At 41.0% G+C, this 144,179-nt stretch overlaps 1 protein-coding gene across 8 annotated transcripts; it reads left to right on the top strand.

Moving 5' to 3' along the window:
• The first annotated feature begins 32,707 nt into the window (after window positions 1-32,707).
• KLF7 (Kruppel like factor 7) lies at window positions 32,708-126,459 on the top strand. 8 transcript variants are annotated; one of them, XM_030916250.1, is made up of 5 exons: window positions 32,708-32,817; window positions 34,236-34,475; window positions 76,186-76,819; window positions 111,884-112,007; window positions 119,266-126,459. In XM_030916250.1, the coding sequence occupies exons 2-5, from the start codon at window positions 34,374-34,376 to the stop codon at window positions 119,315-119,317; spliced, it is 912 nt and encodes a 303-aa protein (XP_030772110.1). In that variant the 5' UTR covers window positions 32,708-32,817; window positions 34,236-34,373; the 3' UTR covers window positions 119,318-126,459. The 8 variants fall into 8 exon arrangements, with proteins under 8 accessions (XP_030772110.1, XP_030772109.1, XP_030772111.1 ...); XM_030916249.1 differs by having other exon boundaries at window positions 32,729-32,971; XM_030916251.1 differs by lacking the exon at window positions 32,708-32,817 and adding an exon at window positions 33,055-33,175.
• Window positions 126,460-144,179: the final 17,720 nt, after the last annotated feature.

The following is a 144,179-nucleotide window of genomic DNA, read 5'->3' as shown; positions in this document are numbered from 1 at the left end:
CACTGTCTTCCACAATATTTGAACTAATTTATACTCCCACCGACAATGTATAAGCGTTCCTTTTTCTCTGCAACCTCACCAGCCTCTGTTATTTTTTAACTTTTTAGTAGTAGCCATTCTGTCTGGTGTGAGATGATATCTCATTGTGGTTTTGATTTTCATTTCTCTAATGATCAGTGATGAGCTTTTTTGCATATGCGTGTTGGCTGCATATATGTCTTATTTTGAGAAGTGTCTGTTCATGTCCTTTGCCACTTAGACACATGCATGCGTATGTTCACTGCATCACTATTTACAATAGCAAAGACATGGAATCAACCCAAATGCCCATCAGTGATAGACTGGATAAAGAAAATGTGAAATATATACACCATAGAATACTATGCAGCCATAAAAAAAAATGAGATCATGTCCTTTGCAGGAACATAAATGGAGCTGGAGCCCATTATCCTTAGAAACTAATTCAGGAACAGAAAACCAAATGCCACATGTTCTCACTTATAAGTGGGAGCTAAATGAAGAGAAGACATAGACACATAGAGGGGAACAACAAACACTGAGGTTTGTTGGAGGGTGGAAGGTGGGAGGAGGGAGACAATCAGGAAAAATAACTAATGAATACTAGGCTTAATACCTGGGTGATGAAATAATCTGTACAACAACCCCCACGACACACGTTTACCTATGTAACAAACCTGCACACCCTGCACATGCACCCCTGAACTTAAAATAAAAGTTAAAAAAAAAGAAGCACAACGTTAAGTCGAGTCTGTGTCCCTAACATGTTGGTGAATTTGAGTAAGACACTTCATTTCTCTGGGCTGTGATATCTTCAGCTGGAAAGTTCAGGGACTGAATCACTAGATGATTTCTGAAATATCATCCAGCTTTAAAATCTCAAGTTCCTGTGACTTTGGACTTTTATAATTTATTCAGCTAAATATAAACATTGGTTTTAGGGCTGAGGCAGTGTCTTGAAAGTCTAACCAGTTATCTTGCAGATGGAGGTACTGTTGATCATGAAAAGTGCAGGAGAGGTGGGGATGTGTAACCTGTCTCTACTTGGCAGGAGTGTGGGAAGGACATCAAAGCTGGCCACATTTTCATTCCATAGGGACAACATATGCAGTTAACTCCCAGAGAACTATATCTTCTGTTTTGCTCTGATCTAAAAAGTCTTTCAACATATGAGGCAACCAACTTTTCAGATTTATTTATTCATTCCCTTAGATGTAAATATCTGACTTTTTTGAAAGGAAAATTGTTTTATAGTTGTTGTACTCTCAACTCTCTCTCTCTTTCTCTCTCTCTCTATCTATATATGTGTGTGTGTGTGTGTATATATATATATATATATATTTTTTTTTTTACATGGCTAAGATACTTTGAATACAGAAGAGTAAAGCCAGGAAGTAAAAACAAAGCAAGCAAACAGAAACCACACTGTATCCAACGACCCAGATATCATAATCATTGACTACCTAGAAAAACCTGCTTTAAGAGAGATTAGATAACTAGAAATATTTTTATTATACTAGGTACTGTCACACTGCTTTTAACAATAAGAATTGATTTTAATTTAACTCAAACTTAATACAAAGAAAAATAAGTTGAAATAAAACAAAAGAAATTGCCTGGCTTAAAATAAGTACTTGCTTCCACGTATCTGTTGCCAGGAGAAGATGCTTGCCTTAATTTATCCTACATATTTGTCTTCACTTACAGTGAGAAAGAGACTAAAATCTTTAATGTGCTACTCGGGAGGCTGAGGCAGGAGAATGGCGTAAACCCAGGAGGCGGAGCTTGCAGTGAGCAGAGATCCGGCCACTGCACTCCAGCCTGGGCGAAAGAGCGAGACTCCGTCTCAAAAAAAAAGAAAAAGAAAAAAAAAAAATCTTTAATGTGCTCAACTAATTCTCATCAGTCTATTATTTTCTTCTATTGTGATGTTTAAGTGCAACATATAACCATACCTTAGAGTATACTTCCAGGTAAACTTGAGTATTTGGGCCAACGATACCATGGGCATAGGGACTGCCTAGTCAACAGAAAAGAAAAAAAGTCCATATGTTTCTGCTTCATGTGTGATCCACAGGGAGTTTCTTTTTCTTTTTTTTTTTTTTTTTTTGAGATGGAGTCTCGCTCTATCGCCCAGGCTGGAGTGCAGTGGCCGGATCTCAGCTCACTGCAAGCTCCGCCTCCCGGGTTTACGCCATTCTCCTGCCTCAGCCTCCGGGGTAGCTGGGACTACAGGCGCCCGCCACCTCGCCCGGCTAGTTTTTTGTATTTTTTAGTAGAGACGGGGTTTCACCGTGTTAGCCAGGATGGTCTCGATCTCCTGACCTCATGATCCGCCCGTCTCGGCCTCCCAAAGTGCTGGGATTACAGGCTTGAGCCACCGCGCCCGGCCGTAGGGAGTTTCTAAAGAGATGATATTGTGGCCCCGAGTATAAGCAGTGCATGGCACATGCTCCTTTGTACACACAAGATTACTTACTTTTTAAAACTGGAGAGGCAGGATGATCAAATAGGTGTGTTTGAGGAAGCCCAAGGATCTGCCTCCATTCCCACACCCTATTTAGTAATTCAGTGATTTCCAAAGCAGAATGATAACACAAGATATTCCACAAGAGGAAAATGAATTTTAAACTCATCCTTATAAAGTCACTATTTTTGGTGTATGCCTTATAATGTACATGCTATATTAGTACAGTAGTACAAGTATACCATTTACAAAGAAATGAGTAAAGATGTGTACTTTGAGGGTGCGTGCTTAAAATGTTCATAGAGGTAAGAGTGCCCAGGCAAGACGGAGAACCCCTGCATTCAATGGTGATGCAGAGCCTGACGGGATTTTTCTCTGTGCCTTTGCCTTTCCATTTGAAAACGGAAGTTCCTCTACCCTCTTTCTGTTGCCTCCTTTCCAGAGAAGTTAGGAGATCCAGAGAAAACAGCATGGCCCTAAAGAGCAAAAATTCCATAAACGTTATACATTAAGTAGGATAATGTAATTCATTCAGATTTTAAAAATGATTTTCTAGCACTTATTTTACTTCCTACGTTAATGGTCTCCATCTCATCTGTTTAATTCATGTTTGTGGGCATACTCCCAAATATATATTCTAAATTAAATTAAGAAGTCAAAAAAATGTCTAGGAGGGGGCATTTCACTACACACCTGACAGATTCATTTTAAATCCTCGTGTCTTAATATATGACTGAAGGGACATAACATAAATGGGCTCTGAATTTCTTCCATGTAGCTCATTTACAAGAGTACCTTGGTTTGCTAAGAATTTGCCTCTTGTGGCCATTAGAACACTTATTAGAATATTTATTAGTTATTAACACAGAAAGGGTGTTTCCGTGTGTGTGCATGCACTGAAAGGAATGAAGCTCTCTAGCTACTTATTGTTGGGGCTAATTTAGATCGCAACATGTTGCACCTGGATTAAAAAATAACTAAATCCAAGAACGGATTTAGATGAGACTCAGGGGTAGAGGGCTGATGGGCTGACAGGGGCAGAAGTGGAGGGAGTCACATTGCCCAATGTACCTTGGGTTCCTGAGATTTAGAGACCCAGTCATGTCATAAATCCAGGCAGCAGAGCTCTTTCTGCTTTACATTGCAGCTGCATTACTCTGCTTGGGCTGGCATAAGAAAGTACTACAGACTGGGTGGCTTAAACAACAGAAATGTGTTCGTCTGAGTTCCAGGTGTTGGTGGGGTTTGTTTTTTCTGAGCTTTCTTTCTTGTAGATGGTCACCTTCTCCCTGTTTCTTCACATGATCTTCCCTCTGAGTGTGTGTATCCTGATCTCTTATTAGGACACCAGTCACATTAAATTAGGGCCCACCCTAATAACCTCATTTTAACTTACTTACCTCTTTTAAAACTCTATCCCCAAATACAGTCACATCCTGAGGCATTGGGGGTTAGGATTTCGACATACAAATTTTGTTGTGGGGGGACATGAGTACAATTCAAGCCATAAATAGGGTGTTCTCCAAGGTGATGAATGCACAGTCATCCTAACAGCATTTCAGCTAAGCGTCAGATAAATTCACATTGGACAGTAGCTTCCTTTGGCCTGGACTGTCTTTGTACACTATTGTGAAATGCTTTATTGTGTAGCTGTTAAATAACATTTGTTGCTTTCCATGACAGCAGTGGCTATATTCCAGAAATGAATGAAGTGTTTTCAGTGCCTTTTCAGTAATGAGGGAAGGAGAGGGAAGAAAATTGGTGATACTAGTACTTTCAATTACCATTATAAGATATTCAGGTGTGCAAGTTTTAATCCCATTTGTAGGTCTCATTTACATGGAAAAATTTGATTTATATATTAACATAAATTTAGTTTATTTTCCTCCTGATTCAATCCCACCTGAAGGGACTTGAACTTGAACCCTTCCGCATATAGAGAAGAGGGTCAAAATACAGTTGGTTTGCTAAGCTGTCTCACAGATTCTCTTGCTAACATTTGCAGTATTTTTCTTGGCTGACCAGGCACTTTTCTTCCTGGAAAGTAAATAGAAAACAGCTGTCTATGAAATGGGTCAGAGCAAATTTATTTGGTCAGGTGCAGGATAAATAGCTCATAGACTGACTAAAATAGTCCTAAACAAAACAAAACAAATCTCTAAGCCACACAGACCCAACCTGAAGGCTTTCAAAGGCAAAAAACAAACAAAACAAAACATCTAATGTATTTGTGACTCATTCATATTTCTATTAAATGTGTGTTTCCTACAGCTTTATTTTCACAACTAGAGCTCACCAAAGCACCGATCAACCAACCCAAAACTCTAAGCCTGGCAGAATTCTTATAAACTATGCTATTCCCTGGTGCCCTAGACCCCATGGTGGTCTAGAGACTCTGGAACCCTCAAAATCTCAGAGGACATAATTGAATGATTACTGCCTCAACAGACAGGAGGAGAGTATGACAGGTTGATAACCAAGTCTGATATTTCAGATAATAATCAGTATTCTTTTAATTACCAGAAAAGATTTGGAGGAAATATATGGACAGAATGTATAGAGAAACAAAACATTCAACTTGCAAAAGAAAAAAAAAATCTATCACCTCCACCAAAAATGAAATAAAATAATCCTCCATTTGTGTTTCAAAGACAATGAGAAATTTAACTAATCCAGTAGATATCAACTTCTAAAGATCTTTGTTTTTTACCCCCATTTTATTTTAATTGTATCAGTCCCTTAGCAAAACCCACTATTATTATAGATGTCAAGTGGGATCATAGAATTCTAGATCTTCAGTGGGGACTTGGAGATTTTCCTTCCTTCCATGATATTGCTGTATATTGGCTTTCCCTCCAACCCTACACAGTTCGCAATCTTCTGTGCAGGCTCTTCTTTCCCTATCCATCCTTAGATGTTGATGATTCAGTCCTTCATGTTCTCACTCTTCCCAGGTGATCTTAGTCACTCCCATGACTTCAGCTGCTATCCTCGTGCTGATGAATCACCATGTTACCAAGCACAAGGGGCTCACTGCATGATACACTAGAAGCCAAAATTATGGTACCGGATTTGTGAGAAAATAAAAGTTTTTACTAAAGGTCAACCAATAAGGAGATAGGAGTCCAGCCTCAAATCTGTCTTCTTGTGCTGGTTTAAGGCAGTATGTTTGGTAGAAAAGATCTAGGGGGTAGATTCTAGGATTCATGAGTGATTGTTGGAAGGAAGGAGGAGGTTTGGAAAGTCCTGGGGCATGTGCAGTTATCTCTTTATGCTACCTCATGGGTTGCATGTGCAAATTTGGGGGGAGTTAGTATGAAACATGCAGTGGAAATTCGGACTGCAACATCAACAAGCTTGTTCTATGCAAGCTTGTTCTATGCAAGCTTGTTGGCCATATTGGTTTCAACCGAATTTCAGTCAGTTTTTAAAATTTCATAAGTGGAAGAAGTTTCAGCATTTCAATAAGTTGTTTCTTTTCTTATCTGCCATCCCTCAAACTCAAAGATTTCTGTTAGTTATTGGTTTCTTTAACTCTCTGGGGCATGGTTTCACCAATGCATATCTTTCTTCTGAACTACAGCCCATCAATCCAGCTCTTTACTGTCCATCTCTACCTTGACACTATTGAACTACTTTATATCCAGAACTGAACATCCCAAACTGACATTTTCATTCTTCCTCACTGTGGTAGCCAAGATAACACTTCACAATCCCTGTCTCTTGGTATTTATGCCCTTGTGTACCCCTTCCCATATTAGATGGGACTGATTAGTGTAACCAAAAGAACATTGTGGAAATGATGAAGCATGTCTTCTGAGGCTTGTTCATAAAGACATTGTGGCTTCTTTCTTACTTTTTCTTGCAGCATTTGCTCTAGGGGAAGCCTGCAGCTATGTCATGAGGACCCTCAACAGCCCTATGCAGAGGACTATGTGGCATGAAAGATGCTTTCTGCCAACCACCAGCCCCAATTTGCCAGGCACGTGAACAAACTAAACTGAAAGCAGATATCCAGCCCCAATCAAACCTTCAGATGTCAGCAACCTCAGCCAATATACTGACTATAACCTCATAAAAGACCCTGAACCAGAACCATCTATCTAAGCCACTCTCAAACTCTACCCCACATAAACTGTGAAATAATATCTGTTTATTGCTATTTGGGGCCACTAAGTTTGGAGGTAATTTGTTATGCAGCAATTATATAACCAATATTCCAACTAAAGCTGAAATGCCTCCTGCATTTCCTCCCTCAGTGGCCTACACTGCAATCCAAGTTCAGGAGAAAATAATGAGAACCGTATTTAAGGTAGTGGCAAGAAATAAATGGATTAACTAGACATTAAAAAAGCTGTGGCTCACGCCTGTAATCCCAGCACTTTGGGAGGTGGAGGCAGGTGGATCATGAGGTCAGGAGATTGAGACCATCCTGGCAAACACAGTGAAACCCCGTCTCTACTAAAAATACAAAAGATTAGCTGGGCATGGTGGCGGATGCCTGTAGTCCCAGCTATTTGGGAGGCTGAGGCAGGAGAATGGCTTGAACCCAGGAGGCAGAGCTTGCAGTGAGCCGAGGTCGTGCCACTGCACTCCAGCCTGGGCAACAGAGCAAGACTCCGTCTCAAAAAAAAAAAAAAAAAAAAAAAGGATTTGATAGAACTTGGTGATAGGGGGTGGGGCCGTTAAGGACCAGCAGGAATTTAGGATGAGAGGCTCATTCAGTTGGGCTTATATTTTACTGAGCTCAATTCCGAAAGGAAGGAAAGAAAAATCGATCCAAATAACATTTAATGGACTAAGTCTTCTTTCATAAGTTGGTTTGCACAACTTCTTCACAGGAATCAGATTTTAAATATCATGACTGAAGAGAAAAAAGTAGCAAGAGGAGGTTACCTTTATGGTGGAATAACACTAATCTTTCATGCTTTCAAATTTCTTGAAATTTCCTTCGTATGCATTATCTTAGTTGCTGTTCACAATAAAACTGTGTATTGGCTAAGCCAGTTTTTATGAAAATGTAAGCAGTGAGAAAAAGTAAGATAGCATATCAGTTAGATTTTTTTACGGACATCGTGATAGAGGACACAACTTAAAAAGGTTCTTTTTTTTTTTTTTTTTTTTTTTGAGACAGAGTTTTTTCTCTTGTTGCCCAGGCTGGAGTGCAATGGCACGATCTCGGCTCACTGCAACCTCCACCCCCTGGGTTCAACTGATTCTCCTGCCTCAGCCTCCCGAGTCTTTGAGATTACAGGCGCCTGAAACTGCGTCTGGCTAATTTTTTGTATTTTTAGTAGAGATGGAGTTTCACCATGTTGGCCAGGCTGGTCTCAAACTCCTGACCTCAGGTGATCCACCTCCCTAAGCCTCCCAAAGTGCTGGGATTGCAGGCGTGAGCCACCACACCTGGCAAAAGGGTTTTGTTTGTTGTTGTTGTTGTTGTTTTGAGACAGAGTCTCGCTCTGTCACCCAGGCTGGAGTGCAGTGGCCGGATCTCAGCTCACCGCAAGCTCTGCCTCCCGGGTTTACGCCATTCTCCTGCCTCAGCCTCCCGAGTAGCTGGGACTACAGGCGCCCGCCACCTCGCCCGGCTAGTTTTTTGTATTTTTTAGTAGAGACAGCATTTCACCGTGTTAGCCAGGATGGTCTCGATCTCCTGACCTGGTGATCCACCCGTCTCGGCCTCCCAGAGTGCTGGGATTAAAAGGGTTTTGTTTCTAAAGGTACAAGGACAGGTACAGCTTCAGGCCAGTGTGATTCAGCCCTCAACAAAGCCACCAGGATCTATTTATTGGCTCTGCCTCATTGCTTCTCATAGGCTGGCTCATTCTCAGGGTGTATTTGATATTGTTCAGTGGCTTCAGGCTCCAAGCATGACAACACTCAACACTCAGATTGATGGAGCTAGAGCAAGTCTCTTCAGGCAGCGTCTAGGAAAGTTCTGAAATTCCCTCTGATTGGCTGCCAATCTCTGAATCAACCGCATAACCCAGGGATATAGGAACTGCTGATGGGCCAGGGTCAGTTCACATGCTTCACACCTGGAGCTAAGAAGACATCAACTCCATCCTGAAGCTCATGGGCTGTGATTAGAGCAGACATAGTTCTCAGAGGAAAGTCAGAGTAGAGTTACCAAAGCAAGCAGTTACAGATGCTAGATGGCCAAAATCCAGTAACTGCCCAGTAAAAATATTATATTAAAATCTAGGAACATGTGACTGATGGAAAGTCATTACCAAGAAAAAAAAGTTGTTAGGTCTAAATGTAAAAATTGAGGCAAAGAAAGTGCCCGAGCTAGAATTAGAACCCTGACTACCTGAGTATTAGATCGGTCAGTGCTACTTCTACCCTGCCGCTGCTGAAGGGGGAAGTTAACAGTCTCTCAGGTTGCAGACAGTGGAGGGTTTCCCTCCCTCTCTTCCTTCTCATTTTATGGCGGAGCTGAACCATCCTGTGTTCCACATGCTGACAGTGGAAGGTTATGACCATACCCATACACTGTTGTCTCTGAGTCTCCTATGCCACAGAGCTCCCTGAGACTTGTAGAAAAGAACCTGAGTGGAAAGTGGGAGGGGCTTAGGGGTGGTTCCCACGAATCAAGCAGCAACTTGGAGACAAGGAACACCTCCAACCTCAGCAGTGGATCAGAACAGCTGACTGAGCAATGGACATACTGTGTATCTTTCATTAGTGCTAAGACCAACTTCTAGCTTGGAGTCCCATCAAAGGGAAACTTAGCCCTAACACCACAGTAAGGAGCACAGTGTCAAGTGGGGACACTGCAGCAGAGGTGCGGCAAAGACTCTGAAGTGTTATGGGAAGGGATATTTCCTAGGAGGGGTTAAAGGGATTCTCCTTAAGAAGAGGGCTGGGGGAATCTGAGTAAGAGGTGGGGGAAAGCAGCCAAAGCATGATACTTAGTCATAACATCATAAGAATTCGACTCAGAGTTCCTACCAGGTTGTCCTAAAATGCCCTGGCTCAGGTGGGTCAGCTTTGAAAGCACCCAGAATACCCCATTTTCTGTCATATGTTTAAGGGCAATTTGAAAGAAAGATCCCTAATTTGAAAATGTGTTCTAAGGCTAAATCACCTTTTCAACTGAAAATTCTTTTTTATGTATTGTTACACTCCATTTTCTGTCTTGGTTTTTTGTTGTTGTTGTTTGTTTCTTGGTTTTGTTTTGTTTGTCCCCAGGCTAGAGTGTAGTGGTGCGATCTGGGCTCACTGCAACCTCTGCCTCCCAGGTTCAAGCGATTCTCGTGCCTCAGCCTCCTGAGTAGCTGGGATTACAGGCGCCCACCACCGCGCCCAGCGAATTTTTGTGTTTTTAGTAGAGATGGGGTTTCACCAGGTTGGCCAGGCTGCTCTTGAACTCCTGAACTCAGGTGATCTGCCTCCCTTGGCCTCCCAAGTGCTGGGATTACAGGCATGAGCCACCACACTCCGGCCCATTTCCTGAATTTAAGGGGAGTGAATTAATTATATTATAGAGAGTGGGTAAAAGGACCAATTTTTTCATGACTATATGACCTCATATCATCTTGCTTTGCAATGCCCTGGTTTTTACATCTGTAAATCAGAAATGATAAGCAACCTGCTTTATAGGAATGCAGTGAAGATAAGGAGATACAATATAAAAATACATATTGAGTCAGAAAGACAGATAACACTATTTAAACCAGTGTATTCTTATAATCCTCATTATTACTAAGAATGATATTATAGTTATGATAAAAAGTCAATGTGCAGAAAGAAGAGAATAAAATAATTTCTAGTTTGGGCCAAGATGTACACTGTAGACATGAATTTTTAAAAGATGAGTGGTTAACACTTAGCATTTGATTCTGCACTTGTTATAAGTGAGCAACTGAGAATTTCTGTCTTTTGGAGTGTGTGTGTGTGTGTGTGTGTGTGTGTGTGTGTAGTATACAGGGAACAAGCATTATTTTGCATTTGAGGTCAAAACTGGAGAAATCAGGGAGACGTCAAGTTTTGTGCATTAATTTTCATACCTTTCTAACAATAGCCCCCAGATTAAACCAATCTTCTACTGCCAAATTTGGGGACATTTTCTTTAGTGGATGGTCATAAATCTTGAGAGGAATATTGCTCACTTCTTTTAAGAATTAATGGTGATTCCTAGGTGGGAGTATGGAGTCATGTGTCATACCCTGAAGCATTATGTTTTTCCCAGCAGAGATGCTCAATGGAAGTCTGGAAGCTTTTGTGGCTGCCAGCAATTTCATGGTTACTGTCCGAAGTAGAAAGGGCACATCATCAAATTCTTCCTTCTAATGCAATTTTGTCTTCCTGGAATTTGTAATATTTTTCTTATATGGATAGGGAATATTTTTTGAGAGTGCACAGTCATGTTAAAGTAAATACCCTGGAGAAATACTTTCAATTAAAATTCAGAAGGTTTAAAAATCCAGGCTAGAAAGGATTTCCCTGACCTACAAAACCTACTAAGATTTTTTTTCTTTCCGTTTTCTCCCTCCTCATTCCCCCTAAGTGTGTGGAGCCGTCCTGCTTTCTTACCTGGTGGCCCCATTTAGCTCTGCCCTCTAGACATTTAAGTCAGAAAATGGCTTTAAAGAATGTTTTGAGAAAACTTGACATACTGATCTACTCTCAACTGAATGATTTTTTTTTTTTTTTTGAGTGGAAAAGAGAAAGAAACCACAGAAGCAAAGCAATAATAACATCTTTTAGTCAAGTAAGAAAAATTTGATCAGGAGATATAGAGATAGTATTTGTGGTGATTGAGGGAGTTAATATCAGAAAAGTTTAGAAAGCAGAGATTCTGAGGCCTGAAGGGAGGGGAGTCAAACAGGCAGCAAGTCGACCTGGAGCAAGATAGTCTTACGTCAGAGGGTGGCCCTCTCCTCTGTGGGGCCTGGGCCTGGCATTTCCTCTCTCTTGGTTGGGTTATGCATGCCTAGGTTGCAGAATTTCTTAGTGAGTTTTGCACATTGTATATGCAACACACCTATGCAACATGAGTACAGTGCCTCAAACCTAGGTACTCAGTTATTTAGAGTTACCATAGTAAAATATTAAATGCCTGGGTATGACAGAATGAAAATCCTTTCCTCTGTCCATATGTTCTCAGGATTATGGCTTTAAAAAATAGCTGTTCAACTAAAACTAATAAAAACTTCCAGGTTAGAATCTAGAAGCAGACATATAACAACTAAAATGAGTGCAAGAGGATAATGGTGTCCATTAGAGATTATTCTTACTCAGAGGCAGGGCTAGGACCAGGGAGAGGCAAGAGAAGCATCCAGGGTGAACACTTAAGCGGCACCCAGCTTCAGGGCCTGCAGGCACTAAGCCTGTGCTTGCACAACACTGAGAGTGCAACTCCCTGCCCTACCCTAGGCCCCGTCCTGTTCAAAGGACATTCTGCCTGGCTCATTGGCAGGGTACCTTGCCCTGTCCCCAGTGGTTCCGTTCACACTCACAATATCTGGAGACAAAACAGCCACTGTTGTCAGACTTCTTTGACTTTCCAGACAAACTCCAGAAAGATCATTACAGGACCCAGCATGGGAAAGGAAACAGAGGTGCATTTAAGGCAATAAAATTTAACTGCAGAGATGATTTCATGTTCAATCATCAAAGCACACAGAGGGACTTGCTAAAATGTCCACGTTGAGGGTAACAAGTCATGACCTCATTCTCTCACACCAGCCTTAGTATATATAAATGCTAAGAATAGCAAACAGGATCTTTTTTATTGGCTTTTCAAGAACAACATTGGGGCCTGGAAGACACCAGTCACCTTCAAGAACAAGCAACAATAGGAAGTTTGAAGCTGTTGGTGCACAGCTTTCAAGATACGTATTTCTTAAAAAATAATTTCAACTTAAAAATTTTAGATTTAGGAGGTACATGTGCGGGTTTGTTACACGGGTATATTGCATGATGCTGAGGTTTGCGGTATGATTGATCCCATCACCCAGGTACTGAGCATAGTGGCCAATTGGTTGTTTTTGAACCCTTGTTCCGCTCCCTCCCTCTCCATTCTAGTAGTCCCCAGTGACTATTGTTGCCATCTTTAGTCTATGAGTAGCCAATGTTTAGCTCCCCCTTATAAGTGAGAACATGTGGTATTTGGTTTTCTGTTCCTGCATTAACTCCCTTAGGATAATGGCCTCCAGCTGCATTTATGCTGTTGCAAAAGACATGATTGCATTATTTTTATGGCTGTATAGTATTTCACAGTGAGCATATTTTTCTTAGACATTGTTTTCAAAACATCTGGAAAAATACAGTATTTTCATTACTTGATTCGCTCAACCCCATTCTCCATCGAAATCATTTGTAAACATAGCCTGATGATAACTAACACTTTTACTTTAGATTAATTGGTATTATTTGATAAAATCACACAAAGCCAGATTTTTGAGAATGGTAATATGTTAGGAATGTGTTTGACTATAAGTAACAGAAAACCCAACTACATGACTTGCAGCATAGGGGTTTATTTTCCTTATGTAACAAGATATCCAGACTTGGGCAATTCCTGGTATAGGTTCAGTTCCTTAGTTCTCTTGGTCATTCTCTCATAATCATGATATGGCTGAGTAGCTCCAATTACTGAGGCAGTATGTAAGGCAGAGAGAAGGAGGGGCAGTGGAAGGAAGGCACACCATGGTTGTCCCCCTTTACAAAGAAAGCAAAAGCTTCCCCAGCAACCTATACCAGCCCCCCTCATTATGGGTTGAATTTTGTCCTCTCCAAAAACAGATACGTTTTTCCCAACCTCCAGTACCTCTCAATCTGTGTAGTTTTTGTTCTTTGTGAATCTGAACTTATTTGGAGATAGGTCTTTACAGAGGTAATCAAATTAAAAGGGGGTCATTAGGGTGGACCCTAACCCAATATAAAAAAAGGGAAATGTGGACACGGAGACATGCATACTAGGAGAGAGCCATGTGAATAGGAAGCATGCATCTACAAGCCAGGGAGAGAGGCCTGGAATAGATCCTTCTCTCATACCCCTCAGAAAGCACCAATCTTACAGACATCTTGATTTCAGACTTCTAGCCTCCAGAACAATGGGATGATACATTACCTTTCCGGAAGCCACCCAGGTTGTGGTACTTTGCAATGGCAGCCCTAGAAAACTAATGCATACTAGAAGACTTGTTTTCATATGTTATTAGTCAGAACTGTGCCGCTGGCATCCCTAAATACAAGGGAGGCCAGGCAAGTATATATTTAACTGAACATATTTCAATCAGAGCATTAGGATACTGGTAGCAAAGAAAAAAAGGGGGAAAGGCATAAATAATCAAGAGCATTTTCCACCAGGGAGAAAATGCTTGCACATAATGAGTGGCCATAGGATGGGTAGCTCTCCATCCAACTAATCAGATTTGAAGTAACAGCACATTGGAGATAAAGTTAGGCAGTGGAAAGAGGGCAGGGGGTGTGGGGACTAGCACTCACTTTGCCACAACCTCCTATGTGGTTTCAACAAGTTGCTTTAACCTCCAAGCCTCAGCTTTTTTTATCTGATAAATGGGAATAATAATCTATGCTCTTAGCATTTTAATGCTAGCAACATTGTAGAGCTGCTTTTTTTTTTTTTTTTTTTTTTTTTTTTTTTTTTTTTTTTTTTTTTTGAGATGGAGTCTCACTCTGTCAACAGGCTGGAGTGCAGTGGCACAATCTCAGCTCACTGCAACCTCCACCTCCGAGGTTCAAGCGATTCTCCTGCCTCAAGCCTCCTGAGTAGCTGGGACTATGGGCACACACCACCATGCCCAGCTAATTTTTGTATATTTAGTTTCACCATGTTGGCCACAATGGTCTCGATCTCTTGACCTCGTGATCCACCCGCCTTGGCCTCTCAAAGTGCTGGGATTACAGGTGTAAGCCACCGCACCCGGCCAATTTTTATTATTTATGTTTTTTCTTTTCTTTTCTTTTTTTTTGAGATGGAGTCTCGCTCTGTCACCCAGGCTGGAGTGCAGTGGCATAATCTCGGCTCAATGCAACCTCCGCCTCCCAGGTTCAAGCGACTCTCCTGCCTCAGCCTCACGAGTAGCTGGGACTATAGGTGCCTGCCACCACACCCAGCTAATTTTTGTACTTTTAGTAGTGGCGGGGTTTCACCATATTGGCCAGGCTGGTCTTGAACTCCTGACCTTGTGATCCACCCACCTTGGCCTCCCAAAGTGCTGGGATTACAGGAGGACAGTTTTTAAAAGGGCTTATCATTCTAGTGTTGTCTGTCTGCATTGCTCTCTGAGATCTGATGGGGTAAAGCAAAGGATATCAACTAAGCTTGCAGACTTTGGAGTCACTTCACCTGTTCCTATCACTTAGATGTTGTGTGGTCCAGGACCAGTTACTTAACGTGCCACAGTTTTCTTATATTTGTATAATAGGTATATGATTAGTAGCTAATTGAGAATTCAGTTGTGAGCATGAAATAATATATGTAAAGCATTCAGAACAGTGTCTGGAACATAGCAAACTTTATATATGTTAGCTGTTATTATCAGGCCTATCCAATTTATAGGTAATATGGAATCGATAAAGATAGCAAATGTTTTAGACCATAAAATCGAGAATCTAAAAAAGATTTCGAAAGAAAGGAAATGAGCCAAATATAAAATGATGAACTTTAATAAGTACACATAAAGGTCCTGTCTTGGGGTAAAATAACAAGAATGAGGGACGCCTGTTTTTATAGTAGTTCATGTTAAAAAATGACCAATAGGTTTTTAGTTTATTATAAATTTAATATAAGGAAACCATGAAATGCACTTACAAAATTAGATTTAGGTTGCCTTGATAGAAATATAGTTTTGGAAACAAAGGAAAATATAACCCAACTCTGCCTCTGCACTGGTTGGACCACACTTGAAATAATAGATGCCCTTCTAGTATTCCTCACAACAGCCACTGCAAATTGATAATTGCCTTCATGTTCTTTAAGGGCTGGTATATGAAAAAGGAAAGAGATGTATTTTGGGGATGCTACAGAAGACAGAACATCCCCAATATGAAGAAATTAGAGGTCTGCTGGACTACAGCTCAGTCTTAGAAAAAGATGACTATGAGCCGCCTGGAAATGGAATGGCCTCCTTCAGGTGGGGTGCATGGGGGCCCCTGCTCACCTGAATGCTTAAGCCATAGCTGGCGGGATAATTCCTGGTGAAGGATGTTGCCAAGCAGAACAACAAGTAGTCACCCCTACTGCTTTGAGGAAGGGGTAGGTACTCACACAGAAGTCACATGCTAGTGGCCCATTGGCCAAATTTGGTCTGCTATTGTGTAGTTTTTTGTTCTTTGTGAAAAATTTTTTTTTCTCGTATATGTGGATTCCTTGTCAAAATTAAAAATCAGTAGATTTCACAATTTTTTTTTTCTTTGCTTTTTTTGAAAGATAGAATGATCTAGCGGCACATAGTGGATCTGTATTGTCACAGATGGCTGGAGTTGAGCAGTAGCCATCTCCTTTAAATGCAATGTGCCTTCTCCAATTATCCAACATCCTCACCTGGCCCACCTTACTCATTGAGGATACCTGTCTGGTCTATAAGCATTTGAGTTTCTGATTCACATGCCAGTCTCTCGGGGCTTCCCTTACCCTGAGGGTCTAGACATTTCCTTAGTTTTGTCCTGCAAACATCGGGAGAAATTAGTTAAATCTGTGGAAGGGTGGGTAAAATTCAGATACATGTAGAGACTGGGGATGTGTTACAGAATAACTGCATAACTGACATCGCAAATGTTTAAAGCTAGGTCTACATTAAGAAGCAAAAAAAATTTAAAAATTTCATTTGAATTTTGGTCGCAATCTACATGTTCTAAATATATATGGTTCTTGCTGATATCTCCCTAATCTTTGAACCCGTTCCAGTCTTCATAAGTCATCATGGATCCTTGCATTGTATTTATTGATGGATGGATGGACAAATGGATAGAAATCATGCAGGAAGAATGGAGAACATAGAGGAAAATGTAACCAAATGAGTACTATTGTTTCTTTCTATGACATATAATCATATAATAAGTGTGTATTAAGTATTCTATGTCAAGCATGGTGCCAGGTTTTAGGGGATGCAAAAAAACAGTAAAAAACACAGACATGTTCTGAGAACCTTGTTACTTTTGCCCTTATTGTTAGTTTCAGCTTAATAGTTAGGACTCTAAAATTTGAAATACAGGCTCACTGGGTTCAAATTCAGGCTGTACTCCTTCTGTGCTCTGTAATTTTGAGCAATTTACTTAACCACTTAATAAAATAAGGATGATGCCAATAATATCTATTTCTTGATGTTGTTTGGAGGATTAAATGAGAGAATCGTGTAAGAGCGTTTAGTACAGCACTCAGCGCTTAGTGAGCATTCAGTAAATTATTCTAAATTAGCTTCATTCAAATACCTGCAGTAGGAACACCAAAATGAGAAAAGAAGGTTCATTTGTGTGGATACACACACACACACACACACACACACACACACACACCCTCACTCAAAACTGGTCTTACATTCACACTTCTCTTCCCTTTCCTCCTTCTCCCCTTTATCTGCTGCCTCCTCCTTCTCTCTATGACTTCAAAGTTAATTTTTTAAACAATTTATCATAAACTTTTTAAACATATAGCAATGTTGAAAATTTTTTTCCAGTAAATAACCATAAATAGGTGAGATTCTGTGCTCTAGGGGCACTGAGTCACACTAAGCAAAGTTACAAGGATCTAATGGATAAATAACAACATTGCTTGATCAGTGTTTAATGGGAGATGCAGCTAGAATAACAATGGATACCTATTATATTTCTTTCTCCCTTATCCTCTGGTACTTGACTTCTGTCTTTTATTTAGTGCTATTTTTTGGTATTGTAGTTCCTGTATTTTATTGTATTTGTTCATACTTCCTCTCTAGAATAGAAGAATTAAGAAACAAGTATGTAAATAAATAAAAATAGATACTATGTGTTTACAAAGTGAAATCTCATGTAAGTCAGTTCTTTCAAAAGAGGAAATCACAGATCAGAAGGTTGCTATGGTAAAGACAAATCAAAAAGGGGAAATTCATTGTTGTCAAATACTTAGTAAAGCTACTAAAGTAGATCCGTTTCCATTCCAAATTATCTTTAAAGGTCACTTAGGACAACAGTTACCCCAGGGCAGTGTGGAAGAAAGTTATATTTAACCAGTCCTTACTCTCCAGCTTTCCTTTGGCTAATGCTGTCACTAGTTCACAAAAAGGCCATTATTGTATCACCTTTTGAAATGTTACAATATTCAAGATTATAGTTTCTCTTAAAATGTGATAAATGTAACCGTAACTGTCTTAATAGATTGAGAAGTGACTTAAATTCTGAAAAATATATGACTCTAAATCCCTCTGTAAAGTGGGTTCTTTGAGAACATCTCATGTACTTTGGGTAGATTTTGGTAACTTTAATTATGAAAATTTTTCTAGGTGCCTTAGAACTTCTATATTCTTTCAAGCACATTTGATATCATTTGAGCTAATACCATCTCCTCCTGTTTAGGCCAAGCTGATAGAATCCAGCACAAGCAATATGGTGTCCAAACAATACTAGAGAAAGCAATATTATTTTTAAATTTTATTAAAGATATTTTGTATGTTCTTTAATAAATTGTTTTTTAAAATAATAGTTTTGAACATGTAGAAAGCACAAAACAAAAAGGATTGATTTAACATAAATAGTCATCAAAGATTGAAAATTGATATCACAGGAAAGGAAAGGATTGGGGCTTACGTGTGGCACAAGGAGAGCTGGGTGGAATTTTACATTTGGACAAATTGGGTAAGAGGAGTAAGCCTCTCTCAGTTATACTACTTTTTGGTCTTCATCAAATGAGATTGCACTGGCTTCCCAAATAATGACCAAATGGAGGCAGAGCAGCTAAGGGCATGCCTTCCATGATGCCCAGTTTGGGAGAAGCCAAAATGAAATGACACAGTATAAAGCATGACCACATGGCTTCAAATAATCTTTGAGCATTGCAAAGCAGGAGGAGGAGATGAGAGTTAGGAGAGAATTGTGAAGCATTCTGAGGTGGGCATTGAAGCATTATTTCTCCCATTTAGATGGCACAAATGGAGGATTTTAAAGCATGTGATAGCTTACTCCAGAGAAGAGCAGGGACCAGTATTAAAAACTGTGACTCAGCTGACTTTTCAAAGCATTCAAATAAGCATCCTTCTGGTGAAGAAAATTTAGTCAGATTCAAATGAGAGACTAGTCAGAAAAAAAACAGAAACAAAAACAAAACAAAACAAAATCCTGCTTCTGACATTGTTAATTTTCCAAACTACCGAGATCTATCATATACATAAAAACTCATCATTGAGCACTTGTGGAATAGGTATCTTTCACTTAAAGGAATGGTCATTGTCAGCAAAGTTTGCAGTACAGAGACTTTCCATCAAATCCATCTTATTCTCCCATTGATTTCCATTACGAAATCCAAGATGCATTCTGCTGTTAAATCCCATTAACTGCATACCAAGCCCTTTGGAAATGGCACTTTTAAAAGAAAAATGATAATATTCTGATAAAACATTGACAGTGATATTTAACATATTAATAATTACACTGTGTTGTATTCAACATGTCACAACAAAAAATGCTCAGGATGAAACACAACACCATCTTACAAATTGTGCCTCACATGCCGCAAAAGCTAAGAATCCCTAAAATATTAGCAACTTGATTTCTCACTGGCTTCACAACTATCTGGGCATTTGTGTCATTGTACAGCAAAATTAATCCTTTTTACTGTTAAAAAATTTTTTTTTCTCATTTCCTACTGGCTTCACAACTATCTGGGCATTTGTGTCATTGTACAGCAAAATTAATCCTTTTTACTGTTAAAAATTTTTTTTTTCTCATTTCCTACTGGCTTCTTTTCCAAAATCTTTGTCCAGAGACCCCTGAAAGCTTGTGATGCTATTCTTAGATGGTGAAAATCATCCAATTAGGTTCAATCACAGCAGCTTATCCTAGTGCTTGCTGGGATCTCCTATCATTGGAGGAACTAGGCATCTCCTGAAAGCAATGTTGCAAAGGGAAGCAGTAGATCTGATGGAGGTTGGACTGGACACTTCAAATGTCTTTTCTGAGACACAGTACTACTCTCTCAGACATTGATATTGGTAATATGTCTGTGTTTACCATTTTATTTGCAACCTAAGTCCTTTGCATAATATATGTTAAATGACTGAATGGTTTACATAATATATGTTGAATGACTGATTGAATTCAAATGATGATTTTGTTCTTCATAGAGGATACTGACACTTTAGGAGCTGATAGCTCAAGCTAGAAAAGTGATAGCTCAAGCTAGAAAAGTGACTATCTCCACAGGAATCATGTAATACAGGTCATACTGACATTCAAAGTCCAACATTCTAAGGTTTGGACAGAGCATTCTTGACAGTGAACTTTTGCTGGACTCGTAAATTCCTTACCTTTATCATGAGGGTAGGTGAATTTTTGTTAAGCGGTAGATCACTTGAGTTAGAAGGAAGAAGCAAACTGTCTCCTGGGTCACATGCCCATAACTCACAATCTACCAGGCCCCTCTTTTACCCATTTTGTATGACCCACTGTAATGTAACATGTAACATTAGGGTTGGCTTTGGCATTTTATTTAAAAATAAATGTTTTGTTAAACTATAATATACCCACAGAATTCTAAAAGCTAGTGGCAAGATTGGGATGTCTTCTGAAGAAGATAGTAAGAGTTTTTGGTTAATTCACCGAGACCATTTTTTAAAGCCCATCATGTCTAGAACTCTTAGTATGTTAGTGTCTTAAAATTAAACAAACCTGAGGGGGGCGGAGCAAGATGGCCAAATAGGAACAGCTCCAGTCTCCAACTCCCAGCGCGAGCGACACAGAAGACCGGTGATTTCTGCATCTTCAACTGAGGTACTGGGGTCATCTCACTAGGGAGTGCCGGACAATTGGTGCTGGTCAGTTGCTGCAGCCTGACCAGCGAGAGCTGAAGCAGGGCAAGGCATCGCCTCACCTGGGAAGCGCAAGGGGGAAGGGTATCCCTTTTCCTAGCCAGGGGAACTGAGACACACAACACCTGGAAAATCGGGTAACTCCCACCCTAATACCGCGCTCTAAGCAAACGGGCACACCAGAAGAATATATCCCTCACCTGGCCGGGAGGGTCCCACGCCCACGGAGCCTCCCTCATTGTTAACACAGCAGTCTGCGGCACCTGCGAGGCAGCAGTGAGGCTGGGGGAGGGGCGCCCGCCATTGCTGAGGCTTAAGTAGGTAAACAAAGCAGCTGGGAAGCTTGAACTGGGTGGAGCTCAAAGCAGCTCAAGGAAACCTGCTTGTCTCTATAGACTCCACCTCTGGGGGCAGGGCTCAGCTAAAAAAACAACAGGGGAAGCAACAGAGGCCTGAGCAGACGCAAACGACTCTGATAGCTTTGAAGAGAGCAGTGGATCTCACAACACGGAGGTTGAGATCTGAGAACAGACAGACTGCCTGCTCAAGTGGGTCACTGACCCCTGAGTACCCTCACTGGGAGACATCCCCCACTAGGGGCAGTCTGACACCCCACACCTCACAGGGTGGAGTACACCCCTGAGAGGAAGCTTCCAAAGTAAGAATCAGACAGGTACACTCACTGTTCAGCAATATTCTATCTTCTGCAACCTCTGCTGCTGATACCCAGGCAAACAGGGTCTGGAGTGGACCTCAAGCAATCTCCAACAGACCTATAGCTGAGGGTCCTGACTGTCAGAAGGAAAACTATCAAACAGGAAGGACACCTATACCAAAACCCCATCAGTACGTCACCATCATCAAAGACCAGAGACAGATAAAACCACAAAGATGGGGAAAAAGCAGGGCAGAAAAGCTGGAAATTCAAAAAATAAGAGCGTACCTCCCCCTGCAAAGGAGCGCAGCCCGTCGCCAGCAATGGATCCAAGCTGGTCAGAGAATGACTTTGACAAGATGAGAGAAGAAGGCTTCAGTCCATCAAACTTCTCAGAGCTAAAGGAGGAATTACGTACCCAGCGCAAAGAAACTAAAAATCTTGAAAAAAGAGTGGAAGAATTGACAGCTAGACTAATTAATGCAGAGAAGGTCATAAACGAAATGACAGAGATGAAAACCATGACACGAGAAATACGTGACAAATGCACAAGCTTCAGTAACCGACTCGATCAACTGGAAGAAAGAGTATCAGCGATTGAGGATCAAATGAATGAAATGAAGCGAGAAGAGAAACCAAAAGAAAAAAGAAGAAAAAGAAATGAACAAAGCCTACAAGAAGTATGGGATTATGTAAAAAGACCAAATCTACGTCTGATTGGGGTGCCTGAAAGTGAGGGGGAAAATGGAACCAAGTTGGAAAACACTCTTCAGGATATCATCCAGGAGAACTTCCCCAACCTAGTAGGGCAGGCCAACATTCAAATTCAGGAAATACAGAGAACGCCACAAAGATACTCCTCCAGAAGAGCAACTCCAAGACACATAATTGCCAGATTCACCAAAGTTGAAATGAAGGAAAAACTCTTAAGGGCAGCCAGAGAGAAAGGTCGGGTTACCCACAAAGGGAAGCCCATCAGACTAACAGCAGATCTCTCGGCAGAAACTCTACAAGCCAGAAGAGAGTGGGGGCCAATATTCAACATTCTTAAAGAAAAGAATTTTAAACCCAGAATTTCATATCCAGCCAAACTAAGTTTCATAAGTGAAGGAGAAATAAAATCCTTTACAGATAAGCAAATGCTTAGAGATTTTGTCACCACCAGGCCTGCCTTACAAGAGACCCTGAAGGAAGCCCTAAACATGGAAAGGAACAACTGGTACCAGCCATTGCAAAAACATGCCAAAATGTAAAGACCATCGAGGCTAGGAAGAAACTGCATCAACTAATGAGCAAAATAACCAGTTAATATCATAATGGCAGGATCAAGTTCACACATAATAATATTAACCTTAAATGTAAATGGACTAAATGCTCCAATTAAAAGACACAGACTGGCAAACTGGATAAAGAGTCAAGACCCATCAGTCTGCTGTATTCAGGAGACCCATCTCACATGCAGAGACATACATAGGCTCAAAATAAAGGGATGGAGGAAGATCTACCAAGCAAATGGAGAACAAAAGAAATCAGGGGTTGCAATCCTAGTCTCTGATAAAACAGACTTTAAACCATCAAAGATCAAAAGAGACAAAGAAGGCCATTACATAATGGTAAAGGGATCAATTCAACAGGAAGAGCTAACTCTCCTAAATATATATGCACCCAATACAGGAGCACCCAGATTCATAAAGCAAGTCCTTAGAGACTTACAAAGAGACTTACACTCCCATACAATAATAATGGGAGACTTCAAAACTCCACTGTCAACATTAGACAGATCAACGAGACAGAAAGTTAACAAGGATATCCAGGAATTGAACTCATCTCTGCACCAAGCGGACCTAATAGACATCTATAGAACTCTCCACCCCAAATCAACAGAATATACATTCTTCTCAGCACCACATCGCACTTATTCCAAAATTGACCACATAATTGGAAGTAAAGCACTCCTCAGCAAATGTAAAAGAACAGAAATTATAACAAACTGTCTCTCAGACCACAGTGCAATCAAACTAGAACTCAGGACTAAGAAACACAATCAAAACCGCTCAACTACATGGAAACTGAACAACCTGCTCCTGAATGACTACTGGGTACATAACGAAATGAAGGCAGAAATAAAGATGTTCTTTGAAACCAATGAGAACAAAGATACAACGTACCAGAACCTCTGGGACACATTTAAAGCAGTGTGTAGAGGGAAATTTATAGCACTAAATGCCCACAAGAGAAAGCAGGAAAGATCTAAAATTGACACTCTAACATCACAATTAAAAGAACTAGAGAGGCAAGAGCAAACACATTCAAAAGCTAGCAGAAGGCAAGAAATAACTAAGATCAGAGCAGAACTGAAGGAGATAGAGACACAAAAAACCCTCCAAAAAATCAATGAATCCAGGAGTTGGTTTTTTGAAAAGATCAACAAAATTGACAGACCGCTAGCAAGACTAATAAAGAAGAAAAGAGAGAGGAATCAAATAGATGCAATAAAAAATGATAAAGGGGATATCACCACCGACCCCACAGAAATACAAACTACCATCAGAGAATACTATAAACACCTCTATGCAAATCAACTAGAAAATCTAGAAGAAATGGATAATTTCCTGGACACTTACACTCTCCCAAGACTAAACCAGGAAGAAGTTGAATCCCTGAATAGACCAATAGCAGGCTCTGAAATTGAGGCAATAATTAATAGCCTACCCACCAAAAAAAGTCCAGGACCGGATGGATTCACAGCTGAATTCTACCAGAGGTACAAGGAGGAGCTGGTACCATTCCTTCTGAAACTATTCCAATCAATAGAAAAAGAGGGAATCCTCCCTAACTCATTTTATGAGGCCAACATCATCCTGATACCAAAGCCCGGCAGAGACACAACAAAAAAAGAGAATTTTAGACCAATATCCCTGATGAACATCGATGCAAAAATCCTCAATAAAATACTGGCAAACCGGATTCAGCAGCACATCAAAAAGCTTATCCACCATGATCAAGTGGGCTTCATCCCTGGGATGCAAGGCTGGTTCAACATTCGCAAATCAATAAACATAATCCAGCATATAAACAGAACCGAAGTCAAGAACCACATGATTATCTCAATAGATGCAGAAAAGGCTTTTGACAAAATTCAACAGCCCTTCATGCTAAAAACGCTCAATATATTCAGTATTGATGGAACGTACCTCAAAATAATAAGAGCTATTTATGACAAACCCACAGCTAATATCATACTGAATGGGCAAAAACTGGAAAAATTCCCTTTGAAAACTGGTACAAGACAGGGATGCCCTCTCTCACCACTCCTGTTCAACATAGTGTTGGAAGTTCTGGCTAGGGCAATCAGGCAACAGAAAGAAATCAAAGGTATTCAGTTAGGAAAAGAAGAAGTCAAATTGTCCCTGTTTGCAGATGACATGATTGTATATTTAGAAAACCCCATCGTCTCAGCCCAAAATCTCCTTAAGCTGATAAGCAACTTCAGCAAAGTCTCAGGATACAAAATTAATGTGCAAAAATCACAAGCATTCTTATACACCAGTAACAGACAAACAGAGAGCCAAGTCAGGAATGAATTTCCATTCACAATTGCTTCAAAGAGAATAAAATACCTAGGAATCCAACTTACAAGGGATGTCAAGGACCTCTTCAAGGAGAACTACAAACCACTGCTCAGTGAAATCAAAGAGGACACAAACAAATGGAAGAACATACCATGCTCATGGATAGGAAGAATCAATATCGTGAAACTGGCCATACTGCCCAAGGTTATTTATAGATTCAATGCCATCCCCATCAAGCTACCAATGACTTTCTTCACAGAATTGGAAAAAACTGCTTTAAAGTTCATATGGAACCAAAAAAGAGCCCGCATTGCCAAGACAATCCTAAGTCAAAAGGACAAAGCTGGAGGCGTCACGCTACCTGACTTCAAACTATACTACAAGGCTACAGTAACCAAAACAGCATGGTACTGGTACCAAAACAGAGATATAGACCAATGGAACAGAACAGAGTCCTCAGAAATAATACCACACATCTACAGCCATCTGATCTTCGACAAACCTGAGAGAAACAAGAAATGGGAAAAGGATTCCCTATTTAATAAATGGTGCTGGGAAAATTGGCTAGCCATAAGTAGAAAGCTGAAACTGGATCCTTTCCTTACGCCTTATACAAAGATTAATTCAAGGTGGATTAGAGACTTAAATGTTAGACCTAATACCATAAAAACCCTAGAAGAAAATCTAGGTAGTACCATTTAGGACATAGGCATGGGCAAGGACTTCATGTCTAAAACACCAAAAGCAATGGCAGCAAAAGCCAAAATTGACAAATGGGATCTAATTAAACTAAAGAGCTTCTGCACAGCAAAAGAAACTACCATCAGAGTGAACAGGCAACCTACAGAATGGGAGAAAATTTTTGCAATCTACTCATCTGACAAAGGGCTAATATCCAGAATCTACAAAGAACTCAAACAAATATACAAGAAAAAAACAAACAACCCCATCAAAAAGTGGGCAAAGGATATGAACAGACATTTCTCAAAAGAAGACATTCATACAGCCAACAGACACATGAAAAAATGCTCATCATCACTGGCCATCAGAGAACTGCAAATCAAAACCACAATGAGATACCATCTCACACCAGCTAGAATGGCAATCATTAAAATATCAGGAAACAACAGTTGTTGGAGAGTATGTGGAGAAATAGAAACACTTTTACACTGTTGGTGGGATTGTAAACTAGTTCAACCATTATGGAAAACAGTATGGCAATTCCTCAAGGATCTAGAACTAGATGTACCATATGACCCAGCCATCCCACTACTGGGTATATACCCAAAGGATTATAAATTATTCTACTACAAAGACACATGCACACGTATGTTTATTGCGGCACTATTCACAATAGCAAAGACTTGGAATCAACCCAAATGTCCACCTGTGACAGACTGGATTAAGAAAATGTGGCACATATACACCATGGAATACTATGCAGTCATAAAAAAGGATGAGTTTGTGTCCTTTGTAGGGACATGGGTGCAGCTGGAAACCATCATTCTTAGCAAACTATCACAAGAAGAGAAAACCAAACACTGCATGTTCTCACTCATAGGTGGGAACTGAACAATGAGATCACTTGGACTCGGGAAGGGGAACATCACACACCGGGGCCTATCATGGGGAGGGGCCAGGGGGGAGGGATTGCATTGGGGAGTTATACATGATATAAATGATGAATTGATGGGTGCTGACGAGTTGATGTGTGCAGCACACCAACATGGCACAAATATACATATGTAACAAACCTGCACGTTATGCACATGTACCCTAGAACTTAAAGTATAATAAAAAATAAATAAAAAAATAAAAAAAAATAAAAAAAAATTAAACAAACCTAGGAAGTGAGACCCATGCTAACTAAACTCACAAAAAACACACATATTAACTAAAATGTCTTTGGACATTTGACATTGACAATAGCAATAGTACTGCCACAGTGACCAGGCTCCTGTGGTTGTAACCAGTACATTTTTTCCTGTAGGCAGAACAAGTGGGAAGTCAAATTATGAGCAGAAAGTGAGCACACAATGAAAACAGAGAGACATATTTTTAAGAAATATTTTTATCCAGGACACTAGAGGCCTGAGGAGACTACCATTTATTTTTTCTCAATCATGAAACAACTCTCACAAGTAGCCACATACATGTTCTCATGTTCTTCCAAATTCAAACCATGTTTCTCAGGCAGCCCTGTTTATCAACCTCCGCCTCTCTGACACTCACGTTTTCTATGACACAACCCAGTTCACACTTTCCTCCAGTGTAGTAAGATTGTGAAGGAAAGAAAAAGTCAGTACACGAAAATATTTATTAATGACAGGACCACTTATAAATTAGTCTCCCACTCAAACGTCCCTTCTTAACACCAATCTTCTCTCCTGCTCTCACAGTGGCAAACATTTACAATACAATGCAGTGTATTCAATTATACTGCAAAGTAAAACTGCAAATCGTGCCAAAAGTGTAAGATTTTATGATGTCTGTGAAAGTAAGGTTGATAAGGCCACTGCCAAATAGAGATTTGTAGAGTTAAACTAACAAGTGAAGGTAAAATCAACAGGGAGGGTGACTATATTGCTGCTTCAGAAGAGACTACTCTGAATACAAAAAACTAATTGAGACCCTTGGGGAAACTGATGAAGCCCTCTAACATTTTTACAAAATGACCCTCATTTTGATTATCCTGTAAAAGTCAAATATGAAATAAGGCATGTTGTAAGGTGTGTTGGAGAGAAAAACTAGTAACTTTTCCTCCCTTATCACAAGGTTTATGGCTGACACTCCGATAACAAAAGACAGTTTAACAAGAGAAAAGTATCACAAATTTATTTAATCGAAGTTTTACATGACAGGGGAGCCTTCAAAAATGAAGACAGAAAGACCCAGGGAAAACCGTATTTTAATGCTTAGGTGTGATGAAGGATGAACAGTCATGTTGAAGTAGGATTGGATACAAAGGAGATATGGCCTAATGGTAATAAACTGGAAACTTAGCAAGGCCTGTTTGTTCAGATTCTCTTTGGCCTCTAGGGAGGGGCAGAACACCTGTCACATGAAGGTCTTCAGGGCAAAAGGGAGGAGGTCAGAGAATGACCTTCTTAGGTTTTATGGCTTGCTTTGAGGGAAAGAAATTTCAGTTTCTATGATCTGTTTCAGGAGAGAAAATAGGAGTAGGGGAAGGTCAGAGAGAAATTCCTGCTTTCGTGGCTCTCCCAATCTCCTTTGGCTCAAAATACTCAGCATGTCAAAGTGCCATGCATATTGGAGTATTGTATTCTGGGCCCCAAAAAGTGCTTTACATTTTGTAGAAAAATTAAACCAACAATAACTTTCTTGATTTATTCATTTTACAATTAGCACATAGTTGTACTTGCAACATAAATATTATTAAATACAGGCATACTTTGAAAATACTGCTGAGTTTGATTCCAGCCCACTGCAATAAAGCAAATATCACAATAAAGTGGGTCATGCAAGTTTTTTGTTTCCCAGTGCATATGTTATATTTACCCTATACTCTAGTAAGTGTGCAATAGCATTGTGTCTAAGAAAAAAACAATATACATACCTTAATTTTAAAATATTTTGCTACTAAAAATTGGTAACTATCATCTGAACTTTCAGCAAGTCATAATCTTTTTCCTGGTAGAAGGTCTTTCCTCAGTGTCAATGGCTGCTGACTGATCAGAGTGGGTTGCTGAAGGCTGGAGTGGCTGTGGCAATTTCTTAGAAAAAGACAACAATAAATTTTGTCACACTGATGCTTCCTTTCATGAAGGGTTTCTCTGTAGCATGCAATGCTGTTTGATAGCATGTTACCAAAAGTACAGCTTCTTTCAAAATGAGAGTCAATCTCTCAAACCCTGTGATTACCTTATCAACTCATTTTATGTATAATATTCTAAATAGTTTGTCATCTCAACAATGTTCATAGCATCTTCACCATCTCAGAAAAGAACTGTCTTTGCTAATCCGTAAGAAGCAACTCCTCATTCATTTAAGTTTTATGATGAGATTGCAGCATTTTTGTCACCTTTTTGGGCTCTACTTCTAGTTCTTTTGCTATTCTCACCATATCTGCAGTTACTTTCTCCACTGAAGTCTTGAACCCCTCAAAGTCACCCAGAAGGGTTGGAATCAACAACTTCTAAACTCCTGTTAATGTTGATATTGTGACCTTTTCCACAAATGAATCACAAATGTTCTTCATAGCATCTAGTATGGTGAATTCTTTTCAGAAAGTTAATTTACTTTGCCCAGATCCATCAGAAAATCACTATCTATGGCAATTATAGTCTTATGAAATATAATTCTTTAATAATAAGATTTAAAAGCTGAAATTACTCCTTGATCCACAGGCTGCATAATGGATGTTGTGTTAGCAGGCATGACAACATGTACAACTCCTTATATATCTTTATTAGAGCTCTTAGATGACCAGGTGCATTGTCAATGAGTAGTAACATTTTGAAAGGAATCTTTTTTCCTGAACAGTAGGTCTCAAAAGTGAGCTTAAAATATTCAGTAAACCATCATATAAACAGATGTGCTGTCATCCAGTCTTTGTTGTTCTATTTATAGAACACAGGTAGAGTAGATTTAGTATAATTCTTAAGGGCCCTACAACTTTGAAAATGGTAAATAAGCATTGTCTTCAACTTAAAGGAACTAGGTGCATTAGATCCTAAAAAGAGAATCAACCTGTCCTTTGAGGTTTTGAAGCCAGGCATTGCTTTCTTCCTCTAGCTATGAAAGTCCTAGACAGCATCTTCTTTCAATAGAAGGCTGTATCATCTACCCTTATCAGTGATTTTAGCTCAGTCTTTTGGATAATTTGCTGCAGCTTCTACATTAGCACTTGCTCCTTCCCTTGTACTTCAATGTTATGGAGGTAACTTTTTCCCTTAAACCTCATAAATCGACCTCTGCTATCTTCCAACTTTTCTTCTGCAACTTCCTCACTTCTCTCATCCTTCAAAACATTGAAGAGAGTCAGGGTTTTGCCCTGGATTAGATTTTAGCTTAAAAGAATGTTGTTGCTGGTTTGATCTTCCATCCACACCACTAAAACCTTCTCTATATCAGCAATGAAGCTGTTTTGCTTTCTTATCATCTGTGTGTTTGTTGGAGTAGCATTTTAAATTTCCTCCAATAACTTTTTCTTTCCATTCACAGAGTGGCCAACTGTTTGGTGCAAAGGCCTAGCTTTTGGTCTATCTCAGTTTTTTATATACCTTCTTCGCTAAGCTTAATTATGTCTAGATTTTGATTTAAAGAGATACGTCACTCTTCCTTTCACTTGCACACTTAGAGGCAATAGTGGGGGTTATTAATTGGCCTAATCTCAATATTGTTGTGTCTTAAGGAATAGGGAAGCCTGAGGAGACGGAGGTGAAAAGCCAGTTGGTGGAGTAATCAGCACGTACACACACACTAGTTATTAAGTTCTATGTCTTATCTGGGCACAGTTCATGGTGCCTCAAAACAATTACAATAGTAAAACTGATAACTGATCACAGATCACCATTATCAGATATAATAACAAAAAAGTTTGAAATATTGTGAGGATTACCAAAATGTTACAGAGACACAAAGTGGGTACATGTTGTTGGGAAAATTGTGCTGATAAGACTTGTTCCAAGCAGAGTTGCCACAAACCTTCAATTTATATAAAAAAGCAGTATCTGCACGGCATACTAAAGCTATGTACAATAAAATGAGGTATGCCCATACAGGACAGAATAAATGCATTTTAGTAACATTGAGTTTTATTTTCAAACAAAGTCTCAAGCAAACCTTTCTTCACTGATTGGTCTGAAATTTGGTCCCTGTTTTAAGTGGATTTACTTTGAGGAGTACTAATCACACTGGGATAATAAAGACTTCCTATACTAATGAAGCAGAACTTTATTGGTGGAAACAGCCTGATGCCTTGAATGTGTCTATTTACATATTAAATTTTTACTATTTTATTCTTAAAATATCCTCATTTATTTCTAAGCTCTCCCGGGTGGGGGGATAATTTATTATTTACTGTAGGGTGTTTCCTATAGGATTACTTCCAAAGAGTGACATTATTAGAAGTAAAATGAGTACCTCCCAAGGTAATACTTGTGGAGAAGACAGATTTTGGACTCAATTTGGAGGCAGACCTGTATTCCAATCTATTTTTACCACTTACTAGACATGGCAATGAGCAAATTACATGCACTCTCTAAACTTCAGTATCTTCATCTAAAAAAATGGAGCACTAATAGCTCCCTCACAGGATTGTGGAGATCAGAGGTATGTGTAAAATGCCAGGTACAAAGAAGGTAATGAGTAAGTGGTAGTGACAACAGTGCAGTTTATTTTGGTTTGCTGAACTGCCAAAGTTCTCTTGTGATCCTAACTTGTTGATTACTTTGTACATTTGGATACCTTGCATGTGTTTTGCAATGTGAATCTTGGGTCTCTAGGCTATGAAAAGTAGCTAAAGATAACTAATATTGAAAATGTGCCTTTCAGAATGCCTTGCTGCATAAATCTCTTAAAATGAATCTAAAATATTCTACAAAGCTTGGAGCAAAGATCATAATGAGGTTTGCAGTATTTGCTTTGTAAAATTTTGGTTGAGTCCTTTTGCAAGTCAGATGGCTAATAGTTACATAGGAAAAGTCTCAATGGAAGCCTCCTCCTCCGGCCCCACCCAAGCAATTTTTGTAAACATATATTGACTTAAAGCTGAGGAACCCCATTTTTCACCATACAAAGCTCAGTGTAGAACAGTGTGGGGAGTCAGAGGCTCTTGGATTTGAATCCCTGCTTGACCACATCCAGGTTGTGAGACCTTGACCAACTTATTTAGTATTTCCAAGCCTGGGTATCTTCATCCATAAAGTTGGGGATTATAAAAGTGCAAACCTTGGGGCTGTCCTTAAGATTAAATGAGACATTGCATATAAAATGTTTATGTACATACGGCACATTCCAAGTGCTTAATAAATGGTAACTATTATTTATAAAATCTTGAAACTCACGTTAACCGATATGTCCTGTTTTATTCAAAAATGGTTATAATGTGACACACATAAGTTCACTTGAGTCTCAAGTACCAAATTACATGGTTGGTCTTGCCTCACCTTTTGCCTCTAGTTTTTCTATACCCAAGTTCCTTTCCTTTCCCTATTATTCGTGAACATGTTTTTTGCCCTAGTATTTCTCAATGGCTCCTGCCCATCCCCCGAGTTGAAATAGCATGGGGGTCAGAGGAGAGGAGACCTTGTAACAAACTAGCAAGGGGTTTCTACCTTTCCTCTATTTCCAAGATCCAATAGTATATTCTCCTAATGGTTCTATTAGTTTACGTAGCTCAAGTCGGGAGACGATGATAGCTAATATTTAGTATTCACCCAATAGTGTCAGATACTATGCTAGGTGAGTTACCAAAGATATTCTGACTCTTCATAACAATTAGACAACGTGGATGCCACTATTTCTGTTTCTGAGATGGGTAGGTAGAAGTTCTGACCCAGTAATTCGCTCCAAGTCATGCAGCTAGTTAGCTGGCAGCGTCCTTGCACATCTAATTGCAGATGCGTGTGCATCTACATTAGAGTAAATGTACCAATTATACTCATACAATGAATGTTATGAATCTGGCCAACAGAATTCCAGACACTAACAAGTAAATAAATCAGGCTTTCCTCAATCCCAGTAACTCCTGTTTAATATTCCTCGGCAAATACTGAATTTCAATCTGTGCTTGTTTCATAGAGTAGAATCTTTCAAATGTTGTGTTATTGAGTCCTACATAGTCAAAGGGAGGGAAAGAAAGGAGGGTGATTAAGGTGAAGTGTTTCTTCCATTACTGGTAGAACGGTTTCTCATCTCTTAAGCACCGAATTCTGCAATCATTCCAAAAGTGGAAGCTCAGCTCACAGTGCATTTTGGGGAAGCTTAAACCACACTAACCATTTAAGGTCAAGCAAACAATTGGCCAACCCTAACGTGTATTGTGCAGGGTTCTCATCTCAGATGTAACAGATCTCTGTATGTCTACATCCCAACTCCAGAAAACGAGAAATCGAGTTCCTCCTCTCACCATCGCAGCTCTGCAGACAACTCGCTGGAGACCCCATGGTGAGCCTCACGTAAAGGCCTCGCAAGCTGCCAGCTCCAGCCTGCCTCCCACATCTACCTAGGCTCCCTCTAGCCTCTTCAACGCACACTCGAGCAACAGGCCCCTCGCAACCAACTCTAGCCGCCGGACTCCAGACCGGGTCTCCAGCTCAGGGTCAGAAGGCGGCGCGGGAGGGCGGCGGCGGCGCGGGGCGGGGACTGTGCGCAAGCAGGGGGCGGGCGCAGGCCGCGGTCTCGTTCCGCTCCCCTTTGTTCTCGCCCATTGTGTGGCACTTCCTCCTCAGGCGCTTCTCTGCACCCTGCCAGTCTGTGGGGAGTTCGGGAACGGGCCCTGGATGCCTTTTCTGCTTGTTTTTGAGTACGTGAGGACCTCCCCGGCACCGCCACGCGTGGGTCCCCCCTGCCCCGTGCCCAGGCGGAAGCGAGGTGGCCAGTGTCCTTCTTTCCCGCTCCGCGCCCTCGGCGGCTTTCGCGCGGCCCCCTGCGCCGCGCCCCCTCCAGGAGGCGTCCTGACCCCGCAATCCGGACTTTCACCTCCCGACCGCCAGCCTCAGCGCAGCGGCGGCGACGCGCGACCCCTCTGAGGGGTGCGGGCTCCGGACGCACCGGGCTCCGCCAGGCACCTAGTCGAGGGTTGGAGGCCGGCGACCAGCCCGAGCCCATCCGCCCTGGCGTCCCGGGAGCTGGCGCGAGTGTCGCCGCGACCCTCCCCGTCCCTTACGCTCGCGCTGCCCGGCCGCCGGGCGGCCGCCTCAGCCCCCTTATATAGCCCTCTAAAAATAGCTCGCCTCGCACCGCCTTGTAAGGCAGCAGGGAGATCCGCAGCGCGCCAATCCGCGCCCGCCGCCAGGGCCAAGCCCCTCCCCAGGCTCAGCTCCGGGCTCCCCATTGGTCCTCAGTGACTTCATGAGCCCCCTGTTTACCTTACATGGTCACACGCGGCCTAATGGACGCCCTCCTCCGAGATCCCACGGCTGCGCGGAGAACCGGGCGGAGGGAGGGAGTTTGGGGAGGGGGAAGAGCAGGAGGAGGAGAAAAGGGAGGGGGAAGACTACAAACTAGCAAGGATGGAGTGGGGGGTGGGGAAGGAAGGGAAGGGGGGGAGAGAAGCGATCGCGAGAGAAAAAAATGCAGCCTCCCAAAATAAAGAGCAAAGATTGCATTAGGAGCGAACAGCGCTGCAGAAATAGATGGCAGCTTCGTGTCAGTGAGTTTGCATCCCCCTTCCTGATCCACGAGCTGGAGTGATTAGAACCCTGGAAGGGAATTGTTACTCCCGTGGAGAAGTCCCCTTTTCCTGGCAGTCGTCTGCACTGTACACGCTGGATGCCTCTCTCCATCCACCCCACTCACTCGCTCCTCTCTCACCTCCTTTCTCCCTCTCCTGCATTGATTTTTTTTTTTTTTTTCCTTTTTAGTTGACTGAAACAAAACAAAACAAAAGGGCCACTGGATGTCTGCCTTCTTGGGGGGTGAGCCAGACAGACTGACAAACAAACAGCCCCAACTGTGTTCGGGGGAGGGTTTTGCCTCCCGTTTTGCCCGGCAGCAGCAGCATGGACGTGTTGGCTAGTTATAGTATATTCCAGGAGCTACAACTTGTCCACGACACCGGCTACTTCTCAGCTTTGCCATCCCTGGAGGAGACCTGGCAGCAGGTGAATGATTTAAATTACTTGTGTAAATCGTGTGGTGGCGGCGGAGACGCAGGGGCTGCGTTGGTGTGGGCTCTGGGTCGAAATTTTTGTTTGTTTGTTTGATTTTTTTTTCCTTCCTTTTTGGCTGTCTGTTGTTGAAAATGTTTTCTGAAACAGTCATCTGCGCTTACCTCTCCACCCACCCCTAACCTCGTAGTGTGCCGAGCTGAGCAGCCGGTCCGAGCTGCCTGCGTTTCAGTCGCCCAACACACATCCCTGCGCACACGTTGTCGGGTTTGCTGTCCCCTATCAGAGACCTGCCGAACTTCTGGGGTTCGGAGGAGCCGGGTGGGAAGGTGGTTTGGGGTGTTAGCGATTGCTGACAGGGACCACGTTCTCGCATGCATGAGCTCTACCCACTTGGTACCTGAAATCAGGTTCATCTATTTCAACTGGTGCTTACGACCATCGGATGGGGGGCGGGGGGAGGGTGGGCAGGAGCAAAGCGGAGTGTTTTTCAGTAATTAGCGAGTGTCAATAAAGAATAGGAACTTGATTTTGAGATTAGAAGGTAGGCAAAAGAGAAAAGAGCCCAGTGACAAAAGATACTCAAGGAGGACGGGAAGATGTAGCTGAGGCTGACAATGCATTGTAGGTTTTCCCAGGGTGATGCCTCTATGCGTGTCCTTGTTTCTCTTTTTTGTTTAGGGTCCTTCTCTAGTTAGGCAGCACAACCTCAGACAAAGACTGATGTGTGCTTCCATGCCTCTGACTTTGTCTTAGAGGACTAGTTAAGAAACTCTTAGGATGCTGAAGGGCACCGATGCCAAGTTGGCTAGCCGTCCCAGGGAGGATGAAGCGGGGCTGGTGACAAGTTCACTGGGCTTTGTGAAGTGGAATAAAGAAAGTGCTGGTCAGTGGAAAGTGCTGGCTCTGCTGCGGAAACAGTGGTTTTTTTCAGCAGCGATTAGGAGCTGCTGAGGGGACATTCTGCAGGAAAGATGGTGGGTGGGGGCAGGGGGACACGGGTATTTAAAAATTCTACAGTGTGCACCATGGAAAGTCCAAGAAGACAGTCCGGATTTGCACATAGGAAGTGTGAACTTGTACAGTCCGTCCTGGAGAAACCCGCTTGCCCTTGAGGGGAGGGCTGTGAGAGGCTCGGTGTGTGGCTGCTCATGTAACTTCTCCGCTTAGTGACAGCAGCTTGTTAAGGCTAATGAACGGCTGAATTTCCTCTGCCGGGATCCAAAGCAGGATTTGCCAGCTTGAGGCTGAGATGTAACAGTCGCTGCTTTAGCAAAAGAGGCTTGGCTTTTGGTATAAGGAGCTGAGTGGCAAAGCGGATCCTCTAACTGTACCATTGTTACTAGTTTTCTTCTGGTCAGAGGCTGTGAGTTTTCCTCCAGGTATTGGCCTCTGGTGTCAGTGTGTCCACACATGCATTCCTGTCCAAGGACGCTGGCAGATGCTTGACTGTCTCTCTGTGAACACATACACAGTTCACATATTTTTAGCATAAAGTCTTTATTCGATGCATCCTTATCCTTAACGAGAGTGTATCTCATGAAGGGCCTCACTGGATCTTTTTCTTCCTTTTATTTCCAATGCTAATTAAACCAAAATGTTGCCTGAATTTCATTTTCTGAAATAGCCTTCATTTCACACTGTCAGCCCACTGGTGTGGAATCGGTTGCATATTAACAACTGTCTAGACAGGTTAGAGAAGGGAATCTGTTGATTTAGTCAGCCTGCCCAAGGCAGCCCTTGTTTGTGACTGTTAAGCAGTGTTAGAAGGAAGAAAGTTGGCTTTATTTGTTAGAACGTTCCCTACTGATGAATCATGCAACTTTGTTTTGGTTCAAGTTTTCAGAGTAGTAAAGCCAGATTTGGAGGAAGGTCTCTTCACAGGAAACCTGCTTTTCTAGATCTGGCTAGACCATCCAGGACAAACTCTAGATCTGCAAAGAAACATCACTGGTTTGACAATTAGAGGATGTATTAGATCTATTGTTTCCTAAGAAGCCATCTCTGCTCTTCCTTCTCCCCTCCTCCCCCTGCTCCTCTGCCTCCTCCCCCTTCAGGGAAGCTCTATTTCAGTTTCTACAGGCAAAGGATTTTTCACCCCTCGGAACCCCCTCACTTCTTGCCTTAACCCTCTCTAACTGCCAGCCACTCTCACCTTAAAACCGTTAGCCAACTTATTCAGCAGCATGCTTATAGCCAATGCTGATGCATAACTTGTGGGGAAGCACTAATAAACAATATATCACTCCAGTGAGCTTTATGCTCTGGACTCCATAGTCACAACTGCTCTATATAAAGGCGACTGGGACCATAGGTTTACACTGATGACAAAACCTTTAGCCTCTATCCCTTCCTTCTTCCCCCTCCCCAAACCGTCTTGCTGCTTCTGACTATAAGGGGTGGTGATGGTGATATGCAACTGTTAGTTCCAAATCAACTATCAGATGATGAAATTTTGAGACTCTTTTGCTCAAAACAGCTCAGCAAGATTTCTGCAAAGAACCCCAGACAGGAAGAAGTTTCCTTATGCTCTGGGGTAATCAGATTTTAGAGGTCAAATGAGGAGTAATTATTAGTTGTTCTTCTTAAAGTGAACAATGTACCTGGGCTCGTGGAGATGAGCGAAATGTGGAGATTCTGATAATCTGACTTGGTTTCTAGAGAAAGAGTGGCTTCGATGATAAACTCAAGAACACTTTTACATTTAAAAATTGAAGATAAATGATTTGGGGATTTTATTTTAAACTTAGGATATGGGATAATTGTCCTGCCTAATAGTCAGTGAACCTGTGACAAAGTCACTGACTGTGGCAGGGCCACCTCCTGTCAGGGAGATCCTCATTTTGACATTGGATTTTCTGGCAATGATGCCTTAGCCACATAGCTCCAAGTCTGAAAATAATTGTTGCTGGTATAATTCTGAAATCCAAATGGACGTCACACATTAACAGCTCTCCATTCCTGGGCTCTGACTGCATACTTAAGCACTTGGCCCAAGTAACATCATCTTTCTGCCTGTCATATAACTGTAAATTACACTGTGCTCGTGTGGTCTATTATTTTATAGAATTCAGCTGACGCACAATTCTTAAGACTACCAGCCTTAAGCGCTTTGAAAACTTGTAGGAAAATTTCCAAGAGCTGTCTGAGCAAAAGTAGGAAAAGGTCAAGGGTAGGACAGAAACCAGAATTTCTTATGGGGTACCACTTGATATGGGTAAAGGGAAACTCATTCATGACTGTTTTTGCCAATAGAAATCATGATTTTGTTTTTAGACACACTGCTGACTTAGAAAATAAAAAGAATATGATGCAATGCTTTTATTTTCTTCTAGAATATACAAAGACTTTTAGAACTTTTATATATTCTATCTCTAGTCTGCTATTTCATGAGTGCAGGTCAAGCAGTGATGATCTAAGTCTTATTTGGACTTAGCTTTGCATCGTGTCATTGAGGAGCATCTCATGTTTGCTTGAAAAGTCTTATGGAATTATGTTTATTGTTAATGCTGATTCATAATTGGCAGATGGGGTCAGTTTTAGGTCTCTCTTTGCTCGGAGAAAATTTTCCACTGCTACTGGAAACAAATAAATAAATCATAGAACATTCCTCTCTCCTCCCCCATTCCCCTATTGTTTTAAACTAATGGCATACTTGGCTACTGTAAGGACTAAAGTGTCCCCATAGCACTGCAATTTCATCTTGGTTTCAGGCACCCTGAAACAATTTTTATGAGGGCCTTTGGTATAAGGAATCTCTAGGGGAAAACCTACAGAAATGGTTGCATTCCAAGAACAGCCCCATGGTACCAGGGATGGGATTTGGTCTGTGAGCCACATTACTTCTCCTTTTATGTGAAGATCTTGCCTGTGCACTTCCTTCTGCAGGCCTGGGCCACCAGGTGCTGTATCAGCCAGAAGACAAAGCAAACTGTAGGGTCTGTCCGTCCGCAGGTTTGCCTCTGTCCCCAATTCGCAGAAAACCTTGTCATGAATTAGAATTTCTTGGCAACAGCACCACCCAGGGAAATTTGTAGACACAAAGGAGCCTTGCTAGCCACACTGAAAGGATAAAATAACTGGCTTTTTTTTTTTTTTGTATGTGATTTGTGTGTTCTACAGTTACTGTAAATCTGTTTCTTTATTTGAAACAGCAACTTGGTAGATGAAATAAAAATGTAACTGCCCCTGTTATCCAGAATGTATCTTATCTTTATAAAGATGCAATCACTAAATAGATGTAGCCCTACAAATGAAAGCACATGTGACTGCAATCAATCACACTTAGCCTTTCTTTAATAGATTCATTTCCATGTTCCTTTAATAGACACATCTTTGTGTAGATTTAGGGGCTCTCAAACATTATCATTCAGTCTACCTGTTTGCAGTTTGGTATTTTAAAGTGGGCAAACGTTGTAATGTAGTTATTTTTTTACTACATCTGTCCTTAGTAGGGGGAAAAGGAAGTCACTATTCTTTGTTCTCCATGAACTTCCCACCCCCACTCCTTACCCTGAGGAGAATGGGATGTTGGGGTCCCATCCATTTAAAAGGCAGAGCAGAAGATGCAGGATGACAGCCTTGCCCTGAAATGATTTATGTATGGGTATGTCAGAGACCTTAAGCGTCCAAATGTGGGCTGCTTCTTTCTGTCAGCCTCTTCTAAACATAAATGCCAGTGGGGGCTAATTTGCCTCTCCACTTAAGTGGAGATAGTTCAGAGAGGGTCTTAATGGGGACTTTAATAGCCACTCGCTTATGAATCTTCACATTCTACTCCCTTCAGAGAATTCTCGTGTTTTAACTTTTTGAGTACAAGAAGACATTACAGTCTTCTTTAATCGCTCTCTGTGCCTGTTGAGGAAAGAATACAGTTTCCTCTGGCCAGTCCCATCTGGCTGAAGTTGATAGGATAACTGGTCTGATTCCAGACGGGTCGGTGGATACCCCTTATCTTTTCATTTTATAGTATTGTACAATGGGCTTTTAATTATCTTTGCTGGACCCCACGACTGGCAAATGCAGAAAATGGCTCTGTGATTCCAGTTCACTCGATATATCAGTTAGCGTATGTGTTAGAATTGCGATTTGCTGAAAGTTTAGGACAGCTCCCCAACTTAACTTGAATGGTGCCAGAGGGTGAGGGGCAGAGATTTCCTCTCTCCAGAAGTCCCTTTGTTCTCCCAAATCAACTGACTGCTTGCTTAGCATAAACGGTGGGGGAAGGGGGAATGTTTTAACCCCAAAATGCCAAATTTTACCAAGTACAGTGATTAGAAAACTCGACTACTAATGGTGCTAAAGTTGGTGAAACAAATTAGTGTCTGATTATTCATGTTGCATGTAACATTGACAAGTTAAAAAACACTCCTCTCTGTTATATTGTATACTCGTTTTAGAATATACATATCCTTATTCTATCTAACATTCCCCAAATAAACAAAGTGTTGCCATTACTGAGACATGCTATTACCTAAGATTGTTCGTGATTTTGCTCTGCTCCCACCTTGCCCTGATTTGTTCCTGCTAATTGGCAGAATTATTTCTACCGCTCTATGTCCCTTTAGTATTCCTTCTCGGAGTATTTGGTGTGATCCTAAGAACTTGGTCCTGTTTAAACGTATCGTGTCCATCCCGACTCCATTGGAGCAGTACCACATGCTTGATATATAAATGTTATGGCTGAGCGTTTGCAGTAGCCTTGAGATCTGAGTCTAGTATCAGCCCAATTGAGGTGGGAGTGACTTCTGATTTCAGGGGGATACCATTCCTCATTGAGCTGGTAGATGGACCTATTGTACCTTGTGGGATTTTTGTTGTTTATATTCAAGTATAGAAAATATTCCATAGTAAATACTTCATTCCTTAAGCCCTTGTTATGTGCATAATACTGTATTTGGGCAATGCAAAATTGAATTGGATATACATTCTACCCTCTAGGAGCTTGACTCTAGTAGGACAGAGAATGCATGTTCACAATTAAGTTAAACAGAATAGAGCGTGAGTGCCAGAAAGAAGGAAAGAAAGAAAGAAACATTCAGTTCTGTGTTGTAACACTGACCTGTGCCTGTCTGTGTTACCCACATTGTTCCAACCTTGTTTATAAAACATGCTTGAGATTTACTAAGTTCTGTTGTGAAAAAGCTTTCAGCTAATGGCATGTTGTGGGCTGGATACTTTTAGGGCAGATGAGTATACCGTGTGAATACACATGTCCATAATGGCCAGGAAACAGTGCCCATGTCTGTGCCATTCGGAAATGATTAGAGGTAATTAAAATAATTAACATAGAGCCATATGCGATATCTATTTTTGAATGTGGGTGTATTGACATTTCCTGAGGGTCATTTTGAAAGTCAGGTTCTCAGCCTTGTACCAAAGCGAGGAACATAGAATCTCAGAATATCAAATCTTGAAAGGGTCTTAGTTTCCTCAATTCTAAAGTACTAGGGTTGAACTAAGTGATTGTTAAAGCCAGAGGCATTACACTCTCCAAGGTCACACAGCTTATTAACACTGATGGTTTCAGGGCCCAGGTCTCTCAGATGCCCAGACCAGTTTACTTGCTTTCCGTCACCTGAATGTACCTTGACTCACTTCTGATTCTTTTCTCTTTCTTTTTCGCCTTCAAGGAGGCAAGAAAATTCCCTTTTTAGTTTTAAGAGTACTGGTACACGGAATTTTGGGATTGGCTAGGTTCTGGACCAAGTTATTGAATATTTTGGAGAAGGCTTACTTGTGTAATTTGATTCTTTTTCCACTTTTAATGTGTGGTAAATTGGAAAATATTCACTGTACCGACAAAATAGCCCCCAATTATAACTCGAGTCTTATAAAAATTATTGTCGTTTAAATAATAACAAATGGAGTGACTGTATGAAGGGTATGCAATGGGGCATATGTGGTAGGGGGGTTGGATGGAATATAGGACTAGATGGAAGTAGAAAGCAACAAACATGAAATTGCTTTGTTTCTGACACCTCACCAGCAAAGAGAGTGCCCAAAACTTTACCAGCAACCCATGTGCCAGTTTATGAAAATCTTTTGAAATGTATTTAAATTCTTGAGAGGGTTGTAGCAGTAGTGAAGAAACTCAACCTCTGAGAGGTTTTTCAAAAAGTCTTTTGAGGTCTGATGGATGAAGTAGGCCTCATTTTTACCATTGTCCCTAATGAGGAAAGGAAAATGGAAGGGCTCATTTGACTTTTTTGCCCCAGTTTTTCCCCAGTTACTTTTTGCCCTTCCCTACCTCCTTGAATCTCTGGTAATTATGATGGTGAAAGTTCTGTCCCGGAATGTGTCTCACAGATCTCTTTCACTGCTGACATCTTAGAGGTTAAAATCTTCTTCCTCGTTCAGGGCGTCTTCATCTCCTCACAGCTGTAATCTACATCTCCACCTCCAGATATGTCCCTGGGTTTCAGGCCCTCATTGTTTTCTAACCGGAAATAAGCAACAAGCAAGATGGACTTTGGGGTTGTTCCACTGTCACTTCAGCTGAATATGTCCTAAACCCCTAACTCATCAACTTCTTCCATGGACTGCTTCCTTTTTCCTGGCTTCCCTATTTCTTTTAATAATGTGATTATTTGTCTCATGATCTGAGTTTGACATTCTAGTCATTGTAACTCCTTTCTTTTTCTTGAATCTAATGAAAAATTAGATTAAAAGATCTAATTAGCAGAAGTCTAAAATTAGTTGAAAAATCCCATTGACGTGGCTTCTGAGGTGCTTTAGCGTCAGCCTGTCATGGATGACAGCCTTGGCCATTGCCTTGCCACAATCCCTGTCACCTCCCTGGACTTGCCTTTCTGCCACCATCACCCCAGGTGGCCTGCTTTCAAACTGTTCATGGCTCCCTCTTATACATAGCATGAGGCCAAACTTCCAAGAGTTCGGGTGTTCCAAGACTGGGTCTACATAGTATTTGCAAGTTTCCCCCCTTTTCACGTGTAGTAAATGCCATCCAAATTAAGTGACCATGCTTTTCCTGCTTCTGTCTTTATTTTTGTTGTTTTCTTTAGCCTTTTTCCTCCTCCTCCCTCTCCCCTTCCTGATTTTCTTTGTCCAAGTTCCACCTATCCCTTAACTTTCAAACGGGTGCCAAACTCCCTCCCTTGCTACCAGCCAACTGTAACTGCTATGATTTCCATACTCTTGTGCAGAACTTTTTACTGCCTCATGATGCTTTACAGTTTTGAGTTGTAATAAAGCTTTTCTTTCTTTTTTTTTTTTTTTTTCTTTTCTGTTGTGTCATTTTTTCTGTTAGGTTTATGCTTTAAGAAGGAGTTGATGCCTTGGGTGTAGTTTTGGTAGTCAACTTTTAGTGTATCACCTGCTTCTTAGAAAGCTTTGCACACAGTGGGCATTCGATAGTTATTTGAGGAGCGTGTTATGACTATGACTTAAGATTTGACTATGCCTTTTTCAGTGGTTCTCAGTCGTGGCTGCACCCCAGACCAATAAAATCAGTATCTCTTTGGGAGGGACCCAGGCATCAGTGTTTGTAAAGCTTTCGGGCGATTCCAATATGCAGCCAAGGCATTGAGCCATTGATGTATAGAGGGTTTAATGGTATATCAGAGTTGGGGTTACCTACTTTTATTGAAATATTTAATGTCTTGTGTAATTTGGAATCCACACAGACCGGAGGTTTATAGTAAAATAGGATCATGCTGGTGGATGTGCTTCATCTGGCACTTTTGTTAATAGCAGCTGCCCAAGTGTTGTTTCATCCTTCTTGCTTTGCTTTCCCTCACCCTAAAGTGTCTAAGGCAGTCTCTTTGGCTCACATTTCCTGTGACCCTTCAGGAGTTTGCTTAACCTGGTCAAATTCCATTTCTGGAAACTTTGTGGTATTGGGCTTTAAACTCCATCCTTGCTGGGTTTCAAATAATTCATTCTCAGTAGGCCCTTGGCCATGATTTTCCACTCACCTCATCCTGCTCTATGGTTTGAAAGGGCTGGATGCATGCATGTACATCTGTTGGACGATGCTGGAGAGGCATTAGGTAGCAGCTCTCCATTTTCTTACTGACCAACCACAGTGTTTGGAAGTAGACTCTGTTTATAAAGAATTTCAAAGGATCCATCTTTCTAGTAAGAGGAGCAAAAATAAACTGTGGAAGAATTGCTGCCGAGGACATTCAGGCAAGGAGGCTGCCTTCACACCCATAGAAGGCTTAGCTCCTGTGGTAATGACTGTGGGCGTGTAGTGATCTTCACAAAGAAGCCTTAGAAACGCCTCTTTTTCAAACTGTGATGTTTGCAAAATTGTATGTCCTGTAGCTACATCCTTTCATCTATAAACTGTCTTTGATGGGGGTATGGTTGGCAAGAGAGAACATCAGGAGAGGAGCTCAGAGCTCAGGGTTGAAGGATGCCTTTTGGAAAGCTCAACCCAGCTGTGAAAACGGCAATTAGCTGTAGAGCCAATTGCCCTGCAAGGGAGTGCCCACCTGCTCTTGACCCCGTTCTCACATTCACCTTCCAGAGCCGAGTTAGCAGGAATTCAATGGAGTGGTCATAACATTGGTGCTTATTTTTGGAGAGGCGGCAAATTTGCTCAGCATACAAAGGAGTGGAAATAGATTCTTTCCACCCCAACACCCCCTGCCTTTTGAGCTTTTAGCCTTTGTTCATATGGTCACTACAGACCATGTTCGTGAAGTGCAGCTTCTGACTGTGGTGTTGAAGGAGTCTTCTGTGGGGCCCTATGCAGAACGGATTCTCCTGAGAGTGATGAGATGCTGCTCAAGGTCAGACCCGAGTCAACTTCATTTCTTCTAAGATTGTTCAGCCCTAATTTGTACATTCTCCTCCCCTTCTCAAGGTTCTTGCTTTTTTTTAATATGGACCAAGAGATGATGTCCACTGTGATGGGGCTTTTCATGTTTGCATATGAGAATCTAACAAACATCTGTGCTGAGCTTTTGTTTGAAGGGCTCAGGGTGTTTTGCTCCTGGTCTTTTGTCATTGGCACATTCTTTCTGTAACTAGGGAGCAGACAGATATTACAGAATTTCCCATTCAGGGATGAGAAAATTGGGGCACAGGAGGCTTAAGCAAGTTGTCTTACTGTGGCTGCAAAGCAAATGAGTTGCAAAAAACCGTTAGTGGAATAAACTTTTCTCTTCCCTCTTTCCACTTGGCTAATCTTCCTGTCGCAAAAATAATCATCATAGTACTGTCTCATATGTATTGGACACTTCCTAAAGATGATCTCATTTGAGCACCTGTATCCATCATTTCAATGAATGCTCACAACAAGCGTATGAAATGCATATTCTATTTATCCCCATTTTACAGAAGGAAAAGCTGAGATTTGAGGTATTGAATGGCTTGCTTAAAATCATACAACTTGGAAGTATTTGAGCTGGGATCCAAGCCTCAGCAGGGCCCAGCACTCTTAATTGTTACATCAATACTGACTGCTGTTTAGGTGGGAGACATTAGGGCAGAAGCCAAAGGTTGTGACCTGGCCATCAGTGGCCCTGTATGGATTCCAGTAGTTCAGTAGTTCATTGGTCTGTCTTCTTTCTGGGCTTTGGTTTTCTTATCTGTAAAAGGACTGGACTGTGTGAGGCACTTTTTAAGGTCACAGTGTTTTCTAGTAGACAAATTACATGAAGGCTTTGAAGTCAAGCAGAGGTGGAACCTTGAGAAAGTCACTTAACATCTTTGAGTCTCGTTTGTCATTTGTGGAGTTCTTAACTCCTGATGAGAATCAGCTCTCTGACCTAGTGTCTGGCACATAACATCCACTCAACAAATGCTCTTTCCTTCCCCATTTTCCTCTCAATAATAGTACACAGAGGCACAGTGCTCTTTCTCTCGGTGGTGTCTTTGGTCTCTTGAAGATCCCAGTGAGCCTGGAGTGCCCAGGAGATAATAAATGATGGAAGGCAGGGGAAAGCGGAATGCTGGGCATTGGATATGGTGTACCTTTATCCATCCACAAGGGAAACTCTCATTAAGTAATTTGTGCTTGAAACTGGGGGAGGACTAGCAGTACCCATCACCCCCGGAAACTGGGCCTAGTTTGACATCCTTGGAATTTGCTTGGCTTGCTCATGCAAATGTCCAGTCTGTTTCCCTTTCTTTCTGTCCAGTCTGACTTACGACTTACGTATCTTACATTTTTCTCGCATGCAGTTATTTTTTTTAGGAACCAGAATTAGGCATATATAACATAATACAGTGCTGGTTACTTCACCTGCCATTTCTGCCTTACCTGATGACTGAGCTTACTGCAGCTTATGAGAGTGAATCAGGTTTTATGAGATCTATAAATATCTCAGATAGGATTTTTATTTCATTTTCCCCCTTCAAATAAGACATAATGGAAGCACTCACATACATAAGGAATATTCTTTCTGTGATAAAGTAGGGTGTTTTTGAATTGGCCTCTGAAAAGCAATAATTTGATGTGGTTGTTCCTGTCGGGAATTTTATGGGGGAGGGGAAGAATCATGCATATGCTGCTATAAAACTCAAAGATTATATCTTCATATTTAAGGTTTAGCCTAGCACCTATGGAGAGATTTATTTCAGAGATGCCAGCCCTGTGTGAAGGCTGCATTCTCTCTTTCTGTGGATTATATATTTGTGTTTTCTTAGCTACAGAGAAACCAGGGAAGGAAAGTCCCATTGGCTAGCAGGAGGTGGGCTCCCCAAAGGAACTTTTCGGTTCTTTGTCTACTCTCTTTCCAGCTGCCCCAAGGGAGGATGTTCTCATCCTTCTCTCTACTTCATGATTTTCCTGCGAAGATTTTCCACTACTTGATATATCTCCCTGAGGTTTTTTGTTTTTTTTTTAACCCTGGAATTACACTAAAAAAAAAAAAAAAAAGATTCTTAATAGCCAATACCAGGAATGGAAGTGATTTTTCTCACTTTGCTCTTTGAGAAGCATCTAGAAGGAAACTTGAACACCTAACTTTAAAAAATGTGTTACAAAATAAACCATGACACAATCATTCTAAGTGCCTCACTTTATCCATCTATAAAATGGGCTCTATTTGCCATGTCTTACTCAGGGCAGCACATTTAACTGTAAATTTAACTATTGTTTTTGAGAAATAAAATGTCTGACTCTGAACCTTTCATTGTTGTTTTTCTTTCTTTTTTAGCACAACCTCCCTCTATTTCTTCCCCCAGTTCTCACTAGCTTTGTGTTTAAATAGATGATAATTTAATTTGTTCTTAAAAGAATAAACCATGTGAACTGAGTGTACCTGAACCAAAGGCGTGAGGAGGACTTCGGCTTAATGTCACTTATTTTTTTGCTGTTGTTTAACATCATCTCAGTGTATAACATGATCCTAGCACTTTGGCTTTGCTGTATACACTCACTGCTCTGTGGTTATCATCAAATGATGTGACTTCTCTGGTCCTCAGTTTCCTCATGTGAACAGTGAAGGTAGATTTAGGAACAGTGAGATTATCAGACAACCAAACAGTAAGCTCCTAGACTGAACTGGCTTGAAGATGTGTTTTATTTGGCCAGCATGCATGTTTCAATTCCTTTTAATTTGAATGCTTTTAGGCAGATCGTGCACTCTTCAATTAACCCTGTCTCCACTATTTCCACCTGGCTTAATTTCTGATGTTTGGCCCAGTGAGCATGCATTTGGGCTTGTGACTAGCATGTCTCTAAGGCACTTTCCCCTCTAAAATGTTCTGATTTGGGGACAAGCTTTATTTTTCAGTCTTAGTCTCAAACTGGCTTGCTTTCTACTCTCACCCAGAACCATTTTCATTTCCTTTTAGATTTCTCTGCCTTGTTGAGTGTCTTTGTTTGGGATTCTATTTTATAAAGCAATTTCCAAATCGCATCTCACTTTTTCCTAGTCATTCAGGTTCTGTTGTAGATCATCGAAATCTGGGATGGAAAAGACCATCTGGTTCACCCCTCCCCCTGCCTGGGCTTAGCAGTTGCTCTAGAGCATGTTCATTCCTTATTGGTATTTGTAACATTTTCCAATTTGGAAACTGACTCTGATTTTCCTGAGCATGCAGCCTCTTGGTCTAAGTGGGAGTAAAATGAGACAATACTAAACAATTTTTTTTTTTCCCATCAGACATCCCTCATTAACAAAAAAGCCTGTTATTGTCACAGTTTCTTTTGCCACTCCCAGAGACCCAGCTGGTCAGTTGTTGTAAAAACTCCATGTGTGTGTATGTGTGTGTGTGTGTAAAAAAACATGTAACCAGTTCTTAGTTTTCTTAGTCTGACATAGAAGCATGTTGTAGAGAATTCCATTAACCACTGTAACTGCTTATTTTTTTGTGGAAGTGGATTTTATATGACTTGTTTCACTGAGGAAGTGATGCTTTTTGTCTGAAAAAGTCCAGGGTATTATAATAAAGTACTTTCCTGAGAATCAAGTAATGTGTTTGCTTCCTACCCTTGGCACTCAAATACTGCCAGCAAGGCACTTGGCCTTCCTTTTCTAATGCTTTTAGGATGCTATTCTACATTAGGAGTGTTTTTAAAAAAATGTATTCTTTTATATTAACTTCCTTATATTACTAAGGATATCATTTAGGTTGACCAGATGGTGATTTTTAGGGTCATTCTTTTCCTGATTAAAAAAAGCCATTTAAAAAAATTACTTGCTACTGGGTGTTCCTCCTTTTTTCCAATCTCTGATTGTCTTTTTTTTTTTTCTTTTCAAAAAATTTTGAGTGCCAAATAAAGGCCCAAGATTATTATTACTTTGTGTGTGTGTGTGTAAAATTTTTCAAAACCAATGACTATTTAACTGTGTGAATTAGCTACTATTAAGATATTTCTGAAAAAAAAAATTTCTAAAAAGGAAGAGAGAGAAAAAGAAAGGGAAAGGCAGACATTATGTGGTCATAGAATGTCCTTGCACAGTTTTCCCTGCAAAAGAGAACCAGAATGCAAACCAGTTGTCCTCCTACCCAAAATGCGCCTGCCTTTTTCCTCCAGCTTTTGCATCCAGGAGGTCTTTTTTATGTCCCATATTTATAGAGATCAGGACTTCACAAATAGCAGAACTTGAGGAGCATTAGACATCTCTTTCCAATCCCTCCCTGCCGCCCTCCTCAATTTGCACATTACTGGCCTGAGCTTCAGAGATCATTATTTAAATCCAAGCCAGTTATTGGGCCCTTAAGAACTGTGAGCCTCCTTTCAATATTTTAAACATATTCACAGTCCGGATGTGGTGGCTCACGCCTATAATCCCAGCACTTTGGGAGGCCGAGGCGGGTGGATCACGAGGTCAGGAATTCAAGACCAGCCTGGCCAAGATGCTGAAACCCTCTCTCCACTAAATATACAAAAATTAGCTGGGTGTGGTGGCACGTGCCTGTAATCCCAGCTACTTCAGAGGCTAAGGCAGGAGAATCGCTTAAACCCGGGTGCCAGAGGTTGCAGTGAGCCAAGATCAAGCACTGGACTCCAGCCTGGGTGACAGAGCAAGACTTTGTCTCAACAAAAAATTCACGTGTTAACACAATGCATGGTGCAGCAGGGCTGAGGGAACTGCTTCTCGAAGGGTGGGCTGAGCTACACAGTGCTTCATGAGCACAGAGTTGATAACACAGAATTACCTTGAGAGGCAGTTTTATTCCCATTGCTATTTTCTTTCAGTCCTTCTAACTCAAGGAGACCATCAGTTTTGAGGTACCGTGTCTTTAACACCTCTCTAAGGCTTAGTAAACTCTCCTCACCCCTCCCTTTCACCTCCCTCCCTCCCTTCCTTTCTTCCATTGTTTTTTTTTTTTTTAAATAAAGAGAACAGGTCTTACACTCAGAGCTTTTGACAGGCAAACATCCAGTTGAAAGTTTGTAATACTGTTTTGATTTTGTTGTTTTTAATTTTATGATTATCTTCTATTAATGAACATTTGCAGGAAAAGAATTTAAAACACATGCAGCCTTAATATATAATGCCTTAGTGAGGCAATTAAAACTAAAAATAATAGGGGAATGATTGTACAGATAGAACGCTGGTTTGGTAAAAATCCGTGAAGGTGAAATGAAATTGAAGTTTGAAAAATACTAGTATCGTGGAAAATTCAAGGGATTTGCCATCAGAAAACCTGGAATTTAGTCCTGACTTTATCAGTATAAAACAAAGCAAATTTTTAAATTATGTTTCCCATATGAAATGCAGGGCTTATAATAGTAGGATTACTCTAATCAAATGCTATATGGATGTGAAAGTGCTTTGTAAACTATTACATGCTGTATGGTGTAATTGTTTTCCATTCTGCAGTAGGGGAGGCTTTTGTTTCATGCCTTAAACCATTACTTCTTGTTGGCTTTCTTCCTCTTTATGATTTCTATTCAGTTTTCCGAGCAGGAACTTAGTAACTTTTTATTTGTTCCAATGGGGCTGTTACTGTGCCTTAATGTGGTACTTTGAAAAATTTCCTACTGGTTGTCTAAATGGGGACGTAAAACTTTGTAATTTATTTCGTGTGTATTCATGTGTGTTTGCTTTAAACTAAATTTTGCAAAGTAAACTTAGTCTGTGGAATACAGTATTGTGTAACTATTGGATAGATATAATATGCTTCTCTTTATTTTTTAAAATACATTCTTAACAATTATGTTTTACCACACTCATGAAACAATCATGTGCATTTATTTGTATGTGTGTGTATGTGTGTGTGGTTTGGGGAGAGGGTGGCGGTGGTATTCAGGGATGAAGGAAGTCTGGGTTTTGGGTAAAACTGAAAATTCTGGGGACTGTTTGCTTCTGAAGGTAGACGTCTGTGTGGCCACAGTGACTCATTAACAATACACTGTCACATGTTGTTAGATAATAAGAAGATGGGGACTTACCTGGATAGGAAGTCCTGGACTTACCTATGTGTCTACTTCCATGGAAACCTGCTAGTTTATGGCACACTGGGGTCAGAATGACAGAGCAATATGTTGCTCTCAGAGATGCAGACTCTTGTCCCAGCCCAGGATAAAGTTGGTAGAAGGTAACTGCAGCTCAGAAGGAAGGTTGAACTCAGACCGAAGGACCACATTGACTGTGTTGGCCAAGCCCCTGTGAACTCCTCAAATGAGTATGTTGAGATTTTCATCCTGCTTACGACAGGTGCTGTGCTGACAAGGATTGGGGATCCCAGGTGTCAGGTAGAAAGCTGCACTATCATTCTGCCTTACCTAGAGTACTGGTTGAAATGAAACCATATCTGCAGCTCTGTCTGTGAGAGCCTGTCCGGATGTCTTCCTGTTGCTAGTAACTCTGACAGGAGGGCCTTGTCAACAGTGGACAGCGCCACCGCTGAGCAGAGTCTGAGCACAGGAGTCAGCCGGGATGGATCATCAGAGATTTCTTAGACTACTAACAGTGCTGCCGGTAGAGCAGATATGGGCAAGCCTGGGGTATGGGCCCAGGAGGCCCCTTTCTCTTTGTTAGTCTGGCACCCCTGCTGAACCTCAGCAGTGATAAGTGCTAGAAAAATGTACGGCTAGTCTAGAAGACAAAATCAGAGCCTCCTGGAGAGAGAGTGACAGCTCTGAGTGGGGGTGTTGCTTTAACAGATTTTTAATTTTTTCTCCTCAGAAAATTATTGAAGACTCTTCTCCAAAAAGAACACACACCAGTTTCTTATTATTGACTATGAAATCAACATGACTGGGTGGGACTGGGGAAAAGACAGATTTATCAGTCCCTAATAGCTGATGGAAACTGCATCCTTTAGGTAGAACACAGAATTGGGTGTAAGGAGACATTCCTTTGTTTTTGTTGTCTTGAACAAAAGGAAGGACAATAGAGGACACACGATGGGTATATCATATATTAAGGGCACCAAGAATTTAGAGAATGGGGAATCAAGTGAGGGTGGAGGGGTGATAGGAGATCCCTGCCCCCAAAGCAGACATTGGCAAAGGAAAACTCAGAGAGCAGGAGTCATAAAGATGGCCCCTGGGAGTCAGGCTGGTAATATCAGTGAGTGAGGCAGGCACAGTATAAGGCACTAGAGAGTGGTGGGAACTATGGTGACATAGAAAGTATAGACCCTATCTGAAGGGGCAGCTGCCATTCAGCTCCAGCCAAATACTGCTCAAAAGAGTTGCAGAACTTGTTGCCAGATCTTTTGTTTTTTTCAAGAGAAGCTAAAAATCTGAATTTTTATACGTCAAAAAACCATTGTGGGCTGGATCTGATCACTAGGCTACCAGGATTTTAGCTCATTACTATCTTTTTGGGTTGAGTAGCTTTGTCTTTATACATCCGTTCAAAGCAAAAACTTGCTTGTAGAATGACCATGGGAAGCAGTACTGCACGGTGACTTGGGAGGAGTCTCTCTTGCTGTGCCTGACTAGGTAGACCCTTGGTCAAGTCGAGTGGGTCCCTGAAGCTCACAGCTTCCATTTCCCTGGCCCCAGACTTCCATGAGTAAGTGAAGGTGAAGAGGGACAGGAATGTCAGGCTCTCGACCAACCTTTGTAGGGATTTGTTGGGACATACCTTTGGCTCCAACTTTCACATGAGAAATTAAATTCTGGGGTCAGGAATGTGACAAAACACTTGAGTATGCAGCTGGATTTTTGCCACCAAGATGATTTGCATGGAAGTGTTGCCATAAAATGCTTGAGATCATGAATTGGGCAGACTCCCCATCTGGAGAGCCATACCTTTCTCTGTGAAATAAAATATTTATATACTTTTAAGGTTTAGTTTTGATTTTTAAAAAGCGGATAGAAGCTTACTCAACTAATAAAAAAAATGCTTCAGATCAAATGGTAACATTCCAAGTTCACTACAGTTAGCTTTATTGGAAAACATGGTTTTATCTTTTAAAGAAAATCAAACACATCCTAAAATATTTCAAGAACTGGCTGATGTTACGACTTTGGTCAGCAGAACCCATCGAAGCCACCAAGGCCAGGGGCTGGCGTTGGTATCCAGCATATCGTGTTATACAGGAGCTTCACCACCTTCTCCCAATGGCGCCATCTCATGTAGCTATACTAAGACGTATTTTATTTTGAGGCACTTTTTCAGTGGGAATTGGGTGGGTGTGGTAGTAAGAACACCTAGAAAAGAGGGGTGAAACCTTTGTGGGGCCAGGGGAGCCATGGCAGAGGGTGGAGTGGGGGATAGAAGCCTCCAGACTCCTCCGCCCCAGCCACTCTGCACCTGGGGCCTTTCAGCTGTTAAAGTGAAAAGCCAATTATCTTCTGTAAATGAGGGAAAAAAGAAGGAATAAAAGTGTCTATTATGTATGCTGATATGCATAGCACTTCAAATAAAAGGATATATAAGCACTTGACAAGTTGAGGGAGAAGGAGGGGAGAGTGCTGGGGGCAAAGAAAGGCAGATTTTTTTACTTTTTATACCTTTTCTGTTCTGTTTCAATGTTTTTGACCTTCATAAATGATCATTGCTTTTAATTTTTTTAAGAGCAATTTGGGTGATGGAATGGTGGGACCACTTATGTTATCCTGTGTTTCTGTTTTTTTGAAATTTTATTTGTTAACTGAAAAAATAGCAGGCATCTTAAGAGGACCAATAATTTGGACCACTAACCACTGTCTGTAATTACAGTACAATTGCTGTTCTTTTAATGGGAGCAACAAATTTGCCACACTTCTCCACTCTCTTAACCTATTTGAGAAGATAGGTATAGGAACCAGACAGAGGTCAAATATCAGCTTTATTATTAATGAAACTGTATTTATACCCAATTGGTAAGTACGGTCTCAATCTAGCTTCCCCATACTTACCCTGTGCTCAACCCCTTCTAGCCCATGGGCTGACTCATACCACAGGAAAGTATATGTTGCATAGAATAGCAGGTTGCCAGGAATCTCCATGCCCTACCTGTCCTGTCTGGGCATCAGTGGGGCATTCATGTTCTGGCCCCAAGCTGCTTCCCCCAGGGAAGAGGGCAGAGTAAAGCCCTCCAGGAAAGAGGCCAGATGAGAGATGAATGAGCCATGCACTGTTCTCTCTTCTGTTTTTCTGGGGTTTTTTCTTCTTTTTGTTTTTTCTTCCAATGTTACCACTTTCTCTCTTGAGCAGGAATAAGTAAAAGGAAGAAAGGAAGTCCAGAAGCCTTACTTCCAGGATATCCTGGAAAATATTTACTTGTGGGAGTGGAGACCCCCAAGGGAAACACAGGACAACAGAAAGGGTCCTCTAAGGAGAATGGAGACTGAGAGAAGAGGGAATATTCCAGAGGAGGTAAAGGGGAGGGTCCAGTAAAGCAAGGGAAAGCGATCGGGTGCAAAAAGCAAGACAGGAAGCAGCAGTGACAACTTTACATTGGTCTGACTCAGGGGAAGGGGGCAAGGCCATGTTGCTCCAGGCCTTGGTACTTGAAGAGCACAGGCCAGAAAGTGACTGGGAGTGGTCAGGGGAGAGGAGTGATCCAAGATATGCTTAATTCTAGTGTGTCTTGAATTTCCCCAAAGTCGCCTGCAAGAGAAAATGGAGAGAATGTGAGGAATATAGATGGTAACCTCAATGGAAGGAAGGGTGATATATATAAAGAGATGAGAACGGGAGAATCTCAAAGACACCCTGGCTACATAGAGGACTTTGTCCTTTATGTATTCACCTGTCCACTTGCCTGTTGATCACTTTATATCAGAATGTTATTTACTTATAGTCCTGCAGTTGACTGGCCCTTGCTGGAGCGGGGTCCATCACCCATTAGCAAGGAATGAAGACATTAGAATGGTCACACTCATTCATAATAAACCATTGCAACTCTTGAGAAGTAAGTAGAGAATACTTAATATCATCACTGTAATTTATTTCTCTTTGGTGATTTTTTTGGTTCTGTTTCTTTAATTCATTCACTTCATTTCTCTGCCCTTCTTCCTTTCCTCATTCCTTATCTCTTTCTTCCTTTCCTGGGGTCCTTCCATGTGCCATGCACTGTGCTAGGTGCTGAGGATGCAGTGGTGAACTTGACATTGCCCCTGCTCTTGTGGAGCTTAAAGTCTAGAGGTGGACCTGGAAGATAAATAGGCACAGAAGTTTAAATTGTGATTGGGAAATAAGGGGAAGATTGGGGTGCCAGGAAAGAATATTCCTTAGTGACATTCACAGTTACATCTGACATAATCAAGGAATATTTTTACTCATCTTCCCAAAAATGTTCTTCTTAAACTTTTTCCTGAAAGTCTACAGTTAACCACTCAAAAGGAATCTAAAATGGAACAGACATTTGAGAACACTGACAACTTTCAGACACCTGTATTTCATTTATGATTAGTCTCTTTTTGGATTTTACAACTTCCCATCCGTGTGTCTACCTGTAATTTTCATCTTGCTAAGCAAAAATGTTGTCATACTTTATGTAGTAGGTATATTGCTAGTGTTGAATAGATGTATTATTGTTTAAAGGTTCATTACAAAAAACCCTCAACTTCTATTTTAGTATATTTGTAGTATTTCTTCCATTGGAAAAAAATGAGTGAAGTAAAGAATAAGAAAAGTTATTGGGTCTTTCCATGTTACAGATTAGATCATGTCAAATAAGAGATTTTGACTGAGCCTGCCAGTAAGGCCTTAATGATATGTTACTGCACAGTATTTCATAACAAAGTCTGTATACGTGTAAGCAGCAGGTAGTTATGGTCATCAGTGGTGGCAATTTGTTTTTACGATATAGATATGATGAGAGTTCCATTTCTTAAGTTCTGCCCCAGAACTGACTGGTGAGTTGTCATTGTACCTGTTGAGAGATGTAAATAATATCAATAAATACTTTAGGCTGCATTTGATTCTGGCTTGGTATGTGGCTAAAGGGGAAAAAACCTTTCTGGGAAGCGTGATGCTTCTTTAACAGCAAATGGATTGAACTGATGATGCAAGTCTGATGTGCAGCAGTGGGTACTTAACCTTCTATCTAGACTCAAACGCCAGAATTGGAGAAGCTGAAGCCAACCACGACTTCATAAAGATAAGACATTTACTTGATCTGCATGACTGGAGGAAGGATTTGGGGATTAAGATGTGTTTGAAAACTTAGTTGATTTACCTTTAATGTCAGCAGATTTGCTGCCCTGCAATGACAGATACGGAAGCTGCTTGGGGATGGTGGCAGGATGACCGAAAGACCAGCGCAAATCTTCAAAGAAAGGGGAAGACTGAGCCGAACTGTGTTCATTGGGTGTCATTGGAGTTGGTGATACTGACTTGGTGATAGAGGCAGCTGGCTTGGGTCGTAGGATGTATGAGAGGGAAACAGTGACCCAGCTGGGTGGGAGTCCTAGGCACATCAGAAGGAACACAAGGATAGGGCTGGTGGTGTCATTTCCATGAAGTAGAGCTATTATTTCGTTCTCGTGAAAAAATGTGTAAGTGTTCATTTGGGTACTTGTCAGTAACCCAAGAAAACAGAGTGAAAAATGATTGACAGTGAATGCTTTAAAATTTGTGACTGCAGATGAAGGAGCACACCATTTGCATGACACATTTGAAACTTCTGCCTTAGGTTAGGCCCTTGACATGACTTTTCACTTGCTGGCATTTTGGAAGTCTATACCAAATGACAGCTCTCTGCCATCCAGCCTTTGCTCAGTCTAGCTATGCTTCCCCCCCCCACCCCGCCACCACTGTGACAACGCCTAGAGCAGGGCCAGGGATTTTATGGGAGCCTCTCTACATTGTGTTCATCTGTTGCGCTTACACAGCAGTTGCCTCCCTTGAGTTAAGACTCAAATGAAGCATCCTTTCCCCTGGAGCCAGCCTGCCCCTCCCCTGGCCTCTCTCTCTCCACCAAGGCAGAGAGCAAAGCCCTCTCTTATGATATTGCAGAGTTAATAATGCTGCTCTATTGGTTTTGTGAGCCTCGCAGTCACAGGGGGAATGTGTGGGGGATGGGCCCCAAGCTGGAAGTGTGCCTCCTCTAACTCTCTTTCTGGCTCCAAAGCTTTTGTTTTGAATCTGGAAGCTTCAGACCAGGGCTGGATTTCCAAAGGTCAAACGTGCCTGCACATTTTGTCCTTAATGAGTGAGCCTTGCCCTGGAGCCCTCGCTGAAGGCGCCTGCGTTGAATCTGAGTAGTAGCCACAGAAGCAGTAACTCCACAGCCAAATCCATTTGCCTGATATGCCACCCTTGAGAGAGCCTCCACGAGCCACTGAGGGTTACTGGCCAGGAGAATGTGGCCATAAATGCATGTCTACAGGAATGGGTGAGGTTTCCTCTTTGCTTAGAAAGCCAGAAAAACATCAACAGAGAGAGGCTACAAAGCAGAAAAACATACCCAGGCCCTGAACCTTCAGTTCCCTCAACTGACAAAATATTTGAGGGTTTTACATAAAAACATTTTAACTTTTTTTTTTTTTTTTTGGTAAGTGGAGGGATTTTTTGTTCATGTCATTTCTTCCTTTTGTTCCTCTTCCTTGTTTTCTGGTCCTCCTCCTCCTCCTTTTACTTTAAACCTTACGTGTGAAGATCAACTGATCTCTGAGGAACTGACGTGTCTTGTATTTGATGATGAGACTTTCTTAACTCATTGTTGATCTTGCTTGCTTCAGCTACCAGGCAACTCAGAGATGAGTTGAGTTCTGTGCTTGATCCAGTGGCATTGTATTTTAGCTAACAATTTTTTTGGTCGTATTTATTTCCATCTTTTTGGGTTTTGTCCTCATTTTGATATATGTTTTTGTTGTTGTGTTGTTCTTTAAATTGGGAGTATCAATCTGAAAAAGAAAATGCCTTGAATGATTTCTTTGACATTTAGGTACAGGAATATCACTGGGCAACATAAATACGGCTACTGGGTTTCACTAGTATCTTTTGAGCTCTTTAATCTTTCCCTGAGTTATCACGGAAGATCTAGAGAAACAGCTACTGCCTTTTAGAAGTGCATTGGCAAAGCTTAACCCAGAGCAAACCACCAATGTAATTGTCAGCCAAAAATAGAAGACATTTTTTAGGCCCGAGGGGGTGCGTTTCTTGCTGCTCGGTAACGCGTACCCCATGCATCAGAACCCTAGACTGCTCATCCTTTTCCAGACACACAGTGGGGCTTTCACCTCTCTACACCTTTGCTCACACTGTGTGCACTTTTTAGAATGTCATTGCTGCCTTTCTCTGCTTGGCAAAAGTTCACTCATTTGCCAAGGTCTGTTCCAAATGTGACTTCTTCGCAAGGCCTTCACTGACCTCTGCAGGGAGAGTGACTGGGTTCCTTCTTTGTGTTGCCATACCATTTTATTCAGCCTAGTTCTTAGTCGCATGTGCTGTGTTATCTTGAATTGCATGTATTTCTATCTCTCTCTTCCTATAATACCATGAGCGCCTTGTAGGCAGGTATTGAGCTCTGGAATCCCTTGAAGTCTCCAGCACAGTGTCCTATATAAAGTGGAAGCTCAGTAAATAATTGTTGAATTAATCTGAAAGAAGTACAAGATAACAGACCCTGCCCCTGAAAGGCCATCAGAGTTCAAACAGGTGTCACCTGTTTATCTTAGCAGAGCTTTTTCTCCCTAGGCATTATCTTACTGGGCAAAATCTACCAATCTCCCAGTCACCTCAGAGAATAGCATGCAATGAAAAATAATAGTAGCTCCTAATCAAGATTTTTGAAGAATTAATTGAAGAAGTATTTATTGAGCAGCTATTGATTATGCTCAAAAGAATTTTAAAGCTTGGTGCCAGACCTCAAGGCTCATTGGATTTGTCAGAGCTCTTGCCTCTTCCTGCTTGACATTTCTTGGTGCCTTCTCTACAGATCTCTCATTCTTGTGACAAGATTCTTATTGAGAGCAGGAATTCCAGCCGAGTACTGCAGGGCAGGAGGAGCTGAGCGGGGCCGAATGAAAGTGCAGTTCATCATTATTTCCTTCAGCTGGGTCTGTCCTCAAATAAGGGATTTCTTAGGGAAACTCTGTGGGACGTGAGGCTTAAGGTTCTCCAGCTGGTAACTACCCTAAGAGACAGTTATACCATAATTTGGATCCACAGGTAAGAAAGAACTGCCCAAATATGCCTCTGGTTTTTTTTCTTTTACCTCTTTCATTTGGAATAGAAGGCTCAAACTGGCAGCTGTGGGCCCTTTGCTTGTCTTACGCATTCTGACTTTTTAATATTAGTTGCCAACATTTAAACAATTGGGGAGATTTCACATAAACCCCAAAAGATTTGGGCTTCCTTTAAAAACACTTGCCAACTCTGGCTGTTTTCCACATGATACCGATGAGCTGGTGCTATGTAGCAGCTTCCCCTTTTAGATGGCATGTGCCATCCAGTTGGCCACAGTCCCCGCCCCTCCCTATTGTCATATTCCTTGACTGTTTCACTAATGTATGTTATGCTCCTGGCCCCTGAATGTGTTTGAATTTGATTCCTAACCTAAATTTATCGGAAGATGTGTTACCTTTTAGAGGAAAGCATCCTCAGAAATAGCATCTATCTACTGCAGCACCCTAAGGACAAGTATGTGGTCTTGTATCATGGGACCTTGTCTAGGAGACTGATCAGAAACTGCAGTCCAGAGTCTGAAATTGAGATACCTGGAGGATGACAATGCTATAAGCAGAGGAATCAGAGTAGGGAATTCCATTTTCGTCATACCCTGGTTCTGTCAACAAACAAGATTTGGTCATGAGAAGTTTATTATATTCACAGAGGATTTTCATACCATTGGGAAGGATATATATATATATAGAGAGAGAGAGAGAATCCATTTTATATATCTATATATCTGATTCGTTTTACTAATAATTTTGGTTTCTTGATAAAGAAACTGGAGACTGAAGATGAGATGACTTGAGGAAATGCATAGAGCTAATTATGTAGAAGGAGCTGGTAGAAGTCATCCTGACTTTTGTCTGTGTTCTCTTCATGACTCCACATTGTCTTTGATTTTACATACTTATAAAAAGTCTCAATGTTGAAGGATTTGGTGTCCAAGACTGATCAGGTACCCCTTACAATGAGATACTTAATTGCCTGCTTTTAACAAAGATGGTCTTCTACCACCATACATTTCTGAATCACAGTTGTCTTCCTCACCCATTGACCCACCGTTCTTTTTAGTCCGTTACTAACAGTTGATTATAGACACAACCACATTAATGTTTAGACTCCATGTAGGGAGCAGGACCAAGTGTAAATTGTGCCTTTGAGGTGATCTGCTTCCCAGAGTTTGATGATCCTTTTGGTTAGAGGTGTGTTACTGATGGGAGCAGCTACTGGCATCCAAGATTTTAATACAAGAATGAGATGCTTACTGTTCATCTGTTTTCCATTGCTCCTATTTTTCCTCCTCTTGTTGCTTCTATTTCTTACATGCTTTTTTTTTCCTCATTGCATTTTCTGTTTTGAACAAAAGGGATGGGTGATTGATAATACTGGTGTTGGAAAATGCATTAGTCTCTAAGGACTGGGAGAAAAGTGTTGACTTACTTAGTCCAATTTGTATTTTCATATTTATTAAAATTAGAAAATGCTTTTTAAAATGTTGGATAGCAGGTTCAAATCTCCCCTTTAAAAATTATATAAATTTGAGTTTCTGTGTATTTGGTATTAATCAAATAACCAAAATAAGGTCTTCAGTAAATTGTGTTTATAAGTTTTCTCAATTCAAATCTTAAAAAAATGGGCCAGATGCAGTGGCTTACACTTGTAATTCCAGCAGTTTGGGAGGCCGAGGTGGGCAGATCACGAGGTCAAGAGATCAAGACCATCCTGACCAACAAGGTGAAACCCCACATCTACTAAAAATACAAAAATTAGCTGGGTGTGGTGGCATGCACCTGTAGTCCCAGCCATTCGGAAGGCTGAGGCAGGAGAATCGCTTGAACCTGGGAGGCGAAGGTTGCAGTGAGCCGAGATCGCTCCACTACACTCCAGCCTGGTGACAGAGCGAGACTGTCTCAAAAAAAGAAAAAAAAAAAATCTTAAAAAATTATTTTAATTCTATCTCTTTTCCTCTCAATGACTACACTTGATGTTGACAGGTTGAAATGTCTGAAATCCCATTTGCCTTTAACAATTCAACCAAGACGTGCAATAAGCAGAGAAAACTTGGAAGTTGCATAATTAAGGGTGTTGTCAAAACCGAGACCACTAGGAGAGATTATGTAGAGAAATGTAGTTGAAAAGCTTATGGAATGAAGTTTGGGATCTGGTGGTTTCCAACTTGAGAAGATCCAAAATATTCATCAGGAATCCTTATTTTTCCAAGGTACTAAGAGATAATGGTTTGTTGGATTTTTAAAATGTTTTGAGATCCTTGGTGGAAAGTTCAGGGTTGGACCAGAAAAAAAACCCTAATTGTTAGTGGCCAAGAAACTCTTCATTCTGTTTCTGGTCTTTTTGGTAGTATGGTTACAGAACAGTGAAAAACTGAGTTTTCTTTACTAAGTTAGGTTCCCTATAAATAGGATGGGGATTTTAATCTTTGCTGCCTATTATAGTCTCACAGAGGGGACTCCAAGGTTACAAGATTACAAGGTAAGTATTGACAAGCATTTTGAGACACTTTTCAAAAAAGAATTCTCTGTAAAAGAAAAAAGAAATGGCCGGGCGCGGTGGCTCAAGCCTGTAATCCCAGCACTTTGGGAGGCCGAGACGGGCGGATCACGAGGTCAGGAGATCGAGACCATCCTGGCTAACATGGTGAAACCCCGTCTCTACTAAAAAATACAAAAAACTAGCCGGGCGAGGTGGCGGGCGCCTGTAGTCCCAGCTACTTGGGAGGCTGAGGCAGGAGAATGGCGTAAACCCGGGAGGCGGAGCTTGCAGTGAGCTGAGATCCGGCCACTGCACTCCAGCCCGGGCGACAGAGCGAGACTCCGTCTCAAAAAAAAAAAAAAAAAAAAAAGAAAAAAGAAATGTATGTCATTTCATATGGAATGGATTGGAAGAATCCCAGTTTCACCTGGATGTTAGAGTTGTTATAACTTTGTTCCTGTTTCTGTCAGCCTGTTTTCTAGAGAAAATGGAAGGTTTCTACAGGTTTCTGATTCAGTACATTGTGGGCTGAAAGCTCAGGGTGTGCTTTTAAAACAGTGAGGCTAAAACATCCCCTACCTTAGCAAAAATGATCCTTTCATTCACATAGTTGTGAGCAAATCCTGATAGTGTAGATGCCATTTTCATTTTGTTTTCCAAAAAAGCACACACAAGGAAGAACTCAAGTTATTGAAGATCAAGCCAAATAAATGACCAAATTTCATGGCAATCACAGACACAGACACAAACATCAAAATATCTCCTTAATTAAGGCAGCAGCTCTGCTGGGGCCTACGTTCCAGGATTCTCAGCAGAGAAAACATGTTTTCTTTATAGAGGAGTTTTATTAGCAGCAGTGTTCCGGTATGTGGTTCAGGTTAATTAATGATGTAGTCACACTGGTGTCTTGCCATGAGTTTTATTCTAGTAACTAGGGCACTAGGAAATCGTATTGGCATATCTTGTCATGCCAAAAAAGAATTCTTAATTTGGACCATTAAAATACATTTTCATGGGATCTGTCAACAAGGTAGTTTAAGAATTCTTAATGTGGATACTGCCTTAGACTAAGAATAAACTCATCACTAACTGTAAGTAGCAGATGCAATGGTTTCAATGAATATATGCTATTCTTAAATTTTTTTTGGCTGAGATGATTGAGACCTCAAAGACCCAGACCACCCACAAGCTCTGGTGGAGTTGACCTTCATTGTATGAGAAGATTTGTACCAAGGATCACCTTTTTCCCAGGAGAGTTTTTATTAATTTTAAATCATGATGGTGTTTTAAAACTTAATTTGTGTTGTGCATATGTAGCAACCTTCCTTGGAGGTTGAAACAACAAAGCAACTGGATTGGAAATTAGATTTTTCCCCTTATGCTGCTAATGTAGTTCTTGATCCACTGGGATTTCCCCTTTGCATGGGCTGATGATTTCTTTGAAACTGTATGGAAATTGGTTCAGACAGGAACAAAGGGGAGAGGGGATGGCAGTGATGATTCAAATTAGTGTCTCTTCTTCAATGAGAGTCTGGTGTGCCTGAAAGTGCATGTCATTCGGTATCAGTCAAGCCACCTAAGGTTAAGTGACGTGCCAGAGCTACTGGAATCCAAACTTCAGGGTCTCAGCACTGGATTTTTCCCTGTCATGTTGGGTTGAATTGTTAATTTGAAATCTGCAACATTGTAATGGGGTTCAGAATTGGGCTAAGCACAATTTTACTTTTCTTTGCATGATAGAACATCAACTCTTCCTCTCTCCCTCATCTTTCCCCAGCCAGCATGGGAAGGATTCCTGTTGCCTGACATAATGAATATAAGAGAAAGAACAGCTTTGTGACTCTGGGAACAACGAAAGATTTAGAGAGAAAGGCATCCAAAATACATTAAATAGAATCTACACTTCACTGACGGGCACACTATGCGCACACGTGCATGCACACATACACTCACACTCATAGGAACCCTGTACTGCTTATATGCCATATTTCCATCCTTCACTCTTGCCTAGTTCAAACTCCATACCCTCATAATTGGATTTTGGCTCACTTCCAGGTTCAGTGTTTGAGGGTTCTGTATCTGTGAAATAATGATCCTGAAATAAATAGCACTTCTCAGTAAAGATACCTTTCCATGTAAAATTCTTAAAGGACGTGGAAGGGAAGGAAAAGCTTCTGTGTTTAGGAACTTATGGCAAAGACACCAGCACGGGCCCACATAGGAATTTTGAAGGACCTCACCTATGTAAGTGGCATGTGGGGCTTACAGAAAGCATAAGTCCTTGCCAACTGCTGGGTTTGAATGGACTTCTTCATTTAAGGGCCTTTCATGTAAGGACTGATAGAAGTGGGGCTGCTAATGTCAGGGAACGAATTTCTGTGACCCTCAAATGCTTTGGAGACCAGTGGCTGGAGTTGCCTTTCTTAGGGAGATCCCATTAGGTGATAGAAATGGGAATAAAGTGGGTTGAGCCTCTCTCTTTGATCTGTTCCCCCAGGATACCAGTTAATAAGGAGTCATCTTGCAGGTGAGGAGAGGGAAGGGGGGGTGGGTTTTGTCCATGTTAGTGAATGCATGATGCAATATGGACTGCTGAGGAGAAAAGCCCTCTTTGTGTCTATTTGAAATGGGCAGCCACGAGCACCCATAACTGACCTCTCCACCCTGAAAACAGGCTCCGTTTGGCTTCTGTCTGATGAGTTTGTATCAGCAAGTGCCTTCTTAGTGCAAAAACTCAGACTGAGGAGAAATGATGAGGGAGTCTTTTGACCTAATAAGGTGAGCATTTTAGGATAGCTTTTCTGGCTGGAGACACCAGCTCACATGTTCCCTGGAATTCCAGGATTGATTAGTGGCTTCATTGGTTCATTGACTGATTCAACTAGTATGTTTTGGATGTCTTTTCCAGGCCCTGTGCTAGGTGCTGGGGATTCACTGGTACATAGACTAAATCCCTGTTCTCCTGAAACGTCCATGCTAGTAGGGAAAGATAAATGATAAACATGCAAGCAAATAATTTAGACCTTTCCAGGACTTGGTAAGTACTAAAAAGCAAATAAAATGAGGTAGTATGATGAAGAATGAATGGGCTGTTTAGGCTAGTTTCTCTAGGCAGGTCAAAGAAGAATTCTCTGAGTACGTGACAATGAAGCTAAGACATAATCGATTAGAAGGAGACAGGTGTGCAGTGACCTGAGGAGTCTGCGTTCTCGGATGTGGACGGAGTTACTAGGGCTCTGAGAGAGGGATAAACTGGGGGCATTTGTGCGAGAAGTGTCATGTCTGAAGGGGAGAAGGGGAGGATTAGAGGAGAGTAAGGTCAGATCATGTAGGATCTGGTTTGCCGTGGTAAGGAACTGAGAGTGACAATAGGCCACTGAAGGATTATCAGCAAGAAGTTTGAGCCAGAAGGAGTCTTTGAGAGTGTGGTTCATCCATTTTTCAGGGAAGGAAGTGAATTCTCTACTCAGATTCAGTAGTTTGCTGGAAAGGGGAGGGGTGGTGTGCGAAAGGGAGGCACTGAACCTGATTCCCAGGCCAGAGTTCTTTTCACCAATAAAACATGACAGTTGAAAATAGCATTTTGTTCACTCGTCTTAATTGCTTCTCTTCCTGGTGGTTTCTGGAGGCCAGAGGAGAAAAGAGGAAGTGGCAGAGGGAGAGGGCATTCTCCAGGGCAAGGAGACAGCTTTTACTTCCCACACAGGTGCATACTTTCAGGGCTACCCTGTGAACCTAAATTGGCCTCTCCGTTTAGAAATCCAGATCTGTCCCAGACAGTAAGCATTTACATTTTTTTTTTTTTCAAATGAAAAACGTTAGAGACAAGTAAATAACACCTATAGTTACATCTGAAAATACTGACGTGTTCTACCAGAAACGTTGGTAATAAACTCATACACACTGCTTCTGATGTTCCTTTGGTGAAGAAGGAAGAATTTCTGGCTTTTGTGATACTCTTGAATCTCTTCCTACCTAGGATTGTGATCACTGTTGACTTTCACTTTGATTGTTTGTTTGAGAGTTGATTCAATTACTCATTCATTCATTCATTCATTTGACAAATGCTTGAAGCCGGCTGCAAGTCAGGCACAGGTCTGGTATCTTTGAGGAGTCACATTCTCATGAAGTCTACATTTTAGATGCTGTGAGGCTTGTATCCATGGTGAAGCAGGAAATTAAACCTTCATAGCATCCTGTAAACATGGATTATTGAGTGTCTTAGGGCTTTTATTAAAGGCCATGAGGTCCCTGTCAGAGGAGGTTTCTTCCAGGTTCTTCACTTTCTTCCAGGTTCTCCAAACTCTTTTTTTTTTTTTTTTTAACCACCCAGTGACAGCAGAGCTATGTATCAATTCCTCTGAACTTGTGCTGAATGAGCCTTTCTCACTGTTCAGTCTTCACTCTCCTATTACTGTTTCGCTTCATCATAGAATTCCAGATTAGCGGGCCCCTAGAAGTTCAGCTGGTAGATGAGAAAACAGCCCATTGAAGTTAAAGTCACCCAGCTAGTCAGGGTTGATCTTCCCAACTCAGAGTCCCCTGCTTACTTAAACCTTTATATCCAACAGGTTTACTTCACCTGGATACTCATTTGGTATTTTTTATTTTCCATCTCCATGCCCTCAATAGGTTTCTTTATATCTTTGGAAGTGTATATATTTGGAAGTGTAATGAAAAATAGCACTAGTTATTGAATAGCTACAACATACAGAGTGTGCACGCCAGGCCCTTCCAAGTACTTGGCGTATATCAATTGATTGAACTACAATGCTCCTGCGTTGTAGGTACTACTATTACCCCACTTTACAGGTGAGGAAACTGAGGCACAGAGTAGTTAATTAACTTCTCCCAGGGGGATTGAGCTAGTACGTAGTGTAACCTGATACTGGACCCAGGCAGTCTGGCTCCAGGGCCAATGCTTGGGCCCCTGTTCTTCTGACTCTCAGTGTGCGAATGGCCAGTCTGTTTCTTTAACTGGGGTGAGCAGCACTTGGCGCACCCACACAGCCACCTTAAACATTGTGGGAAGTCAAGTCCAAGTATCTCAAGTAAAAGTACAACAACCATCCATGTCAGGAAAAACAGCTTAGGGCTTGACTTCTTTATGTTTTTGGCTGCCATTTTATGCATTCTGAGTAGAACATACATTCCTCCTAGTGCCCCCACCTTGTCTTTAACATTCCACAGTGGAAGTTCCTTAAAGCTCTCCGTTTTGAAAGCATCCTCTATGATTACCAGTCACTAAATTGCATCTGCCACTGAGGCCCCAATGGGCTTTGAACCTGTTTTTCTTGGGAAATTCAAGCTGCGAGGGAGAGAAAGAACATTGTACACGTGTGCAGCTGTGCTTTGGAGTACAAGAAGTAATCGTATGTGTCTGTGTGTTTTTGTGGGGGTAGGGGAAGGGTATATTAATTAACCCAACTGAAAAGGAGATAACTATGTTCCAGGAGGGAGCCAATGAAATGAGTTTGCTTTAAAAAAAAAAAAAAAAAAAAAAAAATCCCAGTAGCCTGAGTCAGCCTGTGCAAGTGATTTGGGAGAGGAAGGGGAGATGATGCAACTGGTTCGGCATGTTCCCATCTTGGCCACTGAGTGTAAAGGGGCCCAGGGAGTTTGAGGAGAGTGTGTGAGTGTGTGTGCAAAGTTAACGAGAGCGGGTGGGGGTGCATAAGAGCGGGCTGTAAAACAGGATTAATAATCCCTTGTCAGACCTTTCCCTGTTACTGTGTTTTTCAGTAATTTTGGTTTGAATGAGGGCTCTCTAGCCAATTAATGTTTATTTGTTTCCTTTGGCAAGATACATTGGGGGAAGGAATGAGATTGGTGAGTTTAAAATTTTTGTTTTGTTGTTGCATTTTGGAAGAAGAGGCGAGTAATGTGAGTTTGGGTTTTCAATGATGGCTCCCCCCCTCCCCCTCTTAAGAGGCAGGAGGCAAGACATGGCCAGCTGGTGCCTTGAACTGACACAGGTGCAGAGGCTGTAGGGGGTGGGGAGCCAAGAATAATTACAGGTTTCTGAAGCATCAGGCCCTGCCTGACACAAGCGCTCGTCAAGAAAACTGCTCTTTATGGAAAATTAATAGGAAGCTGAAAAAGCGACAGGGCCATTGTTGTTCTTGGGAAGCCATCACTCCTTTGAAAAGAGGCCTCCTCCCAAGTCCTTGGGCTCTTGATGAACTGGTTAGAGTCCTCTCCTTTCAGAGCAGGGACCGACTAGTTGCCATTGTCATGGGCTGTGATGGGTTTTTCCCATTGGAGTGTCTCTCCTGCATTTTCTCGTTCTTAAATCTCACTTTCAGTCTAGATCTAGCCCTTTGCACTTACCAGTAGTTTGGGTAGGATTATTTTTTATTGACTCTTTGAGGTGTGAATTTCATTTTGTCCGTGGAAGTGTAATGACCCAAGCAGGGCCATCTAATGCAACTTGCTTTCAATCTGTATGTGACAAATGGGATTTCCACCAGTGTGTGCCAACCTGAATAGGGGCCTGGTTGGGAGATGAGGGCACAGGAGATGAGGGGATAGCATACAGGAGCATCTTCTAGGCCCTAGCTCTGCATGAGCAGTGTTGTCTCTTTACTACTCAGAAGCTGGAATTTAGGTATAGTCCAGTGGCCAAGTAATAGTGAGCAACTCTTCTAAAGGGCTCCCTGCAACTGTGGGTAGAGGCCAGGCCAATAGATTCCCAGTCAGTGTGTTCTGCAGAGTAACATCTGGAAAAACAACTCTAAACCAAGTTAGAAAAGGCTCTCTGTGCATCGGCCATCATGTCCCTAGTGGTTGCATTGAATTTTGAGGATCACAGACATTATGAATGAGGAAAGTGCATTTCCAAGTTGTTGGAAGTGTAGGGGAACCCAGTGCCTTCCTTCAAAGGGTGTGAGGCCTGGGCCACAGCTACCAGCTCTGCCCAGGTTATGTGACTTTAGAGCTCACTTTGACAGTTAATTTAGATTTGAGTTGTTTTGGGAATTTCTTTTATGCACTGCAACTAAGGAATCCTTGGAAGATGAAAGGGGTATTTGAGGCTGCTTTGCATCATGTGCCTGGGGAAAGTGATTTCAAAGACATCACCCTCTCCCCAGGCCTTTAATCTTGTCTCCTTTCTCCCCTTCACCACCCACCTCCCCAAGGAAACATATACAAACAAATATTTTCTTTGTTGAAAATAGGAGAAGAGAAACACAGAAGAGGTTTTGATAGAAATTTTTCAACTTTCATGTTTGTTTAGAATTAAATTAGTTTTCACAGCATTGTCTCTCAAAATTTACAAATTACCAGAGGGAAATATATAACTTGGTTTCAGCTCCAGCAACCAGTCGATGTGAGAAAGTCAAAAGCAATGCAGTCTTAGCATTTGTCCTAGTCCCCTGGTTATTTCATGGAGTTCAGCAACCCTGACAGTAATGTGTAACACTATTGTACTTCTGGGGTGTGCTATTGATGTGGGTTTTCTTTTAAGCTAATAGCTAAAAAAATTCAGTAAGATTTTCACTCATACTGTCTACTTGATTATCCACATTTTCTAGACAAAATTCATTCTCTCCTAATATTTCCTGGTCATGAAAGTCAAGAAAAAGTGAACATGTGCTTAATATCTTGTTAGGAACCACTTTCTAGGTCTCACAAGGTGGATTCTTGCACTGGTTTATTTATCCTTTCTGCCATGAGGTAGATTCAGTGTTACCGCCTTCTTCCTCAAGCCTATTTACAATGTTGAAACCCAGAAAGGTAGGCAACAAGGTTCAGGTGCTTGGAATCTGAGATTCTCTGATGGACTTCCTGAGTTTATTAAGCATAGTACATCTTTCTCCTCCTCCTCCAACTCCTGACAAAAATGGACCAGATCTCCCTGGCCATGCTTCCCACATCCTTTCCTGTCTTTCAATTCTGACTTAATTTTGAAAGCCTAGAAATGTGTCGGAATCATTACATCATATCATTCTTTGAAGAGAAAGAGAGTCACAAAGTTCCCATCCCATCAATATCAGTCTTTGCAATCCAGATTTTCAGGTTGGTTTCTGGAGTCAGAGAATCTGTCTTTTTTGCTAAAAAGTGATATGTAAACACATCTAATAAGTTGGAAAATAATGAGTATTTTAAAGGTGGCTTGAAGAAAGAAGCCCACATTTCCCTCCTAACAGTAAGTAGCTTGTTTTGTGTCACTCTGAATTTCCATTCTGGGATGTTTGAAGATTTCAAAGCACAAAAACGCGAATTGAACTTTGGGACCCTCCCAGGAGAAAGGCAAGGGGTTTGTTTCTTTCTTTACTTCAAACTCTTCGGGGACCGTGACACCATGGTTAATACCACATGACAAAAACCACACAATAAATGTCAGAAAGGGGCTCCCGTGGGCAGCCAAATGTAGTTTACCTGCTTGTGCGATTACTTGGGTGAACATTCTTTCTGGGAACCAAAGTCCATCCCTTCCTCACCAGAAGCATCATCCTCCTCACCACCACCACCATCATCATCATCATTCAGGTCCAGATCTGATCTCAGAGGGAGCATGACTTTGCAAGTTTCCACATGGTGGAAAGCTGCAGTTTCCCATGCTTTTGTATCTGCATTATCTCCCCAATTTGTTTAATCTCTTTGTACTTTTAACTCTTGGCCCTTTTAGGCGAGATAGGTGGAATGATTGAGATTAAGGGCAGCTGGCTAAAGGACCACAAATGACTGAAAATTGATTAGAAACATTGACTGTAGTTGGTGGCCTTTTATTTCATTGACTGTGTACCAGGAAAAGTCATTAGAAAATTGCAATTTCTTTGTTTCTTTAAATTTGTTTTACTTACTAACTTGAGTATACATGGATCCAGAGACTCCCAATAATTACCCAAAGTGGCACAGTTATTGGGTAGTAGCAAAAATATTATACCAATGGTTTTGTCTTATGTTCAAATTAAAAGACACAAATAAAAACTAGAACCTTTTACGTTCCAGATAATTTGTTTGAAAAGTGATGGCAGTGAAGAGCCTGGACTACAGTCTGCCCCAACTAAACATGGTTGTGGTTATAGTGGTTGCAATGGATGGGAGTTGTGAGACGATGCTAGCTCCTTTTTTCAGAAAGTTCTAACTCTTACAACTCTCCATCACTTCAAACACTTAGACATATCTGCCATGTGAGGAAATAGAGGTAGAGGTTTAGCTCTAACCACTTAACTTTACTGTTTAGGAACATATGGTATAAGAAATATCATTGCTCTTGAAATCATGATCTTAATAAACCAGACATCCCACCAATCTGTGGACTCTAAGATTCATTTTGGAAATACTGTTTAGTTGTCCAGGGTTGAAGAGGGGTGTCTTTCAACACTTGACGGTCAGTGTATTTTCTTGACTCCATTTTTTCCTAGATTGGGCTCCCTGAAGGGGATAGACTTTATGTTGAACTTTGAATGAAAGAACGATGAGTGGGAGGGAAGGTGAAGGGAAGATTGTTTCAAGCATATAGGCATGGGAAAGTAAGGACAAGAAAAACAGGTGAAGGAAACCCTTTAAGTAAGGGTTTTAGGGGAAATAGTCAAAGTGACAGGAGATGTTTGCAATCCTGACTGGCAGGTTTCACATAATTGATGATGAGATAAAGACAGGTTGAACAGAAGCCATTTGGTAACCTTGGCATCATGCCCATATATGACCAAGTGTTTTATATTGTTCTCAAGGCTGTGAAAGTAACTACCTCTTGCCAGCAGCAGAGAGATTTTGATAAACTTAATATGTGCCACAAAACTTGAGTTATCCTATTTTCTTTCAACTTCTGTCTCTGGAAACTTTTGCGTCTGAGCAACAAAAATGAATAATGATGATAGTGGATTACAATCCATAGAATAAAATAAAAATGAATTCATACTGATACAAACAAATGATTGAATAAACAAATGGAGAGGAAAAGTCAGGTCCTCGTAGGAAAATTGTCATAGATGTAGTAGGCAGTAATAGGTTTAAAGTCTATTATTTTTTAATTAGGTCTTGGATTATTACTTTTAATAAGTGTGTTGCAACAAGTAAGAAGGCTATGAAAAGCATGAAGAGAGTATTTAAAAAGGTTTAAAGATGATCATTTCAATACGAATTTCAGGTGATATTTATTAGGAAGCTAGGCGAAGCCATGCATTTCAAAGTTGAGATATCAAGAGAGTCTTCACAAAGCTCCTCTGTGACTCATCAATATAGAGGAAAATCACTTTGCACTCGGGAACATTTTCTTCCCATTGCTGACTGTAATGAATTTTTTAGGGGTTGGGGGTTGATCCAGTAGCTCAAGCCTTAAGTTGTATGGTTAGGTCAGGCTGAGGGAAGCCTTGTACCTCAAAGGTGAGTGCCAGACAGGCATAATTTATGTCATTAAACTGACATCTGCTGACGCAGATTTGGAGTTTGCTGACAAGAGTATCATTCAAACAGAGTAAATCTCTGGTTCTGGTGGAAAAACATTTGAACTCTATATCCAAATTTACAGTTTAGGGACACTTTTAGCCTGCTCATGGTCTTCGTCTCTCTGTGTTTTTTGAAGTTAGTTTAGACTTACAGAAATGTTGCAGAAATAGTACATGGAGTTACCAAATATGGTTTGTCCAGCTTCCCCTAATGTTATGCAGCCATAGTTCAATTATAAGAACCAGGAAGTTATCATTGATATAATACCATTAACTAATCTATACACTTCCGTTGAATTATATTATTTTTTTCACCAGTCCTTTTTGCTGGGTCAGGATCCAGACCAGGGTCCATTGCATTTAGTTGCCGTATCTCCTCATTCTCCTCCAGTCTGTGACAGCTTCTCAGTCTTTCTTTGTTCTTTGTGACCCAACACTTAAAGAATAACTGGCTATTTCCTTTGTAGAATAGTCCTCAATTTAAATTTGTCTGTTTTCTTGTGATTAGATTGAGGTTATCCATTTTGACAGGAATATCATAGAATAATATTGTACCTTTGTCAGCATATCATATCAGAGGTACATGTGATCAGTATTACTTGTTCCTTGTGCTGCTAACTTTGATCATATGGCTAAGGTGGTTTCTTGCAGGTTTCTCCACTGTAAAGTTATTATTTTTATCTTTGTAATTAATAAATATTGTGTTGGGTGGATACTTTGAGACAAGGCAGATACCTTGTTTCTCATCACACATCTGTCTACTGGTTTTAGCATCCATTGGTAATTCTTACTTGTAGAATTCATTATTACTTTGCCGTTTGCCTAATGGTGATTTTCTATTTCCATCATTCTTTCTGTGTTTTTGAATCATAATTTTACTGTAATGAGGAACTGACCCTTTCCTTCCGTCTTTTAATTTATTCAGTTATTATTTATTTATTTATTTATTTTCAGTTATTTATTTATATCAGTATGGATTCAGGGATATTTATTTTATGAATTATAACCTAATATTATTCATTTGGCCACTGAGAACTCCTTTAAGTTGGCTTCTGAGTCTTTCTGACATGACTTCATCACTTTATGAGCACGTCCTCATATTTTGGTACCACAATGATATTCTAGGCTCAACTTTTATTTTCATTGTTCCAGCCCTTCAAATGACTATTCATCTAGGGAGTCCTGGTTCCCTTTATTAGATAATAATATTTAGAAACCAAGATCCCTGGCCTAAGTGTGCTCATTGCTACTGGGGTTGATCTTTGCCTGTAGCCTCTTTCAGTGGATGGAGTTAGGAAATATATATATGTATACTCTCACATACATATACACATTTATTTCTCAATATATGTATGTGTGTGTATATTAAAATCCATGAGGAAATACTAATACCTCAATTCCCATTAAACATCATGGGCTTTTTTTTTTTTTTTTTTTTTTTTTTTGCTCATAGAATCTTGCTCTGTTGCCCAGGCTGGAGTACAGTGGTGCAATCTTGGCTCACTGCAACCTCCATCTCACAGGTTCAAGTGATTCTTGTGCCTCAGTCTCCCGAGTAGCTGGGATTACAGGTGCACGCCACCCCACCTGGCTAATTTTTTGTATATTTAGTAGAGATGGGGTTTCATCATATTGGCCAGGTTGGTTTCAAACTCCTGACCTCAATTGATCCATTTACCTCGACCTCCTAAAGTGTTAGGATTACAGGCATGAGCCACTGTGCCCAGCCTATCATGGACATTTCTTATGAGAGTTCTCATAATCATTTACAAACAATGTTGGAAATAAATGTTCTCATTGACTTGGAAATAATCTAATAATAGAATCCTCCTCGTCCTTAACATTTTAATCTCCATTACTCGTGATGAGAAAAGTCTTTAACCACCTCACCCTGGTTTCCAATTGACAAAATCTTTCCCTCTACCTAAGCTTCATCTCCAGCAGATATAAGAAGTGTATTTCCTAAGACAGCAATCATTTCATAATGATTTGACAGGGCTGTCCTGTACATCCTAATGGGTACTTACGCTTCTTCAATTTTCAGAAGGAATAAGAATGCCCTGTATTAGGATTGCAAGTTATAGCCACTCTGAAGTGGTCCAGATTTTTCCACAGTTTAGTGATCAGGTGTCTCTCCATCTTTACATCATAAATATGACGCATGTGCTCCTGCAATTCACACCAGGGCATACTGGATAAGTTACTTAATCCTCCCAGAAGAGTGTGTAAATGTATTTAGAATATCTCAGCCCCACAGAACTCTGAATATGAAGAGATCTGAACCTTCTAATAGTCACAATTTCTTAGTGACTTTTCCATCTTTGAGCTGGATAGTATGTAAAGAAATGGATACAAAAACTCTATGCACAGGCACTGATGATTGAGTATGTAAAAGTCATTGTAGAGGAGGCAGGGAACTACCTCAAGGACATCTGATACCCCATGAGTCAGCGGTTTTTTCTTTTTGTTGTTTTTGTTTTTTTTGTAGAAACAGGGTCTTGCTGTCTTGCCCAAAGGGCTGGAGTGCAGTGGTACGACCATAGCTCACTGCAACCTTGAACTCGTAGGCTTAAGTGATTCTCCCACCTCAGCCATCTGAGTAGCTGGGACAATAGGCACAAGCCACTGTGCCCAGCTACTTTTCTTTTAGTTTTTGTGGAGACAGGGTCTTGGTATGTTGCCCAGGCATCCTGATTTTTACCTAAAACATATCTGTGTCTCAAAGATCTGGTACTGCTGTTTGGGCAAAGCTCAAGAAGCATTGCAGTTGTATTCCCAGAGATACGTATTAGTGTCATTTCTAAGATTTCCCCCTCAGCATGGTACAGGGTAGGGTTTCAAAGATGGCTTTTGAAGAGTAGAAGAGGTAGAATGATCAAAGTAATAGTATAAGGTGGGCTTTGTCTTTGACAGACATTATGTACCTGTTAGGTGCCAGGCACTGTGCTTGGTAGGTGATAATTCAGAAAGGGAAGAAGAAATTTAAGGGAGATTTCAGGAGTAGAATCTTATAATTCAGAAATGAATTGAATGGAGCGAAGACTGAGGGCTTCAATATTGGAGAAATGTAAGTGATAATTTCTAGCAATGAGATGGAATACAGAAGGGGAAACTTTTGAAAAGTGGAGTTCAGAAAAGAAGCAAGTGAGGATAATTCATATTTCTAGACCTGAGAAGGTCATCATATTGGTTTCGAACATAGAGTGGTGGGAAGCTACTGAGTCAGAGCTATTATTTAACCAATAAATAAAACAGAATCAAAACTTACTTTTCCACTAAGCTTTCCTTGATTCATACTACATTGCTATAGAGTATAGAATTAGGTGTCCACTCAGCCCCTAAGAACTTAACACATTTTATACTATTTTTGGTATCATATTTTTATGTGAATTTATGTAATTTTTAGCTTGTGGTTTTTCATTCTATACCTGCATCACATGGATCTACTGCTATATCTTCTCCCTCTACCGCATACAAAGCCTTGTACCTTGCTGTGAGCACAGTAGTTGAATGAACACTGTGACATGAGTGTTGAATGAAGATTGAAACCATTCATTAGTTCTTACCATTGAAAATCAACAGTGAGACCCAAAGCTGATTCACAGTTAAAAATCTGATTTTCTTATTCAGTAATGCAGAGTTTTACCAGAAGTGTGATTAAAAACCAGTCTTTTGAAATGTCACCAAAATAAAATCCTTGACAGATACAACACTACTAGGTATATCATTAAAATATATTCTTAATATAATAAACGCCTAGAATCAGAACATTGGTTGAAAACATAGGAGCTTTACGGGGGCAGTAAATTTGGAGCTAGTCACATTTTAAATTTGCCATCAGTGGTTCTTTGTTGAATCCAGAAGATAGAGCAAATTGAGCTGATAGTACAAGTTAGCAATGTAGTTTTATACAAGATTCTGGAATTTTAGGATTTTTGAGTGAGGAGGGCATTAGAATACAAACTTCTTAAATATCTACTTTTGCCATAAAAGCACTCCCCCATCTTACAAAAACTTATGAGTGCCATGGATGAAGATTCGTTGAAACTGAACTTTTTGGTTCTTCTTCCCTGTTTCTTTACCAGGTGAAAATTTTATGTTGAAATATATTGGGTCCTATCTTTAAGTGGTCTGAATAGCTATGTTTGAATGTATTTTTATCATGTAGTCAGAGACACTAAACCATTGAAATGGGATTTATGCCCGTTGCCACAAAGTATATAGCATTGTATTTTAAATGACTTGCTATAAACAACAAGGGTTTTGTCTTGTGCCTCAAAAGTTTTATGGCAGACATTCTTTAGAACAATATTCTTTCCTGCTGGTTATGGAATCCATCCCCAAGGCAGGGCTTGCTGTTGATTGATTGTTACTGAGGTCACCTCTTAGTTTGAGTGAACATGGCTTATTCTTCAGGGCAAGTGGGAAAACTGACTGACTTGTGCGATGTGCTCAAGTCTATTTTGAATAATGAAGTTGGACTCTGGGAAGTCTTATCTTAGTATGAAAACCTTACCTGTTTCTATTTGCTTCTTGCTTGCATGAGAATTTCTAGAGGGGGAATTGGAGCGTCTTACCTTCTGAATTGGATTGAGGGGCAAGAGATCATCATTTGATGTTCTCTGGAATCTCAAAGGTATGAGATAGTCCTTCTGAGGCTCTTGTTCTCCTTCAGCTAGAGTAATTTAAATCATGTGATGTGACCCTTATGAACCCTTCAGAGGTATTCAGAGAATAAATAACAAGGTCAGACCTTCTACTAAAGTGTTTCTGATACAAGCCATAAAACCAATCTCTCTGCACCTTCCCCTCTGCCTGTCAACGTGTGGCCTCATGGTGTTCTGTGCCTCTGATGGTTATTTCTCTCCCTCGTTCTTCCTCTCGCAGACATGCCTTGAATTGGAACGCTACCTACAGACGGAGCCCAGAAGGATCTCAGAGACCTTTGGTGAGGACTTGGACTGTTTCCTCCACGCTTCCCCTCCCCCGTGCATTGAGGAAAGCTTCCGTCGCTTAGACCCCCTGCTGCTCCCCGTGGAAGCGGCCATCTGTGAGAAGAGCTCAGCAGTGGACATCTTGCTCTCTCGGGACAAGTTGCTATCTGAGACCTGCCTCAGCCTCCAGCCGGCCAGCTCTTCTCTAGACAGCTACACAGCCGTCAACCAGGCCCAGCTCAACGCAGTGACCTCATTAACGCCCCCATCGTCCCCTGAGCTCAGCCGCCATCTGGTCAAAACCTCACAAACTCTCTCTGCCGTGGACGGCACGGTGACGTTGAAACTGGTGGCCAAGAAGGCTGCTCTCAGCTCTGTAAAGGTGGGAGGGGTCGCAACAGCTGCAGCAGCCGTGACGGCTGCCGGGGCCGTTAAGAGTGGACAGAGCGACAGTGACCAAGGAGGGCTAGGGGCTGAAGCATGTCCCGAAAACAAGAAGAGGGTTCACCGCTGTCAGTTTAACGGGTGCCGGAAAGTTTATACAAAAAGCTCCCACTTAAAGGCCCACCAGAGGACTCACACAGGTAGTGGTACAAGTTGGCCGCACGTGGTTTCTTCTCCTTTCCCCTCCTGTAGCCTCCTCATGTGGGAGGGCTCCTCTTTGTTCTGAGGAGTGGCATCCCTGCGGATGAGGAGGTGATAGACAGGCGGGAGGGCCCAGGTAGGGACAAAGAATGACTCACTTGTTACCTTAAGATCTCAAGATGTCCCAAGCACAGGACGTGGGTTTGTCCCTACAGTGCCAACCACAGCATAGAATCACACAGTTCTGAGGATGGCTGAAGGGGGCCCTGGCAGTGACTCGTAGCTGTTTGTGACACAGACACTTGTCGCTTTCCTGACACTTTGCATTGTTTTGCGAGTGTAGCTCCACAGTTTTGATCAACACTGGGGTCTGAGGATGCATTTGAAAGCATTCACAGTTAAACAAGGTAGCCAGGGTGTCCCTATTCACTCTTTTCCCAGCATCCTGATTTTTCATCAAAGTCACCAACAGCAGGAGGGTTTCAGAGTTCATTAGATGTGATCATTCTATAATTAATTGGCATCTCCTCTTTTGCATTGTTCTCTGGCGCGTGCTTTATGGAGAGATGGCAGAATTGCTTTTTAATGAGCTTGTTACTGAGAAGTTGCTAAAGTGATTACATTGCTATGTGTGTGGTAAGAGCGGGTAGGGGAGGGATGGGGATTGTGTATTTTACTCAGGGCATCCTAGTAGCCCAGGAAGAGACACCACCCCTAAGTTCCAATCATATTGATCTTTTGAGCAATGGGATAATTTGGAAAAGTGGGGTTTACACAGAAAAGAGTGAGACTTGTATTTTTCTTGGAACTGGTCTTTGTTCTCTGCTTTGAGATTGGAGCTTAGGGGTGGTGTCTCTTCCTGAGCTACGAGGATGTTAGTAGCAGTTACTGTGATTGGTGGCTTTTAAGTGACTCTCCATCAGTGTGCTACCTGTGTGGTTTTTGCATACTGTTTGCATGCTGCGAGCTGAATAGGGAAAATCCCCAAAGGTGTAAGTGGAAGTATAAAAGCATTCTTGGAGAGAAATCAGTGATGGCATATAAGCTAGGAAAAGTGTTTGGTGCTCTGGGGGGCCTTCTGGGCTGTGCCACCAAAGAAGTGTGCAGGGGAGAGATTGTTGGCTGGAAAATCAGAACAACCTGGGCTTTAGTTCTAACTCGGCCACTATCTAGCTCTGTGACCTTGAGCCTATTCCTTTACCTCACCAGAGCGCATTGTCCACATCTGTTGAACAATCTGACTCTTAAGACACCTTTCAATTCTAATGTTCTGGAGGTCTATGAACTGTTTCTGTGTAGTAGAGAAGAACTTTCTGAAGTTCGAATACATAATGTGTGACAGAGGAAATCACTGTTTTGAACCTCAGAGTTATTCCCATGGGAGAATGAAGACTGACATTACTTCCTTGCACACCAGGACTTGGGCCTGTACTGCTGTAACTCTGAACTTATTTTCCTGTGTGGCTCTTGCTTGGTTCATGGGACAGTCTCCTAACATAACGATTATATCCCGTGGCTCAGGCGGAGACCCACTCATGGTTTCTCATCAGAATTTGGGTTCCAGTTCACCACTCCACATACACCAAGGCTAATGTTTCATGCTATTGTCAGGTTTTGCTTCTTTGATATTGTCCTAAAGGTAGTTTTTATTGATATTTCTTTCTTTCTAAAGTCAATGAGTAAAGTAATGGCAAGACATTGGAAAGACATTGCAGTGCTCCCAGGCTGAAGTGCATGACTCGTCTCCTGGCCCCTCCAGGAAACCAGAGAAGGCAGAAAAGGGCAAGAATGTTGTGTTGTCTTGGGGCTGTGGAGTTCATGATTATGGACACTTTCTGAATTATTGGCACTAAGGGCACGCTTAGCATGGAGGCTGGACAGCTCTGGGAAAGCAGAGATTCTTTTTAGGGAGTCCAGAGCATTTTCTTCTTCTTTCTTATCCCCTCTTTCCAACAGAGATGTCAGGAGGGTGACTGTTAGGGTTGATGCATTATTTGGTGCTTTGTTTTTTTGAGCATTGTCTACTCAGAGTGATTACCAAGGTGGAGCTCATTATGTTACCTGGCACCTGCAACTACTTGCCTTACGTTGGACTAAAGTGGAAAGACTCCTATAGGGAATTCACTCAGGGAGGCACCAGCATTATTAGAAAAGCAGTATTGCAAAGCAGTTAAGAGCTGAGCTTTGTGATCAGGTGGACTTGGGTTAATGTCCTCGCACTATCGCTTCCTAGATTTATGACCTCATTTCTAAAATAGAGACAATTGTGTCTACCTCCTAGTTTTTTTGAATATTAAATGAGCAGATATCTGTAAAATACTTGTAAAAAAACAAAATACCTGATAGATAGTAAGAACTCATTACAGATAGTAGTGGGGTTGATTATAGCTATTACTATTGTTGTTGATATTAGTGATGACTGAGTGAAAAAACAGCTTTTGTAAGCCAGAAATAAGCCAGTTAGCCAAAGTTAAATACCGTAAAACAGCAAGAAGCTTTTTCCCTCTTGCTGCCAGTGGTTATCAATGGGATGTGGGGTGATGACACCTGTGGACACAAGTTATGGAGGATAAACCAGACATGCAAGCATTAGCCCATGGAAGTTGGCAATAAGGCAGAAAGATCATGGCTTTCCTCCCACAACATAGTAAGCAGTTGCCTTGCATCCGCGGAAGCATTTTGCCTGTAAAACCTTCCTCAGAGACATGCACAGAAGGGAAAGTAGGTGCTACAAGAAAGAGAAACAGATAAAAGGGGAGGTAGAGATAGGGTTGGAGGGTGGGGAGAATATGAATTAATTTGGATTAAATGGATGAGAATCAGAAGTATTTATTTGGAATTGGTGTGAATTGGAGCACATGGGGAACTGAAAACAAAGGTGATAATTTATGTGGTGTAGATGAACTAAGAAGAATGAAAAAAGCGTGAAGGATGGAATCAAATTAAGTGCAAACATGTAAAGGAAATGGACTGGTAAAAGCTCAAGGGCAAAGGTATATGGAGATGGGAATTCGGTTGGAAAGAGGCTGCTGATATAAGGCCTGGAGTTGGGAGAGCTGCTGACCAAATGTGGAAATGAAGATTTTTTAAAAATGGGCTCTGGTTGGATTCAGGCAAGCTATTTTAACACAGGACTCACTTTAATTCAGTCAAAATATTTCTTATCTTCCAGTTGGGGAGGTGTTTTGATACAGGAAAAAAGGGAGATAAGAATACCATCCCAGAGAAAGAAATATTTGCATTTTATTCTCTACAGTTGCAGATACATGCTATATCTCTTCTATGTGGTAATACATTGCAAAGGAGAAACAGTGAAGAAACGAAGTAAAATAAAATGTGTGTGTCTTCCTCTTATATGCATAAAGGAAGACAATACATGTTGGTAACATGGATTTGCTTGCATTGAATAATTTTTAAGGTGTTATTCATTTAATCTTTATATAGATAGAATTTACTGAGCTGAAAAAGATATACATTTTTTTCCTTCTGTGGCTGTTTTTTGAGGATGCTGAATCCTTCAAAATTTTTGCCCTGGAGGATATTAGGCAATGAGGTGATTTTTTATTTATTATTTTTTAAGGTAGCAGATGTTCACATTGGTAGCTAGGGCACAAACACGGGTTGCCCAAGGAAGTAAAGTTAGAGTGGGGGTACTGAGCTGGAGGTGCAGGATGATGAGGCGAGGACTGGGACAAAGGGAATATTATGAAGTAGCAGGATTTAGTGAAAGGAAGCGTATAAAAATGGACATAAGGGCCGAGCACTGTGGCTCACGCCTATAATCCTAGCACTTTGGGAGGCCGAGGCAGGTGGATCACCTGAGGTCAGGAGTTCGAGACCAGCCTGACCAACACCCATCTCTACTAAAAATGCAGAAATTAATTGGGCGAGGTGGCGGACGCCTGTAGTCCCAGCTACTCAGGAGACTAAGGCAGGAGAATCGCTTGACCCCAGGAGGCAGAGGTTGCAGTGAACCGAGATTGAACCACTGCACTCCAGCCTGGGTGACAGAACGAGACGCTGTCTCAAAAACAATAAAAATATTTTTTAAACGGGCATATGGTTTATTCATTGGGAAGAGCACTTAGTGTTGGCATGAGCGTAAAAATGTTCTTAGCAGCCAAGCCATTGTAGACCTTTCTCTCCTACTCTGTTTTCTGGTCTTCATATATTTTTCTTTCTCACAGATTCTACCATGGTGATCATAGTTGTATTCATCTTCTTGAGTCAGCTAAATAAACCTTAATATTTTGATGAAAGGTAACTTTCACTTCCATTGTTAAAAAAAAAAAAACTTCATGCTCATTCTTAGCAAAAATCAAATGTTAAAAAATCTTAATAGTTTCTATGTAAAAAAGGAAAGAAGTATTTTCTACATTTCTTCTTAATTACTTCTGAGAAGAGATAAAAACCTTTCATTGAAATGGTGCTTTGTGCTAAGTGAACAGACTTTTCAAATTTGAAAATGCATATAAAGGCACGTCCACATTTATGTTACTACGCGTGAGTCATATTGGAAAAGTCAGGACAGCGGCCAGTCATTCGATCTTTGATTCTTGGTCGCAGTGAAGGGAGATGTGAAGAAGCTGTGTTCTCTTTATGTGCTGCTTGGAGGACTCTCTCTCTCGACTGAAGTTCCTGTCACCTAAACCGTGGGTGGTGATAAGCATTCTCTAGGTTTTGTACTGAACAGTGTAACAGGATGCTTTTCAGGTGAAAAAGTAATACAAATGTGCAATTTGCTTAGCATTTTACATTTGCTTTGGGGCTCATCCTACTGAATCAGAAAGTGGCACAATCTCTAAGTTTAATCAGAATTTGGGGAACTAGTTTATTTTCAGATGAAAAGGTGACTAAAAATACTACAAACAAAAAGACCAGTGTAGCATTCAAAAGGCAAACAGAAGTGTTATGTCCTACATGTAATGAAAGGCATTTAAAGTTTGAAATACAATTTATTTTACTTATTCAACAAATACATACAAAGCACTTGCTATGTCCCAGACATTGTTCTAAATGTTTTACAAATATTAACCCTTTTAATCCTTATACTAACCCAATGACGTAGGTACCATCTTATTTTATAGATGAGGAAAGTGAGACCCAGAGAAGTCAAGTAATTTGCCCATTGTCACACAGCTCATCACAGATGGTCGGGCAAGGATTTGCACCAAAAAGTATTGCTCCAGTCGGAGTGCTCTTAACTTCTGTGCTCACTAATGAAGGGGAAACAAGTCAAATGAATTTTTAAAAAGTAACCCGTTATTGAGAGGAAATTAGAAACATATAGTTGAAATACAAATGGACAATGAAAACTAAATATCCTCTCTAAATAGGTGGATATTAGGAGGGTCCTTAAACATAGTGCCTCATCAGGTGACTGAGAAGCAGTACAAGGAAATTACAAAGAAATGGTCTTCCATTTCAAGGCATATTATTGTTACTGATAAAGCTACTATTTCATGGTCGTTACTATTTTCATTTTTTTTAACGTTAGTATTAAGGAGAGACATGCCAGTCTCAGTTCACGTATTAAAATGACAAATGTTAATACTCTGTCCCTATGAAATAAGAAAGGTCAGTATTATCACAATGTGGGAGAAACTGAGGACCCCCCGCAAAAAAAAAGTAACTTAGTTCAGGCTGTGCAACTCCCTGTTGTTAGAAATCAAATTGGACCCATGTCTCCTGACCTATAGGCTTACATCCTTCTCAGTAGATTGTCTTGCTTCTTATTTACTGTTTGTGTTCCTCAGTCTTTCTGCGAACAGGTATTAAGTGCCCATAGATGTCAGGCACTCTACCGTGGAGTGACCAGCAAAGGAGACCAGGGTGGTCCATTCGGGAAGGAGTGCTAAAGGGCGGTGATGGGTCAGTAAATGAAAGCAGGGTCTTGCATCGGCAGTCAGAGGCAGCATGGAAGATCTGGAGATAACAAGTCGCTTTTCTCCTTCTGGACAGAGTGTTTATTGATGCTGTTCATCTTTTTAAATGATGCCAATGTGATAATATAGTGATTTATATAAATAGAAGCCCTAATTCAAGGTCAGGCATATCAGCAGGATAAAATTAAATACCTCAGTGTGGAACTGTAGGGGGTTCATCGACCACTTTCAACCTCCTAGTGCCATAGATAAGAATTCTTTGAATTTATACAATAGCAACTGAAATGGGGGCAATTTTAAGACATTAAAGGGCCTTTAATATGCCGAGACACATGGCTGCTAATGAAGTTTATCCATGTGTTGAGGCAGAAACTCATTAAACCCCGATTGTGGGATGGAAACAAGAATAAGGGTTAAATGTTCAGTTCACAAGGTGGAGAGAGCTGAATAGGAGGGTTTGATCATTTTGATTTAGCATATTCAAGAGCTTAAGAGAAGTTTGAAAAGAAAGGGTATGAAGTGAGGTGGTGAAAAACAATCACTGGGAGAATTTTCTGATTCAGTAAAATCTTAAAACTTTACCGCATGATAATTTAGCAGTGTGATAACTCCTAACATTTATGAAGATAAATTAATGTAAATGTATATTGGGAAGCATGGCTTAAACTCAGCATATACACAGCAAGCACATTTATTTTATCATTATATTATGATAATAAATGTAGGCTTTGTGGGACGCCTATTCCAGATGTCCTTTTAATGGATAATTGATAGTCACAAAGCAAATAAGTATGTTAAAATAAGAATGGAGGAGAAAGGAAAACATAAAATTAATGAGTATTTCATCATAAACAATATTTTTGAACACCCACTATACATACACTAGTCCCTCTCTTATTGCCCAGGACCTTGCTTTTTGACACAAAAGCCTGAAATATGGTTTCATGAAATCACTATATTTGGAACCTGATCTCAAAAGAGAATATAGCCTGGGTGGGGGATGTGGGGGAACTGGGAGGAAGGAGAAGAGAAAAGAGGAATCTCATTTCAGAAAAGGCAGTGAAAGTAATAGAATTTTATAAATTCTAAGGTTTCAAGGGTAGGCAAGTTCTGTTTGATAGAGAAGAAAAAAAGAGGGTCATGAGAAGTCTGTGCAAATGAAAAAATGACATTGAGAAGGCCAAGTGTGAACTTTTAGAAAAACTGTTCCTTTTAATAAATCGATAATGTACAGAGGCTGTTTCTATTATAATATAGTGTTAATTACCATCATGATCATGGTTATCCTGTACATCTAATATAGGAAGGTTTGAGGAAAGCTCTGTGGAGCTTTGTAAAGAGTGAAGGCTAAGATGACGTTATAAGAATTGATGGTAGGCAGGAATTTTCTATGTTTCCTGAAGTTGAAACAATAATGTAGTGATTGTGTTTGAATTAGAAAAAAAAAACCAGAGTTTAAGAAACTCATGCATTAATTTTTTTAAACAAGTTTGTTTTGAATGATCATCTTTTTAAAAAAGTTAAAATATAAAGACAGATGAAAAATAATTTTAAAATGACCTGTCTTTCTTTGAAAAATATTCAGCTTGAATGTAGTAGAAATTACAGTTGAAGCCTTGATAACGGATCATCAGGAAACAAACTTTTCATATAAGGAAATTAGTTCCGATGAGTAAATGCAGCTGTTTGGGAATCTGGGCCACCAGGGGCAGAATGTGTCATGTGACACTAAGCTCTGGTACTCTGGTACCGAATGGAGAACGCCTAACCCTTTCCAGGCAGGCAGTTTCTATTTGTCTTCACCCTGATGGAGGCAAATTGGATGGCCCTGGCCAAACTTGTTTTCTAAAATACAGGTCTTTTTCTTCTGCATTCCCCACCTAAGAACCTAATATCTGATCCCTTCCTGTACTCTGCCACTTTCTGTCTTGCAGCCTTCCTCTGTCCTTCACAACACAAAGGATCTGGTAGCAATACACTGTAGACTGTTGTGGTCGGTGGATTATACATCCATCCACCAGTGTATAACACTTTAATCTTCTATTATTAGTTTTTTAACCTTCAACTAGGGGAAACTTCATAGAATTTCAGTAGTCTGTAAACAGGTAGGGAGACATGATGGGGGAGTGTTGGGAACTGGGATGGCATTCCCCCACTTCATTCCATCATTCCAGCAGCATCCCGTCTACCTCTCCTGTGCTACTGGATTTTCTACATTTTCTGAAAGTGGCTTCCTTTCAACAATTTGTTAATGTATTGACATGACGTTATTAAGCCAAATGTTAGTCGAGGCAAGATCACTTAAAGTAATTAGAAGTTGGTGACTTTTTAGTGTGCTAGTTATTCAGCCAACCACTGATGGAGTTACTCCTCATTCCTGCAATGTCTCCATGTTCAGTCACCAATGGTTGGTTGTATAATGGAGGTGAAAGCACTTCAGTTATTTGAGAATGTCTGCAATGAGAATAAGCTTAGCATGCTTTGTTCCATATTTCAATTCACCCTACTTTCTCCTTCAACATGTATATTTATGGAGCTAGGTGAGCTGGGGACTAACCCAGGATTGGACTCCATAATCTTGTAGGGGAGGAAAGATCAGAATGCCTGATTGCTGGTTCCTTATGAAGCCTCAGTCCAGCTTTGTCCTAAACCAAGCTTCCTTGGCATACCCCCTTCTTTTTGCACCTACATCTTTTTTTTCGTCCCTTCAAAAGTTATCTGCATTCATGTAAGACCTCTTTTATTTTGTTTGCAAAATAAAATACATTTACAGGTTAAAACTCCTTTTATATTCTAAGCTACTCATCTGGTATTATGAAACATATACTGAGGCTTCTTTTGTTGTTTCTGCCTTTGAAATGTATCCTGTTTCCATTACTATAACATTTATGGAATTCAGTAAAGTGGTACATACTGTTTTCAGGCAAATAATGTAAAACGATGTTTTAATCCCAATTTTGTTGGGCCATCATAGTTTTATCTGTTTCACTAGGTGAGCTAAAAATGATAAAAGCTATCAATCATTTTGTTGCAGGCAGGAAACTAGAAGCCATCTTTAGTTAATAAAGAACTTGATCTCCATGGTAGAGTATTGGCTAGTTAGGTGTCTTAGGGTGTCTAATATCTTTCTCTGGAGCCCTTGCTGTTTTCCTAGCAGGGATGTTTTGTAATAAGGACTATAGTTTGTTCTAATATGGAGGCCAGTGTTAAATGAGAGTGGTTCTAGGAGTCTAGCAGATGCCCTAACAAATGTAGGGATTCTATCTGTGTCCTAATGAATAGAACCAAGACAAAGCTTGACTCTGGTACATATCCGAGGGTAAAGAGCACCAAGATATGGTAGGAAATATTTTAGAATAACTATGCAGTAGTCCCGTTTAAAAGGTTTCTGTCTTCATTTTGTGTGTTTATGTAATTTAATGTCATTTCATGGAATTCGTTGCTTGGTTATGAACTTATAATGTGGTGTTTTGAATCCCCTTGCTATGGGATATGCAACATCCTTCACCTGTACTGAACGTCTGTTGCAGAAAGGAAATAATGATTCCTCATATTGAATTCTCAATTGGTCATGAGCCTGTTGAAACTAGTATTGGTATTTTAAAAAGAGCAACAAAAGATACATCTCCCTTCCTTGATATAGGTAATAAGACGTTTTATGTTCCTAGTGTTCAGGAGAGAGAGTCAGAAAATCAATATGAATAAATTCAAGTACACAGAGGATTTACCCTATTTGAAAATGCAATGTGTGGCAAAATGACGGTATATATTAAATTTTTTTGTTTCACTTGCATGTAAATATTAGCGTTTAGAAAAGGTGTCATAGGCTACTTATAAATTTAGGCAGAGGGCAATTTGCTGGCTTTTTGTTTTTTTCATTCTTTGTTGTTGTTTAGTGTCTCAAGGCTTACAGCTAAACTGAATTTGAAACTAAATACTGTCATTACAGAAGATTTTTCGTGAGTTCTTCCAATTTCTCTGGGGATAAAATAATGGTCGCTGGAAGCAGTGGAGAAACAGTAATTAGGGCAAATAGTAATACTGTGCATGATTGAGGAAAATGTGAGAAAGGGAGGGGGAAAATGCAACAGACAGACTTGTACATCTTGTTACTAGGAAACCACATCAGCATTAAATACAGTGTGCTAATTGGCTATCCTGTTTCTTCCTGGGTACCAGCCCGGGCCTGCTACACAGCTGTTTCTGCTCTTTCTGGTTGCTAGGTAACTGCATCATTTGCTCCCCCCACCCCCACTTTGTATTCTGGAGGGTAATTGTCTACTTCTGCTCCTGGTGTTGCTGCTGGGTACCAGTCTGGGCCTGCTGCTCTGCTGTTTTCCAGAGGGATTTAGTCAGGAGGGAGGGGAGGAAAAGGGAGAGGAAGATATGCTGGCAATTAATGGAGCATAAGTGCAAATTCTACACAATGTCTGGCACCTGCGGCCCCTCATCCTGCCTTCTCAACTAAATCCTTTAGCTATGGAAACACATTAAAGTCTTGAAGTCTGTCTTTCTCGGCATACCTTATAAATATAGTTTAAAGGAAACAGGACATTTGAAGACATCACTTAAATGACAGCTTTGGTCTGCTTCAGGAAAAAAACTGGCAAAATATTACATACCTGTATTTTGATATGAGTAGTAATAGAATTTGTGCAGATATTTTAAATACTTTACAACAAGATAGCATCTTTAACATCCTAAGGATAGTGCCACCTTATTTCTTAAATGGACCAAATTACTCTGTAGCCATTCTTCTTGATATCAGAGTATAAAGTAGGAAATAGAATGGACTAAACACATTATGGGATTTTCCCAACTGTTTTATGATGAAGGAGTAAAGGGAGGCTTCCAGATACTTGACTTTCCTATTACGGGTTTTATTCCTTTGATGTGCACAGCACATACCCTGGTGCTTTTCAGTGGGACATTGCATTTACATGGCCATAACACATTTTGCACCATAGCCACTTTCCTGATGGCAAATGAACAAATGTGATGCAAAATCTAAAGTCAATTTTGTGATTTAAAAAACAAGTAAAAAGGTAATTACTTTGCATATAGTTGTCATCTCTTGTTGAAGTAGAAGTTTTCATTTCATCATTTTTGAAATTCTCACTGGAAGTGTGACAAGGAAGATTCTTTAGAAGTGAAGTGATGCTCCAAGGAGATTTCACTTTAAATGGTTGAGAAAGTGTATGTAAATTGGGGCCCCTTGAAGAGGCAGCTTTATTCCCCTGGGAAGGAACTGTTTTATTGAGAAAACTCAGAGCATGTTGTGTGACTGTGCACAGAAATAGTTAGCAAAGGCAACTCTTATTTGACACTAACGGCTGTTAGTGGTTTCCCATACTAATGAGATCCACCATACCCTATCACAATTGAAGCAGAAGGAGGCCTAGGCTGAGCTACAAGCCCTTCCACCATAAGATAAATTCAGGCTTTATCGAATCATTTCTACTTAAAATACCCTTAACATAGCAGAAGACCTCCAGCTAGGCTAGGTGATTGCTAGAAGATCGCAGCATCAACACCTATCTAAAGGAAACCAGTTAGCCATTAGTAGTACTCAAATTGCAAAAGAAAATTTCTTTATCAAAGAACAACTTACAGAGGGGGTATAATATTATTTCTGCTTTCTCTATTAAAAGGACCAGTTGTTAATCACTCAAAAGCATTTGCGCATTAAATGAATTAGCCATTTACTTATGAAAAACCATCAGAAGTCAGAATATCCCTTTGTCACTTGACAAGTTTTATATTCTGACTTTGGGAGGGGGAGGTTTTGTTTGAGTATTTCATCTTTGTTGACAGCAGACTGTCAGAACAACAACTTTCAGGGACATTATGGATTGTCCCTATTTGACTTAAGCAGGGTACAGATTGAAAAGTTCAAAGAAGTCTGGGGAGTTTGTCTTACCCAGCCCTCTTCTTCACTGATCGATTGGATGTGCTTATACAGCCTCACTGTGGCTCTAGCAAGACCCTGGAAACCCAAGGCAGGAGTCTTTGAAGGCTGAAGGTGGTCATGGTTAGTCCCAGTGATACATGGACATCAGTGCATACTTCCGAGCTTCCTCTCATTGTCCTCTTCTGGGAGAGCAGATCTTTTTTCTTTTGATGTCTCCGTGTTTAAAATAGTGAGAGTGTAGGCATACAAGCAAGCATGCTTTGGGGAATGAAGAAAGGTATTCCATGGAGCTGCTTCAACCCCTGGTTTTCCTCAGTCCTGAAAACCTGCTCTGCTAATTCTCATGGCCACACAAAACTGCTACCTTTGACATCAAGTAAACCGGTTGACAGAATTGGAAAGGGCGAATCTGATGGCTGCTAGTCCCTCAGCAGGGCTGCTGCTAAGCCATAATATGCTTGCGTGTGAATTAGAAAAAGGTGCCCTTTGCATTGGGCGGTTTCCCTGTGCTTGAGGAGCAGAGCCCGATTCAGCCCCCCTCAGCCTGTAGCTGGACACCCTGTGCTCAAAACCTTATGTGGCTTGTGCACACCGGGAGAGCATTCCACACAGATGGGCCTTCCCTGAACTTTTAAGAACTTCTGAGGCTAATAAGGGCATAGCAGGAATGGGAAAGTCACACAACGATTCAAGGAGTGTATTGGGACATCCTATCAATGTCTGAAGAGGCCATTATGTGTGACAGCAAATCTTTGGGTCCAGCCACTCTCCCAAAATGTGAGATCATTAGTTGCCTAATGTGGTGGTTCTCAACCAGGGGAGATTTTGTCCCTTAGGGAACATTTAGCAATGTCTGGAGACATTTTTCATGGTCATATCTGGGGCTGGGGGTATGCTACTGGCATCTGGGAAGTGGAGGGCAGGGATACTACTAAGTATCCTACAATGCCCAGGACAGCTTTCGCAGCAAAGGATCAGGTGGGCCCAAGGGTCAACAGTGCCAAGGTTGAGAAACCCTGGCCTAATGCAACCTTAGCTGTCCTCTTCTCTGTAGGTTGCTCTGCACCACTTGCAAAACATTTCCTAGTCCTTTTAAGATGACCCACCCACCAGGTCTTATCTTCTTCCCTTTTATGATCTTTAACAATATTGACTCAATGGAAATATTGCATTATTTATTATTTCTGTCAGGACTTAGATGCTGTGCCGCTTTTCCCCTTATGATAAGAAAGAACTCTCCCTACCTCCACTAAACGCTTAACCTTCTAGATTGAAGATTCGTGATTGTGACTCTTCACAAGCCTCATGCCCTGCCCTTTTGCAGAGGGCTCCTGACCTGTAATAATTTGAGATTTTGCTGAGGCAGAGTTTTGATCACATCAACTGCCAGGCTGGTACGTGGGAGGGAGGTGCTTTGCCAGGAAGTGGGCCTAGCTGTCCAGGCGCTGAAGAGCCACACCATCATATGGTATTGTCATTCTCCCCCTGGGTACAGTGGCCTTGCTGAAATGTAACAATTGTTTCCTCGTTACCAAAAAGAAGATTAACTGTTAGTGAAGAAATAAGAGTGACATGTTTTCTGTGGGAAAATAAAACTTTTATTGGGAAAACTGTATATTGCGCTGGTGTTTGCTACCTCAGTGCATTTCCTACTATTCGCTGTTCTGGTTCGCACCAGCACCATGAGGAGCACACTGGAAGCTTTTAGAGTGCTTAGGAAGAAAGGTGCTATTTCAGGTAGAAGGATTTAAATGACCTTATCTAATGGACGCATACTTTATGTCTGCATTTTGTCAGGAGCTGTGAATTATGCATTGGCTCTTTCAGCTACATTCACATGCATAGAAAATAACATTGTCAGACATGTCATCCCCAGATACAATGGACAATATGCTATTATAATTGTATGGCATTGTCCTTGCTGTTTGGAGATAATACTGCTGACTTTATTCCTCTCATACATGTGAATGTGGCTGTAGGGAGTACGTGACAGCTGTGGCTTTTACATATATTAGCTTATCCCTTGCCACTTTAAGAGATTGCCATTAGTGAGCTGGCCTCGTGGGGTCATGCTAAGTGCCATGTTTTGGATCCCAGTTGTTATCGGACCTTAGTTTTAGACCCAGTAGGGAATTAGTAATATTATCTTGATGACCTGAAGATGCAGTGGGTTATTTAGTCAGCTTCCCAGAGCAGATGTGCTAAAGAAAGGGTAGGCTGAGGCATTCCTACTCAGATTGGCTTTGGGAGTAAGAAGGCAATTGGTACCAAGCCTGGGAATGACTGCTTCCATGTTAGTGCATTACCCAAGTAAGCAATAATAATATAACTTGTATTGATCTTTACAGTTGCCAAGTGTTTCACATACATCCTTCCGTTTTACCTTCACTTACTGATGGGGTAAGTCTTCTTATACCCATTGTACAAATAAGGGAACCTAGGCTCAAAGAATCATTTTTCAAAGGTTTCACTGCTGAACCATCACAGAGCCTGCCCTACTCTGTTTTTCCTTTAGAGATCAGTTATTTCTTTTGGGGGCCTAAGTTAAAACAGTACAAATAAATTCAGTTTTGTTTATGGTTCAGAAAAATAAATGGCTTAATATTTGTTGTTATTTTGCTTGTTCAGTATAACTGCTAATTCAAAATAGCTAAGAAAACTAAGTGATTATCTTATATATTCCTACATTCTGTCTATTTTGGTTGAACTTAGAATCCTTGATCTTAGTTGGTTTTCCCCTATTTTAAGAAAGAGCTGGCTTTGAAGATGCAAACAGACACAAGGTATTGATTCTTGAAGTGATATCTCAATACTAGTGCATTTGCATATTTTAGATAATTCTTGATGAGAAACAGCAAATAGAAACTTTTCTCTGAACCTCTTGAAAGAATGCATCTTAGCAATCCTCTTTATTACTAAGCTGGAAAATCCAAATGGCGATGCCTTAAAGAATTCGAAGGAAGCTATGGATGGGTGGATCTTGGTATGTGAGTTGTATGCCCCTCTCAGTTACACCAGAGCTTTGCTAGGTGAGGTTGAAGAAATGATTTCTGTGCATTTATTTTTGTTTGTGTGATAAGTGTAGAATTCAAGATAATTTTATTTTATCTTTGTTTTTGCCCATTTATTTGAGGATATTTATGGATGGGTTAGAAGTCGTAAGAATAAAAACCCTTGGTAAATACAGGAATTGTAAGTCTACTCATGGGCGAAGATCCCATACTCAGGTTATGATTGTGCTTGATATGTGCAGAAATCTCTCCTCTGAATTCAGAAAAGCACACAGTGAAGAAGAATAGCTGCTTTCTAGCATTCTGCCAAAAGGATCTACAGGAACCTCAGAGTGAAGGGCACTTATATTATCTTCCAGAGATCTGAGGAAAGAAAAGGTATTAACACCAAAAGACAAATTCCTGGAAGGCTGAAGGAATAACACACATTACCCCTGAGGGCTCCACTCTTTTAAGGATTGTTTGTCTGTAGATATTTTTGTGTGTGATCCTGTGTTCCCCTACAAGTTTGAAGTATTTTCAAACTTGCCCTTTTTATTTCATTCTACCTGCCATGGAAATAACCTTAATAAATCGTTAGAATTGGCAGGGCGCCCAACCCAATTTGATAATAGCCTTTTCTTTGCTGATAATTGGCTACTAAGCATTTAGAATACTTTCGAGCCCACCTGTGTATCTTTTCCCCCCCTCACAGTTAGATCTTAAAGTTTTGTGTGTGTGTGTGTGTGTGGTTTTCCTGGTGTGCATCTTATCCAAAAAGAATAGTTAATGAGCAAAGCCAGAAAGAATGCTTTGCAGCCAGGGAAAACTTTTCATACATCCTTCCCACTCCTGTCATTGTATGAACTACAAGGACCATAGGTACAAAGCTTGTGGGATCAATTACCGTTACGCATTTTTTTAAAAATCTGTTGTGAGAAGAGTAAAGCAATAATTAAAATTAACTGAACAGCTCTATTGCTCTATTGAGGCGTTAAATCTTTGTGTAAACACAATCACATTGTGCAGACATAGGTCTTTTTAGTTGGGTGACTTAGCGAACTCACTGAAGTTTTGAGGTCTCTGGGTCAAGGGCCCGTTTTGACACGGTTTGAGAGGTCACCTGCTCATTTGTGTCTGTGTTCTGCTGCAGAGAGAATTGTGAGCTGGTATGGTTCCTTGCCCACCACAGCACAAAGCAGAGCTGGCTGGCATTTGGCAGATAGCGGTCTGTGACAAGGGGGAAGGAAATTGCACACAAAGCAAGACGGCTGCACACAGGAGCTAGTGGGGAGTGCTTGGGAACCTCTGGGGCCCAGGCAATGATGCGGCTTGAAGGTGGAGAAAACAGCAGTTATAAAATATAAATGTGTTTATGATTACATTGGGCCTGTGCTATATAATTTTACACACACTCATATTTGTGATTTGCGGCCACAGCTCCATATGGAGAAGAAGCTTGCTAATTTACCCAAATTGATAGGGATGCCGCTGAAGATGATCAGAGTGGTAGGAGCAGTAGCTGAGAAAAAGTGGTCTCCTAAAACAAAACTGGTGGGGGTACTACTATGTCAGAGGCATCCTTTGTTCATTTATTTTGATAAGCAGAGCTTGGCTTTAATTATTCATGATAATGCTTGCCCTGGAAGGAGCAGGCCTCTGATGCCACAGCAGCTGTCGGGTGCTGTTTGGTTCTCTGTGCAGTTAACACTAAAACAACCTGCTTAGCCTTTCTTGAGATTTGTCATGCTTTCACTTGTGAGAGGTGAGATGCCCTGAAGTTTTGTTTACACCTGATATCCCTTCCTAGGGGGCAGGTATTGACTTGGCTGGAGTGGAAGAGAAAGCCTGAATGATCACAGCCATTTCATGAAATCCTTACAAGGTAGGTGGTGATTTTCCCATCTTAGGCATGAGAACGTGAAAGCCTAGAAGATCCCAACAGTAGACATGCCCAGCTCATAAGTGACCAAGCTGGCTTTTGAGTCTGGGTCTGACTCCAAAGCCTGTCCCCTACAGCATTATGCTGGCATTTTCTAGAGAACAGGCCAAGAAAGGGACAGTGGAGCAGACCCCACCCTTCTTCCACCCCAGTCCATCCCACTCTCTGTGCTTTCAGCCTATTTCCCAGTCTTAGCATCCATTACCATCATTTCCGACAGCTTTCCAAAGCGTTTCTTGACTTGGCAAAATCTTGAGGCACTTCTTCTGGGAGCTCTTCAGAAGGAAAGCACTTTGGAACAGCATGCACGAGTTCCAAAGTCCCCAGAGCATGTATGATTCATGCTTCTTGCAGGGGAACTTCATGGAGACAGGCTGTTGTGACCCTAGGATACTTGATAGACCTTTTTTTTTTTCATAGATGCGTAAATCCAGACGATGAATGCTGAATGGCCCGTCCACTCAGCTCATAGCAAAACCCTGGGAGGTATCCCTGATACATGTCCTTTCAATCAATTTTTTTTTTTTCATCTCATGGGTACTGCTTTCTAAATATGTTTTACATTTGTTTGCTTTTCTCCGTCTCTGCTGCTATAAGCAGAGTCATTTGTGTTTCAGGCACTATCTTCTTTCTCCTGGGCAATTGTAGAACCTCCTAGAAGTTGTAGAACCCTCCCCACACTGGCTCATTGCCTTTGGCAGCCCATTCTCCATTTTGTAGCCAGAGTAATGTTTTAAAGTTCAATTCTGATCATGCTATGCCTCCGTTTAAAAGCTCACAATGGCTGCCATTGTTCTTAAAGTACAAATTCTTAAACATGATTTCTAAGACCGCTTTCCCAATAGAAATGTAACGTGAGCCACATATATAATTTTATATTTTCTAGCAGGCACACTTAAAAAGTAATTAATCATACTAATTAGTTCTAATACTGTATTTTATTTAGCTCAATATATCCAAAACATTATTTCAACATGTAAATAATTAATAAACAATTATTAATGAACGATTTTACATTTCTTTATCTCTTTCTTCTATTGGAAAGCCTTCAAAATCTGGTGCGTATTTTACACTTAGAGCATGAATCAGTTCAGATTGCTCACATTTTGGGTACTCAGGAGCCACCTGTCCTAGGGTCTAAGAGACTGGTTCATGCAGGTCTGTTTAAGTCCTTTCACAGTCTGGCCACTGCCTGTTCTCTCAGTCCCTGCAGAGCACACAAACTGATACTCCTCTTTGATCAGCTTCTTGGTGAGGTATGGGAGAGAATGTAGCAGAGGGCTGAGAGGACGTCACCCCTGCTAATGAACTGGAGGAAACAGCCCAACGTGGAACCATCCACGTTCTCCCCTTCTGCAGGGCTTTCTGGAACAGCAAATAGGATGGACTGTGATGGAAGAAGGGTGGGGTCTTTTGCTTCTGTGTCCCTTTCCTGGCTTCTAGAAAACCCTAGCATGATGCTGCAGGAGAACAGGCTTTGCAGTCAGACCCAGACTTAAAAATCAGCTCAGCCACTTATTAGCTGGGTGTCTGTCCCTGGACTTCCGTGTTCCCCTCACTGAGATGGAAAAATCACCACCTACCTTGCAGGGCTTCTGTGAAATAGCACAGGTAAAGCGCCATAGGGCTGCCTGATAGGTAAAGAACATGCCGGGAACAGGGATGTTATGACCTGGTGTTTCTCCTTCACTCCAGACTAGTCAGTACCCACCACTCAGAAAGGGGAGGCAGGTAGAAATGGAGCTTCAGCTCATCTCACACTGAGGTGCGGGTTAAGAATGAAATCCTTGCTTTGCTGTTGGCCTTGGGGGTTTCCATTTTTGGTCTATGTAGAACTTGTTAAGTGACACAGATTTTTTTGAGAAGGTGAGGGAATGAAATGAAAAACATACTGGTAAAGTTAATATGAGATATTCTCTGAAAAAAAATGTTTCTACCCACACAAAGGTCTAGCAGTCAGTAGTACCGTTCTGTGAGCTGAAAATGAGACCATGGGTTCTAGGGGAGGGCAGATGAGTTGTAGTTCGCACTCCTGGCTTCCCGTCTCAGTAGATTCGATTCCTTTGCTTATTCATTTTTAAAAAGTTAGAACAACTATTATATCAATACGTCTAAATAGTTCTGACATTCTTTCCAGTTGAAACATTTGTTTTATCAGAAAGTATTTCCAAAGGGAATATGAGCATTGATTCCACTTTAATTGTTGTTGCTTATATAAAAGGCAGAGTGAGGTAGTGGTTAAGCATGTGGATTCTGAAGGTAAGATGGCCTGAGTTTCAGTCTTGACCGTACCACATATAAGTTGGGTGAACTTGGAGAACAGCTTAATTTCTCAAACCCTCTATTTCCTCATCTAGAAAATGGGGAGGGATAATAGCATTAGGGCTATTGAGAGAATTAGAGGACAGAATATACACAAAGATTCTGTAGTGCCCAGCATATAGTGAGGGCCCAGTAAATATTAGCCAAGAGCTAATTTTACTTGGATTTAAAAAGCCGTATCACCCGTTAAAGGTGGGTAGAATTGGACCACAAGTCTGCTGATGGTGATTATTTGAGGTGTTTTCTCTGCAGAGATGCATGTATTGTCTAATTTGTTTATGTATAAAATTTTGTACCTTTCTCCTACACTTAGTTTTCTACTATATGTATATCTACACGAGGAAGGAAAATACAGACATTTTATCAGAGATTGATTCTGCCATTCATATATTCATATATCCAACAGAAAAAGCCAAATATATCTCAGCAGATGAGATACGAGATGTGGTAAGATATGCAGCGTATTGTAGTAGTGTATGGGCTTTGGGCAATTTCTCTCCATGTGGTATTGGGTTTGTACTGTTTGGTTAAAACCCTTTGGCTTTCTAATCAATGCCACATTGCAAGTTGAGGAGTTGAGGCTTGAGGTCTTATCTTTGATGGTTGAATGAAACACCAGCCTCTGGAGATGGTCTGCTCCTACCATCTCAAACAGATCTCTAACCATCTTAGCTAGAATCAGGTGATTGCAGGCTCTTTATTCACCAGAAAGGTATATTCAGGTATTGGGTGTTAATATGAGCCATGTTGCATAAAGGATTTTGGGGTAAAATATTTTAATAGTTACCCTGCCTGTATAGTGCTTTGCAGCATATGAAGCACTTGCACAGAAATCATCTCTCTTCACATTTCACAATAGTCCTGTGAGGGCTATGCCAAAGAAGGGATCAGCTATATTTTCTGAGGACGAAAGTGAGACTTAAAGGTAGGTAACTTTCCTGAGGGCACGTTATAAGTGGTAACAGCTAGGACTAGAGCACAGGTCTCCTGATGGTGAGTTGTATGTGTGTGTCTGTTTTCCAGTAAACTGTACTTGTACACATGGGGCAGCATCTTCAGAACTCTGACAACCTTTGTGCAGAAAAGAAGCGAGATTTCCTTTGTTCACGTATGTTATGCTTTGAATTAATTAGATCCTAAATGAAGCTTTTATGACAAAGACCCAAGCTAACAGGAGCTTAAAGATGTAAGATTTCTTTTTCTCTTTAATATAAAGTCTGCACTGAGAACTGTCAGAAGCCCAAACTCCTTTTGCATGTTTGACTGTTTGGATGTTTGGATGGTGACTGTTGGTCACCCATCCCTAGGGTTTCCATTCCTAAGGTATTGCTCAGGTCCCTGCAATTCCAGATGGCTGCCACCAGGCCTGCTTTCTAGGAACCTCGTTTTCATGCCGGTGTTTTGAAAGTGTAAAGCAGAGGGGATGTCCCTACTTTTGGAAGTACAGCTTGATTGGCCGTGATGGCTCATAGTTGTAATCCTAGCACTTTGGGAGGCCAAGACAGGTGGATCACCTGAGGTCAGGAGTTTGAGACCAGCCTGGCCAACATGGTGAAACCTCCCTCTACTAAATTAGCTGGGTGTGGTGGCGGGCATCTGTAATCCCAGCTACTCGGGAGGCTGAGGCAGGAGAATGACTTGAACCCGGGAGGGGAGGTTGCAGTGAACTGAGATCGTGCCACTGCACTCCAACTTGGGTGACAGAGCGAGACTATGTCTCAAAAATAAATAAATAAAAATATAGCTTGACATTGCACTTGTCACTTCCACTTATGTCTCATCAGCCAGAAATTGGTCATATGTCAACAAGCAATTGCAAAGGAGTTTGGAAGTACACTCTTTATTCTGGGTGGCCATAAGCTCAACAAAAACCTAGGGATACTCTTACCTAGGGATAAGGGGAGAATGAATATAGAGGACAACTGGCAGTTGCTGTTATGCTTTTAGTCTTAATAATCCTTTTTAAAAAGCCTTTAATGCAGACATTTTAACAGAAAACTCTTGAGTTCTGAAATTCTAAATGTATGAAATGATAAGGATAACATCCTAGTACATTGTAGTTTGTGGCACATTGCAAGATCAAAATAATTGCATGAAAACTAGGTTTCTGTGGAATGGCTTAAGTTATGAATGGAAACATAATTTACATTTTGCGTTTCATGAGAATATTACATTATTGGAATAATATGAAGTGACTGGGAAATTAATAACTTAAGCACAAAAGCATATGGAGTCAGATTAACTGCATCTTAATATTTCTTGCACCTCTTTTTCCCCCTTCCGAAGTATAAAGTCACATTACATTGACATTTTCCTCCCAGAATGCCTTCATTCTTCAGTAGAAGAATGAAGAGAAAGTATTTTGTGGCTGTGAGTTTAGCACAGACAAAAGTTAAGGCTGTTTGAGGTTAGAGGTATATAGGATGACAGATTGTGTGGGGGTGTTTCTACATATGTGGGTGTCAGTATGTTTGTACTGAGTTGTTTGCAGATTGGGGGGGAGGGCAGGGTGTGTGTGTGTGTGTGTGTGTGAATGTGAATGTAGATTTCCCGGGTGGTTTCAGTCATTGTATTTTCTTCTTAATGATTCCTATTAGGGAGCAGCAGAAAGAAGATGTCGGAAGATCTAGGTAACTGCCTAAAGGAAGGTTTGGAGGTGGACCAGTAGTATATGGGTATGTTCATTCAGCCAGGTTAATTGAGGATCTTTGCCATGTGTCCAGCATTCTAAGTCTTGGGAATACTAAGGTGAATAAGCCTGGCTTCTGCCCTTAAAGAGAGCATTTGGTTTTGTGGAGCTACATAGAATGTAAACAATTTACTCAAACAATATGATAGTCTCTTCTAGAGGAAGTTAGGTGAGCAGAAGGAAGGAGTGTCCAACTCTATCAGAGTCCATCTAGAGCCACATCCCACAGGATATGCTTTGGAAGTACTAGGACCACACATTGTGCCAGGCTCTGAAGACACAACTATGCACAGATGTGAGGGTCTGGCCTCAAAGGAGTCAGTCTCTTGAGGGGACAGTTTGTCATCAAGGCTCCTTAGGGTTTGGCATTACCACCTCTTCAGTCCATTCTTAAGGGTCCTCCTCACATTACTTACTTCTTGACCTCAGGATGATAAACCACTATCTCTTATCTCTGGGCCTTTGTGCATGCTGTTCCTTCTCCAGGAAAGACTTAGTGCCCTTGTCCCTGGTGTCCTTCAAGTTTCAGGGAGGCTGATCATCTCTCGGACACCTGCCGTAATAGTCTTACCAAGTCTTAGGGATTTTCTGTTTCACGTGTCCATGTTACACACATCTATCAAACACATTGCGTCTCTTTGTATGTATGCATGGTGCTTTCCTAACTGGGAGCTGCTCTAACGTGAAGAGCCTTTCCATTTAGCTTTAATCTCTAGCAGTGTCATTGGTTGGCATATATTAGAACCAACAATTAATGCTGGTTGAATCTAACTTGTCACACTGAAGAAACTGTTTCTTTCACTGCCAGTGAGTTAGACCAGAAGTCCAAGTATTTGACTTTTCCTGTTTACCTGTGGACAGAAGTGAAGTGTTTCGGAGATAATGCATGTTAGGGTTTATGAATCTGGAAGGTAAGGTGGTAACAAAGCTTTTCGTGCTGTTGGATTTTGATGGTCTGATGGTCTCAATTAGCAAACATTGTATTGAGTGCATGTTACAGTGTGTTTGAGCCTGTGCTGGACTTTGTGAGTGATTACAAAGAGGCCAATGAGAAAGCATCTAGCCCAGTGCCTGGACATACACTAGTTGCTTAATCAGCATTTATTCCATTGGGGGTATAAGGTGTCCTTGTTTTAAAAGCACTTTTCATTTAATGTGGGTGGGGAGAAGCAGGGCAAGGGATCAAGGCATAAAGACAAATATCTATGGGAAATAGTAAATAACTGGCCAAAGAGTGAAAACTTAGATAAGGGTATAGCTTTCTGAGGAGGAGAAATCCTTGGGGATGGGGTGACATGTGGAGAATAGGCACATTCTGAGCAGAGGACATCCCAGCGAGTGAGAAAGGCTTGGACGGGAGCTGGGGGGTAGGGGCTGTCTAGGGATGTTTGAGACTAGAGGGTTATGTAAGAAGTGATGGGTGATAAGGTAGAAAAATAAGTGACATGGCTTTGTGTACATCTTTTCCTGAGTACATAGGCAGTGGTATGTGAAGAGCATCTATCCTAGATTATCATGTGTCAAAATAACAAACAAATGAAAATTTTCTTTTGGGGTTACTCTTTTCTTAGACTTTATATTTGAGTAAGGTACATGTTTGGGTTGCTTTAGCTAATGGGGAAATTTAGTCTCTAAAAAAAAATGTTTGATCATCTTGGAAGATAATTATGTAGACATTGATGTTTTAAATCTTCACTGATTTGATATTTGCCTCTAAAAAGTTCTAGAAAACTGGATTAATATCTATTCAACATGAATGGTAGCTGGTCCAGGGAGGGCCCTTCTCTCCATGATCTGGATGTAAATTATCTAATTTGGGCTTTTCTTTTTTTTGAGACATGGGTCTCGCTGTGTCACCCAGGCTAGAGTTCAGTGGTGCAAACACAGCTTACTGCTTACTGCAGCCTCGGCCTCCCCTGCTCAAGTGATTCTCTCACCTCAGTCTCCCAAGTAGCTGGGACTACAGGCGTGCACCACCATGCCCGGCTAATTTTTTAATTTTTTGTAGAGACAGGGACCTACCACATTGCCTGTGCTGGTCTCAAACTCCTGGGCTCAGGTGATCTGCCTGCTTTGGCCTCCCAAAGTGCTGGGATTACAGGTGTGAGCCACCACATCTGATCTCATTTCGGCTTCTTGAAGATTGATAAAATTGCCTTTATTTTTCTAAGTTTAGAGAAAATTACCACATGAACTATTGATATACTTAAGCTACTTCTCTACCATCTGCATTTATATAGTCAAAGAATATCAATTTTCATTATCATTAGCTTAATTGAAACAAATTTAGGATGCTGAAGCCACTTTATAGCTTCTAAAAGCAGATCTTAGGCGGTTTTTGGATTATCCTTTCTGATGATTTTTTAAACACCATTGATCTATCTCTTTTCATATCTATCTATATGAAATATATATATCCAAATAATAAATGATTTAGGTGTGTATTTCCAAAATTTTGGTTAGCAAAAAAGAAAAATTTAGTGTATCCAGGAAAGTAAATTAGGCATTGTCAACTAATGTGATACGTACCAATTGGTGACCACCATGGGTCCCTGATCTGATAAGGCCTAGTGTAGTCTCCCTCCCCACTTGTCCTGGCCCTCCATGTCCCTGCATTTTCTGTGGTTCACAGACGCACAGCCCTCTTACCTGCCCTCAGGCTTCCCAGAAGCCTCCCCAGTAGGGTGTCATGCAGGCCTACCCTCCCTCAAAGCTGTGTGGTCTCTGATTATCTTTTTCTTACTACCACCCTCCTTGCAAGAAAAATGAATTCCTTGGCTATACTCACTAGGAGCTGTACACCTGCGTCGCCAACCTCTAGAATTGATTGGATTTTTAGGGGAAGTTTCCTTTTCAGTGTTGATTTACTTCTACAGGGTGTACTTCTGACTTAGTGCTGTCACTTTCAGACTGATGCCTTGATATGACCTGTGCTTCGAACACGTTGTTTGGAGGAAAAGTGAATTTTTTTCTCTTCATTCTGAAAATCTTTTAAGGTGATTCAAAAATTAATAGTTTGGGAACAGACACAGTGGCTCATACCTGTAATCCTAGTGCTTTGGGAGACTGAGGTGGGAGGATCACTTCAGGCCAGGAGTTCAAGACCAGCCTGTGCAGCATTGGGAGTCATCGTCTCTACAAAAAAAAAAAATTAGCTAGGTGTGGTGGCACCAGAGCCTGTAGTCCCAGCTACTTTGGGAGGCTGAATTCAGGAGTTCAAAGTTGCAGTGAGTTGTGATTGCACCCCTGCACTCCAGTCTGGACAACAGCGTGAGACTGTCTCTAAGGAAAATAATAATAATAATAATAGCTTGGTCATTGTAGTAAGAGTCTTTTCCCGTATATGTCCTTTGCAGTATGATGATCTTTACATTTGAAAGCAGAAAACAAAGGTTGACCAAAGGTGAGTTTGAAATTCATGTTTTTTAATAATCAAATTTCTATTTAATACATCAAATTGAATTGTGAGAACTTGACTTACAGAGTAATACCATTGCTGCTAAATGGAAAAAAAATGTTCTACAAATGAGTTTCAAACGAATTCACATGGTGTAGTTGTCATCTTGAAAGGGAAAGATTAATGTTTTAATACATTTTTCTTCAAATGTAGTATATACCTAGCTTTTAACTTTATTGTAACTGGTAATCACCAAAATATATTTAAATTTCCAAGATGACATTAAGTTTTATTTGGATTTAACTCCAAAAAAACTGATAAAAATAATTTTTGAAGTTAACCTTGAAAAACAAAAAGAATAAAAACAAAGTAAAATGAAAAAAAAGGCAAGCAAATTAAACGTGTGGCTTAAAAAAAATAACTGTAGAATATAGTTTCCCCAAATGATCATGCTTACCTCTTTCAAAACTTGAGAACATACAGCTTCAGGTGTAAGTGTTGTTGAGGTCTAAATTCTTAAGTGAGTTTACAGTCTTTTGAAAATTATAGTAATATCTAAACAGTTATGGGTTTTTGTTTTGCCTTGTGTTGGGGTGGTGGGGAGCAGTGGTGTTTGTTGGCTAAACCTCACTCAGCCACTCAGCCTACTGGAAACTACTAGAATACTGCATACATTTTTAATTAAATAAAAAATAATTTTATCCCATTCCTTGGCTTGTGAGAAACACAGTACAGTATTTGAAAACACGTGTATTGGAATCACAAATTACACATTGCAAAAGCTCTTTAATTTTCAACAGCTAAATTTATTTCATCATCTGGATTGGTAACTAATTTTCATGACCAACACAATCTCCAACATTTCAAACAAATTCACCGAGAATCTAACACTTTTGTCTCGAAAGAAACATTTTAGAAAAAGTTAACAGTTGTTAAAAATGGCACATGACCCCAAAGGATTTCTTTAATCCTGTGTGTTTCCGTGGCTGTGCTCCACGAGGCAGGTTGGGCTCCAGTTTAAGTCTTAGAGAGAAGCCCTGTGCCCTTGCCCTCAACATACAGGTGACAAAGTTCTCTGTTTCCACATCTCTCACTGGCTTCCTGTGTGTCTGTAAACTCCCTGTTGATATTACCACTATGAATAGCAACTTTAATAACAAACACTGTTAATAACACTTTTTATTCATTTGGGACTTTGTAACTGACCCATCACTTTCAGGAACTAGGTTCTATCGAATCTTCATGACAATAGGGAAGTGGGATAGTTTTTTTTTTTTTTTTTAATTCTTTCCCCACACAGTTAAGCGCCATAAGTCCCCAAAGAAGTTATTAAATACCTTTACAAGGCCACACTGCTATTATATGGCAGAGCCAGAACTAGAATAATCTAATTTTTGATGCTGAGTTCCTTTTATTTCCCCACTACAGCAGTGGTTCTTGAGGTGTGGTTTCTGAAACAGCAGCGTCAGCATCATCTGGGAATTCGTTAGAAAGCAGATTCTTGGGCCCTCCCCTCGTGAATCAGACCTACTGAATCGGAACCTCTCAGGGTGGGGTTCACTAACCTGTGTTTTAAAACAAGCCCTTTAGGGAATTCTAATAAATTTGAAAACCACTGTGCTGGAGGACTGCTTATGGAAAGAGAGATGGATATAGGGGATGAGAACAATTTAAAGAGAAAAATTATTTTGTGTTTCTTAACGGCACTTTTATGGGTCCTGTATATAAATAAGAGTATTATCTGAGCATCTACTGTGTATAAAGTTTGTGCTAGCCACTGTGGATAAAGTGGAGAACAAGTCAAATGCGGCTCCTGCCCTCACAAAATTTACATCCTAGCCAGAGACTCCAAACATTCTATTAAGTTTATTATGCAAACATTCTATTAAGTTTGGGGTTGGGGTGGGGATCAGAGAAGGCTTCTTTGAGCCTTTTGGTTTAATGACTGTTTCTTAAAAGCACCAAGCTGCTTCTGCTCCCAGGGCCTTGGTACGTGCTGCTTTTTAAACCTACAATGCTTTCTTCTCCCTGCACCTGGTTAACTCCTTCTCCTTCATATCTCGGCTTAAATGTCACTTCTTCAGATTCCTGAACCCATGCATAGAGATGCTAAAAACAGATTCTGATACAGAAGGTCTGAGATGGGAACTCGGAATCTGCGTTTTTAATAAGTGCCTCAGGTGATCGTGATGCAGCAACAGGGAGGAGATCCCTCGAAACAGAGAAGGGCTGCTGTTGGCATTTGGTGAGGCATTCAGGGTCTTGCACACAGCAAGGTTGATAGTAATAAGAATAAAAGTCAGGGGTGGAGAGGAGAGATTCCACAAAGGTGAAGTACTTGGACTTGTTTACTGAGCCCTTTCTTCCCTAGCTTTCTCACAGTTAAAAATAACTCTAAGATTTTGAGCCTGGGAGAGTGCTTCTACCATGGGTTGGAATGTAGAAAGGGGAACACTGGGATTCTAGGCTGTGGGCTGGACATGGAGAAGAATACAGGAAAGATGAGCTTTTAAGTTTGAGTCGATGGGGTTTCTACATAGAAAATATATTTTAAACCAGTGCTGTCCAAAATAGAAATAATGCAAGCCACATACGTAACTGTAAATTTTCTAGTAATCTCATTTTTTAAAACATTAAATAAAAGGTAAAATTAATTTTAATATGTTTTACCTAAATTAATATATCTAAAATATAATCATTCCGCAGAAAATCAATATTTAAACAGTTATTAGTGAGAAATATTTTGCATTCTTTTTTAATACTAATTCTTTGAGATCCAGTGTGTATTGTATGTTTCCAGGGTGTCTCATGCTAAATTTTCAGTGGTGAAAGTTAAATGCAGTTCTACCAAAATAACAGTGTGAAATATTTTTACACTGCTTCAATTTTTTAATCTTAATTTTAATTTTCATTAATTAAGGTTAAATTAAAAGTTCAGCTTTTTAGTTACCTCAGCAACGTTTCAAGCGCTTGTTGCCATGTGTGGCTAGTGGCTACTATATTGGACACAAATACAATTGTTGTCAACATTTGCAGGATTCAGTCAAAATCTTTTCTAACCTCTCTCCGTCTTCTGAAGTAGCAGCTGTACCTCGTTGAGGATGTGGTTTAAATTTTGGATTACAGATTTTTGAATAAACATTTTAAGATAGTGAGGAGTAAACCTAACCGAGGCCCAGTTACTGGTTTTTAGTTGTTCTAAGAATAAAAACAGGCCGGGCATAGTGGCTCACGCCTGTAATCCCAGCACTTTGGGATGCCGAGGTGGGTGATCACGAGGTCAGGAGATCGAGACCATCCTGGTTAACACGGTGAAACCCCGTCTCTACTAAAAATACAAAAAAATTAGCCAGGCATGGTGGCGGGCACCTCTAGTCCCAGCTACTCGGGAGGCTGAGGCAGGAGAATGACGTGAACCCGGGAGGCGGAGCTTGCAGTGAGCTGAGATCGCACCACTGCACTCCAGCCTGGGCGACAGAAAGAGACTCCGTCTCAAAAAAAAAAAAAAAAGAATAAAAACAAATAGGGCAAATGTTTGCATGCTCTGTAAAGTGACTGGTGCACTGTGTAAACTCAGGTACTTGGACCTGACCTTTGGGTAAGGAAGTAATGGATGAATGAAAAAGCCACATGGATCATCAATGAGCGTACATTTTGTTTTATGTTGTAGCTATTATAAATGTTTTGAGAATTCTAGAAAAGAAAGCCCTTGTTTTATTTTCCATCAATCAGATACGCAAAAAACCTTGAAAAAAAAAATTTAAGATCCAGCTGGAATCTAAGAGGGGCTCTGAGACAATTTTCCAAAGCAGATTCAGTGACTTAGCATGGTTATTTTTTAGTTGCAGCAGCTACACCTTGAGAAGACATTGACAAGCTACGGAGTGAAGTTTATCGGTTACTCTGTTTGCAGTGCTAAGAAAGCTTAGTGACACTTTCTCTACAATGTCTTTATTCTCCAGCTTGCTTAAATTCTCTAGTGCGACTGAGTGTGATGTGAAAGCAATTGATGGGTCTTCGCTGATTTCTTCTAGATGTACTAGGCAGCAATATAAACCCACTGCAAAGTATTCCTCTTTTCCGGTTTTCTTTTCCATTTCCTGATCTGCAGAGTTTCCAAATTCTTAATCCAAGTCCTCAAGAGACTAGGACCTTGATATACCTAAATGTCTAGAACCACATTAAAAAATAAATAAATAAAAGGAAACAGGTAAAATCAAAATCCTAATCTCTTTAGAACTTGGATTAAGAATTTGAAATTTTGTAGATGAGGAAATGAATGCAGAAAATTTGTATTAGTGAGTTTATTTTCAACAGATTTTAAACCTTGAGTGCAAGATTCTGCCATGTGTTCATATTTTATGCTATACTCTCTATCTTAAAGGCAAATTTATAGCACAGTACGTTTGACGTATCACTTATGCTGTCTCAAATACATCTTCAGAGATAAACATTACAAATGAGTTTCATAAAATGACGCACTTTGCTTCCCAGAGGGGATATTGCTCAGGAGACTAGGTTCCTATGTGTGAGATTAGGTTATAGGAAGTTTTCAGGATCCTCGTCTTTTAGGCTGTGGAAGATTGGGAAGAAGTAGAAGTGATATTTTTGATGGTAAAGGAAAACTTACCACATTTTAGTCCTTGTCAAAGAAGGATGTCAGATTTAAGCTACCAAGCAAACATTTCCACTCTTAAACCATTGAATATCTACAAAGTAAGGGACTGGAAATCACACAGGCTGTTCTGCCCCTCTAGGTGTACTCAGGTTTTTGTTGCAAAGCAGGATGCTTTGTTAAATTCACTTAATGTATTGGATAGGATTGAGCCAAGCACTGCTTTAGCACTGTTGGTATCACAGTGAACAAAATGGATGTCTGCATGCAGCTTATGCTCTGGTGGGGGAAACAGACTATAATACACTCAAACAGTATGCAGTTTCGTTTCAACGTAATTAAGTGCTATGGAGAAAGTGACAGAATCTGTTGTTTTACAGAGGATAGTGAAGGAAGTTCTCTGAGAGGAGGAGACATTCAGGCAGAGACCTGAATGAAGTGAGGGAGCAAGTGTTCCAGGCAGAGCAAGGAGCCAGTGCAAAGGCCTCAAGGTGGGAGCCTGCAGGCAGGGCAGCAATGTGGTGAATCGGGGAGGGGAGCGTAGGAGATGATATTGGAGAGGTAGCCAGGAGCCAGATCATGTAGGCTATACTGTATAGCCTTGCCTGGCTTTTGACTTTTTTTCTGAGAATGATAGAAAGCCATTGGAACATTTACACTTTAATTTCATCTTAACCTTTTTTGGGTGAATGTCTTTGGCAGTCTGGCAAAACCTGTGGAACCCTTTGCAGAATAATGTTTTTAAATGCATAAAATCCAGTGGATGTCAAAGAGACCATTTATATGGAAATATATAGACTAAGGCCCCCTGTAAGAGTCACTCATGCTCTGATTTACATTTTCAAAGGATTGCTTTGACTACTATAAATTGAATAGACTGTAGGAGCCATGAATGGAAGCCCTAAGACCAGTGAGATGGTGGGGCTGAGAGCAAAGCTATTTTTATTTATCGTACAGGGCAGTGGCCAAAAGTAGGGTTGTGCAACACAGTCTTTTTGAAGGCAAGAAGAAATATGTATGACTTCTATTTATATTTGATTTATTCTCATTTTTAATTGGTCTATTGAATATATATTTTATAATATCCTAATAGGACATTATTACATACATCTGTATGATTCATGACTAAGCCTACATATATCATCGATGCATGCTCAAAAGGTATTTATGGCAGTGTTTTTTGATCAGTCAATTCTGATGATCACGATATAGGGAGAGTGACCCTGTAAGAAACTAACAAAATGCCACACTGGTTTAGACCACATTTCATTTCAGATGAATTTTGTGGGAGAACGCAAGTTCTTGACATAATTTAACCTCTCTAAATGTCAGTCCTGTTTCTCAAGCACCCTTACCTCCCCTTACGAGCCCTCATCTGGCTATAAGTCTGTTTTTACCTAATGAGACTTACTCTCACCTCTGAGGTGGCATGCACTCCCCCAGGGAAACAAGTATCCTAGAGTTGTTGCATCCTAGGGTTTTTGCCCGACAGGGAAAGTGGTTCTTGATATTCACCCTGACATTTAGGAGGTCCTGAGGGTGTCCTCTGCCTCCAGCATTGTGAGCTGTGGGAGGTGTCTTTGCCTTCACTCACATGCCCTTCCTGTACTGGAGTCCTGGGTTTTTAAGTCTCTCTTATATCTGTCTGTCTCACACAGACCACTCTTGGGCATTTTTGTTCACTCTAGAGGTGCAGTGAGCTGAACAGTGTGCCTCATTCCAAGTGTGATACAGCATAGTGTTGTGCAAGGCCATGACAGTTTCTGTTTTATACCCAGGAGAAGTATCTGGAGTCGAGGAAGAAGTATCTGGAGTGGAGGCAAGTGAAAGAAGGGAGAGTGAAATAGAAGAGCTGATCTTGCATGAAACCCGCTCCAGTACCACTGACGTGCAGTTTTCCTCTCTCTCGTAAAGCCTCTCTTTTTTCCTTTTGTAAAGAAAGAAATTCAGCCTTTGATGAAATGAGCAGAAATCTTCAGGTAGGCTTTTAAGGATGAAAACAAATGTATCATGGCTAGAGATATGTCCACCCCCCAAGATCAAGCTGTGGCTGTTGGTGTTCAGGGAGATGCAGTCTTGGCCATGCTGAAAATATTAACAGAAGAATTTTGCTGACCTGCCTTTCCAGTAGGAATTGGTTTATAGAGGTGGGTATAAAACCTGGAAACAAGGCCAGTCTAACTCCACAATTCCTGTGCCCTAAATATAAAGTCATATTCCCAATTCTTTGTATTTTTTCTGCTTCTCTGATTTCTGAGTTCTGCCTTCAGGCACTGCTCCTTCATTGGGTGTTCTTGATTATTTTAAAATTTTTTATTAGTATTTGCAGGAATGGCAACTTGTCAGTAAACTAGCCAGATGGTGGGAAAATAGCTTGATAAATCACTATAATAGTAACATGGCTAAAATGTCAGGGCACAAAGGAGCCTGTCCTCAGTATTATTCTGAGTAGTGTTTGCCGCAAGCAGGAAACAATGTCAGGTGATAAGATTCAGAGCTAAGTCAAGCTATCTGCAGTTTCTCAATAGTGGACACAGCCACCAGGATGCTGAAATAGCTCCTGGGTTGGAGAGTTGGTTTGTACTGGGAAGTAACTAAGAGTCTAATCATTTTCTGGAAAATAACTACATCTTTGATATTATTTGTCAAAATGAAGCTAGTTAAAGGAATTCAGCAAGGGGAAAAGCAAACGGTTGAAATGGGAAAAAACGCCCAAAGACATCCACTTCAGTCTTCTTCATTTTATCTGCCCTTCCTGTGTCCTTCAGAATGTGGTTGCCTGTGATAGACAAGTCAGTTCGATTATGGAATTGATTCTGGGGACTAGATGTCTCTGGTTGTTGCTGTAGAATTTCATGGAATTTCCTAGGTGCCTCATTGCAGTTGGGGTGTATTTGGTCCCCAAGGTTCCAGGAACCTCCAATTTTAATTACATTTGAAGGCCTTCATGGGCGGAGGGCACTTTGAATTTCCGAAGTGTTAGATGCCTCATTCTCCTTTTGTTGTTTGTGCCAGATTTCCTCTTGAAATAACAGAGCCTAGTGGGTGATCAGCAGCGTTAAATGCATGATGCTAACATGTCTGTCCTGCAGGGTACTGGGATCTCGTACTTCCCCTTCTGTGTCCTACTCATTCAGAGCAGTCCTAAAAAACACTCCCTGTTTTGGATTCATTCTCCATCAATATAATGAGAAAATACTTAAAAGACTCTCTGTTTCTAATATTTCAGGTACCCAGAATGTCTCTAGACTTGGCTTTCTGGAGCCATGAGCTCTGAAGGCCTTTATTGACAGCAATTTCAGGCTTGTCTTCCTAATAACCTCTGTGAACACAGGCGGAGGAAAGGGAGTTGAGACAGGAACTGAGTACCGACTGCATGCAAGGCTGAACAAACGTTTCTTACACACAGCTGATTGAAACCTCGCTATAAACATGGGTTTATGAATAAGCTCACCCTCGTTTAACAGACAAATATACTGAGTTCTAGAGTCTGGAACGAACGCAGCAAGATCCCAAGTATGCTGATTCCAAAGTTTATGTGGCACCTCCACTTGGCTACCTTTTCTTCAGCTAGCACATCTTTTCTAAACTTTTGGCTTAAAGGAGTCAGAAGGTGAACTTTTAACACTGCTTAGTGATTCGTCCTCTTTTTTTCCTGTTTCCGAAACTGAATGGGTTTCCTCCTGTGCCTCCAGCCCTCCTTCATGTCCTCTTGGTTCCCTTTAAAAGAAATGCCTGTGTTTCTTGTTCCTCTTCTCTGTGGGTCTGACAGAGCAGTGGCTCACTAGGGCACCAATTTAATGAAATAAAATTTTCAAGCATGTTTGGTTTGATTCTAGGTGATACAAATAAAGAATTGTGAATGCTTTGTAGTCAGGTTTAAAGGGAAGGGGAAAGGTGGAAAGAAGAAAGTAGGTCAAGTATAGTACCTGGGTAATGTCTCCTTCAGGGCTGCCTAGTAAAGATTTAGCTTTTAAAACTGGGGAAATAATGGGATGCCATAGTACTTTGGCACCTAGGTATCCTGAAATTTTGAGTTTGGCAGGTTTTCATGTTTATTAGTTATATGACTCTTACATATGCCAGACGTTGTTCTAATTAATATATAATATGCATGTGTGTTGATTTATCTTCTCTAAACCCTTTGAGGTACCTATTATTATTATCTCTAAGAAAACAGAGACACATAGAGGTTTATTAACCTGCCCAAGGTCAGACAATTAAGGATAGAACTAGAAGCTGAGCCCAGGAAGTTTGGCTTCAAAGCTGTTAACCACGTACTAACCTGCCTCTCAGTGACAGGGCTCAGTAACTCAGCTTCATGATTTCACAGGTTTCCAAAGATCATTTTTCTTTTTAATTAGAACCAGTCCACCATACAGTTGGAATGGTAAATATTTGTCATGTTTGGTGACAGATGTGATGAGTTAAAAAAAGGTCTAAGGCAAAGTCATGTACTTTCTCTTACATATCCTTCCATCTGTATTTACTGTGTGAAAAGGTCACTTGAGCACAAGTGTTTGAATTTCATGCTTATAAGCAGCTTCCCCGTGGCTAAAACCTTGCTCTCCAAATTGATTTTTAAAATATTTTACAATAATATATATTATTCTCTAATAAGAACACTCTGCAGTTGTTAAGCTATGAGTTTCCTAACTCAGACTTTTGTGATAGTATTTTCCATAAATGCCAGGGATTGTCAAGTGATTTTTGTTTTACTCTCAAATTGTAGACTTTTCTCCTCTTTGTCCATCCATCACATTTACTGGAAGGAACAGTGGCTCTGGGAGACCTAAGCTGTTTGCTTTGTCAGTCAGCTACCTGGCTGCAGCTTGTGGTAGGAGGGAAGGGAAGGGAGAAGACTAAAAAGCCTGAAATGGCAAATGACTGTAGGTTCTGAAGAAAAATAGAATTAGAAGCATTTGTGGTTCAGATGAAAATAGCACATTTCCTTTCTGCCTGGACTGTGGGGGTGAAAGTGCTCCGGGGAATAGAAAATAAATAAAAATTGATCCTTCACCAGTCAAAGGAAATGCTCTGACTCTGGGAACTGAAATGACAGCTCCAGATTTGAGGATCTGGTGAAACCACTTTTGAAGGTTAACAAAAAAGAAAACAAAAAACAAAACACCAGGAGACTTGGGAAAAAACCAGAAAAACCAAAAAACTGTGGTATACTGTGTTAGGAAATCTAGTCTTTCAGGAATGATTTAAACAGTCCTTTCCCAGGCCTGACCAGCAGGTAGCACAGGCTGGTTGGGTGTAATCCCTTTTGTTCCTGCTGCTGACCATGGTCTTTCCATCTCTGCTTGCAGGTGAGAAGCCTTACAAGTGCTCATGGGAGGGATGCGAGTGGCGTTTTGCACGAAGCGATGAGCTCACGAGGCACTACAGGAAACACACAGGTGCAAAGCCCTTCAAATGCAACCACTGCGACAGGTAAAGAGAAGTAGAAGCTGATGGGCTAGGGAGGGGACGTGGGGAAGTGGGTTGGAGGGTGAGCTGCGCCCATGTGCTTGGAGTTATCACAGGTCTGACTCACAGACATTTGGACCTGGTAATGCCTTTTACTTCTCCATGGGAGGACCAGTGAGAAGAGGGGGTGCCCTCTTGCATGAAATCAAGAGGTGGTGTGAATTCTTGGTTCAGTTACACAAGCATTTACTGAACACTAGCTTTAAGCCGGAAATGGTGTTAGTCACTGGGTATCAACAAGATGTGACAGATAACTTCAGTATAATATGAAAAGTAGTGAGACAGAGAATGGTCACCTGTAGAGACTTCTGATCTTTGTATCAACCTCAATACCACTATCCCTCATCTATAGTAATAAGAAAGAGTAGAAAGCTTGTTTAATGGAAGGAAGGTTAGGGTTCCTATCACTGTAAGACTTTTCTTTGAACCATTATTGGAAACGAATTGTACTGAAGAGAGTTCCCATTCTTTGGGGCCCAGATCATTCTTTCTTCCTTGAAAATAGGTACAAGGGTTCAAAAAATGACAAGGCTTTGAGAACTTCTCCTGTAATTCAATTTTAAGCCTTCTGCATTTGATAGTAGAAGAAAGAGCGCGTAGCAACAGATACTACCCAAGTAATAGTATCTGACAGCCCTGGCATTATCAACCAATAAACCCCAAAATGGAGACTCTGCAGGCCAAGGTGAAGGCAGGATTAGGTTTAGACATAATCAAATAATGGGCTTGCATCTGAGCGTGTTATCCTTCTAATCCTATTTCTGTGTTTAAAAGGAAGCTTAAGAAAATTAACCATCTTTTTAATGCAATACTAAAGGTCTCCGTTATGATGAGAAAAATGCTTCTAATACGATAAAAGCCCCTGAAAGCCTCAGGGTTCCCCAGCTTGCAGGATGGCAGCAGGGGCCTGGCTTTTCTTGGGAGGAAATGCGATCGCTTTTGCATCCTGCCTCCCCCAGTCCCTGTGTCCCACACCTCCCCCTCACCAAGCCTTCCTCTGTAGTAGTGTTTGTTTGGTGAATAGGGAAGAGGTGTCCAGACTGGTCATGCTGGCTTAGTGCTCCTTTAGGATGCTTACAAAGGAGCAGTTATGTTTTTCTTCCTTCTTTTTTTTTTTTTTTTTTCCTTCTTCCTGGGAAGCTATTTTCCTCTTATCTTCATTCTCTAAGTACTAAATAAAGACCCCATGCCTCCTGGAGCCCAGAGATAACCTCCCACCCCAGGGCTGAGGAAGTATACTTCATGCAGTTTATTGTCTCCCATTCCCTTGGAACTCTGTTCTGCTACCCAAGAATACAAGTCATTGTTTCATTTCCATCCATTACCTAGAAGTCCTCCTGTATTTAGATGAATCAGCAGCTGTCTTCTACACAGTATGCTCCAGCAGAGTTTCTCCTTATTCCCCATCTTCCTTCTATTTCCATCTCAAGTTTCTCTGCTTTGTGCCTCTCTCACTCTGGCTAATAAAGAAGCCCTGCAGATGGTGACTGTCTGTCCATAGTCTTTTGAAGGAGAGTGTTCTGTTATATCAACTGGGACCAAGATGAATGCTTTGTGAGTGGTCAGAGTGTGAGTGGTCAGAGTGTGATGGTAGCATGTACACACAAGTTGCCCAGCTCTGAAGGGTGTGGAGGCTGTTACTTGGAGATTGTGAGCATTATGGGTTGCCATAATTCTTGGATGTGGACAAAGAGTTCTTATGGGGAAACTGCCAAAGTTCATATTCCACTCTTCAAATCAACTGACTTATTGAGACATTTACAACCTTTCAGCAACGGATATATTTGGATTTAATCCAGTCTTTTGTATGATTTACGTGGAGAAATATTCCAAACCGATTGGTTATTTCATTGAAAGAGATGTCAGAGTTGGGTGATTTCGTTAGTCTTTTGCTTTGTTTTCTTCATCAAAATCACTACAGTTTCTGGAGCTAGAAATTTGCTGAGCAGATGGTACAAATTCTGCGACATGGTATTTGTGGGAGATTGAGTAGATCAGCGTCCTGTGACACAGGCCAATAGTGCATTTTTGACAACATCAGAAATGAGAGTTTGTATTCTCATTAGTGTCTCATGACAGGCAGCACCTTGGCGTTTCAATGGCGGTGACTGTGCTAAGAATAGCCAGGTCTGGGAGACGACATGGGGAATTGGAGCGGTCCCAAAGCAGATGAAAGGAAAGCCTGGAGTGACCGGGAGTTGGCATTCCTTAGAAGATGTTTACCTTCAGAAACAGAGGGCATCTGTAGCCCTTGGCAGGACATGGCATCCTATTGGTACTGCAGTATATATGAGTGCACCGTCTCTTATCTCTTAAAATTTGAACAATCACACTGCCCTATTTAGAAGCTAAATAGGGTTTAGACTTCCTTTCCTTAAGCATGTACCAAATCTAACGTATGCTTTTATTTTGCCTATAGGGTAGTTTTAAAAAATTCATGACGTTTTTGGTTTGGTGTTTTTTTTGTTGTTGTTGTTGTTGTTTTTTTTTTTGGCCAACATTTAAAATCGTTAAATGTCACACAAAAAAGTTTGTATTTCTTGCTTTGTCTGGAAAAATCAGATCTGGCCACAGTGGGCTCACATTCCCATGTGGCTGTAATTGGCTGGAGCTGAAGAGCAGTCATTACCCATTTGCCATAGCCATGTGATGACTATTTTTCCACTGTTCGAACCACTCCCTATGGCTCCACAACTCAAAGGCAAGCCATCGGTTGCCAAGTATTGTCGCGCTTTCTGTTGTTTCTTCTTACAAGAAGAGCTTTACTTCTTTGTATCCATGCCTTATTAGAAGTGGAAGCAGATAGCCCAAGAGTGCTGTGTTTCTTACAGTTGACCCACGACACTTACTTTATCTACCCGGCCTTACAGACATTGGGTTTTGTGACTTCTGGCTTCAGGTTTGGGTTAGTAAAGAAAGCACAGCAGTAGTGTCATTTCTTCACCATCTGACTGGACAGTGCAGCCCCGCTGAGTGACCAGTGGCTAGAGGGATAAGTGGTTTTTTAGCCCACAGAGTTGGAGGCTGCCAATGGCGGTAAACAGGGCTCAGTTTCCATCAGTGGTAACATGCAGGCCCTCATTCTATCGACTGACTCAATGCAGTTATAATCCAGGGAGAACGCTACTAGCGTAGTACATTCCAGATCTTGGGCAGTTTAGAGGGTGCATTTTGATCTTTATGTCAGCCCACTTATAAGTGGTAAGAAATACCAGCCCATATCTTAGCCCCTTGGTCACCTAGGAGACTGCTGTTGACTTAATCCCTATGTGACTTTAGTTTGCCTTTTTCCTTTTTTTTTTTCATTTGAGACAGAGTCTCGCTTTGTCACCTAGGCTGGAGTGCAGTGGTGCGATCTCGGCTCACTGCAGCCTCTGCCTCCAGGGTTCAAGCAATTCTCCTGCCTCAGCCTCCCGAGAAGCTGGGATTATAAGTACCCGCCAGCACGCCTGGCTCATTTTGTATTTTTAGTAGAGACAGAGTTTTGGCGTGTTGGTCAGGCTGGTCTTGAACTCCTGACCTCAGGTGATCCACCCATCTCGGCCTCCCAAAGTGCTAGGATTACAGGTGCGAGCCACCACACCCAGCCTAGTGTGCCTTTTTCATAAACAAGAGAAGTGACTGTGGGGTTAACTAGTTCTCCATTGTGCATGAATTTCAATCATTAAGGACCTTCTTATTTAAGGTTACTTGGCTGCTGTAAAGTTATGAATATTCTCTAGGAATATATTACCCTTAAAACTATTTGATTCTGTACTTCTACATGTCAAGTTTATCTTTTACCTTTTACTATTCCTATGTGGAATTCAGTAAGTGTAAATTAATAAGTATAAATTAATCATGACTAAGTACCTTACTGGGGTATTGAATTTAAATAAAAACCTCAATAGTAAGGGACCTGGTCTAATCCTAAGCATCATACATTTTTTGGGAATTTGAACAAATAATGATGCTCATTTGATTCAGTAGGGGTGCAGTTACATTCCCTACCATGTTAAAGATTTGGTTTTCTTTTTTCCACTTTTTTTCCCCTGAATTTGAAGGATAAAGGGAGATGTTTATACATATATTGCGAAATACCCAGTAATTGGTAAAGGCAGAAACAAAGCCGAGCACATATACATTACTGAATGGTTCTTTCAAATAAAGCTCTGTATTAAGAATACTAATTTCCTGAGCGTTCCCAGGATATAGAAAGGAAAGGAAAGGGGTTTCCCACTGCCAGGCCCTGTCTTCACTCCTTACCATCTCAAATCCCTGCATTTCTCTTGGACAGGCAGGGCTTCTGGGTGTCTGTGTTGTTGCTTCTCACAGGTACGTCCTCCTCAGGCCTGACCAGCTTAACCTCAGGATTAATTTTCTAGTTGCTGCCTTGACCACTTGCCACAAATTTAGTATCAGGTTTATTTACTTTTCAAGTTTATGATCTTACATTTCTGTAGGTTAGAAACTTCTAGGTTAGAAGTCCAACAAAGGTCTCACTGGGCTAAACTCAAGATTTTGGCAGAGCTGCATTTTTTTCTGGAGGCTCTAGAGGAGTATCCATTTCCTTTCCTTTTCCAACTTCTAGAAGCTGCCCACATTCCTTGGCTCATGATGCCATTCCTCCATCATTAAAGCTATTGAGTCCTTCTCGTGCTGACATCTCTCTGGTTCTCTCTTTCAATTCCTTCTCCCACTTTTAAGAACCCTTGTGACAGCATTGAGCCCACCCAGACAGTCCAGAATAATCCCCCTGTTTAATGTCAGCTGATTCATAAATTAATTCCATTCACAGCTTTAATTCTTTATCATGTAACCACACATAGTCCCAGTGTCTGGGCATGAAGTGTAGACATTTTGGAGGGAGCATCATTCTGCCTGCCAGAAGCTCCTTAAATTGACAGCCCAGTCCTCTCTTCTTCTCAATGTGGTTAAGCAGATGTGACTGAGAGTGTGGGCTCTAGCGTCAGACTACCTGTGTTCAAATCCTCTTTCTGATGAATATTTTATCTGGTAGTGGGAATACGAATGGTACCTTCTTTATAGGGATCTTATAAGGATGTTACATTTAAAAAAGAAATACCTACAAACAGAATGTCCCAACTTGGATCTTCTTTCTCCAGGTTGTTGGGATAAAAGAAGGAGGGAAAGAGAGAAAAGGAAGAAGGAAGGCAGGGAGGAAGAGAGGGAGGGAGGGAAAGAGAACAGACAGTGGGCAATACTGAGTTGTACCCTCGGGACAAGACAGAATTATGCCAGTTAGATGCTAAATTCCTTGCAGGCTATGTTGATTTTCCTGTGTACCAGTGACACAGAGTACTAGTTTTTAAAAAAAACTTAGTGGCACTCTTTTATAGCAAACCAAACCCCCTTTAGAGACATCTCTAAGGGATTATCTAAATACCTTCCTCATACAAAGTCAGGGCTGGAAGTACATGGGTATAATTGGAATTGTTATTATGCAGCATGTTATTGGATTAGATTGTTTTCTGTTGTACTTTTCCCATTTTTATGTGGTTTTCGTTTTACCCTTGTCCCATTTCACCTCATTCCCTTGGAGTTCTATCCTACACATGTACCTATTTAAGGAATGGACACAAACAGGGGGTGTGGAGAATGTTGCGGTCAAGGGAAAGGGTGGATATTTTTTGTTTGTTTTAAGAATGAACAAACATAGGGAAATCCTGCCCTGAACAGGAAACCCTGCTAACCTGAACAGTGTAGCTTGCTAACATTCTGACAGGAGTTTTGGACTGTAGGGGTGTCTCAGGCTTCAGGGAGCCTGGGAACTTTCTCATAGGTAAGAAAGCAGCTAGTTTCAGGCAAATGATCCAGGGGGAAAGCATACACTCAGAGCTCAGAATGACTGCTGTCATGTAGGCTGACTTCACTGAGATTTCATTCAGAACCTGAGATTGAAGCCTACAGGGATTTGGAAACACCCATACTATTCGTTAAAACATACAGAAACCTGACTTAGACTGCAGTTAGCCTCCAAGGGTATTTATGAGCTCAGGTAACTGAGAAGAGCAGAATTAGATTTGTCCTTAGGCTTTGTTGGATCCAGCTTCTCTGATATTATCATCAGGACTCTTTCTATCCCCCAGATCCCTTTTTTCACTGTTGACTTCATTCTCAAGCAAACTCTTTCCCACAATGGCAGTATAGACCCCAGTCACTCCAGGATGCCAGTGGAAAGAGAGCCTCTCTCTTCCAATAATTTCAGCAGTTGTCCCAGGGCTGGTTCTCATTGACCTTTACAGGTCACATGACTGTTGCTTAGCAGAGTACTGTGGCCACAACTTCAGCCTCACACAAATGAGAATGCAGAGGGGTTTCTACCCAAGCGAATATCAAATAGCTGGTGTTAGAGGAACGAGGAAAGAAGATGACACTGGATCCACTCCGACATGAAGAAGGCACTCAATTATGGGCCTTAGGTTCCAAGAAACACCTTAGCCTCAGTTTCCTTCACCTCCCTCCCTTCCGCCCCCAACACACACACACAAAGGGTGAGAATACCTACGATGGAGATAGAGGGTTGGCAAGGATGGTGTGATATTGGGAAAACCCTTAGCTCAGTGCCTACATACTGTAACATACTCAGTAACTGTGAGCACCCTTCTTCATTCTTTTTTTTTTCTTTGTGACTTGAATATAGAATGCCTGATAAGCCTGTAAGTAGTATCACAAGCAGTATTTCTAGGCTTTCATTGTAAAGCTTAGGATTGAAATCTGGGTGTTGAAATTTCAGAGTTCTACCCTTTGATGATACAGACTAATTATTCTTTATTATATTTACAGTATGCAGGCATGACATGGGTTTCAAAAGCACTTTCCCATTCTTTTCTTCTTTAATAATCACAATTATGATCCTAACAGTTAACATGCACTGAGATCCTACAATGTGCCAGGCGGTATTCTAAGTACCTTGCATGGATCATCTCATTTAATCCTCACAACCCACCTATGAGATAAAGGCTGTAATTATCCCCACTCTACTGAGGAGGAATTACAGTACAGAGAGGTTAATGTGCTCAGAGTCACACAGCTATTGGAAGAGATGGGATTTAAACCCAAGCATTCTGCCCCTTAAACTTACCTTCCCAACACATGGCCCTGTTTCCTCAATGCATGTGCGCTGTCTGTTTAAAGTAAGGGAAATCATTTCCTAAGGAGTGATGCAAGTCAAGCTGTTTGCTGGGAGCTCTCTAATATCCTTGTTGTTTATATCTCCTAGGTGTTTTTCCAGGTCTGACCATCTTGCCCTCCACATGAAGAGACATATCTAAAAGACCGAAAGGCCAGAGTTGCCGTGGCATCCGCTAGTGTCTAAAGGAAACGGGCACGCCATGAGGCAGGGGGCTGGACTTCAGGCGGGGACCCATTGCCTCGCAGAAGAAAGTTCTCACTTATAAACCTCTGTACACACACACACTCACAGACCCACACACATACACACTGTCATGCACTCAACTATATTTAAAATGTATACGTCTATTCTTTATGCCTTGCCCTAGCCAGATGGAAGAAGATGAAGAAGGAAACCAGGTGAACTCAGCAAGGCAGACTGGCTGCTTACTTCAGCACTATTGGAATTATTTCCCGCTGTTGCCAATGGAAATCAAAGAAAATGGATGTGACATCTCTGCAGGTGGACGGCAGTCCGAGGGGCTTATTTAACTTGCTTCTCAGTGCAACTTGATAGGAGAATCCAGCATCTTAAAGTCGCATATGTGTAGCACTAATGTTTCTTTTTAAATAGTTGGGGGAAAATGACCTAGAAAACCAAATTGCAGTTTGGTAGCCAAAATTAACTCTTGGTTTATTTGTCCTTTGTGTGTGAAAAGTCCTACTATTCCGTGCGTCAGACTTCCTCACAGAACTGTTGACTGGTTTTGGTTCTTCTTAGTACTATTGAGATCTTTCGCGTCGATCCCAACGGCCTTAGCGGCGGCAGACTCTGGAATAACACCTTACACCTTTCTGGCCTGCATTTCTGTAGACTTCACTCTCAAGGGAGGAGTTTTCTTTTCTTACTTTTTGACTCTTGCACACCATATGCACTAGGGATTCTGGAAACTTCTAGCATGACTGCAAAGTGGCCAAGAGAATAAAGTCCTTGATGATAAATCACAGTATATCCCTTGAGCCTCACCTTATTGCCAGTGCTAGATTTTTTCTTTTTAATCTCTCCATTTTTGCTAACGAAAACTTGAAAAGCTTATTTGGAAGCTTAAATGTTTTATCTTTTCTCCATGGACTAAACTTCTCCAGGACTCTCTCGGCACCTGGATGTCCAGCTCTCGAAGCAGCCAATCAGATGGGACATCACAGTTCTCTCATCCTCCTTGAGGCATGATGACCTCAGCTCATAGTGATCAACCGTTGTGCTGTGTGTCATTGCTACCCTATAACCAGTTACAGCATAGATGTCGCTAGTCACAGAGGGCAGCTGCGTATTTAATTTAACTCTGGTTTATGACCTGACAAAAAGCCAAAAATATCACTCTTTCCAGGAGTGGGGAAAACTGAGGATGCCTCCCAAGTCTAGTGGCTTCACAAAAGATCATCCTATCTTCTCTCTCATGCCCACTGAGCTCCTGTTCCCCGACTTGTTACAATACACAATTTAAAATGCCATTGTGGGAGTGAAGGGTTGACATTTAAGGAAAAGGTTGAGGTGTTTCTGTCATGGGCTGTCTAAAAGGAGAGACACGTTTCTTTCTTTCTTTCTTTCTTTTTGGCTAGGCCCACCATGACTTGTGACCGAGAACCCCCAGGATTAACAGAGGCCTCACATTTACTCTGCAGGCTGACTCCAAAGGAGTCTACAGTCCTTACTTGTCATACCACACACACACATCCAATACTGGTCTCTACCCGCATTCCTAGCTAGCTGGCACAGGCCTCAACTCCAAAGACTGCCTTTAGGACCATCAAATGGCCTATGCAAGCAAGCGGGGTGGTTATTAGGACAGATTGTATATTTTGTATATTCTGGGACCATCCCTTCAAGACACGTCTATAAAACAAAATGGCGCTTGGTCCACACACGGTTGCTGCTCCCTCCTACCAGCTGGCTCCCCTCCTGTCCTCCTTTGACTGTTTGACTCATTGACTGTTAAAATGCCACCCCATACATATTTGGGATGCAAAACTGAAGTCAAAAGGAAATAATAATATAAGAAACACAAACACATATATGACAGCAACCTTCAAGATCTGGGTTTTCAGCTTTCTGCAACCTTTTGTTTTCACTGAAATGTTGAAACTACTCGTCTGAGGGCAAAGGAACCTCCTCACAAACGCTGTAGCTGCCAATTGGACACTTGGGGCATTTCAAGGTCTGGCCCTAAGAATTTACTTTCTCCTTTTCCTTTTTTCTATTTAGACCAAAAACAAAAAAAACAAAAAAAACAAAAACAAAACAAAAAAACGAAAAGAAAAAAAAAAAAAAAACAAACAGAAAATAATACAAAACAAAAAAAAAAATAAAAGAAAAAACACCCGTTAACACACACACACACACACACACACACACACACAAAATCTGTCCATTTGCCGGAGGCAATTAAATGTATGTTAGTTGGAGGGTATTAAAAAAAAATCAGTTTTATTCCAAAGATTTAAAACTAGACATGACTTAAAAACAATTTCTGGAGCACTGCTTGCTGACAATCTTGTAGTTCTCTACTGCATTTGAGTGCATTTTGTGGCCAGTCCATCAGGGCATACCATGGGATTATATTTGAATGTGTGGTACATCCTTCCTGGATGAAGGATGTGTGAGGGACCTTGAACCTCAGCTGTATTAAACTGTAGCGCCTCCAGTCAGTGCACTAGATGAAACTTTTAGACACCCTGAATTCTGTTGGTTCCTTTCTTTTCCTTTATGTAGCAGCCTCCAGCATGATTGCACGCACACGCCAGTGATGGCATTAAGCCATGGCCACCATGATTTGCAAATGTTCTCTCCCAAGCTGGAGCTGCTCTTGCCTCTCGAAATGCTATTATTAAGGGTTTATAATACTTAATTTAATTTTCGAACTGACCAATGCAAGGCTCTATTAAAAAGAAAGTTTAAAAAATGCAAAAGAGTAATCATTGCTTGTTTGCTCCCTATTGTCATCTGTGGTCTCATTTGAATGTGGCAGAACAAAGGCCCTTTGGTCCTCATCAGTGTCTGAAATGTTCAGTAATTTCTCTCTCTTTTGTATCAGTGAGGTCCTTTGTAATCTGCTCCTGACCTTTCTTGGAGCAGGGTGCATTGACACTCAATGGTGGTGCTTGCTTGCTTCGGAGTCATTTGTTGACTGTGAGAATTGGCCTAAGAATTTGGTGGGTGCTACGTGGATGGCTTTGAAACTGTTCTTCTTTAGCCCAGTTGACACCCGTGAATGATGACCAGTCCTGATCATTTGGAAATGAATTTGTAATAAAATGTCCATCACCTCTGCAGTGGCAGAGATGATTGCTAAGAGCCTCTAAAGTGACCAGGTTTTCCAAGAAATATCCTGAAGATGTTTTGCTCCCAAGAGGACTGGTATTTAAAACAGTGCATTAATGGACATTTGAAACACATTAAACCCCTTTCTCATCTCAATTGTTATCTCCTAACACTCCAGGGGATCCCAAGTTTGAAAGGAAAAACCGGTTCTGGTGTTTCTGGTGGTGTCCTAGCAAGCATGCTTTTATCCAGGGTTCAGAGTTGGACATGTAGAAAAAGAGTTTCTAAGCCACTGACAATTTTTTTTTTTTTTTTTTTTTGTAATTTCAAATTATACTTCTTTCTCCTACCACATGGCTGTAAGTCATAGACATGGAAACCTGAAATTAGAATGCTGCTCCTAGCTACTGGCCTCCTGCCCCACCCATGGTTAATGGCTCAGCTCAGTGCCTGGTGGTAATGAGTATTATGTCCAGAAAAAAGAGATGTTCAGATTCCATGACAAAGCTGCATTTTTGTAAAAATATTGGAGACCCCAAAATGAACTTCATGCTGACCATTTCCTCCTCTCTGTGTGCTTTCCCTTGCAAAGCCCTTCAAATATCCTCTTCACTCGACGCCATCTCCTCTCCACCTGCACCTCTTGTGCCCTTTGTACATCTTTGATTGCCTGATGATAACAGGGTAAAAGGACAGCCAACCTCATGCCTGATTAGCAGAACCGAATCCTGGTTTTAAAAAATCTTCTCTGGCTTCAGAGAAGATTTTATAAGGACTTGTGTTTGGGATAAGCTTTCCAGATTATCCATGTCTGTTTGCATCAAAGGGGAAAGAAATGGGGCTTTCGGATGGCTCTTCCAGTGCATTCGGAACATTGCCTCTTGCCTTCATTCCTGCATTTTATGGCAAAGCCAAAAGAAAGAAACTCAAGTTGCAAGAACAAAACCCAGTGACTAGTTTTGATGGTTCGAAATGATTTCCTTTATGGAAGTCACTTCATAAAATGTTAAATAAAAAGTGGGGAAGTGCTTTTGTCTTCTCTTTTGCATGAGTTGCTTTTAGGAGCAGGAAGAAGGTAGGCAAAGTAAGATAAAGATGCAACACATTTAACTACAATAATCAGATTCATTTTTTAGTTTATTGTAATTTTTTTGAAATCAGGAGGGCCAGCATTTCTGGCTGCAATTTTGCACCCAGAACATTGCCAAAATGAACATTCAGTAAGTAGAACCTGATTGAAATTTATTCCTGGAAGCTTTCCTTTGCATTTTGGGGAAATGGCCACCTGCCAAGCGCAAGAGTTGAGGGGCAGGAGGGGAGGACTCAAATTCTGGGTGTCTGGATTAAATTTCGGTGAACATGGTGATAGCTCAGTTTGAAAACTAGAGGGCCTATCCTGAGTATACATCAATGTCTCTTTGATGGCCCACTTTCCTCAATGAGGATCTTTGGGAATACTTGAGATGAAACAACAGAAACGTGTGAAAGGAAGCATAAACTTCTTGTAAATAACGTGACCTCCCATGACGAACTGCCTGAGGCTTCAGGGTTTTTTCTTGCTTTTAACACTCTTAAATCTCCTCTGTTGGTTCCTAATAGATCCCAGAAAAGGGAAAAATAAAGCTGCAATTAACTTTCTTATGTGCATCCTTCCAATATAGTACTGTATTCTTCAGGTGTTTTGCATTTAACATTAAAGTCCTCGGGAAACAGTGTCAAAAACAGAGAGAAATCCTGGGCCATCACTTCACAAATATCCCAAACGAGATATTCTTTTCAAACAGGGCTCCCTCTCAGTGGTCATGAGGGAAGGTTAATACGTTCTTTGTTGGGGACTGTTTATACAATTTTTTTTCAACTGTGAGCTTTGGAATCGTAACTTGCTGTGAGTCCAGCTTCTGTCTACTGCCATAAGATGGACCCCACGTCAGCATAATGAGGGTGGTATATATGCTCGCACCTAGACATGTGCATATGTACCTGTCGTACCTTCACGGAAGGAAAACAGGCTACTGACGTTTCGGAGGAGTAGCCACCAGTGCCTAATATCTTTTGGGGGGGATGGATGCTTATAATTGCCAGTATATCGAAACCACACTGGGAGTTCCACATAGCGGGGAGGGGTTGGGGGTGGGCAGAGGGGACATTTTAAACCTAGGCCTTTGGACTGGAGGCAGAATGATTTCTGCAAACCTAGGTCCTGAAGGCTTTGGGGCTTATTGGCTGGTTCTCAACCTTTTTGTTTTTTCTTCCCAGCATGCATTTCCTATCTAAACCCAGACTTAGTTTAATTTCCTTATCTTTCACTTCTGCTTCATTCCAGGGAGGAAAAATACACCTGTTAATGGCCAAGATCTCCTTGCTAACACAGAGGCAAAAATAAATGTCTAATGTTTTTGAAGCCTCCCCTTCCTTTCCACAAGCCCTCGCCCGCCCCCGCATCAAGCTCCTTCTCCCACTTCCTCCTCCCACACAACTTCCCAGTCACCACAACTTTTTTTTCAAATCTCTATTATCCTCTTAACAGTTGCTTGAATAAATTTATTTTTGCACTATACATTTTCTTTTTGCCAGATGTGTCTAACAAGTGTGTTTGGAGAGACCTACTCCCAGCCCCCTCTCCTTCCCCGCCTCCCCCCGTCACATTCTCTCAGGCCTTCTCTGGTATTTATAATATATCACAGAAGTACCCAGTCTTATAGCCCTCGGTTATGCCTTTTTTTGACATTTTATTTTTTTTAAGCTTTTTATATATATATATAAATATATTACTTTGTCAAGTTTTTTTGCTGTACAAAAGTCTTAAGATTTAAAACTATTATTTGTATTATATGATGGTGGTATGTTAATGTTACAAAATTATTAATGAAGAAAAAATTTATTTTTGTTACTGGTCTGTTTCATAATTCTTTTTTAAATTGGTATATTGTAAGATATCTATGCAAAAAATGTTATGTGACGCATTTTTATTTAAGAATGTAATATGTGTAATAAACAGTAGAATGTGTTTGGCCTTGGAATGCTTTACTGTATTTCTCCTTAGCTTGTTTCACTGGGGAAAAAAATCTTCAAAAGACGCAAGTGGGTACTTACATACTTTGTGAAAGTTTTCTTTCTTGGAGAAAGGGAAAGCAAAAGGTTGTATTAGGTTATCTTCGTTTAGGAAGTTGTGTGTGTGTGTGTGTACGTATGTGTGTATTTTATAGTTTCACTGAGGTAGCTCAATGCCTAAATAAGAAGGGTCATTGAGTTTATTTCTTCAAGAGGAAAAAGGGAGCCAGTTGTTGGAGGTTATGAAAAGCAATATTTTAGAATGAGATAGATTACAAGATGTTATTTGTTTAGGGGGTTGGGAGAGGCTTATTGAAAGCAGTTTATTTGGTGAGCAAAGGAGGCAGTTTGTTCTGTGATGGTGTTTAATAGGAACCTATTGGGAAAGGATCTTTGAAGCAGTTTGTGAAGGAAGGAGGAAGGGGAAAGATCAGAGGGAATAATTTAGGTGAGGGGTAGGGAGCAGTAAAATGGCAGGAGATGGTTAGAGTGGGGAGGAAATGGGTAACCGGAAGCCAGGAAATCCCGCTGGCTGTGGAGAGTACAAAAAAGTAGATGGAAATACAAGCAGCTTCAGACCCAGAGAAGAGAGGGAGATGAAAGCCCCAGGGGAAATTCTCAGAACTGAAAAGAAAATTACTAAAATCTCTGCCACATACTTGACTTCCAGGAAAGAGCATCACCAGTGAGGAGGAAGGTAGAGAACCCAGCTGGTGGTGTCGCCTCAGCATCCCGAGCTCAGCGATTCCCCAAGAGAAGTGGTGTCATTCACAGGAAACAACAGTAAAACACATTTGTCACATGGGACACAGCACTAATCAAGCTTTCTTTGCAGTCTTTGGACTTACAGAAGTGGATACAATGGTGAATAACCTCTATCCCTAATCAAATGAATCTGACAAGAAACTTTTCAATAAATGTTTACTTTAGAAACCATGGCTAGTGTGACTGAACTTGCTGTATGGATACACACATTTCTCACGTCCCTGAACAGGAAACAGGTGTCAGGAGTGTGACAGCGGGTTTGGAAGGGAAGCTGAGTGATCATGTTCTTGCTTTCATAAAACTCAAGGTGAGAACAGTAGGTGCTGCAGGGGCCGGGAAAATGGTTTTGAAGTGTTAAGCATCAGCTGCCACATCTCCCGAACAGGCAAGTGAGGTGGGCAACATGGCAGCCCAAAGCTGACTGACAAGAAACCACATGATGTAGTGGGGAAAGCACAGCCCCTGGAGTCTGAAGACCTGCCTCCTACTCCCTGTGTCTTCAGTAGCTCTGGGACTAGATGAGTAATTTAATTCTGATAACCAAAATCATTTACCTGGAAATTTCTCTGAGTGAGGAAGGATAAGATAGCTTGGCAATATTACCTAGAGGAAGGCTTATTATTCCACTTTCCTGACTTACAAAAAGATGTCAAATTGAACATTTTAGGTGAAGGACAAATTGCACTGTACTGAAATGTTCAGACGAGAGGGTGGTAAGTCTAATCTATCTGCCATAAGGAAATGAGATGGTTTACATAAGTGAATATGCTAAAAGACTTAAGCTTACATATTTAGAAATGAAATTTTTGCTTAAGATTGGACTAAATATATATATTGCCCACTTTACAACCTTTTTGAGCATCCATTTTTACAATATAATATAAATTCAGGGATGACTCCAGACTGTGGGGTTGCTTGCCCTGGCACAAAATGACTTTATACTTTATATTGAGTGATTCTACTTTCTCTTCTGTGTTCTCCCTATTTAGAAGTTGCAAGTTCTTTGTGTGTCATCTTCTAGAAATATTTATCTCCTAGTCAACTAGACGATCAAATAGGCAAGCTTGGTAACAAGAATTCTTAAGTGCGAAAACAACTATAATTTGAATCCAACAGGCGGAAGTCTGAAAGTGTAACCTGGATGTCCTAGGGGGAAGAAGGTACGTACCAGCTATAATCTGAGGTTGTGTATGGAGTTGGGAATGCTGGGGTAATGGAAAGAAGTCACATCAAAAGCAGAGTTCAGTGGAATTGATAAATAATTTATTATTTCTAGCTCGTCTTCCACTTAAAGGTTTATGTCCCGTCCAGCGGGATCGTTGACACAGACCTTGGAGGAGGGGGGTGGGAATTTAGAGAGACAAGAGACACAAGAAATGGAGACAAGACAGTATCCTGATCAAGTCTCGTTTATTGAGGGCGTTGGTACAGCTTATATAGGATGGTAAGAAAGAGGAAGTGCGGCAGAGCAGGCGGGGAGGAGAATAATGAGAGAAGTCACCAGGCGCATGCTCGGTAGACTTAGTCTTTCCCAGGTGCGGGAAGTTATCTACGCGTGCGGGAAAAGTTCGCACGCGTGGGAAAAGTTGATGATGAAGAACCAGGAAGCGCGCCATCTTGTCTCCGCAATGTGGAGCTTAAGCAACAGAGGCCGCGGCAATTTCTGGGCCTCACGGCTCCGGACAGGTTTGGAAGAGGAGATGGTTAAAACTTTTAACTAAAATAAGATTTTGAGGTCACTGGCAGGTGATGGTTTTCTGTTTTATCCATGAGCCAATTCCTAATTCCTTCTCCAACATTAAACATTTTATGTGAGATTTTAAAAACTATCAATAGTGACTGGCTTGAACTTAACCCAATAACTTTTTTGCCTGATCATGATATGGCTATACATACAACAACACTATATTTAAAAATGATGAAGTGATGACAAAGAAAGTTACAGGAGCATGGAAGAACAAAATTTATGTTTGTTTTATAAACATTTACTTATGTTTAAGAAATATTTCATTTTATATACACACTGCATGTGAGTTGTCCAATAAGACTGCATACAATGAATAGATATTATTCATCACCATGACCATTTTCTCTCACAAATGGTAAAACTGGGGGCACAGAAAGACAAATGTTGCATTATCTCACTTATATGCAGAATCTAAAAAAGTTGAACTCATAGAAGCAGAGAGTAGAATCATGGTTACCAGGGGCTTTGAAGTGAGGAGGGGTTGGGGAGATGTTGGTCAAAGGATGTAAAATTTCACTTTTACAAGAGGAAGACAAGGACCTATTGTACAGCATGGTAACTATAATTACTAGAAATGTATTTGTGCAAAAATCACTAAGAGAATAAATTTTAAATGTTCTCACCACAAAAAATGGTAAGTATATGAGGTAATGCATATGTTAATTATGGCTTGACTGAGCCATTCCACAATGTATACACATTTTTTTTTTTTTTTTTTTTTTTTTTTTTTTTTTTTTTGAGACGGAGTCTTGCTCTGCCGCCCAGGCTGGAGTGCAGTGGCCGGCTCTCAGCTCACTGCAAGCTCCGCCTCCCGGGTTCACGCCATTCTCCTGTCTCAGCCTCCCGAGTAGCTGGGACTACAGGCGCCCGCCTCGTCGCCCGGCTAGTTTTTTGTATTTTTTAGTAGAGACGGGGTTTCACCGTGTTAGCCAGGATGGTCTCGATCTCCTGACCTCGTGATCCGCCCGTCTCGGCCTCCCAAAGTGCTGGGATTACAGGCTTGAGCCACCGCGCCCGGCCTATACACATTTTAAAACAGGTTGTTTACAATAAATATGTATGATTTTTATTTGTCAATTAAAAACATAATTCAAAAAACAAGTAGAGAAACTGGGGTTCAAAGAGGGTAGGTGACTTGATCAAGGCCCAGGGAACACAGTAAGTGGCAGACTTTTCTCTATACCTCACTGCTTCAAGGTGAGGAAGAGTCAACTCGATGCTTATGTACATGATGTCTCCAGACATGGTATCACAATTGACATCATTTCCTCATTTCCACCTCACTAGACACAGAAGGTAGCTTGTAATATCAATACATCACCACATGCTACCATTGGAGGCGATCTTGGCAATCTCCTTCAATGTCACCATTCTACTTGAGTCAACTGAGGCTCAGAGAGGTTCCACCTTGTTCAGGGTCATATAGCACATCCTTTGCAGAACAGGAGTCAATCCAAGGCTATTGATATGCAGTGATGCTCTCCTGGACTTGGCAGTGTTTCTTAAACTTCAGTTACTTGAGCACAACCTTCAAGATTCTTTTATTATCCTTGCACTATTTATTACTTCTTTAATAGTTTTTTTAAATTGACACAACTTTTAAAACCCAAATACCTGTTTTAGCTTTGTTCTCAGCAAAAATATCCCCAAAACTACTGGTCTGGTAAGCTATTTTTCCTTTAAATACAAATGAAAATAAATAAATAACTCAAAATAAAAGTACACATCTTTGTGTTATATAAAAGCCCTCAGTTACTACTGGTAGCATTTAAGAGGCACTGTTCTGTGCCATTCTCTAAAATATATGCTTTACCATTTCTCTTTAGCTACTTATTTAGTCCATATGATGCTCCTCAGAGCACATTTCAAATTGAATCGAAAACTAAGTGCATGTGAAAATTTAATAAAGACTGATTTGATGACTGGGAAATTACTTAAGGATGCAGAGATCCCCTAGGAAGAAAAAGATAATGTGGCCTGTGAGTGCAGCGAATGCACATTCTCTGCCTCATTTTCCCCTGCTTGGAACACCCATTCCCTCAGGTACAGGCACTTTCGGTGGGTGGGCTCGTGGCCACGTCCTGCCATTGTTCTGGGGATGGAGCCCTGAGCATTAGATCTTGACTGCTCCAAGGAAGTCTTAGCCTTTCCCCAGATTTCCCAATCAACAGTCAATGCCCAGAAAGTAATGCATGCTGTGAGGCACAGCTTCAAAATGTGCTCACCTTCATGGGACAGTTCTGAGACACCCAGGCCACTGCCTGTACATGCACACGAACACACAACTCAGCCCCCAAAATATTTTTCCAATCAGGTCCCAAACACTTGATATTCTCTTATTAAATATTTATTGTTTTCACCTAAGGGTTTTCTTATTTTTAAAATTACAACTAATCAGGAACACATCATTCTTTATGCCTTATCTATCATATGGACCTTAAAGTTAATGCGTTTATTCCATCCATTCACATGAAAAGTTTTTAAGTGCAAGGAGGATGAGAGGTAGGGAGATAATGGATAGCAAAAAAATAGAAGCGAGTGCCCAATTTGGGGATTCAGGAGGTGGGAAATGTAAGTAATCAGGCAGGCAGTTTTTTGCCCATCACTGCAGAACTCTAGGATAGTCATGCCATTTCATAAAAGAACTGAAGCAATATTTTCCAGCAGGCCAAGTCTCCCACATGACCAAAATGAGAGTCTACAGGAACCTGGGTCTGCAGAGCTTACCATAACAAAGAGCTACCAGCAAGCCGGCAGCTTCTTGTTAGATAATAATGGCAATTACACATCCCTACTTGCTGGCCTTGCTTCTGTTCTTTAAATCAACAACTTTCAGCATCCTTATTTTGCTGTGAGCAGGAAATCAACAGTCTTTTATAAAAATGAGGATGTGTTTGAGTCACTGGGGGTATATTTAAAGGATCATCATTTGTGAACTCTAACATCAGAACCAAAGCAATGATGACACATTTTTTGCAGCTTGACGACAACATTCTGTTTTTGGGGTTAAGTTTGCAGACTGTTCTGAGAAGTACATGAACTAGGATTATAGGATTGCTAGTCAAAGCACGCAGACTATTAGAAATTTTAAAACTCTGATCTTATTTACATGCTTTGGTGAACTCATGGAAACAAAGACCAAAAGATTTACCACTGGAAACCTTAAGTGAATTGATGCTGTCTCAAACTTGTAAAAAATTATTTTCTCTCTTTCCTTAGAAATATCTAACTATACTCCAATGCACATATAGTACATATAGTACATGATGATAATATTAATTAATGGCCAAAATGTAAATCTTGTCTTTGATGCTGAGAACTGGTAACACCTTTCTGTTCCCAATCTTGGTTTCCTTGTTTTCATTTTTCTTCCCATTTATTCTCTTTTCCTGTTTTGCCTTTCCCTCTCCTCTCTACCTTCTGATATCTGCAAAAAAAAAAAAAAAAAAAAAAAAAAATCACAGTGAAGAACCACCTCGTAAACCCACATTGGGCTTCCTTCTCTAGTGTCACCCAAATGACATGGCCCCATCTCACCTAGGTCATCCTTCTTCCTCCTCCCCTCTTCCTCTGTACCTTTATAAAGTCATTATCTCCCAGTTAGAGGGTGTTCATTTTTCAGTCTAATTTAGAATGGTGCTACCAAGAGAGTGATTTGGGTTGTTTTGCTGATCCCCCTAGGGAGAATTAGAAACAGGAAACTGCAGGCTAACCTGGAGGATTCCAACACATGTCTATTTGTTAAACATTGTGATACGCCAGACAGTAGGTCAGCACTGGAATGCATGTTGTATAAGGTGTGTCAATCACATACTTACAGATTTGAATATTTCTTAACAAGACACATGAGCAATAAAAAATTATAATAATAAAATAGCTATCTTATGAATCTTAGAGAGTTAGGATTGTAAAATACCAAATATAAACCTTCTCTCTTAGTTCCAGTCCATTCCATTACAATATAGGTGGGCTTTGATTTACACAACATAATTATTTTCCAAACAGAAATGGACTTCTGTTTAAATGCATGCAGAAACCTACCGTGTGCAATGTTTCTTAAGGTGTGGGCCAAGACCACCTGCATCAGAATCATCAAGGGTTTTTGTTTTTTTTTTAATTCAATTTTCTGAGTTTCACCCCAAACCTGAATCATACCCTCTGCAGGGTGGGGCTTGGACATCTGCAGTTTAACAGGGTCTTTCACGGTCATTCCAGACCACTTCAGTCTCAGAAACACTACTGGAGAGGGATCATTCTGTGAAGCAAAGCAAAGCAACATTTTAATAAAGAAAATAAGCCTTCTCTAGTTTTCTAAAAAATATGGATTTTTAAACATCTGTACTGATGATTTGTTTAAAGTATGGTGTGTCTGTTCATTGGACTGCATATGTTTGGGGTCTGTCACAAAGAAAACTGCCCTACTACCAGTCACTATGGGGTGACTTCCAAGAAGACAGCTGTTCAGGTAAAGTTCCAGGAACCCACTCTTGAAAGTGTACTGAAATAGACTGTCCCTGGGACTTTTCCCAGAAAAGACTTCTATGGTGGTAACTCTTTGGGGATAGTAGTTTTTATTTGGTTGAGTTTGATTCAGTCCTTTTATATGGACTTGGCATCTCATGCCCTTTGCTAAGATAATCTCTGGCCGAGGCCCCAAACCGAGCATAGAAATACCTGTTACTGGCCAGGCGCAGTGGCTCATGTCTGTAATCCCAGTAGTTTGGGAGGCCAAGGCGGGTAGATCACTTGAGACCAGGAGTTCCAGACCAGCCTGGCCAACATGGCAAAACCCCATCTCTATGAAAAATATGCAAATTAACTGGGTGTGGTGGCACACACCTGTAATCCCAGCTACTCAGGAGACTGAGGCAGAAGAATCACTTGAACCTGGGAGGCAGAAGTAGCAGTGAGCCAAGATCGCACCGTTGTACTCTAGCCTGGGAGACAGAGCAAGTCCCTGTCTTAAAAAAAAAAAAAGAAAGAAAGAAAAGAAAGAAAGAAATACCTGTTACCAAGACTGAAGAACTTGCGTGCTTTACGATGTAAGACTACATACAGTCTGTGTCTTACCCTTGGCCTCTCAGGAGCCATTGGCACCCTCTACATTGCAAGTCCTCTTTGTTTTTTAAAACTTTGCCTTCTTCCTCACTGCCATTTTTATGCCACTGAAGCTCAGATTTTAAGCAGAAGCTTCCCGGGACTAAGAGCTTGAGGAACCCGAGAGAGAGAGAGAGCTTGAGGACCCCGTATGAGTCTATTGTCTGTCAAAGCATTTTGAGCTAAGTCCAGTTGTATGTCCAGATATTTTTAATCAACAAAATTGGAGGAAGGAATATATGTCGTAGTTGGCGAAAATGGGCTTTTGTATATTCTGAGAAAGTTATTCTAAGAATAGGCCTGTGGAAGACCTAGCAGGGAAAAATATGAGCAAAAGAGGAATTCTCAAAACGCCTGTGAAATCTCTTCCTGAAAATGCTCAGAGACAGATCCCTGCTTATCTCCTTCCTCTGACCTGCAGCACCCCAGAGATGATGTGGTTGGCTCATGGAACAGGAAGGGAATTGCCATAAATCTGAGCTAATTTGGAAAGGGAAGGATGGAGCAGATATGCAGCAATCAATAGAACGACGTCTTGTTTTGTGGTAAATGTTTACTGGCTCTGTTGCTGGAATGTAATCCTGCTGCATCAGAACATGGGCCATTAGAGGTGAAATGAGTTCACATAACGTCCTCCCTGTGTAATTGGTATGCATCATTCCTCTGAGTACTGGAGCCCACGGTCTCATGATTCCAACTAGAGAAAAGGTTTGGGATGATTCTCTACATCTTTACCTTTTATTACTTCATGATTCCTAAGAAAGAGAAAAACGACCAATTTCTCCTTCCTTAGCCCGCATCTGCAGGATGGGTTGTATAAATGCCACTTAACATTTCCTTCCACTCCTGAAAGTGTAAACAAGGAGAGGAAACCACAATGAGAACAGCGACTAAATTGTTCCTTCACTGACTAAGCTAGAGGAGGGATGCATGGCTCAGCTGCTGAGGGGAGAAGGAGGCAAAGCATGTGTTTCCTTGTCATGGAAAGGAGAGGGTATTAAAAATGCTTTGACTGAAAAGCAAGTGCACTAATTGATTGTTAATGACTACACAGCCCTAAATGTCTGGAATTTGGTTTAGATTCAATGTAATTTGACATTTGCCAACCATTATTAAATCCCTTTGATGCTCTCCCTGTGCTGCGCTGATGAGCAGCTGATTGGCTCTTGGGGACAGAAAATGTGAATGGTTGGGCACCAAGTCAACAGGGTGTCTGGAAGACAGCCAGTTCACCCACGCCCCTCAGCCTCCCCAGGCTCGCTGCTGTGGCATTCTCCATGCCTCGGTCTTCTTGGGTCCCCTTTCCTGTTTCTGCCGGCTCTATTCTCTTCCATCTTCATTCTCAAAATGGCATTCCTTTTCCAGCAGCAGTTCACTTACCCCTTTAAAAGCAAAATATATCCTCTGCTCTATTGGCTGCTCCAACTCAGACGTCAACATCTCCTTGCAAAGAACAAAAATGTACTGCAATTGTATCAAGGTAAAAAGATTAATAAAAAAGATGTAGAGGGATTATATGAAATCCTGTTGGAAAAATCATCCCTGTGGAAATTTGAGAGTTATCAGGGCCTCTCCCTCTCTCTCATTTCATTTCATTTCTCCTTTTCTTTGTATATTTTCTCTGTCCTTCCTTCCACAAACAAACTTCCTTGCCTCCTCACCCATTGCATATGGCCCAATGTCACTTCTATCATAGCTACCTCTAAACTTCCTGAGTTCCAGGCTCTACAGAACCTGTTACCTAGCTCCTCACTGACACAGTCTCTGGGTCCCAATTCCAATTTCCCATGAGAAAGAATTTAATTGGCTAGGCTCCTCAGTGGCTGAATCAGCTGTTGCCCTGGGACAAGGCCAAGGCACATGCGTTTATCCTTCCAGAACCAAGGCTGAACCATAGGCAAGAAGAAAAAGACGGACAGCTCAGGTGTGCTTCCTCAGCACAGTGCAAGAGCCTTCCTCTTTATTTTGGGGTCAACTCTCTCAGAATATTCAACACAGCCTTGCAAATAGTTCTATTTGTGTATTCATAATTTACAGTGTATGCCAACTCTTGCATTGACCCACTCACTTTTCCAGAACTACCAGTTGTTCATCATCCACACTTCTGCTGCATCCTCTTGCAAAAGTCTTAAGGGGTAAAAATCAGAGCACTTTTCAAGACAGTGAATCAAGAGAGAATCAAGAGGAGAATCAAGAGGAAAGCTGCATAATGAAGGAAAAAAACACATACATCCCATTACAGTAAGGACAAAGATGAGTTTTCTTATTGCCAGGTTTGAGGCAACATGGTGTACAGGCAGAAATGATGGTGGATGAGGAGTCAGGAAGCCTTATCCTAACTCTAACTGTGCCTCTGGTGAGTTTGGGACCTGAGGCAGATTGCTTAGCCTTTCTGGGCCCCATTCTTTCTTTTCTAAAAAATAAGAAGAATGGATTAAATGAATTTTAAAGTTCTCTTCTCTTCATAAATTCTGTGATAATATAATTTCAAGAAATATTTGATGTAAACATTATAGAACAGCAAAATAATTTGAATGGTCCTAGAGAACTGTTTATCTTTTCCATCGTTCTTTTCATTCATTCAACAAATATTTATTAGGACTGTTTTACATGCTGGCAATCTCTGTGCTAGGCTCTGAGTACACAAATGACAACAGATACAATCTTCCACTGAATGCACAATTGAGCTCATGGGGGAAAATCTTTATCATCTACATTGTAGTATCTCTGAGGTAAGCCTTCCTTTTACATTAAGTGCTGTTTTCGCCTACCAAACTGATGACATGTGGCTTCTTTTTTCTTGCCCTAAGTGACTACAGGCTTCATTCTCCTGGGGAAGCCCTTGGAAACCCCGACACTCTAACTGCTGCACAGAAACACGGACATGGCTGGAGAGAGACACTGGGCCTCTTTTCCATATCCTTCTGTGTCAGATCTTTCCAACAGGACTTCCTCTTCTGGTTTAGAATAACTTCCAAAAACATCAAAAGCTCTATATTGCAAGATAAATGTAAAAACATGGGGAAGCACAGCCAGATACTAATTATGAATTATCCGCCATGTTTTCCGTCCAAGCTCTATTAGTTCCTGGAGATGATGTTAAGAATTACACGATTTAATGCCTGGAGAATGAGGGGAGGCAGGTCTGGCACATGTAACATGCTTGATAAGTGCGGGCTGTCATTATCGTTACTAATAGAAATTCTCATCATTCTGGGGGCGGGTTTTCTGGATCTGAAGGTAATCATGGTCGTTGGAGAAATGCGCACACTGCTCACGCTCAGCCCGAAGCTTGGAATGTGGCCTTGGCTTTGGGGTTCAGGACAGGAAAAACAATGGTGGGGATCTCCATTTGTGGCACATGGCCCCTCTCTTTCCCCTCCTCTTCTGCAGCCCCCCGCGTGTCGCGTCCCCCACTCCACAGGGAGCCAAGGCGCCCCTTAACAGGGGGACCCTCAGCGAGCCTGGAGCAGGTGTTTCCCAGGTTCCATCCTGCTCTTTATCCGGGGACTTCATCCTTGAAAAGCTAATCAATGCATTCTCAGAAAACAGAACCCCGGTGGGAATGTTTGCCATTTTCTTTGCTAAGTGTTTTTGTTGTTGTTGTTGTTGTTGTTGTTGTTGTTTCCATATTAGAGGTCTGATTTCCTGCAATTCTTGGAGAGCACTGGGAGGAAGAAGGGTGAGGAAATTGGGGCAGGGGCACAGTGATTCAGCGCCCACTCATTTCTGTCCCCTTTCCTTCCCAACGGCAACAAAGAGCATTTAGGCGTCCCTGCCTCAGTTATTTTGGTATAGAAAGAACAATGACATGGTCTGAGCAGAAAATTCAACTCTTTCCCCTTGGTTCTGTTTCTCACCAGCTGTGTGACTTTCCGGGGGCATCGACTCCCTGGGCCAGTTTCTTCAGCCCTTAAAAGGAGACAACACTTGCTTGTTCAATGACTTGGATTTCCTTCAAAATAAAATGTCAGGAAAGTCTAACATACCGTTATTATAATAAAAAGCTTCTGTCTTGGGACGTAGCACTCAGTGCGAGGTGAAGAAAAGAGAGAGAAGCTGAGAGAAAAGGGAAAGTTACCGAAGAGTGTTTCAGAAGAATATTCTGAGCCATTCTTCCACCCGTTCCCCATCTCTCTCTAAAGGGAACTTTATATTGGTTATCACAAACCAGTCACGGGTGGTAGTACTTCTAGTACTGTAATAGTAAAGCTGATTTGGTTAATTCGGCTTGGTTATTTAGATTTTTTAATAACAGCTCTAACAGACATAAAATAAACAGAAAACAATTTATCAAAGTAATTACTAGCAAAGCTAGGACAATAATGGTGAACTATTATAGTGAAAGCTGTACCCATTTTGGTTGTTATGTTACAGCTCTTCAAGATCTTTAACATCTTATCTCATTTAAGAGTCATAATAAATCTGTGAGGTCAGGAGGGTAGATTTTCTCTAAACCCAACTCCCTATCTTATCTGTTCTTTGTTTTTTGAATGAGGAAACTGAAGCCCAGGGAGGTTCAGTCCCGGCAGTCCTAAGCTATAGAGCTAAGGTCAAAACATCACTCTTCTGTCCATTCTCTTTCTCACCCACTGTATGCTACCAGCATTTCATTAAGCAAATTTTACCCTACTGTAATGGGATATCCAAATATTCGGTTCACTTAATAGATGCTTATATTTATAATTGAGTTATAAATATTCTGAAGGTTTGTTCAGAGGGTAAGTTGAAATATATTGTTTAAGTCCATTTTTAAAGCTAAAAACACAACTACATTTTTGTATTTGGTCATTTATAAGGCTAGGCATTTCTGTTTAGTATTGTAAAAACTGTATGACACAGGAATTGGGATTAGGATTAATTAATTCACTAATTTAACTAGTGAGTAGACAATGAACTAAAGATTGTGTCAAACATTGGAGATTCCAGAGATGCGCAAGGCAATTTATATTAGTTAGAACTGAACATTTATGTTTACTTATTTATTTTTGGTGGTGACAAAAACTCGAAGTGGTCTATGCACAATGGGGAGTTCATTATAAGGACTCCAGGGTATAATTTATTATAGGGATACTAGGGTGTCTTTGTGCAAACCCTAGCAGTGAAACATGACTTCTAGAACAGGGGGTTCAAGAGCTCAGGACCCTCCATCTCAGCTCTGTTCCCCTCAGTTCATTTATTTCATTCTTCTCTTTCTAAAGACTTCCATTGATTTTGCCCTTATTGTCAGAAAACAGGGCTACCAATTGCTCTGAAACTTTGTGCTTCAAAACCAGAGACTAAATTCTTTTTCTCAGTTTCAATTCCAGAATTCCCAAGGAAAGCCACTGATTAACTCTGGGCCAGGAGCTCACCCTACACCAAATGACCCTACCCTGTGGGGTGGGATTCTCTGCTTCTGTCAGGTGCCCACCTCCAACCCATCAGCAGGGGCAAGGTGTGGGGTCACACTGGACTAGGATGGTGGATCCTATGATAACCACATGGGTGTAGGTGAACAGGAGCTGTTACTGGACGGTGGATGTGGGGAAGACAATCCCATTAACACTGGACAGTCCCTCCCCTCCTGAAGCTCCCAATCTAGTGATCTATAAACAGATGACACTATAATGTCTACATAAGCTGGATTCGAGAAGTGGGTCACATTGCTCAAAAAACACCGAAAAAGGAACAATTACTCTGCTTAGAGAGAGGAGTCAGGGAGGCTGTATAGGGAAAGTAAGGTTCAACCTGAGTCTTGAAATAGAACAAGAAAATCATCAGTGAGGAAAGGGCATTGCAGGCAGAAGGAACCGTGTGTCTGGAAGCCCGGAGGTATAGAATCCCATCATGAATGAGTGAAAGAATAAGGCTGGGAAAGAAAACAGAACTGTCTTTCCCTTTGTGCCTGTGACCCATCCACTTTCCCCATCCTTTAAGGAGCAAATGAGGCCCTAAAATAACAGAAACATGTTTCATGGAACCATTGGCTTTTCAGAGCATTTTTGTGAATTCATTAGTTTCACACAATTTTGTCATGGTGTAGGTAGTGCACACTCTTTTTTTTTTTTTTTTTTTTCATTTTATTGATGAGAAAAGAAATTTTTAAAAGGTTGTGATTTGGCTGTCATTAGTTTAGGGTTAGAGCTGGAACTAGAACCCAGATTCTTTTTTTTTTTTTTTTTTTTGAGATGGAGTCTTGCTCTGTTGCCTAGGCTGGAATGTGGTGGCACGATCTCGGCTCACTGCAACCTCTGTCTGCCAGGCTCAAGCGATTCTTCTGCCTCAGCCTCCTGAGTAGCTGGGACTACAGACACATGCCACCATGCCCAGATAATTTTTGTATTTTTAGTAGAGATGGAGTTTCACCATATTGGCCAGGCTGGTCTTGAACTCCTGACCTCGTGATGCGTCCACCTCAGCCTCCCAAAGTGCTGGGATTACAGGTGTGAGCCACTGTGCCTGGCTGAACGCAGGTTTTTAATATATAACTCACTTATTTCAACTCCCTCCTCCACGTTTTCCTTTAATGCCAATTTAAGGGAGCACATCTGTGTCACTAATAATTCAGTCTGTTATGAAAAACCACTTGGATGGTCCCAAATAAGTTGTATATATTTTATTTTGGTCAGCTATTTAAAAAATCTTCTAAAACATCCATTAGAGAAAATTTTCTAAAAGAAGGGATTCTTGTCATCTGGAATGAGAGGGAAGGGGGACAAAAATGCCCTTTCAAGAACTAGCTTATTCCTATGATTCTTTCGTTATAACAAGTACGTGCAGGTTTAAGTGAGTCACATAATGTGTAAAATGAGTGGGTGATCATTTTTTCACTGTACAAAAGGATTGCCTGCTTGAAGCCACATGAAGACAGGGAATGTATCACATTTTTGAAGAGCTAGAATTTGTCCAGTGTGGTCTGCTGTGCCTGGTACATCGTAAGTGCTCAATAAATGTTTAATGAACAAACACAAGGAATTTCTTTTTAAAAAATAAGGTGACAATATAGATATTTGATTAAAAGCAAGAGTCAGATATGCTTGGGATCAATTTTTGGCTGTACCACCTACTAAATGTGAAGCAATTGTCTCCTTAGCTGTAATATGGAAATAATAATGGTACTTAATTTCAGCATTGCTTATTTGTTGAATAAATATTCATCACGTAAATAGCTATTGAGCATCTATGAAGCTAATATGCACTGTTCAAAGTTAAGGGGCATGTATTTCAGAAAGCAGAGGTAACAGGGTTCCTAGACAACAAATAAGGGAAAAAAATCTGTGAACAAGTTAATTAAAATTGTGATGCAGTGCTGCAAAGGAAATAAACAGGGTAATGCAAACTTGACAGTGAACGTGGGAGCACTTGAGATAGAACGATCTGAAAAGGCTTCCCTAAGGAGGTGACATCTGAACTGAGATCTGAGGAGAGGAAAAGGAGCACCAACGGTAGAGTTTTCTGGGCAGAGGGAGCAAAAGCAAAGCCCAGGGAGGAGACAGGAGTGCAGAGCTGGAGGACAGAGAGGAGGCTGCTGGGGCCTGAGCACACAGAACAAATGGGTACTTGGTGGAAGGGAGGCTGGAGAGTGGCCAAATCATGGAGTGCCTTGTACGGCAAGGTGAGGGATTGCTCTAAGAGCAATAAGGAGCCACTGAGGGATTTAAACAGAGGAGCAGCCTTATCTGATTTACATTTTTAAGCAAACACTGTCTCAGTAAAGAGAATCAGCATCCATCAAAGTGATTATGTGAAAAACTTGAGCCCCTCTTGGTTCCTCAGTTCCCTCTCCCCGCCATCAGCAAACTCGGCGAACCTGCTCTCTAAAATATACCCTAAGCATCTTAATTTTTCTCCACCTCTACTAAAATCACTTCCATCTGAGCTACCATCTCTTGTCTAGGCTATCTGTGATGCTACCTTAGACTCTGTAAGTTTGAAAACTTATTAGATTTTCAAGGGCTGAGGTGAAGTAGGCAGTTGGAGATTTAAGACTAAAGCTCAGGCTGGGTTACATAAGATAACACATATAAAATATCTGTCAAAGCACCTGGTTTCTAGAATGTTCTTAATACACATGGTTTTGTTTGTTTGTTTGTTTTTGTTGTTGTTGTTTTTTAGTAACATCCATTCTCCCGGTGCATTTTGACATGATAAAAAGATCAAGGGATTTAGAGCAGAAGATTTGGGTTCATGTCTTAGTTTAAAAGAAACATGGCTTTGGACAAGTCCTAATTTCCCTGAGCCACTATTTCCTCGTCTGTGAAATGAAGATGCTGAACACTTGTTCTTCCTATTATACAGGGCTCTCGTGGGCTTCAAATAGGATGATAGATGTTAAAATGCTTTGTAAGCTGAAAAGCAGCTTTTCATGAGCAGTCAACTGTATGAAATTATATGTAATTCACTTTCCCTGTGTATGTGACCTCTCAGGTTCCTATACTGTACGGAAACATTATAAAATACATTTTATTATAGGGCACTGGGGTCTTTAGTTTACAGGAGTCTGAGATTCTTTTTTTTTTTTTTTTTTTTTTGAGATGGGGTCTATGTCACCCAGCCTGGAGTGCAGTGGTGCAATCTTGGCTTACTGCAATCTCCACCTCCTGCGTTCAAGAGATTATCTTGCTTCAGCCTCCCGAGTAGCTGGGACTACAGGTGCCCACCGCCATGCCCAGCTAGGGAGTCCCAGATTCTTAAATCTCAGTCTTATATGGCCCAAACCAGCACTGTCCAAAAGACCATTCTTCTAAAATGGAAACATTGTATGTCTGCACTGTCCAATAGGGCTGCCACTAGCCATTGTGGATATTGAGAACTTGAAATATGGCTAGTGTGACTAATAAATACTACTTTTCATTTTTAAATTTTAATTAATTTAAACTTCAATTCCCAGGTATGGCTAATGGCTATTGTATTGAAGAGTACAAGTCCAAATGCTCTACTTTCTTGGGTCCTTATCCATAAAACAAGAACCCAGTAAAATCTTTTCTAGTTCTATCTATGCTTCTATATGCACAGTTTTGAAATAGATAAGCCAATTTGGATAGAATAAGGGTTGAATCCTGAGTCGCTTCCTTTTTTAAACTCTCAAGTGTAATATAACACTAGACTTTTTAAAAGAATTTGATAGCTTATCTATTTATCAACAAGAGGGAAGACTTTAAAACAATGGCAACAGTCTTAAGTAAAAGGTAATCCTGGAAGATGAACTACTTAAGAAACATTCTCCTGGGAGTTATATTTGGGTGTCAAGTAGATTGTTTGTTCCAAAGTGAACATCGTTCATTTTTCATCAAGAAAGATCACTAGAGAAAAAATATTTGGAATTGAATAAATAAACGAATGGCTGCCGTGGGGGTTGTTTATATGATGCTGTCAGTTGTGAGGTCACAGGGCTTCCATGATGAAGCTGGCACTAATTTTGTCTCTTTATATAAGAACTGTGTTCCTAAACTGAATATTTAGAATCTAAGGTGCAATCTAATTTTCAAAAATAGAAAGAAATGGAAGGCAACATGATTGAATTGTTTGGGTAAAAAGTGGGAACTCAGAAGAATGGAACCCCAAGACAATTGAAAGGACTAAAGACGAGAGATGGAGAGAAGTAAGAAAATCTTCTGAAAGGGAGAAATGAATACAGTACTGAAATCAAGAAGACGGAGAGAGAACAGATTGGGGTAGGCGGCGTGAGGATCAGAGAAGAAATTCCAGATTCATTTGTGAAAGACACAGGAGCTAAGCTTATCTATGGGGGAAAAAAAGGAGCAAAAATGAGAAAGACCAGAAAAAAAATTGCTTTGGAAAGAACGATAGTGACAAGGTAGTGAGGACAAGAAGGGACAGCTGTCATCTCATTTAATTAAAAAATTATTAATGGAACAGATGGGATAGCCACACTGATCCTTTACAGATAAGGTGCTACTATAAAATTTCAGATAATAGCAGTGGAAGGCTGAAAAGTTATTGAGAGCAAAAGTAGTAAGAATGCTAATTTATTTATTTATTTATTTTTTTGAGACAGAGTCTCGCTCTGTCGCCCAGGCTGGAGTGCAGTGGCCGGATCTCAGCTCACTGCAAGCTCTGCCTCCCGGGTTTATGCCATTCTCCTGCCTCAGCCTCCCGAGTAGCTGGGACTACAGGCGCCCGCCACCTTGCCCGGCTAGTTTTTGTATTTTTTAGTAGAGACGGGGTTTCACCATGTTAGCCAGGATGGTCTCGATCTGCTGACCTCGTGATCCGCCCGTCTCGGCCTCCCAAAGTGCTGGGATTGCAGGCTTGAGCCACCGCGCCCGGCAAGAATGCTAATTTAATTGATAATAACATTATACTTAGCACAATGCTTAGGAATTTAAAAATCACACATTAAATAAATTTAAATGACTGGTTATCATCTAATTATGGTTGTTTAAATAATGTAATATAATTAAATGCTTTAAAAAAAAAAGCTCTAGGCCGGGCGCGGTGGCTCAAGCCTGTAATCCCAGCACTTTGGGAGGCCGAGACGGGCGGATCACGAGGTCAGGAGATCGAGACCATCCTGGCTAACATGGTGAAACCCCGTCTCTACTAAAAATACAAAAAACTAGCCGGGCGACGTGGCGGGCGCCTGTAGTCCCAGCTACTTGGGAGGCTGAGGCAGGAGAATGGCGTGAACCCGGGAGGCGGAGCTTGCAGTGAGCTGAGATCTGGCCACTGCACTCCAGCCTGGGCGACAGAGCGAGACTCCGCCTCAAAAAAAAAAAAAAAAAAAAAAAAAAAAAAAAAAAAAAAAAAAAAAGCTGGGACTACAGGCGCCCGCCACCTCGCCCGGCTAGTTTTTGTATTTTTAGTAGAGACGGGGTTTCACCGTGTTAGCCAGGATGGTCTCGATCTCCTGACCTCGTGATCCGCCCGTCTCGGCCTCCCAAAGTGCTGGGATTACAGGCTTGAGCCACCGTGCCCGGCCTCTAGTACTTTTAAATGATCCCTTTCATATTCTGAATTCTCCTTTTGAGCATTTAATGTTCAACACTGCGGTCCTGGTGGAGGTAGTATTATCCTGACAGTCACACCTTTCCAAACATAT

The sequence above is a fragment of the Rhinopithecus roxellana genome, chromosome 14 (assembly GCF_007565055.1).
Source record: "Rhinopithecus roxellana isolate Shanxi Qingling chromosome 14, ASM756505v1, whole genome shotgun sequence".
Taxonomy (NCBI): domain Eukaryota; kingdom Metazoa; phylum Chordata; class Mammalia; order Primates; family Cercopithecidae; genus Rhinopithecus; species Rhinopithecus roxellana.
The sequence above is the reverse complement of the archived record's forward strand: the minus strand, read 5'-3'. Positions and strand labels throughout refer to the sequence as shown.

What these genes read in the sequence shown, in the direction of transcription:
- KLF7 (XM_030916250.1), top strand. Translation starts at nt 34,374, where the DNA reads ATGGACGTGTTGGCTAGTTATAGTATATTCCAGGAGCTACAACTTGTC. An exon ending in CCAGAGGACTCACACAGGTA is followed by an intron (nt 76,820 to 111,883) that starts GTGGTACAAGTT and finishes CTCTGCTTGCAG; the next exon opens with GTGAGAAGCCTTACAAGTGC. An exon ending in AAATGCAACCACTGCGACAG is followed by an intron (nt 112,008 to 119,265) that starts GTAAAGAGAAGT and finishes TATATCTCCTAG; the next exon opens with GTGTTTTTCCAGGTCTGACC.